The sequence below is a fragment of the Leucopleurus acutus genome (genome assembly GCF_964270905.1).
Source record: "Leucopleurus acutus genome assembly, chromosome: 12".
NCBI classification, from domain to species: Eukaryota; Metazoa; Chordata; class Mammalia; order Artiodactyla; family Delphinidae; genus Leucopleurus; species Leucopleurus acutus.
Genome location: NC_139154.1, coordinates 51,532,420 through 51,676,598, shown reverse-complemented (window position 1 = coordinate 51,676,598; position 144,179 = coordinate 51,532,420). Strand labels below are relative to the sequence as shown.

General features: G+C 44.7%; 1 protein-coding gene across 1 annotated transcript; it reads left to right on the top strand.

Annotated features, from left to right (window-relative positions):
- Positions 1 to 85,061: 85,061 nt before the first annotated feature.
- Positions 85,062 to 143,913, top strand: CAPN13 (calpain 13; the record flags this gene model as incomplete). Its single annotated transcript, XM_082851438.1, is given in 21 exon segments — positions 85,062 to 85,259; positions 97,853 to 97,931; positions 98,893 to 99,008; positions 104,599 to 104,729; positions 110,935 to 110,979; positions 110,981 to 111,108; positions 112,039 to 112,106; positions 116,861 to 116,946; positions 120,924 to 120,998; positions 122,023 to 122,185; positions 122,278 to 122,350; positions 124,506 to 124,648; positions 128,427 to 128,438; positions 130,538 to 130,646; positions 130,649 to 130,733; positions 136,595 to 136,652; positions 138,256 to 138,324; positions 140,286 to 140,361; positions 141,891 to 142,019; positions 142,977 to 143,032; positions 143,887 to 143,913. Coding segments are annotated over 21 exon segments (1,926 nt in total).
- Between the last annotated feature and the right edge of the window lie 266 nt (positions 143,914 to 144,179).

Sequence of the window (144,179 nt, the reverse complement as noted above, 5' to 3'; positions counted from 1 at the left end):
ATGTGTTGGTTTATCTCTGGGCTTTCTATCCTGTTCCATTGATCTATGTTTCTGTTTTTGTGCCAGTACCATACTGTCTTAACTACTATAGCTTTGTAGTATAGTCTGAAGTCTGGGAGTCTGATTCCTCCAGCTCCGTTTTTCTTTCTCAAGATTGCTTTGGCTATTCGGGATCTTTTGTGTTTCCATACAAATTGTGAAATTTTTTGTTCTAGTGCTGTGAAAAATGCCATTGGTAGTTTGATAGGGATTACATTGAATCTGTAGTTTGCTTTGGATAGTATAGTCATTTTCACAATGTTGATTCTTCCAATCCAAGAACATGGTATATCTCTCCATCTGTTTGTATCATCTTAATTGCTTTCATCAGTGTCTTATAGTTTTCTGCATACAGGTCTTTTGTCTCCTTAGGTAGGTTTATTCCTAGGTATTTTATTCATATCCTTTAGTTTTTAATTTCGAATTTTCATAAGTTAGATCTGGTTGGTCCTAAGCCTCTGCACATTCTTCAGAGCTTTCGGATGTCATTTGTCCTCAGCCCTGCACAGGTTATTGTTAGACCCTGAGGAACTTGGTCATTACCCCATTTGTATATTTCGGGGGATCCTCAAGATGATCTCCAGTTCCCTCTATGTTTTTTCTTTACCTGAGGAAACACAGGCCTATAGGCATACCCTGGATCATGGGGAGGCCTTATTTGATTTCCACTCAACAGGAGGAGCTTCCATCTTGGAACAAACCAAATACCTATGGTGTCTGAACTGACTGTCCCAGTGCCAGGATGCTATATGATAAATATAGTCAAAGAACGGGAGGGAGGGTACTAAACAAAACCACTGCTGCAAAGTCTTTACATTCAGTGTGCAATGGTACAATATTTACTCTCATTTCTGTGAGAAGTTAAAGATTCCATTGTAATCCCTCGAAAATTAATGCCAAAAGGTACAGGTGAAAAATCAATAGAGATATTAAAATGAAATAGTAAGAAATACTCAATTAACCCAAAAGTAGATATGAAAGAAGAAACAGAAAAACAAAAAACTAATTGAAACAACAGAAAATAAATATCAAAATGGTAGTCCGTATTCAACAATATCAATTTTTATGTTAAATTATATGGCTTAACACTTCAATTAAAAGTGGTTATGGGCTTCCCTGGTGGTTCAGTGGTTGAGAGTCCACCTGCCGATGCAGGGGACACGGCCCCGTTCCGGGAAGATCCCACATGCCGCGGAGCGGCTGGGCCCGTGAGCCATGACCACTGAGCCTGTGTGTCCGGAGCCTGTACTCCACAACGGGAGAGGCCACAACAGTGAGAGGCCCGCGTACGGCAAAAAAAAAAAAAAAAAAAAAAGTGGTTTTAAGAATGGATAAAAGTCAACACCCAATTGTATGCTGTCCACCAAAGGACACATTTTAAATACAAAGAGACAGGTTGTAAGTAAAAGTCCAGAAAAAGTACAGCATGCAACTACTAATCAAAGAACATTGAAGTCGTTCTATTAATATCATACAAAGTGAGTTCAGGGTAAAGCAATATTACATTTCATAATGATAAAAGGATTAATTCATCAAGAAAACATAACAATAATAAATTTGTATGCACAAATACAGAACCTTTTTGTAATTACAGATCTTCAAAGTATATGGAACAAAAATACAACATACCAAAATTAAATTAAAGGGAGAACTAGATAAATTCAATATCATCCTCTCCGTAATTGATAAAAATGGAGACAAAAGTCAGCAAGGACACAGAAGATCTGAACCACTCTATAAACCATTTTGAGCAAATTGACATTTATAGAATACTACACTCATCAAGTACAACAAACATATTCTTTTCAAGTGCACACAGAACAGTCATCAAGATAAAACATATGCTGGGCCACAAAATAAATCTCAATACATTTCAAAAGACTGAACTCTTTTAGAGTATGTTCTCTGATGACAGCAGAATTAAGTTAGAAATCTAATATAAGATATGTATTAAAAGCCTTAAATATTTAGAAATTAAACTATATGTTTCTAAATAACTCATGAGTCAATGAAGAAATCACAGGAAAATTAGAAAATATTTCATACTAAGTAGTAATAAGAATACAATATATCAAAACTGGTGATACAGCTAAAGCAGCACTTAGTGGAAAATTCATTGCTGTAATATCTATATTAGAAAAGAAGAAAGTTTAAAATTAATTATCTACATTTCTACCATTTAAAAAATGAGCAAATTAAACCCTAAGTAGATAGAAGAAAGAAAATAGTAAAATTTGAGCAGAAATTAATGAGCTATAATGCAAACAGTAAAGAAAACTAACAGAGCCAAAATTTGGTCCTTTGAAAAGATTAATACAATCAATAAAACCCCTAGCAATACTGATCAAGAAAAAAAAAAAGAGAAAACACAAATAACCTATATTAGGGGTCTGTTATCACTACAGATCCCACAAACATTAAAATGATAATAAGGATATATTATAAACAAGTTTATGCCTATAAATTTGATAACTTAGATGAAATGGACAAATTCCTTGAAAAACAAAATTTGAAAAAATGGACACAAACAAATTAGAAAATCTGAATAGCCCCCTATTAAAGACATTAGATTTATCTAAAACCTTCCCGCAAAAAAACCCCCTCTAAATCCAGATGGTTTTATTGTTGAATTTCATCAACAATCTTATACAAATGCTTTCAGAAAATAGAGGAGGAACGTGCCCCACTATATTTTATGAAGTCACCATATGCCTCATACAAAAATCTGACAAAGCCAGATTTTTTTCTGAAAAAGAAAACTACAGATGATAGCCCTCTTGAACTCGATACAAAAATCATAAACAAAATATAGCAAGTCACATCCAGAAAAAAAGATAATCCATCTTGACTAAGTGGAGTTTATCCCAGGAATGCAAGGTTTTTTCAACATTTGAAAATCAATATATTTCATCACATTAATAGAGTAGAGGAGAAAAATAATATGATCATCTCAACAGATGCTGAAAAAGAATTTGAGAAAATTCAATAATACCCAGCAAATACTCAGTAAATTAGGGAAAGAACTTCTTCAATTGGATAAAAAAATGGGTGCAAACGTTATGATTTTCATTACACTTAATTGTGAACATTGGATACTTATTAAGCAATAGAGTCTATTGCTTATGCAGGGAGATTTTCCAGTAGAAGCCTAGTGGGCCATGGGGCAGTTATTGGTTTATTATTTGAGGCTTCAAGAAAATGTTCTAAACACATGTTCTCAGGCTGAAGTGTTTGCCTCCTCTTCAAATGGAAGAGAGAGATGTGGTATGGAAAAATTCCACATGAATGTTGAGTTTGGACAGAAACATTGTTCATTGGTCCAGGTACTTTTCAGGAACCACTATAGACAATGAGACCCTTAATCATGTCCTTCAGTCCAGAACCTCCACTTCTAGGTTCTAGCCCACAGAAACAGTAATATATACAAAGATGATCATTGCAGCATTATCTGTAATGGGGAAAAACTAGAGAAAAACTAAATTCGATCAATAAAAGATTGGTTAAGTTTATGGAATACTACATAGCCAGTGAAAAGAATGAAATGGATCTGAACACAAAGGCATGAAAAAATATCCATAATGTAGTTGTTTAGAAAAGAGCAAGTTGATATATAATATTTGTAGTATTGATACAAACACACTTTTATTAAATAAAGCTATTCATTTATAAGTTATATATAAAACAAATGCCTGAAAGGTTGCATACGAAAATGTTGATCATACCTAGCTTTGGGTGGTGGTATTTGGGACATTTTAATTTTCTTTACACTCTTATTCTCAAATGTTTCTACAAGAAACATTTTTAAAAATGTGAGCCACCAATTGTGCAAAATAGGTACAATTACTGGGAGCTGGGCGGGGTGGGGGGGGGGAGTAGTTCCATTAGAAGCCCTGCTGTGTGACTTTGACAAGATGAGGCTCTTATCTCCAATGAGAATTATGGTAACAGTACATCCTGCACAGAGTCCTTGTGAGCATTTGTTAAGTCCTTCTGTGCTGGTATACATATTCTCATATGAGTCCCAGGAAGTCTTGTGTGTCGATCAGTGAAGCAGGCAGAGTTTGAAGCATCACACACACTACCCATCACACCACATCGCACACACCACTCCACACCCCTTGCACGCACATTTAGTACTAACATTGATGGGACACTGTCCGGGGACTGAGTCCTGTGCTGATCCTCCACAAAGCCCTGACAAACATGCATAATTCAACACTCACTTTATTTAATACATATTTACTGATCATCTACTACGTGCCAAGCTCTTCTCTAGATGCTAGAGTTACAGCATTGAATAAAAATGACAAAAATCCCTGCACCTTTTGTAGTCAAACATTCCTGTGAGAAGAGACGGGCAATAAACCTAATGAATACCTATAATCTAAGAAGTTAACAGTATGGTCGAAGGTGGTATGTACTAAAGTATCTAGTATGGTTGAAGGTGGTATATACTAAAGAAAAATAGAGTGAGATAAGGCGAATTGGGAAAGTCGGAGGGGGTTGGGCTTCCAGTTTTCAAAAGGATGATGAGGGTAGGTTTCCTTAAGAAGGAAAGCTTTGAGCAAGCGCTTGAGGAAGATGAGGGAAGTGAGCCAGACAAATATCTGGGCAAACAGCTTTCCCAGTAGCAGGAACAGCCAGTGCAAAGGTGCAGAACTGCAGGGAGGGGCCAAGGATGCTGCACTGAATGAGTATGAGGAGGCGAGGTCGGAGAGGGAACAGGGGACCCGGTCTTGGGAGGCCTTTTAGGTCGTCGTGAAGACTGTAAATTTTACTCTCTATGCAACAGAAGCCATAACCACAGGGGGAGTGAAATACAAGAGTGTAATGATCTGATCTGAGTTTTTAAAAACTGACTGAAGAGAGGTACGGGGGAAACCAGGAGGCCAGTTAGGAGGCTATTGCAATAACTCAGGCTTGGGCAGGATCGTATTTCCATTTTAAAATCAGGAAATTGAAACCGAATAGGACTGTCAGGCTCACAAGTCACACAGCTAATGAGTGGCTGAGCTGGGACTTGAATCCAGAGCCATCGGACTCCAAATCCAGTGTTCTTTTGTCCAGGAAGGAAAACTGGGTTTTGTGTTGTCCTGAGAGTTCCTTTATTGGCCTATGTCCTCCCACTTTGAGGGGGGAGGTTATCTCCCAGCCCGTTTCATGCCTCTCTCCCACTCCATCATCTCTCCTTCCAACCCTCCTGCCCCTGCCACCTGCCAGCTGTGAAAATGGAGCTGATGTAGGTACTTCACCAGGGCCGGGAATGTGTTAGTGTTTCTCTAACACCTAAAACAGCCTGGGGTGGCAAGTGACAACCATGATAGTACAGGCAGGAGAAACTGAGGCACTGTCAGATCGGGAAAGCACCCCAAAGTCGCACAGCAGTTTGGAGATGGAAACTCTCTTTCCCTCCCCATTACCCACTTGCATCTCCTGCCTCCTGGTCTGGGCACTGGGTGTCAAATGGAGGCTGTTCTTGGTCCCCAGCAGCTCAGTCCCAATAGGGTGCCTGTGCCCCTTGGCGAGGGTGAGCCCACAGCAAAGCTAGGGTGAGTGCTTGTTATTTTCTTGCACAGCATCCATCAGGAGACAAGCCCTGGCATTTATCTAGCAGCAAGCAATCGTTATCTGGTGGCGATGTTCTTCCCACTGAGAGTATCTTCTAAATAAGGGTCAGCGATCCAGGGCTCTGTCTGCTGCTGATTTCTTCCTGTGGGATGAAACCAAGGAAGGAAGGGCACTGGGGTGGGGGCAGGGAGAGAGAAGCTGATTAAGGAGGAGGTTGTTCCACAGCTGAGCCAGAGAAACTGGCCTGAGCTTTGATTCTGACAAGTTTGGGAGAAGACGGAAGACAGCACCAGGGAGAACCCTCATTTCCACTTCAGCAAACTTTCATACATAAATGTAACAGACCATCCAGGGAAATCCCTGGATAGCGAAGTTCTGGATGTGAGGAAGGTGAAAGAACAGGCTCTTGTAGCTCTTGATCTCTGTCGCTTGTCTTTCTGTCATCAGACCGGAATCTGGAATGGGTTTCGAGTGAGGAGCTCAGAATGAACTGTCAGCAACTGGTCCTGGCCCCTGCATCAGAGGACCGAGGTTCGAGTCCAGACCCCACCGATTCCAGGATCCTGGACCTCAGGCAAGTCCCTAAACTTCCCTGAGCTTTGATTTGCTCATCTGCCTAATGGGAATGGGAACGACCCCTTTCTCAGGGGCTGTTGTGAGGCTTATGGGAGATAATGATACCGTATCTAAGAAATGCCGTGTGGACTGTGGAGTGCTCGTCACGTGTGAGCTACCGTTGTTCCCCTTCAGGTCTAGGATTTGGTTGACATTGTCGAGGTTGTTTGCCCTGCACTGTCCCTCACAACTCGTCTTGCTGACTGAGAGGCTGGTCTTCTTTCTGTTATTTTATCTCTTTTGGTCTTAGGTTGAGAGCTATGGTCCAAGTAATGAGTCTTGCCGATCAGCAGAGAGTCCTGTATAGCTGAGGCTGTACTAGCCTATGGGCATTTGAGAAGGATATGTGATTTAGTCTGCGTGCCCTCGTGGGATTTATTAAGGTTCACTTTTGGACAAAATGAACCTAATAGAAGCCAAGGCACAATCATGAACCGCTCTGTAGGTGGGTCCTACTTATTGAGGGCCTGATGCGTGCTAAACGGTGCCAGGTACTTCCACATCGTTATATTATTTAACACTCTATAACTAATCTGAGAGGAAGGTGTCCTCATTTTACAGATGAAAAACTGATACTTGGAGAGGTTGAATGACCAACCCAAGACCAACCCAATGACAGATAGTGGTGAGGGCTGTATCTCTTTATTCTCAAATCCAAGGCTTCTCTCCCCTATTCCAACTAGACTATAATCTGGTGGTTAAACCTCTTATGGAGAAGTGAAAATCCCTGGCTTACATCCCTGGCAGCTGAGACTCTGGGAGGCTCCTATGCATTGATTCTGGTTGCTTCCAGTTCTGAGGCCTTGCTAACATTGGGTGCTAAGACAGGTAAGCTCCTCTTGAGGGACTTGAATATTTAAAACCCCAGGGAGAAATGCAAGTCAAAACTACATGAGGTGCCACTTCACGCCCATTAGGGTTATTATTTTTTTTTAATGGAAAATAAGGCTTCCCTGGTGGCGCAGTGGTTAAGAATCCGCCTGCCAATGCAGGAGACACAGGTTCGAGCCCTGGTCCAGGAAGATCCCACATGCCGCAGAGCAGCTAAGTCTGTGTGCCACAACTACTGAGCCTGCGCTCTAGAGTCTGTGAGCCACAACAAGAGAAGCCACTGCACTGAGAAGCCTGCGCAACGCAACGAAGAGTAGCCCCTGCTCACCGCAGCTAGAGAAAGCCCGCGCACAGCTACAAAGACCCAACGCAGGCAAAAAGAGAAAGAAAAAGAAAAATGGAAAATAAAAAGTGTAGGTGAGAATGTGGACAAATCAGAACTTTTGTGCGTTGCTGGTGGGAATGTAAAATGGCAAAGCCACTGTGGAAGACAGTATGACAGCTTCTCAAAAAGTTAAACATAGAGTTATCATACGATCCAGCAATCCCACTTCTGGGTGATACCCAAAAAAATTAAAAGCAGGAACTGAAACATATTTATGTACGTTGTTCGTAGTATCAATAGTATTATTCACAACAGCCGAAAGGTAGAAGCTACCCAAGTGTCCATTGATGGATGAATGGATAAACAAAAGCTGGTATATACTCACAGTGGAATACTATTCAGCCTTGAAAACAAAGGAAATAGGAACACATGCTACCACATGGATGAACTTAGAGGACATTATGCTAAGTGAAACAAGCCAGACACAAAAGGACAAATACTATAGATTCCACTTCTGTGAAGTACCTAGAGCAGTCAAATTCATAAAGACAGAAAGTAGAATGCAGGTTACCAAGGACTGAGGGGAGGGCGAAATGGGAGTTATTGTTTCATGGATACAGAGTTTCTGTTTGGGATGATGAAAAATTTCTGGAATTGATCGTGTTGATGGTTGTACAACATTGTGAATATACTTAATGCCTTTGAATTGGCCACTTAAAATGGTTCAGATGGTAAATCCTATGTTAGGTATATTTTACTACAATAAAAAAGCCCTCAGGGAGAAATGCTTCACTTGAAGAAAAGGAATGTTATGCTACCAGAGTGCCTTTCAGTAGCGAGTCCAGGATGATTATAATGTTTGTTTAGCAATCATTAACTGCTCATCAAAGAAGGAGCAGCCCAAAACACTCAAGAGATGACAGGACAAGAGAAACAGCTTTGCAATGTTAATATAACTCAAGGAGGAAATGAGGATTTGATTCAGTAAAACTCAGCTTTTATGCAACTTTCTTCTGAGCCCACCTATTGTCCAAAGCAAACAAACCTGCATCAGTATTCAAAGGAGCTACAAGAAAACCCCGTGGAATTTGACCACGGGTACCTTTAACTCATTCAACGATGAACATTTATGCCATATGTTTCTTGGGCTTTTAAAAGGCAATGTTCTGTGCCGATGGTCCCCGGTTGCATAGATAATTGTAAAACAAACTCCATATTCCACTGACACACTTTCTAATTACATCTTACCTTCATTAGGCTATTAAAGTGATAGATGGTAGCAATTACATTGAACCCCACTGAAAACTCTCTATCTGTGATGCGCAGTGACGAGAACATGAGTTATTTACCCAGAAGCCAGGAAGAACTTGGCCGCCTCCGCCAAGCTGAACAAAGAGAAACCCCCTGTGGCCACTAGCAGCACAGAGCCCCACGGCCCTGGCAGAAGGCAGAGTGGCAGGGTATACAGTTGGGGCTCACTTTTCTACTGGCCTCACAAATGCCTAGAGGTGGAAGATGAAAACTATTATCAGGTGTTATAGAGTTACTCAAAACAATGTGGACGTTCTTGGAAGAGAGTCTCCAAAATGCTGAATTACTCCCAACCATTCTGTATGCCGAGTGGTTGAAGGGACCAAAGAAGCTGAACCTGGAACAAAGAAGACAAGGTGGCCATTTATTGACGTTCCAAGATGAATTCTATGTGTTAATGTCTACATGGCCCAAGGAGGATGAATTTGGTGCAGACAACAGAACACCCCACTCTAACAGGTTTCAATAACTAGGGCATTTACTAGTTTGTATAACTGGAGGTCCAGAGGTAGATGGGCTTCAGGGTTGGTGGATTCAGGGGCTCAATGATATAATCTAGGCCTCAGGTTCTTTCCATTCCTCCACTCTGTTATTCACTTTATCAGCCTTACCATAAATTGGTGACTCCAGTGTGCTTTTGATGGCCACCAGTAGCAATAAGGGCGACAAGTGCTCTTGTTCTTTTCCAATAGGAAAGCAAGAGCTGACTTCCCATAACTCTCAGAAAAATGAGGAGAGCTCTTAGAAGCCTTCAGCAAACATCTCTGATCTCACTGGCTGGAACTGGGTCATGTGCTCATTTGTAAATTACTCATTGTGGTAGGGACCATGGGATTACTGTGGTTGGTTAAGACTAATCATGGCTCACCTGGAGCTGCTGCAGGTCAGCTTCCCCTGAGATGTCAGGGGAGAAATTCCCGGCAGATCTCAGGGGCAACCTGAGAAGTATTGGGCTCTGTTGGGAAGGAAGAAAGGAGATTGATATTTGGCAAGGCCATGGACACTGTTTGCTATAGGGGAGAACAAGGACCAATAGGTAGAGGCAGAGATGACTCATAGAAAGAAAAGCTTCTAGCACTGGGGGCAGATATGCTGCATCCATTCCACAGCTGCCCTCTTCCATACCCATGGCAGACATGGTTAATTGATCAATCACCCTACCACTGAGCCTGGACAGCCTCAGCATCCTCCTTAACTTGGCTGTCCAGGCAGTCATTAATAGTAACTTAGAGACAGCTCTCAAAGAGAACCCCTTTTATCAGCTAGGACTGCCCAAAGATGGAATAGGCAGGCTGAGAAGATAGTGAGCTCTCGGTCACTGGTGGTATTCAAGCACAGGCTGTGTGATCTGCATGCAGAGATGCTGTAATGGGTAACTGATCACAGGTGAAGGTTGGGATCCAGTTGTCCCTGAGATTCTGTGATTAGAGAGGGCTCAGCAAGAAACTGGGGTGCTAGCCCAAGCTGCAGATTAGCAATAGTGGAAGGGTTTGAGAGCCTGTCCTAGCGCTTTGCTTTTTCTCTGTGGTCCTGACGCTTCGTATTCCTTACACAGGATATTACCCCAGGCATCACCAGTCCTTCTCCAGAGCACCCATCCTAGTCACAAAATATCAGTACCTTTGCCTGGAGCTTTAATTTGCGCACAGTCTTTGCTTTTAGCTTCCAAATTCTGGTTCTCATTAAAATACACACACACGAGATAGGCATTGCGGTCATTTTACTGAGGCACGCACCCGAGAGGTTGGTTGCCTTACGTAAGATCACACAGCTAGGTTGATGGTAGGGCTGAGATGGGACCTTGGGTCTCCTCTCCTCTAGCCCAGAACGCTCCTCTGGAAGCACACGGCTGCAGAGCTGAGGTGTCCTCACCTGGGTATACACATGATGGAGACAGTACTGAGGTGGGCATGAGGGCCAGACACCGAAAGCGTGGTCCTCATGCTGGATACCGCAGGAGGCCTAAGTACCAGCGATTCTGAGGACTCTGAGTGTGGGTGGGTCTTCTCTCCTGTCTGGGCTTCACTCCTTCCATCCACCTCCTCACCTATAAACAGGAGATGCTGGTAGGCTAAGATGCTGTAGGACCAAGATGAAAGGGGAAGACACTTCCTCCAGCTGCTCCCTCTGGATCAGATACTCCAGGTTCATCTGAGCTGTGTGGGTTCACATGGGCTCCTTCTTTCCACTGATTCCTGGAGGCTGTAACCTGGCTGGGCAGGAATAGGAAGGTAGGGAGGTGGCCTGAGATGAAAGCCACACCTTGGCCAGACACACAGCTTCTGTATCTCTGCTCTGTCTCTTCCCTAAGCCCTTTTCAGCTTGCAAAAATATGAAAAGACCAGCAGAACGTGAAGGGAGAAGCTGAAAGGAGTTCTCTGAAGAGACCACTTGATCTCAGTGGTTTCTGACAGCACAGTTAGCACTCTGAGCCCTCCTCTGTGCCAGGCCCAGTGGAAGGCACTCCATGCACTCTACCTGGACAGTTCGTGCTATCAGAGCTCTGACACACCGGTGTTTCAATCAGCTCTGAGGGGTGCTGCTAGAAATTCAACAGGTGGGTAGCACAGTGCCTCATCTTAGTAGATGTTAAAAAAAATAATTCACTGACAGACTAAATGAGTGCATAAACCCATTTTATAGATGAGTAAACCAAGGCATGTTATCCCTAGTTGATAGACCAAGGCTATATATGACTTGTGGCAGAGGTGGGACTAGAACTAGGTCTTCTGCCTCCTAGTCTGGTCTGGGGCAGGACTAGACAATCTCTACTAGCCCTCTGTGCTCTCCAATAGCTGGACACTTAGATTCTGGATCAGCAAATTAGTCTGTAGGGCAGTGCTAGGCAGTAGAACATTCTGCAATGATGGAAATGCTCTATACCGCACTGTCTTATACAATAGCCACTAGCCACACGTGGCTGTGGAACACTTGGCATGTGGCTAGTGTGACTGAGGAGCAGAGGCTTTAAGTCCCGTGGCTAGTGGCTACCATGTTGGAACAGCACAGCTCTAGCGTGTTCTCTTCCCCAAGGCCCAGCACCACAGCCTCTGCCAAACTGTGATGCAGTGGAAGTTGGCCGTTGGTGATGACACTTGGAGAAGCGTTCCTACATCCTTGGCAGAACACGCCAGGTCCCCCAGATGCTCCAGTTATTCTTCAGTAGCTGTGCTTCTTTCTACAGAAGGGAGATGAAAACAAAATTGGAAGAGCTGAAGCTGAAAGACTATAGATTTTTAATCCTTTTTTATCATCCAAGAATTTCAGGGTGTATTCCTCATGTCATGCCATTCCTCTCCTGGGAACTGGGAGTACTGACCTGTAAGTCCTGGACGGCATCAAGTGATGTGAATTAAACCCACTTTAAAGAAAACCTCTCTAGTCAACATTAGTTTTTCCTCAGAGAAGTGTTTGGATCTTTACTACCTATTATTTTCCTTTGGGTTCTTGCCAGGAGAGGATTTTTTAAAAATAGATTAGAGCATGTATCCATTAACCACTGATTTAATTTCTAAGCCCTTATTCTTCTAAATTATTTTCTAATCACATAATAGAACTATGGCACATCTGAGCTAAAAAACAGCTTAGGCAACCTCCAGTCCGTAAAATTGAAACAGTTGCTACTTATCCAGGCTTGTGCAACCATTGGACTGTGTTCTCTCCATTATAATTGTATGGGGTATGTAAAATTCTCCCCATTTTACAGATGGGTAAGTAGCTAAGCTAGCATTTATATCAAGATCTGTCTGGCTCTGAGGCTGGGACTCTTGCTTTGTACCTTGAGCTTTCCAATCATTTCATGGACAAGGAAACGGAGACCCAGAGAGTCAGGGCCTGACCTCGTGTTTTTGTGCTCCATTTAGTTCTACCCTTCAATCTCAGATTTACAGTCCCACACTCCACATTTCACGCTCCTTTCCTCTTCAGCAGTATCCTTTTCCCCATAAAAAAGTCACAGTACCTTCATTTGCCATCCAAGCTCCCCCCACAATTTGGTCAACCGTCCGTGCACCATCCCCCAGCCCTACTCAGTCAAGTGAGGTGTCTGACCAAGTCCGATACTTGCATTCCTTCTGCACTCTCAGAATTGAGCTGCTTTTCTTGCCACAATAAAATATATATATATGTACACACACACACACACACACTACATACCTGTATACTGAGAAAGACGTTTTGGCGTCAAACACAAAGATGTTTATTACAGCAATATACATTACAGTAAAAGCAAAAGCAACATACATGGTCAACCATGAGCGAAATGTTAAGAATAAATTATTTCAACTCTGTAGCTTAGTAAAGAGCCACTGAAATGGAAGCAGGAGCCCATGACAGGGGAGCATTTGCCTCCCCACAATGGTCACAGCTAAAGGGAGAGCAAGTGTATCTCCCTGAGGCGTCCTGGGCGTATTGTATACGAGTGAAACCAGAAATGGCTGGCATGGACCCCAGGATAATAATAACGACAGAAACAGTGCTAATGCGAGTTAATCAAGCTTTGTACTCATGTCTCAGTTAAAGTTTCCAGCACTTGCCAGCTTCTCCTTGGAGCAGTGCCTGAGGTAGCTGGGAGAATAATAAAAACCACAATGGACTTGGAGTCAGAAACCATTAGTTCAAGGCCTGCCTGGGTCACTGAGACTTCAGGGTGCTCATCTGTAAAATGGGGAGGATTCCATCTACTGAGGAACTGTGTTGAGCACGACTGGTAGCTGGTAGCCCCTCCCAGGAGCGTGTCTCCCTGCTGTTCCATCGTTCAGGGCTTTCTCCAAGCACAGGGAGAGTGAGGACAGCTTCAGCACAGCACCCTGGCAGAAGAGGGGGCCAACCACTGCTGTCTGGACTTGCCTGCCCACCAGGTTCTTCCATCATCTGAATCAAGTTGATGTGCAGCAGTCTGTCCACACGGTGGGAGGCGTGGACCCACCGCGGCTCCCCCTGGGGCCCTGCTGTATTTGTGGGTTCTGCTGAACCAGAATATTAGAACTGGGCCTAACAGCAATGATGGTAATAGCCACACATACCCTCGGGACTTCTCATGCTTTAGCAACCATTTAGAGGACCATTTCCAGACTCTGGTCAATGCACAAAGCAATTACTACTACATATTTTCATAGAAGATTATTGTCGCCAAATGTTCCTACAGATTGTTTGGTTCACCTGTGTGTGCTAGTGGAAACCATGCGGGAATGATTTCAGCTCTGTGCTGTTATACTTAAGCACTCGACCTGGAATCTGTCCTCCAAGGCCACGCAGGTTGGGAGCTGGCTCCTTATCTGAATTGGTTTTTAAGCCCCTAACTCAGAACCATATGTGATAGCTAAGAACAGTGGCTTTCGAAATTTCTAAGCAGCAGAGGATTTTTTTCCTCAAATGAAATCTCGTCTGGAACTTATGTGTCTATTTTATAATTTCTAATTAATAATACGTTTTTCAAAGTCAACCTGTAACAGTACTGAGGTTGTTTGGATTAACAAATAAGATTAAATCAGAAACTGCAGATGACAGCTGCATTTTTTATATAAGCTTCAGCATCTGATTTATATTGGATTTTATTTGGGTTGTATTGTATTAATAATGCATAATAACTAATACTGCAGCACTGCTCTGAGTGCTTCAAACATTTTAACTCATTTAGGCCTCAGAACACTAACAGATTATATTATCATTCCCAGGGGAGGAAATGGAGGCCCAGAGACCTGGTGAAGTGGCCCAAAATCACACAGCTGGGGAGTGGCCAGAGCTGGGGTTCAAACCCAGGCAGCCCAGCTCCATAGTCCAGGATTGGAGTAACTATTTTCTTCTGCTGCTCCCAATGAAAAGCCTAATATATATAAATACGTAGTTGTAAAGAATAGCTTTTTAATTGCCTGCCCTGCAAACTCAAGCTATTCTTTAATTAAACTGGGAGGGCAGAGACGTCTTATCCATGTTCTAATAAAAAATAATAAATAACCTCGCCCCTGAAGCACCCCCATTAGGATTCGGGGAATAATTTGAAATTCCTGACCTAGAGCACCAGGGACATACTGAAGGAACAATCAGTCTGTCAAAACACACATGCAGAGGACCCTCGGGGTACAGCAGAGACAAAGGCATTGGCTGGCATTTCACCAAATAGAAATCTCTGTAGTCTCTGGCACTACCAATATTCCCCATTACAAATCTTCCAGCTGGTAAACAGAATGATGCCACTGACATTTAATTGAAATGTCAGCACATTTAGAAAGCGCCCTGATGAAGCTGCCAAGTTAAAGTTATCGCTGGTGAGTTAAGCTAAACGGAAAGAGAAAATCACCACTAACACCTACCATCCCGGCACATACACATACACGCACTGTAGTATCAGATGGAGAGAAAGCAGAGAGCTTCAGCTGTCCAAGAAAAACTTACAGATAGTTTTTAAACGGAGTTTTATTCTGGCTATGAAAAACTATGGTGCAATTGGAAAAACTTGTGGAAGTAATCAGGCCTGAGACAGGCCAATGGCCATATAAATCAGTTCGACAACAACACATTGATTAAATTGCGTTTGGAGAGTAATATTACCTTACGTTTATTTGCATAGCTTATGGTTTATAGAGGCCATGGTAGATGGCAAGAAATGGCCCCAATTCTTCACCACTCCCTGCATCCTCACCTTATGCCTTTGTAACTTTGCATGTAGGCCTTAACCATGTGATTTGCTTTGGCTAAAGGGTCAAAGCAAATCACATGGTTAAGCCCAATATGTGAAGACGTGACATTTATCTTTGCCCTCTGCCATCGCCTTTAGAAGAACATGCCTCTGGAACAGAGGCAAGGCATCCCAATGGTCCCAAGGCCATCCTAGATCGGCAATAGCTAGCCAATTCCCAGCAATATGAATGAGCCCAGCCCATTCATATCAGCAGGGCCATTCAGCTGTGACCTGCAGCTGACCACAGTCACATGGGCAAGCAAGCAAATCGGAGAAGCCAAGCACAGATCCGCTGAACCCCGCAGACTCCTGCCCTAATTCAGTGTTTACTGCTGTACGCTGCTGTGGTTTTGAGGGTTTGGTTCAGCATCACTAATGCGGCAACTGATACCTGATGAGGAGACTTGCCTTGTATGACCTCCTGTGTCCCCTCCTTGGGAAGGAATGTAGGGCAGGGGTTACATCCCCCATTTCATAAATGAGAACTCTGTGATTCATAGAGTTTAAGTGGACTGCTTTTATTCCACAGCTGCTTCTTCTGGTGCCGTGTTCTCTGTTCATGCTTAAGTCATGCAGCCTCTCTGCAGTACTTAGCCAACAACATTAACCCAGAGGCTGAATCCAGTTTTCTCTTTTAGATCAAAGAGGCAGTTTTTATAGGTTGAAAGCACAGAAGGAGAGCAAAGGTTTCAGGAGTTCTTGGGCCCCAGAGGCAGAAACTGCACAAGCATCTGACTTCACGGACCTGCTCCCACTCTCTCACCTGGGATACCTCCCTTCTTCCCTTGGTTCCGCTCTGCTTTGAAGAGATATGTGATTCAGCCCATGTCAGATGTGTGTTCTCTTGCCATCTCTCTGTGGCTGATTTCACTCACAGGCATTCTTCAGATGCTTCACAGAAATCCCTGCCAGGTAGGAAAACCACTGGGGAGTTATGAAGAAATGATCAAAAATAATTTTTTTTGACCTTGCAGTGCTCACTTTAAAATCTACTCTAGCCCCCGGTTTCCCCCAGCTAAGGGCCAAACTCAAGTCAGATCCCTTACAGTCTGGACCAACCTACTTGGAGCAACACCACCTCCACAGCCTCCCCCCAAATTTCTCTGTGTTTCAGAATCAGAAATGTCCTTCTCCTTCTGAATAAGTGGCCCAAGACCACACAGCTAGAGAGTGGCAGAGCTGGGGTTCAAAGCCAGGCAGGCTAGCTCCATAGTCCATGATCTGTGAAGAACATGCCCATGGAACAGAGGCAACATTTCAAAAGCATTTTGAAATTCATACTCTTCCATCTGTTCAGAATTCTCATCTCTTCTTTTCCTTCATCTGATGAACCTCTAATCTTTCCTATAAGATCACACTCACTTCTTAAAAAACACTTTAAAGACCCACTCACTTTATTGCTTTTTCATGCATTTATTTTGTCTGCCCAAGGCTGGGGAGCACCCAAAGACCTTGTTGTCAAAAGCTCATGACATGGGACTTCCCTGGCGAGTCCAGTGGTTAAGAGTTCGCCTTCCAATGCAGGGGGTGTGGGTTTGACCCCTGGTCGGGGAGCTAAGATCCCACATGCCTCACAGCCAAAAAACCAAAACACAAACACAGAAACAATATTGTAACAAATTCAATAAAGACTTTAAAAATTGTCCACATCAAAAAGAATCTTTAAAAACAAAACAAAACAAAAACTCTCGTTACATCCTGGTTCATGAACAGCCCTCGGAAATCATGGGAAATGGTAGACTCTGTTAAGGGAGGACAGGATTACTCCCTTTTATAAACAGCTAAGTCTAAATAGGTCCATTTACATAAGTGGATTAACACCTGCTCACTGGGCAGCTTCTCAAGCACTCACAGGTTAAATAAATCCCAAATTTCTCTAGCCAGTAAAGGCACTAATCACATTGATTTTAAGTGCCTCTCATAAGGCACTGATCTACTCTCCCGCTGGATATGAGCTTATCAAAGGCAGATGCCCTAATTTCATACTTTTACATGTACCTGTCCAGTTTTCCCAGCACCACTTACTGAAGAGGCTGTCTCCTCTCCATTGTATATTCTTGCCTTCTTTATCAAAGATAAGGTGACACAAAAATAAACTCAAAATGGATTAAAGACCTAAATGTAAGGCCAGACACTATCAAACTCTTAGAAGAAAACATAGGCAGAACACTCTATGATATAAATCACAGCAAGATCCTTTTTGACCCACCTCCTAGAGAAGTGGAAATAAAAACAAAAACAAATGGGACCTAATGCAACTTCAAAGCTTTTGCACAGCAAAGGAAACCATAAACAAGACCAAAACACAACCCTCAGAATGGGAGAAAATATTTGCAAATGAAGCAACTGACAAAGGATTCATCTCCAAAATTTACAAGCAGCTCATGCAGCTCAATAACAAAAAAACAAACAACCCAATCCAAAAATGGGCAGAAGACCTAAATAGACATTTCTCCAAAGAAGATATATAGATTGCCAACAAACACATGAAAGAATGCTCAACATCATTAATCACTAGAGAAATGCAAATCAAAATTACAATGAGATATCATCTCACACTGGTCAGAATGGCCATCATCAAAAAATCTAGAAACAATAAATGCTGGAGAGGGTGTGGAGAAAAGGGAACCCTCTTGCACTGGTGGTGGGAATGTGAATTGGTTCAGCCACTATGGAGAACAATATGGAGGTTCCTTAAAAAACTACAAATAGAACTACCATACGACCCAGCAATCCCACTACTGGGCATATACCCTGAGAAAACCATAATTCAAAAAGAGTCATGAACCACAATGTTCATTGCAGCTCTATTTACAATAGCTAGTACTATTGGAAGCAACCTAAGTGTCCATCAACAGATGAATAGATAAAGAAGGTGTGGCACATATATACAATGGAATATTACTCAGCCATAAAAAGAAACGAAATTGAGCTATTTGTAGTGAGGTGGATGGACCTAGAGTCTGTCATACAGAGTGAAGTAAGTCAGAAAGAGAAAAACAAATACCGTATGCTAACACATATATATGGAATCTAAGAAAAAAAAAGTCATGAAAAACCTAGGGGTAAGACAGGAATAAAGACACAAACCTACTAGAGAATGGACTTGAGGGTATGGGGAGGGGAAGGGTAAGCTGGGACAAAGTGAGAGAGAGGCATGGACATATATACACTACCAAACGTAAAATAGATAGCTAGTGGGAAGCAGCCGCATAGCACAGGGAGATCAGCTCGGTGCTTTGTGACCACCTAGAGGGGGGAATAGGAAGGGTGGGAGGGAGGGAGACACAAGAGGGAAGAGATATGGGAACATATGTATATGTATAACTGATTCACTTTGTTATAAAGCAGAAACTAACACACCATTGTAAAGCAATTATACTCCAATAAAGATGTTAAAAAAAAAAAAGGCAGATGCCCTGTTTTGTTCATCTTTCTGTTTCCATATCTCTCCTCAAACTTCCTCACCTCTAACACCAGGGACCTACTATAATGCCTAGCACATATTAGAAGCTCAATAATTGTTTGCAGAAAAGTGAAAACCCAAACAAGCTATTGGGCATTAGACTCCCAAGGGATCCTCTGAGAAGTAAAGGTACCTCCTCCGAGTCTTTGATGAATTCCCCTAAAAAGCTGGGAGTGCAATAGAAATAGTATGTGCTCTAGAGTCAGATATTAGGAGTATCACTTAATCTCATTGGTCCTTAGTTTCCTAATCTGCAAAATGGAGATAGTGGATGGTACCATCTTATTACTATCATTTAAAAGAAACCTCATTTTTCAGGAACCTATGACACATGGGGGAGGGAAGCAGGATAGAGAGTGGTAGGCGTGTGTATTTTGAAAATGTTTCCCTACAGGATTTAATAAACTCATCCAAGCCCAACATGAGAATCTCTAGTCTAGGTCTGAAGGCAAGAGAATTGGGTTGGAATGGAGGAGTACATGGTGTTCTGGAAGAACTCAGAAGCTCTAGATAGTAAAAAAAAAAAAAAAAAAAAGGGAAACTGACTCCCAGGAGAATGAAGACAGAAAACATGCAGAGGGAAGGGAAGAGGTAAAGAAAGGTCACAGCTCGATGTTATTATCCACATAGACCGAGGATAAATATGGGAAAAGGCCATTAGGATATCATCTTGGATGTCTTATTGTTGACCCTGTGTGTTTTGGGAGGATTCCATGGTCCAAATTCGTGGAGAGTATCAGAAGGATATGAGGGCATGCTCAGGACCATGAGGGGGCAGGGGTGGGTGTAGGGAGAAGCTGTGAAGATGCTTTCATTCTCACTGGCCTTGTGGAAAAAAGAAAATCCAAGATGGAGTGGGTGGTGGCTATGGAGCAGAAACCCAGTAGGCCTGTCACCCGGTCTGCAGGAGAAAAGGCACACAGGGGCTCCAGTATCCAAAAGACAGCCCCAGAGAGGATGTCGCAGCAGAACTTTGGAGACGTGCTCTATTCCTGGGGCTCTGATATTGATTTAGTCAAGGTCTTCATCGTGTCTTTCCTGGACCATTGCAGGAGCCTCCCTCCTAGTCTCTGTGCCACATCCATTTCTGCTTCCTTTCAAGTATCTTCCCCACTAGAACCACCAAAGTTATCTTTTCCCCACTGTGTTTATAGGTATATTAAAAGTATAATCATATATAGATTTATATATTTAATATATGCATATATTGTTCTTTGTAATTATTTTATTAAAAGGGGATTGATTATATTATACAGACCCTTCTGTATCTTTCTTTTCTCATGCAGTAAAACCCGTGGAATTTCCTCTAAGTCTTCTGGTAGTTCTCCAATTCATACTTTTTTATGGTTACGTAATAATCCGCAGTATAGATGTACCAGTCTGTTCAGTTTGGGGCCACTATAAACATCAGTAATCAATTCAGCAAATATATATATATTCTACCTGTGTCTGTGTCCTTAGAAACTATTCTTTTTATTTATATAGGCTATATTCACAGAAGCGGGACTGCTAGGTCAAAGGATATATGTACTTTGAATACTAATGATTGTTGCTTGCTAGCTTCCAAAATAGCTATAACTATATCACTGTCCCAACCAGCAATGGATGAGAACACTCTTTATTCTCCACATCCCTGCCAGCAATAGATAATTAATTTTCGCCAGTCTGATAGGTGCAAAAATATACTTCATTGTTATTTTAATTTAGACTTCTGTGACTATCAGCGAACTGAGTACATTTTGTGCCACTTGCATATGCCCTTCTATGAATTGTATTTTGATATAATTTGTTCTGTTTATTGTGATTTAGTCTTTTTGTCAATTTATAATTTCTCTTTGTGTAGTAGTGGAATTGACAGTTTATCTACCATCTGAATTACAAATATTTTTATGGCTGTATTGTATGTATATTGTCTTTGCTGTCTCTTTTTTGCCAGAATGCATAAAGTAAATTTTTTACTGAGATAACATTCGCATATCATAAAATGTACCCTTTTTTAAAGTGTACAATTAATTGGCTTTTAGTGTATTCATAGGTTGTGCAACCATTACTCCTATCTAATCCTGGGACATATTCATCACCCTGAAGAAACCCTGTACCGTTAGCAATCACTCCTCGTTTCCCTCTTTCCCCAGTCCCTGCAACCACAAATCTGATTTCTGTCTTTATGACTTTCCCTATTCTTGACGTTGTATATAAACGGAATCATACAATATGTGGTCTTTTGTGTCTGCTTCATTTGCTTAGCATAATGTTCTCAAGGTCCGTCCATGTTGTAGCATGCATCAGAACTTCATTCCTTATCATGGCTCAATATTCCCTTGTATGGATATACCATATTTTGTTTAACCATTCATCAGTTAATGGACATTTGGGTTGCTTCTCCCTGTGGCCTGTTGTGAACAGTGCTGCTATGAGCACTCGTATACAAGTTTTTGTGCAAATGTGTTTTCATTTCTCTTCAGTCTGTACTTAGGAGTGTAATTGCTGAGTCACATGGTGACTCTATGTTTAACCTCTGAGAAACTGCCAAACTAGTTGTTTTCCAAAGAAGCTTCATCGTTTTACATTTCCACCAGTAACATATGAAGCTTTCAATTTGCCCCCTCTTCTATTTTTTGGAAGATTTGTAGAAGGATTAGCGCTAATTCTTCTCTCAAGCTTTGGTAGAGTTCACCAGTGAAGAAACTAGGTTCTGGGCTTTTCTCTGTGGGGAATTTTTTTATTACTAACTCAGTCTGTTTACTTGTTATAGGTCATTCACATTTTTTGTTTCTCCTGAAATTAATGTGTAACTTTCTAGAAACATCCATTTTATCTAAGTCTTTTAGTTTGTTGGCCCACGATTGTTCATACTATTCCCTTATAATTCTGTTTATTATATGGTCAATAGCAATGCCTCCTAATTTTAGTAATTTGAGTCTTCTTTCTTTTTTTATCAGTCTGGTTATAAATTAATCAATTTTGTAGATGTTTTTCAAAGAACCAACTTTTCATTGTATTCATTTTCTCTATTATTTTCTATTCTATATTTTATTTCTTTCCATTCTAATCTTTATTATTTCCTTCCTTCTCCTTGCTTGAAGTTTAGTTTACTTTATTTGTCTAGTTTTTTAATTAGGGTAGACAGGATTTTGTTTTCAAATCTTTCTTCTTATTTCATATAGTACTTTACAATTATAAATTTTCTACCAAGCACCACTTTTGCTGTATCCCATAAGTTTCAGAAAATCATGTCTTCATTTTCATTCTTCTTAAACTTTTTTCTAATTTTCCTTATGATTTCTTCTTAGACTCATTGCTTATTTAGGAGTTTGTTGTTTAATATTCACACATTTGTGAATTTATCAAATTTCCTTCTGTATTGATTTACAGTTTCTTTCCATTGTGGATGAAGAACTTACTGTCTGATTTTAATCCTTTTAAATTTATTAAGGCTTGTATTATGGCCTAACATATGGTCTATCCTGGAGAATGTCCATATGCAGTTGAGAATGTCTGTTCGGCTCTTGTCGGGTAGAGTGTTCTATAGATGTCCATTGGGTCTAGTTGGCTTGCAGTGTTGTTGTTCTATATATAGAAGTATTCTATTTTTTTATTGATTTTCTGTCTAGTTGTTCTATCCATTATTAAAAGTGGGATATTGAGGACTCAATCTATTATTGTTAAAATGTCTATTTTTCCCTTCAGTTTGTCATATAATATTTTGCTTATTGCATTTGGGAACTCTGTTGTTAGGTGCATATGTGTTTATACTTTTTATATCTTCTTGATGTCCTTCTTTGTCTCTAGTAACAATTTTTGTCTTAAAGTCTATTTTCTGATATTAGTACAGGCATACCTTGGACTTCCCTGGTGCCATAGTGGTTAGGGTTCCGGGCTTTCTCTGTTGTGGCCTGCGTTCAATCCCTGGTCAGGGAAGATCCCACAAGCCGTGTGGTGTGGCCAAAAAAAATAAAATAAAATTTTAAAAAAGTACAGGCATACCTCAAAGATATTTCAGGCTTGGTTCCAGACCACCACAATAGAGCAAAGATCAAAATAACATGAGTCACACAAATTTTTTGGTTTCCCACTGCATATAAAAGTTATGTTTACACCATACTGTAGTCTATTAAGTGTGCAATAGATTTATGTCTAAAAAACAATTTATCTACATACTTTAATTTTAAAATACTTTTTAAACTAAAAAATGCTAACTATCATCTGAGCCTTCAGTAACTCATAATCTTTTTGCTGATGGAAAGTCTTGCTTCAGTGTTGATGGCTGCTGACTGATCAGGGTGGTGGTTGCTGAAGGTTGGGTGACTGTGACAATTTCTTAAAATAAGACAACAGTGATATTTGCCATATTGATTGACTTTTGCTTTCATGAATACCTTCTCCTTTCATGAATGACTTCTCTGTAGCATGCAATTCTGTTTAACCACATTTTTGCCCACAGTAGAACTTCTTTCAAAATTGGAGTCAATCCTCTGAAACCCTGTCACTGTTTTATCAACTAAATTTATGTAATATTCTAAATCCTTTGTTGTCATTTCAGCAATTGATTAAGTTTACCATCTTATGTGGGAACAGTTCATGGTACCCCAAAACAATTACAGTGGTAACATTGAAGATCACTGATCAGAGGTCACCATAACAAATATAACAATAACAATAAAGTTTAAAATACTGTAAGAACTACCAAAATGTAAAACAGACACAAAGTGAGAAACTGCCGGTGGAAAAATGATGCCAATAGACTTGCTCGATGCAGGGTTGCCACAAGCCTTCAATTTGTAAAACACACAGCATCTACAAAGTACAGTAAATTGAAGCACAATAAGACAGGTGTGTCTGTATAGCCACTCCAGCTCCCTTTTAGTTACTGTTTTTGTGATGTATCTTTTCCATCCTTACACTTTCAACCTATGTGTGTCTTTGAATCTAAAGTGTGTCTGTTGCAGACAGCATAGGGTGGGATTATTTTTCATGGATTCTGCCAATCTCTGCCTTTTGATTGGAGTTTAATGATTACATTTAATGCTTAATATGTTTGCATTTAATGTAATCACTAATGAGATATTATTTACATTTGCCATTATGTTATTTGTTTTTACATATCTTATGTCTTTTTTGTTACTCCAGTCCTCCATACTGTGTCATTGTGTTAAATATTTTCTAGTAGTTTACCTTAAGTCCTTTGTCACTTCTTTTGCTATATATTTTTTAGTTATTTTCAAAGTAGTTGCCCTGGTGGCTGCCAGGCTGCTGGTTTTCACTGAGATTGTGAGCTGTTGGTCTTCAGGGCAACTGCAGAGCTGGTGAGAGATGAAGATAGGACAAGCTAAAATGCTGTATGTCAACTGTTCTTATCAAAAATTCAGCCATTTTTCTTGTATAAATGCCCCTTGGATTTCTGCAAGGCTTTGTTAATTTTCAGAGTTCTGAAAAAGTTGATTCTGAACATTTTTGCTAGTGTTATTATTACCTTTATGGAGCAGAGAATTTTTGGAAGCTCTTACTCTGCCATTTTCACTGATGTCTTTGTTATATCTTTTTTTCACGTAAAAGTTAATTTTAATTTGTATTTTCTTGTAAAGGTTTACTTTAATTTGTATACAGTTAAATATATCTCTGCTTTATTTTATTCATTCTGGGTGTCCACTCTTCATTAGCAGAGTCTGCTCGACCTTAGACTGTAGTCTCCTAGGTTAGTATATATAGAAATGCATAAGTACCCTATATGTAATATAAATGTATAATATTATGCACGTATATGATACATACAAACAATATACGTCATATTTGTGTGTAAACACACATATATATTCAATTTATTTATAGAATGGTATACTGACGTAATGATATAATGGATTGTTTTAATAGATACTCTCGTAATGAACCACCCTTAGTATAAAATCTACTTAATCACAATATGTTTTTCTTTAGATCATTGCCAGATTCTATTTGCTAATATTTCAGTTTGAATTTTGTACCTATACTTATAAGTGATATCGGGATATAGTTTTTCTTCTTCGTTGTTTTGGCAAGTTTCTATCATCTGGAACACTTAAATGGAAATTACCTATTCTTATGTTATATAAAATCTTAGCTTATAGACCTAATGATATTTTCAGTGATAATTCACTAATCAGTTTGTCTATTTTTTCTCTAGTAATTGATCAAGTAAACATTTTCATTTCCTCTTAAATCAATTCTAATTGGGAATGTTTTACCTAGAATTAATACATTTACTCTAAGTTTTAAATTTTGCTAGTATACAATTCAAGCACGTAACAGTGGCATGTCTCCTTTTTCATTTCCAATCTTGTCTATGTTTATCCTCTCTTATTTCCCCCCTTAATGAGGCTTGCAAGAGACATTATCTGTTTTATTGCTTTTCTCAAAAAAAGTAGATTTAGTATTCATTTATCCTTTCTATTTTTAAATTTTCCATTTCACCAATTTCAAAGAAGGAATTAAAAAAGAAATTACTTACTAGCTTCATACCAATGAAAACTATAACACTTTATATAAAAATAATACAAGACATTATAAAAGCAGTATGCAATTATTTAAAGAAGGACACTGAAAAATAAAGGAACCAAGGGCTCACTTTAACTATAACAGTGAAATAAACCAAACAATGAGGAAAAAAAGAGTCAGTAAAGAAAATATTAAAATCAAAGAGCTCTTTCAACCCCGAGTCTTCCTTGCTTATATGTTTTATCTCCACCTACAAGGTGAAGACCAGCTTCTTAGCCTAAAGCGTGGCACCTGAAGCCATTTATGATCTAGTACCTGTTTGCCTTTTAGCCCCATCAGTTGCCACTCCCCAGCACAATTCATGCTTCAATAATACCTAATTGCTTGAATTCCCAAAATACATTACATTGTCTTCCTTGCCTTCATTTTACTGCATGTACTCTTCCCATTCTCTGGAATGAATTTCCCATCTTCTTCCACCTGGCAAGCTCCTTTTAATTGTTCAAAATCCAGCTTTATGAAAAAGAGTCATGTACTGCAATATTCACTGCAGCTCTATTTACAATAGCCAGGACATGGAAGCAACCTAAGTGTCCATCAACAGATGGATGGATAAAGAAGATGTGGCACATATATACAATGGAATATTACTCAGCCATAAAAAGAAACGAAATTGAGTTATTTGTAGTGAGGTGGATGGACCTAGAGTCTGTCATACAGAGTAAAGTAAGTCAGAAAGAGAAAAATACCATATGCTAACACATATATATGGAATCTAAAAAAAAAAAAGTGGTTCTGAAGAACCTAGGGGCAGGACAGGAATAAAGACGCAGATGTAGAGAATGGACTTGAGGACACGGGGAGGGGGAAGGGTAAGCTGGGACGAAGTGAGAGAGTGGCATGGACATATATACACTACCAAATATGAAATCGATAGCTAGTGGGAAGCAGCCGCATAGCACAGGGAGATCAGCTCCGTGCTTTGTGACCACCTAGAGGGGTGGGATAGGGAGGGGGGAAGACACAAGAAGGAGGAGATATGGGGATATATGTATACATATAGCTGATTCACTTTGTTATAAAGCAGAAACTAACACACCATTGTAAAGCAATTATACTCCAATAAAGATGTTAAAAAAAAAAAAAGCACAATAGATGATTTTTACCAAAAAAAAAAAAAAATCTCCAGCTTTATGGCATCTCTGTAGGAAGTATCCCCAACTTCTCCACCAGGTGGAACAATTTTTTCTTCTTCTGAGCTACACCTGCACCTCTTACGAAACTATGAGCACCTTGAAGGCAATAATTATATCTTACTGGTTTCTATAATGACTCCCAGTTCAGTACCTGGAATGTATTATCAGCTTGAAAAATGTTTATTGAATGAGTGGATGAATGCCATGACTGTAATATCCAGTCATTCCAAGTCCTTCTTTGCTGGAATACTCTATCAGAGTGTTTTATATGCTTGCTTTCTCTACATTCTGGACTTCTGATTCCTCATAATCTTTTACATAATGCATTCTGCTCCCATCATTTCAATAAAATGGCTTAACCCAAAGTCTCCATTAGCCTTCTCGCTGCTGAATTATTCAGTGACCCCCTTTTCCCCTGGCTTTGTTTGGCCTTCAGGGAACATTTCTCCTGTAAAGCCCCTTCATCTTTTTATTTCCCTCCCTTGATTCTAGGGCAGCATTCTCCCTAAGCATGTATTTTAAATTTCTTCACTTACCTCCTTCTGCATGAGTTTCATCAGTGTGGCTTAGTCGTCTTCTTCATTCTTTTCTGAGTGGCTTCATGCATTCCCCTGGGGAAAGATGGGAAATGTATTCTTTATTTATAAATTCACACTTTTATTTTATTTTATTTTTATTTATTTATTTTTTTTGCGGTACGTGGGCCTCTCACTGTTGTGGCCTCTCCCGTTGCGGAGCACAGGCTCCAGACGCACAGGCTCAGTGGCCCTGGCTCACGGGCCCAGCCGCTCCGCGGCATGTGGGATCTTCCCGGACCGGGGCACGAACCCGTGTCCCCTGCATCGGCAGGCGGACTCTCAACCACTGCGCCACCAGGGAAGCCCTAAATTCACACATTTAGATTGAAGATTCTCTAGTCACTAGCTCCAGCCTGGACTTATGAGATACAAGCTAACACTTCCATCAACTTACAAAGTGTTCCATAGGCACCTTAACTTCAACTGCATGTTTTTCCTGTAAGCTCTCCTTTCTTCTGTATTCCTTATCTTCGGGAATTGTGAAGTATTCCCAAGTCACTTAATCTGTAAACTGTGTATTTGCCTTTCTTGATCATTGCTCATGTCACCAAATCTTGTTTGTGCCTCTGAAATGCCTTTCAAATCTCTCCCCTTGTCTTCATTCCCATGGATATGGCCCTGCATCCATTCTCATCCTCTTTTCCCTAGATTATAGTAATAACACTCTAATTGCTTTCTCAGCATCCAGTCTCTTTCCCGCTAATGTAGTTTTTACTTGGTTTTAATTCTAAACATATATCTGGTAATGTGTCTCCACTACAACAATCTTTGTTGGTTCCCCACTACCTAAAGGACAAAGTACAAACTCCTTAGCAATGTGCTCTTTGAAGTTTGTATCTTTTCAAGCTCATGTACAGTTTTTTTCCCACCACACCCCACACTTCAGGCACACAGGCTTGTTTATTTCCTAAGACCATCTTATTCATTGATCTGTTTGACTTTTTAATACCTGTCCCTACCCGCTTATCTGTGAGCTCCATGAAATCAGAGACTGTCTTATTAACTCTTATATTCCAAGTACCCTGAAACCATCCCTGGCATTCCACAGGCGAATGGTTGTATTTCCATGCTTCTGCACCGTTGCTGCTCCCTTCACCTGGGGTGCTCTTCCCTTCTGTTCTCCATGGTGAATGTCTATTCATCCATCCTTCAAGGTCTAGTTCAAATATCAATTTCTCCATCAAGTCTGACCTAACACACCCTTCCCCAGCTCAAAACGAGTGACTTTTCTTCTCTGTGCTCCCATAACATTTTCTACAAAGTGCCGTTTTAGCATCTACCTCCTTGTACTACAATTATTTGAATATATGTCTCCAACTTCAGTAAATTTGGACTCTTTGGATGGAGAGGAATGTGTCTCACTCATGTACAGCTTCAAACACTGAACTTCACACTGAATAGCTAAGTGCTCGGTAAGTGAGCAGAAAGAAGGTGTCTGCCTTTTGATGATGTAGAGTCTTTTTTTTTTTTCACTTCTAAGCCTTTTTATTTTAAAAATGTATCTTCTTTTTTTTAACATTTTTCCAGTTTTATCGAGATATAATTGGCATGTCACTGTATAAGTTGAAGGTGTACAGTATCACGGTTTGACTTATATTGTGATATGATTATCACAATAAGTTTAGTTAGCATCCATCACCTCATGTAGATATAACTGAAAAAAGGAAAAATGTCTTTGGGAGAACTCTTAGGGTTTACTCTCTTAACAGCTTTCCTATGTATTACACAACCGTGTTAATTATAGTCATCATGCTGTACATCACATCCTTAGTACTTATTTACCTTATAACTGGAAGTTTGTACCTTTAACCACCTTCCTCCCATTCTCTCTCCCCCTAACCCCTGCCTCTGGTAACCAGAAATCTGATCTCTTTTTCTATGAGTTTGGCTTTTGAGGTTTTTTTTTGGGGGGGGGGTCCTCATATAAGTGAGATCATACAGGATTTATCTTTCTCTGTCTGATTTATTTCACTTAGCATAATGCCTTCAAGTTCCATCCATACTGTCATAAATGGCAGGGTTTCCTCACTTTTTTATGACTGAATAGTATTTCATTGTATATATACACCACATCTTTATCCATTCATCTGTCAGTGGACACTTAGGTTGTTTGCATGTCTTGGTGACTGTAAATAATGCTGCTGTGAATGTGGGTGTACAGGTAGTTTTTTGAGTTAGTGTTTTTTGTTTCCTTTGGACAAATAGAAGTGGAATTGTTGGATCATATGGTAGTTCTATTTTTAATTTTTTGAGATTCTCCATGCTGCTTTCCACAGTGACTGTACCAGTTTACAATCCCACCCACAGTGCACAAGGGTTTCCTTTTCTCCACATCCTCGCCAGCATTTATTTTCTCTTGTCTTTTTGATGTTGGCCATTCTATCAAGCGTGGGGTAATAGATGATGTAAAATCTTATCTCCCGTTTGGACAAAGGTCCTCTTCGGTGGAGCACTTCTTCTGCCTGCCTCTCTAGTTCACCTGTCATTCTCTTTTATTGAAGTATAGAACCACAGAATGTCAGAACTGGAAGGGGAAACTGAGGCCCCACAGTTGGAGTGACTTGTCCAAGGCTACATGGCAAGGATAAGAGCCAAGGCCAGGGCACTTTAGGACAGTATCTTCCCACTTGACGCTCTCTCTCTGCTCCCTCTTTGCATCGCCTGCAACCAGCTGTCACCCTAATGGGAGACATTGGAAGGAAAAGTGTCAGAGAGTGAAAGGAAATCCATGGGCCATGGGGTCCATCAAGTGTGTATGTGAGTGTGTGTGTGTGTGTGTGTGTGTGTGTGTGTGTGTGTGTGTGTGTTTTGTGTGTTTGCCTCCTTTCTACACTATATATATACAGCCCTCTGTGTGGCTGCACTGGGCTCCTGGAAATGAACAGAGAAGTCTCTGATCTTGTCAGGATCTGTGAGGAGAGAAGTCATCACTCCTGGCTCTTCCCAAGTCACTCACCTTCTAGAAGATGCCCAAAGCCCACCCAACCTGGGCTATGGCATACTTTACCACACCAGGGTCAGAGGTGAGCCCTGAATGGAGAACCAAACAGCCTTGAAATGTCACTGTTGCCCAGAACCCAGGTCCCTAAACATCATTCAAACTGATGAACATATGTCCCATCTCACTCTGTCACCTTGGCAAACAGCAACCCAAAGACAGCCTCTGACCTCTGTCCTGCTCTGGCCACCGTGGCCCAGACACAGAAAAAAGAATAGCTCAAAGGGATGTCAAGTTCTAGCATCCTCCAGTATCAAATTTAAAAAACCGCATTACCATCAATAGATGTGGTTTTATTGTAATTGCTTGGAATTTGAATAGCATGCTATAACCATCCGCATAAATTGGACTTCTTTAGATTTATTCAGCTATTTACTGAATGGTGGGTAATAAACATTCAGGATTAACAGCTCTGCAACTGCTCCAAGACAGTTACATAGAGAGTTGCTAAAATCCCATGAAATAATTATGAATGAGTTACCATGCTGACAAGCCATAATTGTCAAAAGTTTCAGTGCAGACTTGGGGGCCTTATTTAACAGTTTGTTCTTGTTTGCGGCTTTGAAGTTCCTCTTCCTTTCTCCCGATATCCCCTTTCTTTCCTCTCTTTTTCTACTTTCTTCCCGTTCTCTCTGTCTTCTTCTCCTCTCCCACCGTCCTTCTTCCTTTCTTTCACTTATAATATATGGGAGAAGTAGCATAGTGTGAAGAAAAGAGCAGAGATGTGGAATCTCTGACATCTGAGCTCAAGACAGGGATCTGCCACCTGCTACCTCTGGGACCCTGGGCAAGCCTCTCTTAGGCTTTATCTCCTCATCCATCCGTAGGGAGGCACACGCAGAGCATCCAGGCTATAACAGGCTTTTGATGACTTTTGGCTTCCTTCTCCTCCCCTGCCCCTCCTGCTTAGTTCATCCTGAGACTGACTGGTTCTCCTGCAGTCCCATTCTCTCTGTGTCTCTTTCCCATAGCTCCTCTTAAGTCACAGCTCAGCTGGGCTGTCAAGGCCCTGGTCCACCATTTGGCCCACTGCCTTTCAGCTTTGTCACCAACTTTATCTAGGACCTAGCATTATCTGGATTTTAATTCAAATCAGATGAAAATAAACTTTTTAAAGTCATGGTAAAATATACATCACATGCAATTTACCACTTTAACTTCTTTTAAGTGTACAATTCAGTGATGTTAAGTACATTCACATGGCTGTGGGACCATCACCACCATCCAACTCCAGAACTCTTTGAATCTTGCAAAACTGAAACTCTGTGCCCATTAAACAGTGACTCCCCATTGCCCTCTCCCCTCTTCCCCGTTAATCACCATTCTAATTTCTGTCTCTGTGAATTTGACTAATCCAGTTTCCTCATATCAGTGGAAACATACAATATTTGTCCTTCTGTGAGTGATTTATTTCACCTAGCATAATGTCTTCAAGGTTCATTCATGTTGTAACATGTGGCAGATTTCCTTCCTTTTAAGGCCGAATACTATTCAGTGTATGTTTACACTACATTCTGTTTATCCATTCATCCATCAATAGATACTTGGGTTGCTTCCACTTTTGACTATTGTCAAATAATGCTATGAATATGGGGGTGATAACATCTGTTGGAGTCCTTGCTTTCAATTCTTTTGGGCATGCACCTAGAATTAAATTACTGAATCATATGGTAATTTTATATTTAAGTTTCTGAGGAAGTACCATGCTGTTTTTCATAGTGGCAAAAATAGTTTTAATATATTTTCCTTCATTTTAAGGATAATATACATGCTTTATGAACAATTTGGAAAATATGGAAATGACTGTAAAAGAAAAGAAAATTTACGCATAATACCATCATTCAGAGATAAACTTTGTTAACATTTTGAAATGTTTCTGTCCATTCTTTGTTCTCTGTAACTTTACCCTTATGGGCTTCAGATGATTTTATTTGTGTTTTTCAAGCAGAATTATTTAGATAGTACTATCTATACAATTATGATTTTTTTCTTTTATTCCATATTATATTGTGAGCATTTCCAAGTGTTGATAAATGTGTGTGTGTGTGCGTGAATGGCTATACAGTATCCCACTGCATAAATGTTTCATTATTTATAGGACATAGCTAAATGAGATCAATAAAAGTATCTATTAAAATTATTCTTGTATAAAATTCTTTTCCTTTTTATTCCAGCTTTATTGAGATATAATTGATACATAAAATTGTGTAAATTTAAGATGTACATGTTGATATGATACACTTACATATTGTGAAATGGTTACCACTGTAGTGTTAACTAATACTTCCATCAACTCACATAATTATCATTTATTTTTGTGATGAGAATATTTAAGATCTACTCTCTTAGCATCTTTCAAGTATATAATATAATGTTGTTAATTATAATCACTGTATTGTATATTAGATCCCCCAAACTTATTCAGCTTGTAACTGAAAGTTTGTATACTTTGCCCAACATTTCCCTGTTTCCTCCAGCCCCCAGCCCCTGGTAATCACCATTATACCCTCTGCTACTGTGAACTTGTCTATTTTAGATTCCAAACATAAGTGATATCATACAGTATTTGTCTCTCTCTAATTTATTTCACTTTGCATAATGCCCTCAAGGTCCATCCATGTTGTCACAATGGCAGAATTTCCTTCTTTATCATTGCTGAATAATATTCCACTGTGGAGTGTGTGTGTGTGTGTGTGTGTGTGTGTGTGTGTGGCAACTTGCATTGCTTACACTCTTTGACTACTGAATATATATATCTCACATCTTCTTTATCCATTCATCCCTTAATGGACATTTAAGTTGTTTCCACATCTTGGCTATTGTGAATAAACCTGCAATGAGCATAGAAATGCAGATATCTCTTCAAGATCCCGATTTCATTTCTTTGGATACATACCCAGAGGTAGGATTCCTGGATCATACGGTAGTTCTGTTTTCAATTTTGGGGAGAACCTCCATACTGTCTTCCATAGTGGCTGTACCAATTTACATTCCCACCAACAGTGCACAAGTGTTTCTTTCTCTACACAAACTCACCAACACTTGCCTCTAGTCTTTTTTTTTTTTTGCAGCATGCGGGCCTCTCACTGTTGTGGCCTCTCCTGTTGCGGAGCACAGGCTCCGGACGCGCAGGCTCAGCGGCCATGGCTCACAGGCCCAGCCGCTCCGCGACATGTGGGATCTTCCCGGACCGGGGCACAAACCCGTGTCCCCTGCATCGGCAGGCGGACTCTCAACCACTGCACCACCAGGGAAGCCCTGCCTCTAGTCTTCTTGATGATAGCCATTCTAACAGATGTGAAGTGATATCTCCTTGTGGTTTTGAATCCATTTCCCCAACGACTAGTGATGTCAATAATCTTTTCATATATCTGTGGGCCATTTGGATGTCTTCTTTGGAAAAATATCTATTCAGTTCCTCTGCTCATTTTGTTTATTTTTATTTTTGGCTGCGTTGGGCCTTCGTTGCTGTGCACGGGCTTTCTCTAGTTGCAGCGAGTGGGGGCAACTCTTCGTTGTGGTGCATGGGCTTCTCATTGCAGTGGCTTCTCTTGTTGCGGAGCATGGGCTCTAGGCACATGGACTTCAGTAGTTGTGGCACGTGGACTCAGTAGTTGTGGCTCACGGGCTCTAGAGTGCAAGCTCAGTAGCTGTGGTGCACAGGCTTAGTTGCTCTGCAGCACGTGGGATCTTCCCAGCCCAGGGCTCAAACCGGTGCCCCTGCATTGGCAGGCAGATTCTTAACCACTGCACCACCAGGAAAACCTGTCCGCTCATTTTTTAACTGGATTGTTTGGGGGGGTTGCTATTGGTTTGTATGAATCCTTTATATAGTAACCGCTTATCAGATACATGGTTTGCAAATATTTTTCCTATTTCATAGGTTGCCCTTTCATTTCATTGACAGTTTATTTTGCTGTATAGAAGCTTTTTGTTGCTTGTGCTTTTGGTACTGTATACAGAAAATTATTGGCAACTCCAATGTCAAAGGAACTTTCCCCATGTTTTCTTTTAGGAGTTTTATGGTATTAGTTCTTACATTTAAGTCTTTAATCCATTTCGAGTTCATTTTTGTAAATGGTGTAAGACAGGGATCCAATTTCATTCTCCTGCATGTAGTTATCCAGTTTTCCCAGCACCGTTTATTGAAGAGACTATCTTTTCCCCATTAAGTATTCTTGGGTCCCTTATCTAGTATTAGTTGACCATATTTGTATGGGTTTATTTCTGGGCTCTCTATTTTGTTCCATTGGTCAATGTGTCTATTATGTCAGTACCATACTGTTTTGAATACTATATCTTTGTAGTATAATTTGAAATCAATAAGTGTGATACCTTCAGATTTGTTCTTCTTTTTTAAGATTCCTTTCGCTATGAGGGGTCTTTGTGGTTCCACACAAATTTGGGGGTTATTTTATATTGATATGAAAAATGCCATTGGAATTTTCATAGAGATTGCATTGAATATATAGGTTGGTTTGGTTTTTGGGTTTGATGAATCATCATTTTGATGATTTTGTATTTAAGTAGTTAATTTGAGTAATTATACTTTAGGTGACCATATGAACATTTAACTGTGAGTTATGTGATTTCCCCTTTGTATATTTTTTATTCCTTTATCAAAAATTAATTTACCATATAACATGGGTTTATTTCTGGGCCCTCTTTACTGTTCCACTGATCTATATGTCTGTATTTTTGCCATTACCACATTGTTTTGGTTACTATACATTTGTCCTGTAGTTTGAAATCAGGACTATGATTCCTCCAATTTTATTCTTTCTCAAGATTGTCTTTTGTGGTTCCATACAAATTTTAGGATCTTTTTTCTATTTCAATGAAAAATATAATTAGAATTTTGATAGCGATTGCACTGAATCTGTAAATAACTTTGGGTAATATGGGCATTTTAGCATGGAACACCTTTCCATTTACTTGTGTCTTTCTCAGTGTATTTTACCAATGTCTTTTAGTTTTCATATGGCCTTTCACCTTCTTAAATTTATTCCTAAGTATTTATTCCTTTTGGTACTTTTACAATCCCATGTAAATGGGATTGCTTTCTTAATTTCTTTTTCTAATACTTCATTGTTAGTGTATAGAAATGCAACTGATTTTTGTATATTGATTTTGTATCCTGCAGCTTTACTGAAATCATTTATTAGTGCTAACAGTTTTTTGGTGGGGCCTTTAAGATTTTCTACATATAATATCATGTCATCTGCAAAAAGAGTCAGTTTTACTCCTTCCTTTCCAATTTGGGTGCCATTTATTTACTTTTCTTGCCTAATTGCTTGGGCTAGGACTTCCAGTACTATGTTGATTAAAAGTAGCAAGAGTGGGCATCCCTGTCTTTTTCCTGATCTTTGAGGAAAAGATTTAAGCTTTTCACCATTAAGTTTGATGTAAGTTGTCAGCTTGTCATATATGGCATTTATTATACTGAAGGACATTTCCCCCGTTCCCAGGTTTTTGAGAGATATTTTTCTTTTTTAATTTTATTTAATGAAGTTTTTTTATACAGCAGGTTCTTATTAGTCATCAGTTTTATATACATCAGTGTATACATGTCAATCCCAATCTCCCAATTCATCCCCCCCCACCACCCCACGGCTTTCCCCCCTTGGTGTCTGTACGTTTGTTCTCTACATCTGTGTCTCAATTTCTGCCCTGCAAACCAGTTCATCTGTACCATTTTTCTAGGTTCCATATATATGCGTTAATAGACGATATTTGTTTTTCTCTTTCTGACTTACTTCACTCTATATAACAGTCTCTAGAACCATCCAAATCTCAACAAATGACCCAAATTCGTTCCTTTTTATGGTTGAGTAATATTCCATTGTATATATGACCATATCTTCTTTATCCATTCATCTGGCATTTAGGTTGCTTCCATGACCTGGCCATTGTAAACAGTGCTGCAGTGAACATTGGGGTGCATGTGTCTTTTTGAATTATGGTTTTCTCTGGGTATATGCCCAGTAGTGGGATTGCTGGGTCATATGGTAGTTCTATTTTTAGTTTTTTAAGGAACCTCCATACTGTTTTCCATAGTGGCTGTATCAATTTACATTCCCACCAACATTGCAAGAGGGTTCTCTTTTCTCCACAGCCTCTCCAACATTCGTTGTTTGTAGATTTTCTGAGGGATGCCCATTCTAAATGGTGTGAGGTGATACCTCACTGTCGTTTTGATTTGCATTTCTCTAATAATTAATGATGTTGAGCAGCTGTTCATGTGCTTCTTGGCCATCTGTATGTCTTCTTTGGAGAAATGTCTATTTAGGTCTTCTGCCCATTTTGGGGTTGGGTTGTTTGTTTTTTTAATATTGAGCTGCATGAGCTGTTTATATGTTTTGGAGATTAAGCCTTTGTCCGTTGAATCATTTGCAAATATTTTCTCCCATTCTGAGGGTTGTCTTTTCGTCTTGTTTATGGTTTCCTTTGCTGTGCAAAAACTTTGAAGTTTCATTAGGTCCCATTTATTTATTTTTGTTTTTATTTCCATTACTCTAGGAGGTGGATCAAAAAAGATCTTGCTGTGATTTATGTCAAAGAGTGTTCTTCCTATGTTTTCCTCTAAGAGTTTTATAGTGTCTGGTCTTACATTTAGGTCTCTAATCCATTTTGAGTTTATTTTTGTGTATGGTGTTAGGGAGTGTTCTAATTTCATTCTTTTACATATAGCTGTCCAGTTTTCCCAGCACCACTTATTGAAGAGACTGTCTTTTCTCCATTGTATATCCTTGCCTCCTTTGTCATAGATTAGTTGACCATAGGTGCATGGGTTTATCTCTGGGAGTTCTATCTTGTTCCATTGATCTATGTTTCTGTTTTTGTGCCAGTCTCGTATTGTCTTGATTACTGTAGCTTTGTAGTATAGTCTGAAGTCAGGGAGTCTGATTCTTCCAGCTCCCGTTTTTTCCATCAAGACTGCTGTGGCTATTCGGGGTCTTTTGTGTCTCCATACAAATTTTAAGATTTTTTGTTCTAGTTCCGTAAAAAATGCCATTGGTAATTTGATAGGGATTGCATTAAATCTGTAGATTGCTTTGGGTAGTATAGTCATTTTCACAATATTGATTCTTCCAATCCAAGAACATGGTATATCTCTCCATCTGTTGGTATCATCTTTAATTTCTTTCATCAGTGTCTTACAGTTTTCTGCATACAGGTCTTTTGCGTCCCTAGGTAGGTTTATTCCTAGGTATTTTATTCTTTTTGTTGCAATGGTAAATGGGAGTGTTTCCTTAACCTCTCTTTCAGATTTTTCATCATTAGTGTATAGGAATGCCAGAGATTTCTGTGCATTTATTTTGTATCCTTCAACTTTACCAAATTCATTGATCACCTCTAGTAGCTTTCTGGTGGCATCTTTAGGATTCTCTATGTATACTATCATGTCATCTGCAAACAGTGACAGTTTTACTTCTTCTTTTCCAATTTGTATTCCTTTTATTTATTTTTCTTCTCTGATTGCCATGGCTAGGACTTCCAAAACCATGTTGAATAATAGTGGTGAGAGTGGACATCCTTGTCTTGTTCCTGATCTTAGAGGAAATGCTTTCAGTTTTTCACCATTGAGAATATTTCCTGTGGGTGTGTCATATATGGCCTTTATTATGTTGCAGTAGGTTCCCTCTATGCCCACTTTCTGGAGAGTTTTTCATAAATGGGTATTGAATTTTGTTAAAAGCTTTTTTGTGCCTATTGAGATGATCATATGGGTTTTTCTTTGTTTTTTGTTTTGTTTTGTTTTGAGTTTCTTGCGGTACGCGGGGCTCTCACTGTTGTGGCCTCTTCTGTTGCGGAGCACAGGATCCGGACGCGCAGGCTCAGCAGCCATGGCTCACGGGCCCAGCCGCACCACGGCATGTGGGATCTTCCCGATCGGGGCACGAACCCGTGTCCCCTGCATCGGAAGGCAGACTCTCAACCACTACACCACCAGGGAAGCCTGATCATATGGTTTTTATTCTTCAATTTGTTAATATGGTGTATCACATCGATTGATTTGCATATACTGAAGAATCGTTGCATCCCTGGGATAAATCCCACTTGATCATAGTGTATGACCCTTTTAATGTGTTGTTGGATTCTGTTTGCCATATTTTGTTGAGGATTTTTGCATCTATATTCATCAGTGATATTGGTCTGTAATCTTCTTTTCTTGTAGTATCTTTGTCTGGTTTTGGTATCAGGGTGATGGTGGCATCATAGAATGAGTTTGGGAGTGTTCCTTCCTCCACAATTTTATAGAAGAGTTTGAAAAGGATGGGTGGTAGCTCTTCTCTAAATATTTGATACAATTCACCTCTGAAGCCATCTGGTCTTGGACTTTTGTTTGTTGGAAGATTTTTAATCACAGTTTCAATTTCATTACTTGTGATTGGTCTGCTCATATTTTCTATTTCTTCCTGGTTCAGTCTTGGAAGGTTATACCTTTCTAAGAATTTGTCCATTTCTTCCAGGTTGTCCATTTTATTGGAATAGAGTTGCTTGTAGTAATCTCTTAGGATGCTTTGTATTTCTGCAGTGTCTGTTGTAACTTCTCCTTTTCATTTGTAATTTTATTGATTTGAGTCCTCTCCCTCTTTTTCTTGATGAGTCTGGCTAATGGTTTATCAATTTTGTTTATCTTCTCAAAGAACCAGCTTTTAGTTTTATTGATCTATGCTACTGTTTTCTTTGTTTCTGTTTCATTTATTTCTGCTCTGATCTTTATTTCTTTCCTTCCACTAACTTTGGGTTTTGTTTGTTCTTCTTTCTCTAGTTCCTTTAGGTGTAAAGTTAGATTGTTTATTTGAGATTTTTCTTGTTTCTTGAGGTATCCTTGTATAGCTCTAAACTTCCCTCTTAGAACTGCTTTTGCTGCATCCCATAGGTTTTGGATCGTCGTGTTTTCATTGTCATGTGACTCTAGGTATTTTTTGATTTCCTCTTTAATTTCTTCAGTGATCTCTTGGTTATTTAGTAACATATTGTTTAGCCTCCATGTGTTTGTGATTTTTACGGGGTTTTTTTTCCCTGTAATTCATTTCTAATGTCATAGCATTGTGGTCAGAAAAGATGCTTAATATGATTTCAATTTTCTTAAATTTACTGAGACTTGATTTGTGACCCATGATGTGATCTATCCTGGAAAATGTTCCATGTGCACTTGAGAAGGAAGTTTAATCTGCTGTTTTGGGATGGAATGTCCTATAAATAGCAATTAAATCTAACTGGTCTGTTGTGTCATTTAAAGCTTCTGTTTCCTTATTTATTTTCATTTTGGATGATCTGTCCATTGGTGTAAGTGAGGTGTTAAAGTCTCCCACTATTACTGTGTTACTGTCGATTTCCTCTTTTATAGCTGTTAGCAGTTGCCTTATATATTGAGGTGCTCCTATGTTGGGTGCATATATATTTATAATTGTTATATCTTCTTCTTGGACTGATCCCTTGATCATTATGTAGTGTCCTTCCTTTTCTCTTGTAACATTCTTTATTTTAATGTCTATTTTATCTGATATGAGTATTGCTACTCCAGCTTTCTTTTGATTTCTATTTGCTTGGAATATCTTTTTCCATCCCCTCTCTTTCAGTCTGTGTTTTCTCCCTAGGTCTGAAGTGGGTCTCTTGTAGACAGCATATATATGGGTCTAGTTTTTGTATCCAAAACTGTATTCAGTTTTGTATCCAACTGTATTTCAGTTTTGTATCCAAAACTGTATTCAGCCAGCCTGTATCTTTTGGTTGGAGCATTTAATCAATTCACTTTTGAGGTAATTATTGATATGTATGTTCCTATGACCATTTTCTTAATTGCTTTGGGTTTGTTTTTGTAGGTCCTTTTCTTCTCTTGTGTTTCCCACTTAGAGAAGTTCCTTTAGCATTTGTTGTAGACCTGGTTTGGTGGTGCTGAACTCTCTTAGCTTTTGCTTGTCTGTAAAGCTTTTGATTTCTCCATCAAATCTGAATGAGATCCTTGCCGGCTAGAGTAATCTTGGTTGTAGGTTCTTCCCTTTCATCACTTTAAGTATATCATGCCACTCCCTTCTAGCTTGTAGAGTTTCTGCTGAGAAATCAGCTGTTAACCTTATGGGAGTTCCCTTGTATGTTATTTGTTGTTTTTCCCTCACTGCTTTCAATAATTTTTCTTTATCTTTAATTTTTACCCATGTGATTACTATGTGTCTCGGCATTTTTCTCCTTGGGTTTATCCTGTATGGGACTCTCTGTGCTTCCTGAACTTGGGTGGTTATTTCCTTTACCATGTTAGGGAAGTTTTCGACTATAATCTCTTCAAGTATTTTCTCTGGTCCTTTCCCTCTCTCTTCTCCTTCTGGGACCCTGATAGTGCGAATGTGGTTGCGTTTAATGTTGTCCCAGAAGTCTCTTAGGCTGTCTTCATTTCTTTTCATTCTTTTTTCTTTATTCTGTTCCGCAGCATTGAATCCCACCATTCTGTCTTCCAGGTCACTTATCAGTTCTTCTGACTCAGTTATCCTGCTATTGATTCCTTCTAGTGTAGTTTTCATTTCAGTTATTGTATTGTTCAGCTCTGTTTGTTTGGTCTTTAATTCTTCTAGGTCTTTGTTAAATGTTTCTTGCATCTTCTCGATCTTTGCTTCCATTCTTTTTCCAAGGTCCTGCATCATCTTCACTATCATTATTCTGAATTCTTTTTCTGGAAGGTTGCCTATCTCCACTTCATTTAGTTGTTTTTCTGGGGTTTTATCTTGTTCTTTCATCTGATACATAGCCCTCTGCCTTTTCATCTTGTCTGTCTTTCTGTGAATGCAGTTTTTGTTCCACAGGCTGCTGGATTGTAATTCTTCTTGCTTCTGCTGTCTGCCCTCTGGTCCTTGAGAGATTTTTTGTCATGAAAGTATGTTGAATTGTGTCAACTGCTTTTTCTGTTTCTGTTGAGATGATCACATGATTTTTCTCCTTCATTTTGTTAACATGATGTATCACATTGATTGATTTGTGAATGTTGAACCATCATTCTTTTCCTGGAAGAAATCCCACTTGATCATGTTGTATAATCCTTTTCATGTGTTTGGTTTGCTAACATTTTGTTGAGGATTTTTGCATTTTTGTTCATCAGGAACATTGGCCTGTAATTTTCTTTTCTTGTAGTTTACTTGTCTGGCTGTTGTACTGGGGTAATGCTGGCCTTGTAAAATGAGTTTGGAAATGTTCCTTTCTCTTCTGTTTTTTGAAAGATTGTGAGAACAGTTGGTACTCTTTAAATGTTTGGTAGAATTCACCAGTGAAGCCATCTGGTCCTAGACTTTTGTTTGTTGGGATGTTTTGATTACTGTTTCAATCTCCTTGCTAGTAATTGATCTGTTCAGATTTTCTATTTATTCATGATTAAATCTTAGAAGGTTGTATGTTTTTGGGAATTATCCATTTCTCCTAGGCTTTCCAATTTATTGGCATATTGTTATTCATAGTACTCTCTTATCATCCTTTGTATTTCTGTGGTATCAATTGTAATGTCTTCTCTTCCATTTAAAAGTTTATTCAGTTGAATCTTCTTTTTTTTCTTGTTATGTGTACATAAAGTTTTGTCAATTTTATTTATCTTTTCAAAACAACAGATCTTGGTTTCATTAATGTTTTCTATTGTCTTTTTACTATCTGTCTGATTTATTTCCACTCTGGTCTTTTTATTTCCTTCCTTCTCCTAACTTTAGGCTTACTTTGTTCTTCCTTTTCTAGTTCCTTGAGGTATAAACTTAGCTTACATATTTGAGATCTTTTCTTTCTTTCTTAATTTAGGTATTTATCACTGTATACTTTCCTCTTAGAACTGCTCTTGCTGCATATCACTACTTTTGGTATGTTGTGTTTGCATTTTAATTTGTCTTACAGTATTTTTTCATTTTTGTCAGTTTTATTGAGAAATAATTGATATACATCACTGTATAAGTTTAAGGCATACAGCATAATGGTTTGATTTACATATATCATGAAATGATTATCACACATCAAGATTTTTTATTTCTCTTTTGTTCTCATCTTTGATGCATTTGTTGTTCAGGAGCATGTTGTTTAATCTCCACATATTTGTGAATTTTTCAGTTTTGTTCTTGTAATTGATTTCTCATTTTATACCATCATGGTCAGAAAAGATGCTTTATATGACTTCAATCTTCTTAAATTTATTAAGCCTTGTTTTGTGGCCTAATATGTGATCTATCCTGGAGAATGTTCCTTGTGTGCCTGAGAAGAATGTGCATTCTGTTGCTGTTGGATGGGATGTCCTGTAAATATTTATTAGGTTCGTCTGATCTAACATGTTGTTTAAGTCCAATATTTCCTTATTAATTTTCTGTCTAGGTGATCTACTCATTGACGAAAGTGAGGTATTGAAGTTTCCTACTATTATTTTATTTCTGTCTATTTCTCTCTTTAAATCTTTTAATATTTCTTTTATATATGTATGTAAGTACTCCTCTGTTGGATGCATAAATATTTACTAATGTTATAACTTCTTGGTGAATTAACCCCTTTATTATTATATGATGGACTTCTTTATTTCTCGTTACTGTCTTTGGCTTAAAGTCTGTTTTGTCTAATATAAGTGTAGCTACTTCTGCTGTCTTTTGGTTTCCATTTGCATGGAATATCTTTTTCACTTTCATTCCATTGTGTCCTTTAAGCTAAAGTGAGTCTCTTGTAAGCAGAATATATTTGGGTCTTATTATTTTCTCCTTTTGGCCACTCTATGTCTTTTGATTGGAGAATTTAGTCTATTCACATTTAAAATAATTATTGATAGGTATTGACTTACTATTGCCATTTTGTTAATTGCTTTTTGGTGTTCTGTAATTCTTTTGTTCCTTTCTTCCTCCTTTCTTTCTCTTATTTTGTGAATTGATGATTTTCTGTTGTAGTATGCTTTAATTCCTCTCTACTTTTTGTGTATCTTACATGAGTTTTTGCTTTGTGGTTACAATGAGTCTTACATAAAACATCTTATATTTATAACAGTCTATTTTAAGCTGATAATAACTTAACTCCTAACACATATAAAAGCTCTACATTTTTAACCCTCCCCCATTCTATGTTTTTGATGTCACAACTTACATCTTATCTTGTGTATTCATTAACAAATTATTGTAGCAATAGTTATATTAACACTTTTGCATTTTAGTCTTCATACTAGAGTTATAAGTGATTAACCCACCACCATTACAACATTAGAGTATTCTGAATTTAACTATATATTTTCTTTTACCCCAGTGAGTTTTATACTTTCATCTGTTTTCATGTTACTAACTAGTGCCCTTTTATTTCAGCTTGAAAAACTCCCTTTAACATTTCTTGTAAGAGTGGTCTGGTGGTGATCGACAGCCTCAGCTTTTTTTGGTCTGGAAAATTCTTATCTTGCCTTCAATTCTGAAGGACAACTTTGCCGGGTAGAATATTCTTGGTTAGCAGGATTTGTTTGTTCTATCAGCACTTTGAATATATCAGACCATTACCTTCTGTCCTACAAAGTTTCTGCTAAAAAATCTGCTGTTAGTTTTATGGTGATAATGTAACTTCGTGCAGGTCTCTCTGGGTTCATCTTTTTTCATACTTTATGGTATTCCTGGGTCTTGATGTCTCTTTCTTTCCCCAGATTAAGGAAGTTTTCAGTCACTGTTTCTTTGAATAAGCTTTCTGCCCCTTTCTCTCTCTCTTCTCCTTCTGGGACCTCTATAATATGTAAATTGTATGCAGGCTGATAAGAAGTTAGATCCTCAGGCAGCAGCTGGGAAAGTACATACTTAAGCCCCTTCCAGGGATAAACTGGAAGATAGGTAGTTTTGTCTGCTCCCTCTGGACTGAGCCCATGTGTATAGCTGTGGTGCAGGTGTTCCTGCACCCATTAAGAACTGCTTCTTCGATTGCTACAGCCCTATGGGACTCATGAATGGAAGTCTCTTTGGCTGTTGGAGTCATGGGATCCAGGAACCCAGCCCTGTGTGGCAGCTGCAAAAAAGTAGAGCATGGAGGTGTGTATAAGCTCTTTTCAGGTAGATACTGGCAGTTTGGATCAGAGTATAGGAAGATAGCAGTGGCGGTGTCCACCAGTTTCCCTGGTCCTTAGGGAGGATGCAAGCCAGCCCCTAGATATATGATAAATTAGAAGGCTGACACTTTGGCAGCAGCTCTTAAAGTATGAGATGAAGTCTTTTCAGGAGAAGACTGGGAGATGAGCATTTTGTCTGTCCCCTCTGTGTTGAGTCAGTTAAAAACTCCTTCTTTGATTTGTATAGTCCTGTGGAATTCATAAATGGAAGCCCCATTGGCATGAGACCCAGGCAACTGGGGGACATGCACCTTGGGCAACAGCTACAAAAGCTTTGGTGCAAATGTGTGCCCAAACTTCTTTCTGGGAGAAACAGGTGACTTGGAGCAAGTTATAAGGAGACAATGGGGGAGGTGTCTGCCAGCTATCCAGGCCCTGGGGAAGATCATAGCAGCCCCTGGATGTGTTCTAAATTAGAAACCTGACCCTCAGGCAGCAGCTTTGAAAGTTTTCAGATGAACCGCTTTCAAGGAGAGACTGGGACATGGCCGGTTTTCTCTGCTCGCTCTGTACTGATCCTAGAGAGTGCCTGTATGCCCATTAACAGCTGCTCCTTTGTTATAGTCTTGTGAGTCTCCTGGATACAAGCCTCCTTGGCTTTCAGAGTCAGATGTTTTGGGGGTCTGTTGCTCAGGTGGCAGTCTTAAAAGTTGGAGCAGTAAAATGTGGGGTCCCAACCCTTCACACCTCACAGAAAAGCTGGGAGTTAGGAGTTCCCTCCCAGTTGTATGATGTTACGCCATGCATGGGGTTTATGACGAGCGTGTGTCTCAGCCTTTCCTATCCATTTCTATGTGAGTATTATGTCAATCACCTTATGTGTAGAAGTTGCTCAGCTAGTTTCTGAATTTCTTTCGGAGGTCATTGTTCTGTGTGTAGCTGTACATTCACTGTGTAGGTAGGAGGAGGGGAGTCCAAGAACTTCTATGTTACCATCTTGGTTGACCTCCCAGTGTTCATGATTTTAGACAAGGCCCTTTATTCCTGCTGCATTTAGACCCTGTTTGATTCAAACAAATCAACTTTCTACCTACCATCCATGGGCTTCCCTCTTTTCTAGAAAGTCCTCCCCTTTTCTTCCCTGTTGAACCATGTGACTCTTCTCCTGAAATCACTGCTCACATGTTTTGCCTCCTCCTGGAAGCTTTCCCTGACTGATCCCACTTGACATGATCCACCTAAATACTTTCTGATCCAGTTAGCATTTAAATACACACACAAACACTGAGAGCCAATGATAAACACAGAGAAATAAATTTCCAGATATATTTTACAAATAATACCGAGTCTACCTTCCTGAATTACAAACTCTCTTCAAATTAGTGTTCTCCAAACAAAGTGATCTTTGATTGCCCATGTAAGGGATTATACGTGTGGACAACCCCAAACACATGGAATCATCACAAAAGCAGATAGTCTGACGTTTAGAAGGAGATTGCCTGCATGTCAACCAGTGCTATATCTTACTGTCTGCATATCATTCTCCCAAGGAACCAACTAGATTAAAAACACATTTTAAAACAAGTTTCAGAAATGAACTATTGCCCATAGGGAAATCTGCCTACTACTATATCTCTATCATAACAGGCAGGATTCCAAGTCATATCCAAATTCAACCTAGCAAAATCTTACTTAATCTTTTCAAATAAAATAAAATACCAAGGTAAAATAAAATAAAATAAGCTTCCTTCAGAAGGGTTTAGATCACAGCTCTTTAAAAAATCCTTGATATGAAATCTTCTAGAAGGTACAGTCTCACATAAAAATTTGAAACTAAGAGAAATTCCCTTGGTCCCATATCACAGCCAATTGTATCTCAGGTTCAGCCAGGAACCTGAGATCAAACTGTTGGCAGGTCCCGCTGTGATCAATATGGTTATCTGAGGAGTGAACATTTATCTAAATAGTGAACCAGACTCAAAGTATATACACACCTCTATTAATACATAAGCATTTCTCAGGAACAGGGTGTGTCTGCTTTATTTTTATTTATTTATTTTTTTCTTAAGATTTTTTTTTAATGTGGACCACTTTTAAAGTATTAAATTTGTTAAAATATTGCTTCTGTTTTATGTTTGTTTTTTTGGCCCTGAGGCATGTGGGATCTTAATTCCCCGACCAGAGATTAAACACATACCCCTACATTGGAAGGCTAAGTCTCAACCACTGGACCACCAGTGAAGTCCCTAGGGTGTGTCTGCTTTCAAATCTTAAGCTGTTTTCTTAGTAAGAGTAGTCTTGTGATAGACTTTTCCCCTTAGACAGTGAATTTCTTAAGAATGGGTATATTATCTCTTTGTAATTCTTTGATAATTATTTGAAGAAACAGTACCACTGATTCTTTTAAGAAAAATATACTTTCAAAATGACTAATCTCTTTCATCTCCCATTTTCTAGGCCAGGGCTCTTTCAGAGTTTTGCATTGCCTTATACACAGTTGCATCCTCAGGCAGTTACACCTTCAAGTTCCAAGTTTCTTTTTAATTATTAGAGATAAATCTTTCACCATAATGATGGTACGGCATTTTTCCAGCCAAATCAGTGTACTTGACAAGGTGTCGACAGATTAGAATTTCACGCCACATTCCTAGAAACAGAGATATCTGAGAAAAAGGTAATTAATTTCTAATCCAGGGGCCCCTCACTGCTTTGTGAGCTCCAATGCAACGTACAAGGTGAAGAAAGAAAGGAGAGAAAGCACTCTTGGTCTGACCCCCTTGTTTCCAAGACTGGTCCTGGCCAGACAGCATCTCTGACAGCCATGCGTCCCTACACCTCCCTTCTTACTGAAAAAAAAAGCATTCAGGGGCTTCCCTGGTGGCGCAGTGGTTGAGAGTCCGCTTGCTGATTCAGGGGACACGGGTTCGTGCCCCAGTCCGGGAAGATCCCACATGCCGCGGAGCGGCTGGGCCCGTGAGCCATGGCCGCTGAGCCTGCGCGTCCGGAGCCTGTGCTCTGCAACGGGAGAGGCCACAACAGTGAGAGGCCTGCGTACCGAAAAAAAAAAAAAAAAAGAATTCAGGTGCTGAACTGAAGGGATTCAAGGAAAACTTTGATTAACAATGGGAAAGGAATGATATTTCTTGCATTTTATTCATCACCTGCCTCTTTTTTTTAAATAGATCTTTATTGGAGTATAATTGCTTCACCATACTGTGTTAGTTTCTGTTGTACACCAAAGTGAATATGTCCCCATACCCCCTCCCTCTTGAGCCTCCCTCCCATCCTCCCTATCCCACCCCTCTAGGTCATCGCAAAGCACCGAGCTGATCTCCCTGTGCTATGCGGCTGCTTCCCACTAGCTATCTGTTTTACATTGTGTGTAGTGTATATATGTCGTGTGTGTGTAGTGTATATATGTCGATGCTACTCTCGCTTCACCCCAGCTTCCCCTTCCCACTCCGTGTCCTCAAGTCCATTCTCTATGTCTACATCTTTATTCCTGCTGTTCAACTACGTTTATCAGTGCCACTTTTTTTTTTTAGATTCCATATATATGCATTAGCATACGGTATTTGTTTTTCTTCTTCTGACTTACTTCACTCTGTATGACAGACTCTAGGTCCATCCACCTCACCACAAATAACTCAATTTCATTTCTTTTTATGGCTGAGTAATATTGCATTGTATATATGTGCCACATCTTCTTTATCCATTCATCTGTCGATGGACACTTAGGTTGCTTCCATGTCCTGGCCATTGTAAATAGTGCTGCAGTGGACATTGTGGTACATGTCTCTTTTTGAATTATGGTTTTCTCAGGGTATACGCCCCGTAGTGGGATTGTTGGGTCATATGGTAGTTCTATTTTTAGTTTTTTAAGGAACCTCTATACTGTTTTCCATAGTGGTGTATCAATTTACATTCCCAGCAACAGTGCAGGAGGGTTCCCTTTTCACCACACCCTCTCCAGCATTTATTTTTTATAGATTTTTGGATAATGGCCATTCTGACTGGCGTGAGGTGATACCTCATTGTAGTTTTGATTTGCATTTGTCCAATAATTAGTGATGTTGAGCATCTTTTCATGTGCCTCTTGGCCATCTGTATGTCTTCCTTGGTGAAATGTCTATTTAGGTCTTCCGTCCATTTTTTAATTGGATTGTTTGTTTTTTTGATATTGAGCTGCATTTGCTGTTTGTATAGTTTGGAGATTAATCCTTTGTCAGTTGTTTCATTTGCAAAGATTTTCTCCCATTCTGAGGGTTGTCTTTTTGTCTTGTTTATGGTTTCCTTTGCTGTGCAAAAGCTTCTAAGTTTAATTAAGTCCCATTTGTTTATTTATTTTTTTTTATTTACATGACTCTCAGAGGTGGGTCAGAAAGGATCTTGCTGTGGTTTATGTCAAAGTGTGTTAAGCCCGTCTCCAGGCTTTCATGCTAACACACCTGGTCATTGGGTCAAGCCAATATAGCTTGATTCCTTAGTTAACGGCACTTGGGAGCTTATCGGGTCTGTGACTGATGCTTGCCTTTGAAATTGAAGAAGGAACAGAAGCCAGTCCAAATATTTTATTTCATGACCCAGACCTGAGCTCTCCTGTTCTGGTCTAGAGTCAGGCACCTTCTGTGGAGCCAGGGCAATCTCTTGATGGACGTGTTGTGTGTGGCTGTACCAAACCACAGACGGTATTTAGTTTCTTAGGTCCTTGAGCGATCAGCGGAGTTTCCAACTTTGCAGCAAATAATCTAGCTTGTCTGTGAGTTTCCAGTCTCACTGTTAACGGTCATGAGGTACAGGGTTGGCATAGATGACTGGATTCATAGATTTTCCTCTTCTATCCAATAGGGCTAATGTTGTAAGTCCTTCTTCTGCCAAACCTTCTGTATTAATTTGCCAGGATTTGCTGTAATAAAAGTATCACAAACTGAGTGGCTTAAACATCAGAAATTTATTTCCTCACTGTTCTGAAGACTAGAAGTCAGAGATCAAGGTGTGAACAGGGCCATGTTCCCTCTGAAGGTACTCAAGAAGATCTATTCCAGGCCTCTTTCTTTGAGATAAAATTGATATATAATATTATATTAGTTTTGCAGGGGTACAACATAATGATTCAATATTCATATATATTGCAAAATAATCACCACAGTAAGTCTAGTTAACATCCATCACCGCACATATTTACAATTTTTTTTCCTTATGATGAGACCTTTTCAGATCTACTCTCTCAGCAACTTTCAAATGTACAATGCAGTATTACTAACTATCGTCACCATGCTGTACCTTATATCCCCAGGGCTTTTTTTTTAAATTAAACAAAAGATTCTTTAAATTCTATAGTGCTTTATGAGTTTCAAAAGTTTCACAAACATGATTTCATATAATCCCATTATAACCCTTTCTTTTAATCCCCTACCCCTATGTTTCCCCTCCCCGTTCTCTCTCCCCACTGGTAACCATTAGTTTGTTCTCTATATCTGTGAGTCTGCTTCTTGTTATACAGTATTCACTAGTTTGTCATATTTTTTAGATTCCACATGTAAGTGATATCATATGGTACTTGTCTTTCTCTGTCTGACTTATTTCACTTAGCATAATGCCCTCCAATTCCATACATGTTGCTGCAAATGCAAAACTTCATTCTTTTTTATGGCTGAGTAGTATTCCATTGTGTGTGTGTGTGTGTGTGTGTGTGTGTGTACATATATATCATATTTTCTTTATCCATGTATCTGTTGATAGACACTGAGGTTGCTTCCATACCTTGGCAATTGTAAATAACACTGCTATGAACATTGGGGTGCATGTATCTTTTTGAATTAGTGTTTTTGTTTTTTTAGGACATATGCCCAGTAGTGGAATTGTTGGGCCATATGGTAGTTCTATTTTAGTTTTTTGAGAAATCTCCACACTGTTTTCCACAGTGGCTGCTCCAATTTATCATTACATTTCACCAACAGTGTAGGAAGTTTCCCTTTTCTCCACATTCTTGCCAACATTTATTATTTGTGTTCTTTTTGATGATAGACATTCTGACAGGTGTGAGGCAATATCTCATTGTGGGTTTGATTTGCATTTCCCTGATGATTAGCCATGTTGAGCATCTTTTCATGTGCCTGTTGGCCATCTGCATTTCCTCTTTGGAGAAGAATTCAGGCCTGAGCCATAAAATAAAATCAGGTTTGGACTTGCTTCTGTTCCTTCTTGAATTTTAAAGACAGGTATCATTCACAGACCCCAGGAAGCTCCCAAGTGCTTAACTAAGGAATCAAGCTCAACTGGCTTGCCCCACAGGTCCCGAGGCAAGGCTTATAAGAACTGGATGAGCAGTGGACTATCGGAGACTAACTAACCCACGTCCCCTGCATCGGCAGGCAGACTCTCAACCACTGCGCCACCAGGGACGCCCGGAGAATATGTTTTGAAGACAGATGGGACTTACCAGGATCCATCAAAGCTTGCTCCCACCAAATGCTCCCTCCAAATGCCCTTCAGTTCTACTTACAGCTTCCAATTCCCTCAGACATCTGGTATACCAGCCTTCTCACACTTCCACCTCGGCCCTAATACCTGAGCTGCAGTCTCCCTCTCTATCCCACAAAGAGAGCTGCTCATGCAGAACTACAAATGTTGTCCTTGGTGACAAAATTATCCTGTGAGGGCTGGGAAACCCACCCCACACAGCAGGCAGCCTGCAGCTAAGCATGAGGTACCCCCAAAACATTCAGCAGCCAAACTCCAAGCACGTATTACCACAAGTTTCTGCCTTGCTAACATCTCCTCATACAGACATCTGAGCCTGTGAAAGTAAGATGGACATCCAGCTTTGCACGCCCCTTGCAGGCCCGTTGTCACCCGTGGGGGAAACCAGTGGGAAACGTCGGCATGTGCGTTCCCCTGGTGGGAGTGCATTTTCAGTTTTCTTTCCCTACCCCCTGCTCATTGTGGAAAAGATTAAAACTATAGAAACATGTAAAGACGGCATGAAAGCAGTCAGCCACGATCTTGCCATACAGAGGCAGTTATGTGACATCTTGGCATTCTTGCTACCAGAATTTTCCTGAACCATTGTTTAACATAGTTGAAATCTTATTGAATATATTATTTTGAGCCTCACTTTTTTTTTCTATTTGATAGTCTCATAGCATTTTGCTAAGGCTGGTTGTTAATCAACTTCATAATGAATATTATCTGGGAGACTGGTGACCCATTGATGAAGCAGAAATCCAGTTTGAGTCAATTCTTCGGCTCCACTGGTGGTTGTCCTCCACACTGACTGTGGGATTTCTTCAGGTCCGGGAGGGCTGGGGGGTCTTCTTTACCATTCTAACTCTCTTCGCAGATTGTAAGCCTCCTCTTGCCAGGCCACCGGTTAAAGGAAAATTAGTCAACGTACTGCTTGGTACTCCAGTGAGAGAAGTGGGGATCTGAGAATCAAGGAGGTCTAGGACCAAACATGGGGCAACAGTCCCTCCAGGGACCTTACCAGTGTTCTCTCAGCATCTCAGCCACCAGGACCGGCAGCATGAACTGGAGACAAGTGGCTCCTAAGTCTTGTCCTAAATGTCCTGTGGGGTCAGAGATGGGGAGAGAGAGCCCAGGTGGGCAAGGCTCAGTTCACACATACTCCATTGCCCCAGATACTTGCCCACCTATTACACTTCTTTCTTGCTTGTTTGCTTTCTTGCTTTCTAAATTTTTATTGGCGTGTAGTTGATTTACAATGTTATATTAGTTTCAGGTGTACGGCAAAGTGAACCAGTTATACATATACATGTATCCTCTCTTTTTTAGATTCTTTTCCCATATCGGTCATTATAGAGTATTGAGTAGAGTTCCCTGTGCTATATCGTAGGTCCTTATTAGTTATCAGTTTTATAAATAGTAGTTTGTATATGTCAATCCCAGTCTCCCAATTTATCCTTCCCCCACCACCCATTACATTTAATCTCAGAGACTCCACAAGGTACTCATTCATCAGCCCCACTTTAAAGACAAATGAATGCAGACCTAGAGATTTTAGGTGTTGCCCGAGATAAGAAAGGGGCCATGCTGAGATTCCAATCCAAATTCAGAGTTGTTATGCCACACTCAAGTTGCCTCTCAAGGTCACTGAGAAGCCTCCCTTCCTTGAGGAAACTAACTAGTATGCTCTTATATTGGCAGCATTCTCTCAAAAAATAAAGACCCTGGGTATGGTTGGTATAGTGGATGATGTGGTGTGGCAGGTAGACCCTGGTTCAGGACTGAGACATTTGGTCCTGAATGTCATTCCCCTCCTTCTGGGCATGTTAACAATTGATGGTTCTCAACTGAGTCCCTCTCCAGACATTTCCCTGAATTGCCCTTGACTGAAGAGAATCACCTCATCCGAGGTCATGCCTCCTCCCCAAAGGCAGCCTGCATCCCATTACTGGTCCACCTGGGGGATTTAAAGGACTTGCCCTCTTGCCAGTAAAGTAGGATAATTCTGAAGGGCCATCCAGAGTCTAGACCTGCCAGTGGGGTCAGCTGAGACCTTTGCTGCAATGGCCTCTATCCATTTACTTCTGTCCATAACCTCCCTCTATCCGTACTTCTTCCTTCATTCCCTTACCTGGCAAGCAGTGATCCCAGCAGCAGTCCCTAGTAAACCTTGTGTACATAAATCTCTTAGAGTCTGTTTCTCTGGAACTTGCCCTGAGACCATTAAACCATTAGTCATTGATACACTGTGAACAAAGGGGCTATAGAAATGCACATCTTCCCTCTAGGACTCCTGAAGCCTGGCATACTCCCCCAGCACCGGGAAGAGAGGAGTGTGCTTAGGGGATGCACAGGTGCTCTGAGAAAGGGCAGGCCTGGATGGGGTGGCAGAACAGGGGCCTTTAGGCAGCCAGAGGGTGTGGTCTGAGCGCTGAACTGTTAGAAGTGCCCCAACCCACAAGGGAGACAGAGGAGAAGGGACCCAGGAGGTAAGAAAGAGACTAAACCCGTGGTTCTCAATCCTGGCTGCATACTAGACTCACCTGAGGATCTTTTCAAATATATCATTGCCAGGAGCTCCCTTACTCAAGACTGTGACCTGACTGATCAGGGGTAGGGCCCAGGCTTAAGCATTTTTTTAATCTTCCCAGGTGATTCTAATGCATGGGCAGGATGGAGGATCATCTGGCTAACAGAGGTGGGCAGGCAGGGAAGGCTAATGAGGTCCCCTAAAATCTACTCTGCAAGTTTACTTTGCCCCCTGCTCAACGAACCCCGACTCACCACTTCCTGGGCCCCAGGCTGAGCTCACAGAGGGGAGCCCCACCTCCTGACCCTGTGACGGCTGGAAGGCCCCTCTGACAGCACCAATGTCTCAGCAGGGCCCATGCGTGTATGGGATGAGGGGGTTGCTTTTTCTAAGCAGGGGACCAGCCCCAGCCAGGCTACTACAGGGGTTTACTCTCAATGCCCGATCCTAATCCAAACCCTGAGATGCTCGTCAGACCTGTGGCTTCTCTGGCCCTACCCCAAACCACTAAATGGGAATCTCTGGAGCGAGGCCTGGAAACCCACATCTTAAACACACCCCACCCCCTCCAGCGAATCTCGTGCACCTGAGTTTGAGACCTGCTACTGAGAGCTCACTTCCAGGGAACTTTCTCTTATGCACCAGTTTGCTGATACGAAAGCTTTGCTTTCTCTGCAGCAAAGGAGTGCTGGCCGGCTGCTGCTTTTCTAACGCACACTGGAGTAGGCAGTCAGGTTCCTGGAGGACAAGATCGGCCTGCCAGTGACGATCTGAGCAGAGCCTGAGAATCCTCTTCAGCAAATTCTTTCTAGTTTTTTTTTATCCTTTTAGCAACTATGGTAAACACGGCTTGTGAATGGTCCCAAATATTTTTTTTTGGCATTCTGCAACTGAATCGACAGTTTTGCATAATAAACGGTTAACATGATGAGCAAACGAGAAATGAATAAAGCTTGATTGTCCGGAGGCAGATTCGCCACTGAGCACCCTGTGCTTCTCTGCAGGCTCGGCCGCTGTCTAATGAGTGCCCTCTCGAGATTAAGTGTGGCCCTGAGGTGGATAAAAATAGCTATTCATAGGCTTGTACGCACCACACCCCCCAGTAGCAGCTTCTCATCAAAGAGGCACAACTGGGCTTCCCTGGTGGCGCAGTGGTTGAGAGTCCGCCTGCCGATGCAGGGGGCGCAGGTTCGTGCCCCGGTCCGGGAGGATCCCACGTGCCGCGGAGCGGCTGGGCCCGTGAGCCATGGCCGCTGAGCCTGCGCGTCCGGAGCCTGTGCTCCGCAACGGGAGAGGCCCCGACAGTGAGCGGCCCGCGTACCACAAAAAAAAAAAAAAAGAGGCACAACTATTTCTTTGACCTCCCATCTTGGCTTTCGGGAGTCAAAACTGGTATATCTGAGCTTGACTGAAGTCCGATCTTCATGAGGCACTTCTGTGTACTCCTTATACACGGTTCTGGGCAGTTTAACGTCCTCATTTAGTTACTTTGTGAGGGTGCCACATCCGTAATAATGAAATTACTTTGATTATCTTTCATAGAGAGTGTGTCAGTGGACAGTTTGCAGCCCCAGAAGGAGCACAGTGCAGATTTTCTGCTGGTCCAGACCCAGGGTTTCCCCTTTCTTTTTTCTCCAAGGCTCCCCCCCTGCTCTCTCTTCTTTTCTCATGGGGATTCATTTATCTGCTCTGTCGTAGTTCCTTTTGTCACCCCAAGACTGGCTTAGATGGAGACAGCCTCTTCATCCCTTTCTTTCTGTCTCCACAATGAGCACAGGCATCCTTTTTAATTAGCTTTCTTGTCCATTACATTGGGAGACAGATGGGGAAGCCTAGAAATCCATAGGCAGAAGCTGCACTGGCTTAACCAGGCTCTGCAGGATCGTTTTCTTAGAGGTTCCCTGGAGCTCTCTGCCATCAGGACTGAGAGCCTCTTTTCAGGCAAATGACTCAAAATTAAGCAAGCCCGCCGCAGCCCCACGTGAGTTTGGGTTGACGCTGCCACCAGGTTCGTAGGATTCCCAGTCCCTGAAAGAACCTGCTTGTCATCCTTTGTCCTGGGCACACTGCCTCTTCCTCCCTGAGGTCTGCTCACCTCCAAGGTCAGTCACTGACCTTTCTGGGCAAGTGCAGTGTTTCCCAATGCCCTTCGTCTCAAGCCACTCTGCACCAACTTTGAACCCTTCTTATCTGTACTTGTTCCTACTCCACCCCATCTGTCACCTTTCAGGAAGAAGGGAGAGTTTTCCACAGTCCCCTGGGGTAGCTCAGGAATGAAAGCAGGGAGTAAGCTGACTCTAATCCTCCCTAATCCACCCACGTGTGTTGGTTGACCTAGGCCTTCTTGCCTCCAGTTTCTGAGGACTTCTTTACTGGGGATGTAACCCAAGAAGGAAGCAGCAATAACAGTCCTCTATCCTGTCCCCTCACCCATAGTGTAGTCTCAGGACAGTTCTGGTCCATGTGTCCTCCTCAGGCTGCAATGACAGTGACCACCCTTAGACTGTGTTTTTGTGGAACTGGGCGTCCAACAACGGAGCTTACCCTGAGGGATGCTGGAACGTTGAGAGGGCCAGAGCAGCGCCCAGGGACCCTGCCCCGACACAGACACACGTCTCTCAGGGTGCTGGCTTCCTGCTCCTTCCACACAAGCAAGATGTGGGTTCCCCCAGTTTCCCTTCACCATGGCCACCACATCAGAAGGCAGGGAAAGGGGTCCATCTCCTTTCAGCCCCCTCATTACGAAGGTTTCCACTTTGGTAGCAGAGCTCCTTTCTACTTAGCCCGATGCCTCTGTCTTTCTCAGGTCAGCAACACGTGGCAACACCAGAAACAAACACATCATGCCGGTCTCTGTGGGTTTCTTCAGGCCATACTTATGTGGATTTACTTGGTTTGGGTTTGTTTGTTTTTAAATTTTTATTGGAATATAGTTGATTTACAATGTTAGTTTCTGCAGTACAGCAAAGTGAATCAATTATACATATATCCACTCTTTTTTAGATTCTTTTCCTATGTAGGCCATTACAGAGTACTGAGTAGAGTTCCCTGTGCTATACAGTAGGCCCTTATTAGTTATCAGTGTTATATATAGTAGTGTGTATATGTCAATCCCAATCGTCTAATTTATCCCTCCCCCACCCTTACCCCTGGTAACCGTAAGTTTGTTTTCTACATCAGTGACTCGACTTCTGTTTCGTAAATAAGTTCGTTTGTACCCTTTTTTTAGATTTTATATATAAGGGGATATCATATGATATTTGTCTTTCTCTGTCTGACTTCACTCAGTATGACAATCTCTAGGTCCATCCATGTTGCTGCAAATGGCATTATTTCATTCTTTTTTATGGCTGTAAAAAAGCCATATGTTGTATATATGTACCACATCTTCTTTATCCGTTCCTCTGTTGATGGACAATTAGGTTAGATTTACTTGTTACTGAAACAGAATTTTAAGAAGTGAATGAAGACAAGTTTCATTTCCCTTTCCAGACTTTCTCTCCAACAGTGTAAGGCTCTACTTCCCTAGCCGGGGCCTCACCTCTATCCTTCCCAAAAGAGTCCATGGTTTCCACCTTAGAAGTCCCAGCCTCCCTGACGTAGTTCTCCTAAACTCCACCAGCCAAGTACTGTCTGGCTTTACTAAATAATAGCCGCCCTTTGTTGCATAATTACTATGTGTCAGACTTAATAGTAAGCAATTCACCTGCCTTTGCTTTTTTTTTTAATTATTCTCATAATGGCTGATGAGTTAGATTCAGTTATCATCGCTATTTGGGAGTTAAGGAAACAGGCTTAGCGTTAAGTTGCTTGTCCAAAATTCCACGATAAGTAAGTGGTAGCGCCGGGACATTTTGGTTTGAAAACTTGAGTGTTTCTAATGCTTCTCTTGAAGATACTGTTAGATTTGTCACCTACTGCTCTGAGTCTAAGAACATGACTTCCCTAATTCATCCAGAATGCAGCCCCCAGCACAGCACCGAAGCGGCGTGAGCCTGCACTTCACACTGCTTGGCACTAAAAAAAATCATCTCACTTTGTTGATGACTTTTTCCACCCAGAAAGGAATGTAGAAACACGTGAAATCTGTTAGATGAGCCATTTGATTACATGGCAAATACTCTATACACCTGTTTGCCCTACCACACTTGTCTCCTTTGTCATATTTTGCAGGGACATTTGATTTAATCCCCTAAATCAACAATGAATTTGTTTTCTTTTTTTTTCCTTTTTTTGTTTTTTTCCTTTTGGTTTTCTTTCTCAGCTTTATTGGGATATAATGGACAAAACACTGAATCTGTTTTCTTAAAAATGAGGAAGAGGATGGAGCTTATCAAAATGCACTGCGGGGCGCTGGGGATAGTTTGCCTTGGGGCTATCCTGGAGGATAGTGATGGGAAGGGGGGTCCCAAGTGGGCTTTGGGGTACTGGTAATGTTGTCTCTTTATCTGGGTGCTGGTGATTTGGGTCTCACTTCATGCAAATTCCTCAAGCTGTCCACTTGGCATTTGTACTTTCTCACTGTGCTCACCCTTGCCTGGACTACATCACCAACCTCTTCTCTTGGCAGGCTCCCCACTCTCCATCACTCCCATGACTCATGGGTAGAGATGAGGTTTCCCTCTTTTAGGCTGTGAATGAAAAATGTTGCCTGCCATATCAGCAGACAACGGATGTTGCAACCATCAGCCCCTAAAGCAGCCCCCCCTGGTGAGCCCTGAGGGAACTCAGGATGGAGACAAACAGGGCTGCCCACTGCCAAGCCCTCAGGCACTGCAGCGCGCCCACCCCCCAGAGGACTCAGGATGGGAAAGCACAGGATACTGGCTGTAGATAGCTAAGGTGCATATCAAAGGAATGATTTCAGTGAGTCCAGGCTCTTGCATCTTCCCATACACAGAAAAGCGCTAAATTCCTTAACTTGAGATGTCTGCTTTTCTTTAATTAACAGTAACCTTTTGATGTTCCAACTACCTGGTGTTTGTTGCAAAACCTCCTGTGTATCCTGGCTCCTCCGTTACCTCTTCAGAGCCGTTCCTCAGAGCTATGTGAGAGGCTGCCTCCTGGGCTTGAAGTCCTAATAATTCTCAGCTTTTAGGTTGTGCATTTTTTTTCAGTCAACACCTATTGCGTAGGGTGAGCCATGCTATAGGGAGTCTGGAGTCAGGAAGCGCCTGCTTTACACGCCTCATCCCTTTCTCCTTGATCCGTTAAGCAGGGACGACACGGAGACCCTCCCCGGGTCTCTCCATGGCCAAGGGTTCATGGGGTCTGCCATTTATATTTGTGGAAAGATCGTCCTGCAGAAAGCCCAGGTGGTGTGATTTACTTTGAGCATCTGCTCTTGACGTGCAACACCTGGCGAAGGCACTTCCGGTGTGGGAATGAGGCGCCAAGGAAGGACACTTCCCTGTCTCAGCACTTCCTCTGGAGGAGAAGTTGCTGAAGTAAAAAACAAATCGGACGACCACAACTCAGGCAGCCAAGAAGTCGGAAGCTTGGGGCTCCAGGAAGTGAGGTGGGATCAGGTGGAGAGAGGCTTAGGGTGGAGCATCTTTGGGGAAGTTTTGCAATTAAATCCAATATCCTCTCTCCGGGAGGCAGGCACCAGGCGCCAGGCTGGAGTCATTGTTTACCTAAGGTGGGGAGGTAACTGCTGTGCCTGTATGAGGAAGAGCCTGAGGGGACGAAGCAAGCAGACGCCTGCGCTGTGGGGCTCTCAGCCTGCCTCTTCTCCAGAGGGACTGCTGCTGTCCTCCACCACCAGTCTCCTATGCTGCTCTCCATCCCGCCGCAGAGCTGCTGCTGCTCCCCACAGGAATCCTGCTGACTAGGCTCCATCAAACCACCTGCCTCTGAAACAGGTAGGATGTGAGTGGTGACCTCCCAGGGCTTCGGACCAAGACAGTGCTCCAGACTTCAGTGAGCACATAAATGTTTCAGGGACAGCCTTAATTCTGTAGATCTAAACCTCCACCCCCAGAGATATGGATTCAGTAGCTCTGAAAAGTGGGTGTTTCTGATGCAAAGGGCCCAAGTAAAAGTTTTCAAAAAAACTAGGGCAAAGGGTGAGTTGACTCCCTAAGAGAAGATAACCTAAACTTTGCACACTTCATAGAGTGAGAGGATCTCTTAATCACTGCGTCACCTTGGCTTTCTGCTCATTTAGTTACAACCTGGAGGGCTACATTGTCATAAGGGATACCCTGATGGCAGGAACCATGTCTTTGTTCACCATTGTATAGTTTCTGACACATAGTCGGTGTTTAATGTTTGCTGGAGGAACGAGGCCCAGGGCTTGCCTTTTGTTTTCTAATGATCTAGATTAATAATTATACCAAGTTGAAAAACCTGTGTTAATCCCCAAAGGCTGGTCAACACCACTGCAGAGATTCAGGTGGTTCCTATACCCCTAGAGCTGCTTCCTGGTCAATGTGCCTCCATGGCTACAAATGTTGTGGAATCTGAGATGTGATTCTGTACTTGGGGAGACAGAGCCACAGCTATTTTGTTTGAACCCAAGCTGACCAGATTAGAATGAGTGCAGACATTTTTCCTCTGCAGTTACAGTTAAGTTATGACCTGCCAACTACCCTGTTTGTCCTGGGACAGAAACGGAACTTTGATGACCCCCAGATGGCAGTACCTGAATATTCAGTCAGCAATTCTCTTGAATTGGCCCACTTGTACCCAACTGGACCTAATTTTTGTTCTTGTGGGTGATAGCTGCAGGAGGACTCTAGTTAGCACATTGGTTGTTGAGAATATAATAATCGACCAATTGTGTGATAAGCAAGAGTTATATGTAACATAAACTTATTATTCCCAATTTGTAGATGGAATAAGAAAGGTACCTGGTGAGCCACTTGCTACTAAGCAAGATGCAAATGACTAAGAGTTATATAATTCCTGGCATGCTGTTTGTTTCTAGAAACTTGTCCATTTCTTCTAGGTTGTCCACTTTGATGGCATATAGAACAGTATTTCATAGTTCATAGTATTTTCTTATGACTTTTTGTATTTCTCCAGTATCAGTTATTAATTCTCCTCTTTCATTTCTTATTTTGTTTATTTGGGTCCTGTCTTTTCTAATTAGTGAGCCTGGCTAAAGGTTTATCAGTTTTGTTTATCTTTAAAAAAAAAACAGCTCTCGGTTTCATTGACCTTTCTGTTGTCTTTTTTATCTGTTTATTTCCTCTCTGATCTTTATTATTTCCTTCCTTCTGCTGACTTTGGGCTTTGTTTAGGTGGTAAGTTATCAATAGGTTGTTTGCGATATTCTTGTTTCTTGAGGAAGGCCTGTATCGCTATGAACCTCGCTGTTAGAACTGCTTTTGCTGCATCCCATAGATTTTTGGAGTGTCGTGCTTCCATTTTCCTTTGGTCTTGACATATTTTCTGATTTCCTCTTTGATTTCTTGACTGGTAGAATTTAGTGAGTGATTTCACTGGAAAGAATGCCTTAGAAGAAAAGGTGCTGGTGAGAAATATACAAATTAATGATCCGCCTACTGACCCTGAGGGCTTACTCTATGTCTAGCACTGCGCTGGATGCTACCATGTGTGCTGTCTGATACTATCATCTGGGCATGTTACATAACCTCTCTGAGTCCCAGTTTCCTCATCACTAGAATGTAACAATAAATTAGATTCAATGAGATAATGTATGTCAAGTACTTAGCAGTGCCTGGCACATGGTAGGTGTTCAAAACATTTTAGTAGCTACTATTGACATTATTTGAGCCTGGGTTCTCTACAAAACAAAGCTTGAGGCAAAGCTTAAGTGCGAACGCCTCCCTGGGAGTTGCAGTAGCAGGGCAGTGAGAGTGAGGGAAATGAGAAATGGGGAGAGAAGGATGGGAAGCAATATAAGATGATGTGTCACCCATCTCTCTTCACATAGAGATATAGCCAGCTACTTGGCTAAAGCAGGACACCTGTGGACTAGCTTTGCAGAAATGCTGTGTCTTGGAAGAGTCCACACGAGAGAGGCTGGAGAGGAAATTTACATGTGGGCTCCCTCCTGTCTCCCATCTCTCATTGCTCAACGTTTGCCCCGTGGGGAATTCGTGCTTCTGAACCTCTGGCTTGTGCCATGTGGCCCCTCGGCAGTCACTGGGAAATCCAGATCCTTCTCCTTGTGGCTCGGCACCTCATCTGAGTCCAGAAGTGGTGAGAAGAGCCACTTCTTTTCCTGGGGTCAAAGAAAACCCCCCAAAGAGGGGTAAGAGACCCAGAGACAGGTGAGACCAAGAGGACCTGAGACAGCACATAAGATTAGTCCGATACGGATCAAATTATCATTATTATTTGCAGGACACTGTGCAAGGCACTAATGTTTCCTGATCTTAGGAAGTCACCTCCCCCTTTCTCCCATGAGACAACCATGAAAGAGTCCTCAGGTCTATCCCATCTCTCCTCAGTGTTTGGAAGAGGTCAGACTGCGTACATCCTTCACTTTCCCAATCCTTTATAAGGCAGAGCATCCTGTGATAGTAAGAAAGGCTACAGCTGTGCAAAAGAGCAGTGCAGAATCTAGAGCAGAATGTTGATTTTTTTTTTTTCCTGCTACCTTTGGGGACTCTATCTCTTGGACAAGCAGGATACATGGAACACTACTTCTAGGAACTGTTGCTGGGAGCTCCTTGATATAAAGTTTCTGTGATCAAACATGTGGGTGAAGGTTGCCTCCTACCTTCCCCTCTTTGGAGAGTCATGGCTCAGATATACATAAAAGGCTCTGAGAAGGAAAAATAAGGAAACTGGTTGAACCGAATGCATCAGCAATTCCCATACTCAACACCGGTCGGGAGCACTGCTTGGGACCCTAGTGACCCTGGGTTCGATCTCTCTCTGTCTCTATCCCTGAATTCTCAGAAAGCTCTTCTCTACCATGCGTGCTCACTAGTCTGCAAAGCTGGTTCTCCCAATAAAAAACCAGGAAATCTCGGCCAAACACAATTTCCTCATCTTAATTATTAAGGTAGTTGAATAAGGTGATCCCTAAGGAGCCTTCCAAACCATTGTAATCTGTGAGGATCATGTTGAAAGGCAGCTGAAGGTCATCTCATCCAGCTCCTGAGCTGCCTCAGAGATGACCTATTTAGCTAATAAACAAATGCAAATTTTGAAGCGATGATGTGGAAGTGAAGACTTGCCCCACTGCCGCCCCCTCTGGTAGAGTTTTTCTAAGATGAGAGAAGTACTGTGTACGAAGGGTAATGACCCTGGTGATGGACTGCCTCTGAGTCCCTGGGCTGGTAGAGAGCTGCAGCAGTGGGGTTAACGTTCTCACTGTGCCACATCGGCCACAAGGGACCTTTAAAACTGCAAGTGGCCAAGAACTTTGACTTCTCTCTGAAAGAGTGGTCCCTTGGGCAGTACTCTGCCCTCTGATCACTGGCTAGGGCCGCCCTGCCATGCCTGTGGATCCAGCCTGACCAAGAATTCCCACACAGCTCAGAGAATTGAGCCAGACCCCGTCACAGCCTGGGGACTAGAGACCCTGGGGGCTTGTCTCCATCCGGACAGACCACACATCTGCCCTCTGGAGGCACAGCGACGACTCACATCTGGATCCAATTGGTTCTCAAGTGCCTGAGGTAGGAGAGGTCACAGGACTCGTTCCCTGGGTCTCTTAGCCAAATGTCCTGTTTTCTCCCCAGTCTAATCCTTAACGAGAAGAGGCTGCCAACCAGCAGAGCTACGTCAGTCATAACGCTCCATGTCTGAAATGTTCGGCTTCTCTTCAGGAACCAAAGTGAAGAAACGTTCAGATGGCGTTGCTGGGGGGAGAGCTTCAGGCCAGAGGCGTTCAGGATGGGCCAGCTGCTAGGACGCGGGCACATGCCTCGGAGTCTGTCCGATCCAGACGCTCTCTCCCTCTGATGCTGTTTGAGGACCCTGGCTACCTCCTCAACCGGGTCACTTCCTCCAGATGGGCACAGGACTCACCTGCCCCCCTCACCTGTTCTGGCCTGCAGCCCAGGCAGCAGAAGGGAGGCTGAGGTTTCCTGTGGCAGCATCTGCATTCCGTCTTCCGCTGGCGGGATGGAGGCGTGGTCCCTCTCCCACCTGGCCTGTCGTTCCCACCACCTCCCCTCTGGCCCCCCCTGCAGGCAGCGGCTCCTAGACCATTTCTGCTCCTCTCTCTTCCTACTGTCTCTGCTTCTTAAGAATGAAGAAAAGAGCGTGGGAGTCCTGAGAGGCTTAAAACCCCCCCTCAACCTGCTTTTCAAAACTGCTTCACTCACCCGCTTATACACATGTTTATACGCATGCTCACACACAGGATCGTGTTCTAAGTTCATTCTCTTTTGTGATGCTCTTCAACATAATTAATTCAGAAAGCTTTATCTTAATTTTTAAAATATTTATTTATTTATTTGGCTGCCTTGGGTCTTCGTTGCCGTGCACAGGCTTTCTCTAGCTGCGGCGAGCGGGGGCTGCTCTTCGTTGCGGTGCGCGGGCTTCTCATTGCGGTGGCTTCACTTGCTGCGGAGCACGGGCTCTAGGCGCGCGGGCTCAGTAGTTGTGGCTCTAGAGCGCAGGCTCAGTAGTTATGGCGCACGGGCTTCGTTGCTCCGTGGCATGTGGGATCTTCTCGGACCAGGGATCGAACCCATGTCCCCTGCATTGGCAGGCGGATTCTTAACCACTGCACCACCAGGGAAGTCCCTCAGAAAACTCTTATTTTCAAAAAGACTTCTCCCCTCTTGCTGACCCGTGCCCTGTCCCCAACCCCACAAGCATGACTCCATCCACTTGGATGGAAGCCTGCTTTCAGAAAAGTCTCAGACCAAGTAGCTTGGCCTGGGCCTTTTGGGGACATACCATCATCTTATGTCCCTGAGCTGGTCAGAAAAGCGAGTCTCTCCCTTACAGTGCTAGGGTGCTGCTGCGAGTGTACCTCTCTCCCCACCCGCATCCTCACACCACAGTGAGGACTGGACATTGGCAGAGCCAGAAGCAGGCTCCAGTCCAAGGCTCTGCCCACTCACCTCTGTGGCCTCCACAGGCCTGAGATTGCCCAGAGGTGGCCGGGTACAGACCGGGATGCCCGAGGTAACCTGGCCAGAGGTCCAACCTCTTTTTCTCTCCCCTGGGTGATCCCCTGGATCTCCACATGTGGCTCTGTCGCAGCAGGAGGGAACTTCGGAGAGCTCCACCAGGGAGTCTCAGCCGTTGCACATCTGTTTTCCAGGTGTGCCTCAAGTGCTCACGTCTGAGGGGTGAGAAGGCATGGTGATGTTTGCATGTGATTTCAGCGCAGTCGTTTGCTGGCATTGCACACGGGTGCTTTCTATTAGTGGACTTGTCCTTCTCCATATCTTGGGCCTCTTGTTCCTCCCACTCTCTTCATCACCGTCTCCGTCTCCGCTGGCTGGCTGGCTCTGTCTTTGTCTCTCTGCCCCCATCTCTCTGGGGCTTTGTCCCTGTCTCTCTGTTCTATCCATTTTCTTTCTCTTTGTCTCATTTCATTGAAAGCCTAAGAAGATAGGCCAAGAGGAAGTCGTTTAAGAATACACTGATTGTCTAAAGGTGGTATCGCCTTCCAGAGAAATTAGTTAAAAGGCCCTAAACTCAGTGGGCGCAGTGCTTGCCTAGGCCTCTCTGGTTCCTGCCGCTGGGAAGTGAGCCGTCTGGAGCGATCTGGGGAGGATGGCTTGGAAATAGTAGCTCTTAAGACCAGATTATCATTTGATACATGACAGGCCCCAACTTCCTAAATCCCCCTAATTTGCTTAAGAGGGAGCTTGAATTAGCTAGATGGGAAGTATATCCTCTCTTTATAGATGGGGGAAAAATATGCCCAGAAATCCAAGATCATACCGAATATTACACGGTGCTTCTGGGGCACATGTAATTATAGAACCCAGAAAGAACGCTCTGCCTTGTCCTCAGAATACATTGACTGTCTACTCAGGAACTCTCTAGGCCTCTTCTGTAATTGAAAGACACATACCAAAGCACGTTGGGGTTGGTAAGGAGAATCATCTCATGCCAAGACGTTTTGATTTTTTGTGTTTGCACATGGCGAACCTAACTGAAAGGAATACATATTCCTGCTTCACTGCCTGCTCAACAATATCACGTAGGGTGCGTAAGAACTCACGTTCTCAGTTCCAGAAACACAGAGCATTACAGCTGAAAAGCACTTGGAAGAGTAAATCCAACTCGCTCAGTGTTCCAAACGGGGAACCTGAGGCCCGAGGAGAGGCGCGGCTCACAAATCTAGTGGAGCAGAGCAGACTCCTTTCTGCCAGGCAGGCGTTCTCTTTGTTACTCCATAGGGTGCCTGGGAGGGACCCATCAGCTGAGGTCTCTGAGCTCCCTTAGGCCATGAGTCCCCAAAGAGGCTGGGTGCACATGGCCAGGCCAGCAGAGAGAGCAGTGTAGGGTTGCATCGTCTGTGGCCCGTGCAAAGCGGTTTCTGCTTTTTGCCTCTCTCTTTCCAGGCTGTTCATCTCCTTGGCAGTCGGCCTGGCCCTGAACCCAGAGTCACTGGCAGGCCATGGATAGTTCTATTCTGAGCACTCACTTCTCTGGCGCCTGTTCCCCGTCGGGGGCGCTGCGGCACTCTGTATCTGAAGCCACGTGAGAGACTGCTCTCATTACTCCCTCTCCCGTGGCCCTTGGATCAGAGATCCTCTCAGACCCCTCTCAGCCCTAATGAAACAGAAGGTAAGGTGCCCCTTGGCAGAGATAGGACAAGCTTTGCGTCCAGGCCAGGGCATCAGCCTTGAAGCTGGGGGCTGGACAGCTGTCCACTCCAAGCACTGTCCAAACGCCTCTTGTTTGATCTTAAGCCTTAGTTTCCCCTTCTGCAAAGAGAGCCCTGGGTAGTCTTCCTCTGAGGACTGCCTTTTGGGGGGCCACAAACCTCACTCATGGCTTTCAGGCCACCAAGGCAGGGAACCTCACTGAGATGATTCTGAAGTGGGAGAGTGACCCAGGGAAAGCAGTGGTCTAGGTGTTAAGTTCCATTTTAAAACCTAAAATGTATGTTCATTCTCACCTTTACATCACCGCATACCAGCTCTCCTTGAGAAATAGTCATGTGAACTCCCAACTCACAGTAGATTTGCACATGCACAAAATTCCCTCTCTCCCTCCCTCTCCCCTCTCTTTGTCTCTCCTTACCTTCCCTCCCTCTCTCTCTCCCTCTCTCTCTCCGCCCCCAAAGCCCTGAGGTGTGCAAGGTATCACACAGCTGAGAGTGGCTTGCACGGGGCTTTTTTCCTCCAGAGAGAAGTTAAGTGCCTTATTCTCTCCACTCCGGTGGCTAAATTATTCTCAATGCGTTAAACAGTGTAATTAAACACATACGCCTGAAATGCGCCGGTCCCCTCCCCCCACCCTTCCTCGCTCCTTGTCGGCAGAGAGCACATTAGCCCCAGCCTTCAAGCTCTGTTAGTTTTAATTTGAGTTGTGGAATTAGTAATGGGTTTTGCTGGAACACTGTTGTGGGAAATAGATCACTCCTCGTACAGGGTGTGGGCACCATTTCAAATGAGTATTTGTTAAGGGGAAAACTGTCCCTTGTCATGTTCTGCTACATTACATCAGATTTATTTCCATTGTTCTGGAAAACACCAGCCAGGAGAGTGCGGTGTGCATCACTCCCTGGCAGGGAACAGTTGAACGCTGCTTCCTGTTTCTTAGCGGATTGAAAACAAAATGCAAAGAGAATCCCTCTTTTTGGCTGGGATGTTCTAAGCTCAGCCTGGAGACCGGGTCACCAGGGCAAGCCTTGCACCTGTCACTGTGAGGTCTGTCCTATCGTGTCACTGACAGAAAGCAACTGGGTGGTTTGGTGGCAAAAATATCATGTTGAAGAAAAGCAGTTGAGTGCAGAGAACCCCAGCAGGTCAAAGTGAAAGGATCTAACTCAGGGATACTTCTGCACCCCCCCTTTAATAATCATCCAACCTCAGCTTGACTATCTCCACTGAAGGGTGCTCAGGGCCCTCCTGGTTCTGTGGTCATTGCTGCTATTAGCAGCTCTTACTCTCGGCTCTGTCCAGTAAGGTGGCCGCTAGCCATGTATGGGTATTTAAATTTAAATGTAAATTAATTAAAATTAAATAAAACTTAAAATTCAGTTCCTTAGTTGCATTTACCATATTTTAAGTGGCTACTCTATTGGACTCAACTCTGGGGACCTGAGGAGACCTACTGTTGGAAGTCCAGGAGTAACTGGCCAGTGCCTGGGGTGCCCCACCTGTCACAGGCACAGGGCAGTGGGCACCTGGGGAGATCCTGACAGGGTGATGGTCACGAGACCTACCTACCTAGACTTCATTATGTTCCATGCCAAGCTCTTTACAAGAAGCTTCTCCTTTGATACCCACCTAGTGCTAAAAGGCTGGTTTTATTATCACCACCTCCAGTGCATTTTATACGTAAGAAAAGGAGGCTCAGGGCTTCCCTGGTGGTGCAGTGGTTGAGAGTCCACCTGCCGATGCAGGGGACACGGGTTCGTGCCCCGGTCCAGGAAGATCCTACGTGCCGTGGAGCGGCTGGGCCCGTAAGCCATGGCCACTGAGCCTGTGCGTCCGGAGCCTGTGCTCCACAATGGGAGAAGCCACAGCAGTGAGAGGCCCGCGTACCGCAAAAAAAAAAAAAAAAAAAGAAAAGAAAAGGAAAGAAAAGGAGGCTCAGAGATATTAAGGGCTTGGCATTGCTCAGTCAGTCAGTCACTAAGCCACATCTGGATTTGAACCAAAGTTCCAGCCTGATTCCACATGCTCTTGACCACCTTTCCAGGATGTCTTTTTTTTTTTTTAAGAGACAAGGCAAAGCCCAGTTTTCCGAAAGGCAGTATTACCTTGGGGGTTAGAGAAACAGCAAGGAGGAGCCCAACTGTGGGACCAGAGGTGCTTAAATCCATGCTGTCTCAGACGGGGATTATTGTAGCGGGCTGGGGATCAGGACTACGGGACTGGCTCTGACAGTCATCGTAAGTCTTTCAGTCTGTCTTTCTCCCTATAAACGTTTCTAGATTTCCAATTTCCCAGGAAGTAATCTCTAGGTTCCTTGCATGCTCAGCTGATGGCATGTTTGTGCCAATTAGAAAAAGTCATCACGTTTTCCCGGTGGCTATAACCGTGTGCCAGTAAACCATCCTTGCAAGCAGCCCTATGCTACTCTAATACCGTCTGTGGACACCACTGAGGTTGTTGATGTACCTCTTGAAATGTGGCCCCTAGAACTGAACAGGGTGGGTTAGACGTCCGTGTGGTGTCAAGAGCAGCTTTGTACAGGGGGCTGGAGCTATCCTGTCTAGAGCAGCCCCTTACTACTGTGCTAGCAGTTCAGATTGTGTCAAGTCTTTCACCACATTGCCTCATTTAAAACAGGAAGTCAAGTAAGCCACACAAAATATTTCTGAAATGAAACTTAGCCAAGGCAGAACCCACTCACTATTCACTTGCACAGTTAACTTTTAAATGTGAAGACAGATTTGCAGTTCCTTTGGTTAAATTCCATCTTGCTGGTTTTGAGGTCCTTTAGAATTTGGATTTTGCCATCTGTGTGGTTAATTGTTCTTGTTTTCTTTCTATCATTAAAAATGATGGGGCTTCCCTGGTGGCGCAGTGGTTGAGAGTCCGCCTGCCGATGCAGTGGACACGGGTTCACGCCCCGGTCCGGGAAGGTCCCACATGCTGCAGAGTGGCTGGGCCCGTGAGCCATGGCCGCTGAGCCTGCGCGTCCGGAGCCTGTGCTCCGCAACGGGAGAGGCCACAACAGTGAGAGGCCCGCGTACCGAAAAAAAAAAAAATGATGAAAGTGTTGAAAAGTAACTTCATTTTCATTTCAACATCTTCATCCAGGACCAAGATTAAAAATGTTAGTGCAAAGGACAGAGTTCTGTGACTATTACAGTATGATGATTCCAAGGTAATCCAGAATCATTCATCTATGATCTCTGGTTCAAACTGTGAATTATATTTACTATATTTTACTTTACTCTGCTACTCTACACTGTACTTATGTAAAATACTGTAGGATATAACCTACCCAGTCTAGTGGTCTTGTTTGGTTTTTACCATCTTATATGTAAGGAATAAAGGGTGATTTTATCAAACACTTTTTAAAAATCAAGATATTTTATCTATCTGTATTTATATAAATCAATACATATGACCATATATATGGCATTCTCCTGTTCATCTGGAGTTGGAACTCTATTTTTAGAAGCAGGAAAAAAAAGAGCAGGAAAGTTAAGTAACTGATTTTGGTAAGGCTATATTTGCTTCTAGAAATACACACAATCATTTCCTAAGTACTCAGTGTTTCTTTGCAAGTCCATTTCAGAAGTTTGCTATGCATATTATACTTCTTAAAAATATTATTATAGAGCTATAAAAAATTTTAACCAATGCTTTGGGGGAATGAATGTGTAAATTACAAATAAGCCTTCTGTTTATAAAAAGAGAATCACAAAGTTTCTTACATTAAGTTCCCATAAAATTTAACATTTGGCTCAATTTATAAAAATGAAACTTCTAAGAAAAGATTCATAGCACATTTATATTTGTATAAAGTGAAGAATATCTCTGTTCATCCAAACACATTGTAAAGGAAGTAAAAAGATAAGCCACAGACTGGGAGAAGATGCTTAGGACACATACGACCAACAAAATATGAATATCCAGAGTAAATAAAGAATTCCTACAAGTCCATAAGGAAAAGATAACATAGACAAATGGGCATAAGATATGAATATTCATTTCATACAAGGGGGAATGTGAATGAAGACTATACATATTGAAAGATGCTCAGTCTCACCAGTAATTTCAAGGAGACATAAATGAAGACTGCAAGGAGTTACCACGTTACACCCACCAGATGCATACAAATAAGAATCCTGCCAATACCAAATGTTAGCGAGGAGATAGAGCAGTGGGAACTCTTTTACATTGCTGGCGAGATTATAAATTGATACAATCTTGGAAAATACTGTGGCATATTTAGTGAAGTTGAATATATGCAAAAGCTAAACCACTGGTACTCGGTGGTCGTGCCATTTCCCATATGCACCAGTAGTAAATGAAAGTTCTAGCTGTTCCATTGCCTCACCAATACTTAGTGTAGTCAGTAGTTTTTTTTGTTTTTTTTTTTTTTTTGCGGTACGCGGGGCTCTCACTGTTGTGGCCTCTCCCGTTGCGGAGCACAGGCTCCGGACGCGCAGGCTCAGCGGCCACGGCTCACGGGCCCAGCCGCTCCACGGCATGTGGGATCCTCCCGGACCGGGGCACGAACCCGCGTCCCCTGCATCGGCAGGCGGACTCTCAACCACTGCGCCACCAGGGAAGCCTGTAGTCAGTATTTTTAATTGTAGTTTTTTTACTGCCTGTGTGGTGGTACCTCATTGTGGTGTTAATTTCCATTTCACTGACGACTTAAGAAGTGGAACAGGGCTTCCCTGGTGGCGCAGTGGTTGAGAGTCCGCCTGCCGATGCAGGGGACGCGGGTTCCTGCCCCGGTCTGGGAGGATCCCACATGCCGCGGAGCGGCTGGGCCCGTGAGCCATGGCCGCTGAGCCTGCGCGTCCGGAGCCTGTGCTCCACAATGGGAGAGGCCACAACAGTGAGAGGCCTGTGTACTGCAAAAAAAAAAAAAAAAAAGTGGAACATTTTTTCATGTTGGTTATTGCCTATTTTTATATATTTCTTGGTAAAATGCTCAAATCTTTTGACCATTTTGAATCAGTGGTCTTCCTCTTATTATTGATTTATAGGAGTTCTTTATATATTCTGGATACAAGTCCTTTGCCTAATTCATGTGCTACGTATGAATATTTTCTCCTGGTCCATGGTTTGCTTTTTTGTTAATGGTGTCTTTCACACTTTTCATGAAGTTTAATTTATCCATTTTTTTTTCTTTTAAGGCTCATTTTTGTGTTCTATCAAAGACACATTTACCTACCCCAAGATCTCAAATATTTTCTATGTTTTCTTCTAAAAGTGCTATAATTTTAAGTTTTATCTTTAGGTTTGCGATCATTTTGACTGGATTTTTGTGTATGGTATGGAGTAAGGGTTCGTGTTTATCTTTTTTCCACATGGATGTCCTGTTGCTCCAGCATCAGTTTTTGAAAGACCTTTCTGTCCCCATTGAATTGCCTTGGAACCTTGTCAAAATTAATTTACCATATATGTTTGGGTCTATTTCTGGATTCTCTACTCTGCTCCATTGATCTATTCATCCATCTTTTTGCCAATACTATAGCTTTATAACAGGTATTGAAGTCAGGTTGGCTAAGTCCTCCAGTTTTTTCTTTTTCTAAAATCCTTTGCTTATTCTAGGTCTTTTGAATTTAGATTTAAATTTTAGAAACAGCTTGTCGATTTCTAAAAGACGAGAATGCTAGAATTTTGGTTGGGATTGTATTGAATCCATAGATTAATTTGGAGAGAATTGCAGTACTGAACAATGAACTTGATCTATCTCTCCATTTATTTCGGTCTTTAATTTCTCACAGCAATGTTTTGTAGTTTTTGATATAGAGAGCTTGGATGTCTTTAGTTAGATTTTGCCCCAAGCATTTTTAATAGAATGCTACTATTTTCCTATTGTTTGCTGCTTGTACCTTGTGACCTTGCTGCATTCAATTATTAATTCTAGTAGTTCATTTCTACAATCCAAATATCAAATAGGGACCATTTTTTTCTTCTTTCACATCTTTTTACTCTTTATTTTCTTATTGAACTGGCAAGGACCTCTAGTACAATGTGAAATAGAAGTGGGGGCAGCAGGCATTCTTGCCTTAATTATGATCATAAGTGGAAAAAATATATACTCTTCCATCATTAAATATGATTTTAGCTGTAGATTTTTCATAGATGTCCTTCATCAGTTTGAGAATATTACCTACTCTTTCAGGTAACTCTCCTCCGAAAGTTTCTATAGTAAGTTTGTGTTGAATTTTGTCAAATAATCCTAATTCAATTATTGGTTTTCTTTTTAGCCTTTTAATATGGCTAATTACACTGATTTTTTTTTTGTAGGATTAAACCAAACTTACATTCCTGAAATAAAACCAGCTTAGTCTTGACGTATTATCCTTGTTTTTTGTCTTTTTTACATTTGGTTTCCTAAAATTTTGTTAAGGACCTTTGCCATCTCTGCTCACATGGGACTCTGATTCATAATTATCTTGGGGGGCAGTGTGGGGGTGGATTCCTTTATAAGGCTTCGTTGTTAGTGTTATGCTGACCTGATAAAATACCTCTAATTTCTGAAGAAGTGCGTGTAAGATTAGTGCTATTTTTCCATTGAAGGTATAATAGAATTCACTAGTAAAACCACCTGAGTCTGGGGGTTTCTTTTTGGAAAGCTTTGTTTTTTTTTTTTTTTTACATTTTTTTTGGCTGTGTTGGGTCTTCATTGTTGCGTGTGGGCTTTCTCTAGCTGTGGCAAGTGGGGGCTACTCTTCGTTTTGGTGCGTGGACTTCTCATTGCGGTGGCTTCTCTTGTTGCAGAGCACAGGCTCTAGGTGTGCGGGCTTCAGTAGTTGTGGCACATGGACTCAGTAGTTGTGGCTCACGGGGTCTAGAGCACAGGCTCAGTAGTTGTGGTGCATGGGCTTAGTTGCTCCACGGCATGTGAGATCTTCCCGGACCAGGGCTTGAACCCGTGTCCCCTGCAATGGCAGGCAGATTCTTAACCACTGTGCCACCAGGGAAGTCCCTGGAAAGCTTTTAATAACAAATTCAATTTTTTGATCAAATATAGGGTTATTCAGATTCTTCTCGGGTCAACTTTGGTAAGTTTGTATTTTTCAAGAAATTTATCCATGTCATATAACTTACAAAATTTGTTGGCATTAACTTGTTCATAGTAGTCTCTTATTAGATCTCTAATGTTTATAAAATATGTGGTGATAACTCTTTTATCAATGATGATATTGGTGATTTGTGTTCTCACTCTTTTCTCCTTGCCTAGTTTGACTCTGGGTTTGTCAATTTTGTTGATCTTTTCAAAGAAAGAGTTTTTGCTTTGTTAATTTTCTCTACTGTTTTTCTCCTTTATTAATTTCTGCTCTTTATTTACTTCTACTTGTTTCAGGTTTTCTTATTTCCCTTATGTTATCACCTTTGACGCATGATTATTTAGAAGTGTGTTTAATTCTGGATACTGGGGGTTTTCTTAAATATTGTTATTGATTTCTAATTTTATTTCTATTGCGGTTAGAGCATACCCTATGTGATTCGATCCTTGGAAATAATATTGTTTTATGGCCCAGCATATTGTCTGTTTTGGTGAATGTGTATCATACATCTGAAAAGAAAGTATATACTGCAGTTTATAGATGTAGTGTAGTATCAATATATGTGTCAATTAGATTGAGGTGATGGGTAGTGTTATTAAGATATTCTACGTTTTCACTAACTTTTTTGTCTAGTTTGTCTATTAATTGATGAAAAATGCATGCTGAAATCTCTTACTACAATTGTGGGATTGTTCCTTTCTTCCTTTAATTCTGTTAAGTTTTGGTTCATATATTTTCAGGTTCTATTATTAGGTGCCTACACATTTATGATTTTATTTCTTCCTGATGTATTTTTACCAGTATTAAATGCCCCACTTTATCCCTGGTAACACTCTTTGTTATGAAGTCTGACTAATCAATCTACTAACGTTCATCCCAACCTTCTTATGCTTACTGTTTGTATGGTATATTTCTTTCTTTTTTTTTTTTTTTCGGTACGCGGGCCTCTCACGGTTGTGGCCTCTCCCGTTGTGGAGCACAGGCTCCGGACGCACAGGCTCCGCGGCCATGGTTCACGGGCCCAGCCGCTCCGCGGCATGTGGGATCTTCCCGGACCGGGGCGTGAACCCGTGTCCCCTGCATCGGCAGGCGGACTCTCAACCACTGCGCCACCAGGGAAGCCCTGGTATATTTCTTTTTATCTATTTGTTTTCAAATTATTTGTGCCTTTGTATTTATTTTATTTTATTTTTTAAGTTTTCTTGGCTGCACCGTGCAGCATGTAGGATCTTAGTTGCCTGATCAGGGATAGAAACTGCACACCTTGCATTGGAAACACGAAGTCTTAACCACTGGACTGCCAGGGAGGCCCCTATGCCTTTGTATTTAAAGCGTGTCTTTCACAGGCAGCATATAGTTGAGTCTTGCTTTTTTATCAGTTTTGTCAATCTCTGCCTTTTATTGGAATTAAATTAACATTTAACTATTAATATGCTTGGATTTAGGTCCATTTTGTTTGTTTTATCCACTATTCCGCCTTAATTGATTTCTGTTGATTATTTGAATATGTGTTCGTATTCCATTTTAACTTACCTATTTTGTTAGTGGTTGTCTAGGAATTATAATGCACATACCTCACCTTTCACATTCTATTGTACCACTTCATTGTAAAATACAGAAAATTTGCAACCATATAGGTCCCTTTAATTCCCTCCTACTATTCCTTACATTATAGTTGTCATATGAATTATATCTGCATACATTTGAAACCTCTGCTGACAATGTTATAATTTTTGCTTTAAACACATGTGTGTATTTTAAAGAATTTAAGAGGAAAGATAGTCTTATATGTTTATTCAGGTATTTACTATATGCCATTTCCAAAAATTCAGTTTTCCATTTCATTGCCCTTCAAATTAAAGAACTTCCACATAGGAAGAACACTATGACATAAATCACAGCAAGATGCTTTTTGACCCACCTCCTAGAGAAATGGAAACAAAAACAAAAATAAACAAATGAGACCTAATGAAACTTAAAAGCTTATTTATGCACAGCAAAGGAAACCATAAACAAGACAAAAAGACAACCCTCAGAATGGGAGAAAATAATTGCAAACGAAGCAATGGACAAGGATTAATCTCCAAAATATACAAGCACCTCATGCAGCTCAATATCAGTAAAACAAACAACCCAATCCAAAAATGGGCAGGAGACCTAAATAGACATTTCTCCTAAGAAGACATACAGATTGCCAACAAATACATGAAAGGATGCTCAACATCACTAATCATTAGAGAAATGCAAATCAAAACTACAATGAGGTATCAACTCACACCGGTCAGAATGGCCATCATCAAAAAATCTACAAACAATAAATGCTGGAGAGGGTGTGGAGAAAAGGGAACCCTCTTACACTGGTGGTGGGAATGTAAATTGATACAGCCACTATGGAGAACAGTATGGAGGTTCCTTAAAAAACTAAAAATAGAACTACCATATGACCCAGCAATCCCACTATTGGCATATACCCTGAGAAAACCATAATTCAAAAAGAGTCATGTACCACAATGTTCATTGCAACACTATTTACAATAGCCAGGTCATGGAAGCAACCTAAGTGTCCATTGATGGATGAATGGATGAAGAAGATGTGACACAATCTTCTTTATATGTATCTTCTTTATATATATGTATACAATATATGCGATGGAATATTACTCAGCCATAAAAAGAAATGAAATTGAGTTATTTGTAATGAGGTGGATGGACCTAGAGTCTGTCATACAGAGTGAAGTAAGAAAGAGAAAAACAAATATCGTAGGTTAATGCATATATATGGAATCTAAAAAAAAAAATGGTATTGATGAACCTAGTTGAATGGCAGGAATAAACATGTAGACATAGAGAATGGACTTGAGGACATGGGGTGGGAGGGGGAAGCTGGGAGGAAGTGAGAGAGTAGCATTGACATATATACACTACCAAATGTATAGCTAGCTAGTGGGAAGATAGCTAGTAGGAAGCAACTGCATGACACAGGGAGATCAGCTCGGTGCTTTGTGACCACCTAGAGAGGTGGGATAGGGAGGGTGGGAGGGAGACACAAGAGGGAGGGGATATGGGGATATATGTATACATATAGCTGCTTCACTTTGTTAATACAGCAGAAACTAACACAACATTGTAACGGAATTAAACTCCAAAAAACATGAAAAAAAGAAAACAAAAAACAGTAAATTGAAAAAATAGCTACACCCATAGCAGCATTATTTACAATTGCTAAGACATGAAAGCAACCTAAATGTTCATGGATAGATGAATGGATAAAGAAAATGTGGTACATATCTACAATGAAATATCTTGCAGCCATAAAAAAGAAGGAAACCCTGCCATTTGTGACAATATGGATGAATCTTGAGGGCATTGTGCTAAGTGAAATAAGTCAGACAGAGAAATAATCTCACTTATATGTGGAAGCTAAAAATAAATAAAACCAAACTCATAGAAAAAAGATCAGATTTGTGGTTGCCTGAGGCAGGGGATGGGATTGGGGGAACTGGATAAAGGTGGTAAAATGGTATACACTTACAGTTATAAAATAAGTAAGTATTGGGGATGTAACGTAAAACATGATGACTGTAGTTAACATTGCTGTGTGGTATACTTGATAGTTGCTAAGAGAGCAAATAGTAAAAGTTCTTACAAGGAAAAAACATTTTTTATAACTATATGAGGTGATGAGTGTTAACCAAACCTCTTGTGGTAATCATTTTGCAGTATATGTGCGTCAAGTCATGATGCTGTACCACTTGAACTTATACAGTGCTGTTTGTTAATTATATCTCAGTAAAACTGAAAAAAAATAATTTTCCACTACATTAAAGAAAAAATTAAAGAACTTCCTTTATCATTTCTTCTGAGGCATGTCTCTACATGATTTCTCTTAGTTTTTGTTTATCTGAAATGTCTTTATTTTACCTTTATTCTTGAAATCTTCACTGGATATAGAATTCCAGGTTGACATCTCTTTCTTTCAGTGCATTAAAGTTATTCCACTGTTTTCTGTCCTCCATGGCTTCTGATGACAAATTTGTCATCATTGTCACCACTGTTCCCTCTATTTAATGTGTTATTTTTCTCTACTTTCTTTCAAGATTTTTTCTTTATCTTTAGTTTTCAACAGCTTGATTATGATGTGTTTAGTTATCGTTTTCTTACTTTGCTTGCTTCTTGAATTCATAAATTTATCATCAAATTTGGGGAGTTTGGGGCCATTATTTCTTCAAATACTTTTTCTACCCTAATATCTTGATTCTCTCCTTCTGGACCTTCAATTACACATAAGTCAGACCTTTTGATATCACATCACGTGTCACCCTGTGGTTCTATTCCTTAATTTCCTTTTTTTTTTTTTTTTTTTTTTGGTGGTACGAGGGCCTCTCACTGTTGTGGCCTCTCCCATTGTGGAGCACAGGCTCCGGGGCCATGGCTCACGGGCCTAGCCACTCTGCGGCATGTGGGATCTTCCCGGACCGGGGCACAAACCTGTGTCCCCTGCATCGGCAGGCGGACTCTCAACCACTGTACCACCAGGGAAGCCCATCTGTTCTTTATTTTCAATGTCTTATTCAATCTGTTCTTGACTTGGATACTTTTTATTGATCTTATTCTTTCCTCTCATTTCACTTATTCTTTCCTCTGTCACCTCCATTCTGCTCTTAAGCCCATCCAGTGAATTTTTTTATTTCAGATTTTATATTTTGCAACTCCAAAGTTTCCATTTGTTTCTTTTTTATAACTTCTGTTTCTCTATTGAGATTTCCTATCCTCTCATTGATTTCAAGTGTGTTTTCCTTTATCTCATGGAGCATAGTTTAGTAGCTGCTTTAAAATCTTTTTCTTTATAATTTCTACATCTAGGTCACTACAGCGTTGGCACCTGTCAGTTGTGTTTTCTCTTGAGAATGGGTCACATTTTTTTACTCTTTTATTTTGAGAAGTTTGGGATTATATCTTGGACAAAGTGAATGTTATGTTGGGTAGACTTTGTGTCTGTTATAATCCTCTGGGGAATGTTGATTTTTTTTTTTTTTAAAGCAGGAATCAACCTGATTAAGTTCAGACTATGCATTCTAGCTCACCTTTTGTGGGAAGTGATTCAAATCTCAATTCGTTTCTTTAAGCCTCTGCTGTGCTGGTTTAGATCCATACCACACAGCTGTAATACAGATGGGTTAGGCTAAGACTTGTGCAAGTTTACTTACATAATTAGAGGATCTCATTCTCTGGTGCCCTCTCTTCTCTGTTTCTTTCCCCTGGTGTTCTCCCCCGAGGTCTGTAGGAACTCCTTTCCCAGAAAGATGGCAGGGTTTCCTTCAGTCATCTGCACCAGGCCACTTCATGACTGGGGCCCACCCTCATGGCAAAAATGTGAGAGACAAATATCAAAGACCTGGAAATTCACCCTCGTGCTTGCTTCTTCTCCAAGTTTTGACTTCCCCATACAATTTTCCAGCCTTTGTTTTCAGATTCTCAGGTAGTTGTTTCCAGAGGTTATAGCTATAAGAAGCTCAAGAGGTGGGCTGTATAGGGGGCTTCTTACATTGCCATAAAGGAATTGGAACTCCTGTGTAATTTTTTTTTTTTTTTTTTGCGGTACGCGGGCCTCTCACTGTTGTGGCCTCTCCCGTTGCGGAGCACAGGCTCCGGACACGCAGGCTCAGCGGCCACGGCTCACAGGCCTAGCCACTTCACGGCATGTGGGATCTTCCCAGACCGGGGCATGAACCCGTGTCCCCTGCATCGACAGGTGGACTCTCAACCACTGCGCCACCAGGGAAGCCCCCTGTGTAATTTTTAAAAGCTGAAAAACAAGCAAAATTAAAACAAGGCAATGTAGAGATGCATAAATATGTGATAAAGCTATTTTTCAATAAAAGCAAGAGAGTGATAAACACAACATTCTGATGTTGGCCTCCTCTAGGGGAGGTGAGGGAGTGGCATCAGGGAGGAAATCATAGGTACCTTCATAAGTATTGGTAAGTTCATAACCTTGGTGGTAGGGTCATGGGTGTTCATGAGATTATGATATTTTATAACCTATATAGCTTACATATTCTCTTATATGTATCTAAAGTGACCTAATTTAAAAATTAAAGAATGTGTTGGTTTGTATGGTTTAAAGAGTTTGGTTACCTATTGTTAAACCATCCTTAGGAAGATTTCTATTAACTGAGAGACCCACTGGGCGAAAAAAATCCTGTTCTTAAATATGTCTGAAGCTCACTTGTCTTGAGAGGATGATGACTACTCTTCAAAAAAAAAAAAAAAAAAGCATTAGGAAAATTCACAGGAAATTGTCTTGGTATATATTAAAGTTATTTCTAAGAGCATTTATACACACACCCATACATGTTTATCTTCTCCATTTCCAAAGATAACCCAGTCTATGAACTTCCATGTAGAACACCAACACAATTGGGGGGGGGGGCGCGTCTTGTCTGTGGGATAAGTGCCCTTAATCCTGTGTCCAGGCAGAAGTAGTTGGATCACCCAGCTGTGTATTCTTACAACTATCCATCTCTGAGTGGGAGCAATACAAGAAAGGTTAGAACAAGATTATTGGAGTCAGAGAAATAAATAATATCTTTGTATAACGCTTCATGATTTAAATCCCTTCCCACATATTTTTCATTTTATTCAACAAAGTATCATTATACCCATTTAACAGGAGAGGAAACTGAGGTTCTAAGTGCTTAGAAAACTTCCTCAGGCTCATATGGCTAATAAGGGGCAGAATAAGGACTTGAGCTGGGATCTTCTGCAGTCATTTAACTTTGGGGCTTTTTTTCTTCTGAAGTCTTCTAACTTTTGTACATCTTCTCCACACATTAATAAGAACTTGCCAATAAAAAGGCTTGCTGTTATATATGTCTGAAACACTGAAAGCAGACTTAAATTAGTTTCTTTATTGAAGGACTTCTTGGAGTCTTTTGTGAATCTTCATAAAGTCTATTCAATATGAAATATTTTCCAAAACAGTTTGACCTCATAATTTGTTATTCATGGAGGCTTCTCCATGGAACATGCTTGAGAATAGTTGACATGTGACATTCATTCCACCAACACTCATAAGATTTTTATAGAATACCTACTGTATGCCAGGCCTGGCACGAGGTGTTGGCAGACCAAAGATACTAAGATCTAAGTATTGGTAGGCCCCCAGGTCCTCTTTGATCCGCACACTCCCTGAAATATGCAGCTGGGGTCACGAGAGTTGTTTGTACAGCCTGGGGTTAGTCACTGCTGTGGACTGATTGTGTTTCCCCAAAATTAGGGTTTGAAGCCCTAACCCTCCATGTGACTGTATCTGGAAAAAGGGCGTTTATGCAGGTAACTAAGGTTAAACGAGGTCATAAGGCTAGGGCCCTACTCCAATAGGCCTGTGGCCTTATACGAAGAGAAAATGAGAGAGAGAGAGGTCTCCCTCTCTCTCTGCCACTCTCTGCCATGTGAGGACACAGCAAGAAGGCTGCTGCCTGTAAGCCAGGAAGGGAGTCTTCACCAGAGCTGGACCATGCTGACTTCCAGATCTTAGACTTCTAGCCTCCAGAAATGTGATGAAGAAAATGGTGTTGTTTAAGCCCCCCAGTCAGTGACATTTTGTTGCATCCAGAGCAGACTAACACAGTTGCCCATATCAATGGACAGAGGGAAGGACTGAATCAAACTCATTTTATAGGCACTGATGGGAGCAGAAGAACAGGCTTGAACCACCAACTATATACCTCTTACCTGCTTCTCATCCTCGTTCTGAGGCTTGATTCACTAGCTCACACAGTTCTCACCTTAAGAACTTGAACAGTTAGTGTCCAAAATATACAAACTGTGCATACAACTCAATATCAAAAAAAAAAAAAACCAAGAAATGGGTAGAAGACTTAAGTAGACATTTCTCCAAAGCAGACATACAGATGGCCAACAGGCACATGAAAGGTATTCAACACCGCTAATTATCAGAGAAAGGCAAATCAAAACCACAATGAGGTACCACCTCACACTGGTCATAATGGCTATCACCAAAAAGTCTACAAATAATCAATGCTAGAGAGGGTGTGGAGAAAAGGGAACCTTTGTACACTGTTGGTGGGAATGTAAATTGGTGCAGCCACTATGGAGAACAATATGGAGGTTCTTTAAAAAACTAAAAATAAAGCTACCATGTGATCTGGCAATCTTACTCCTGTGCAAATATCTGGAAAAGATGAAAATTCTAATTCAAAAAGATATATGTACCCCACTGTTACAGCACTGCTGTTTATATTAGCCGAGAAATGGAAGCAACCCAAGTGCCCATCAACAGATGGTTCAAGAAGATATATACATATACAATGGAATATTGCTCAGCCATAAAAAAGGATGAAATATTGCCATTTGCAGCGATATGGAGGGACCTAGAGAATATCATCCTAAGTGAAGTAAGTCAGAAAGAGAAAGACAAATGTTAAGTGATAAGATATCACTTATACATAGAATCTACAAATTAATATAAATGAATCTATATATAAAACAGAAACAGACTCACAGACATGGAAAACAAGCTGGTTACCAAAGCGGAAAGGGAGGGGGGAGGGATAAATTTAGGAGTATGAGATTAACAGATACAAACTATAATATGTAAAATAGATAAGCAACAAGGATTTACTGTAGAGCACAGGGAACTGTATTCAATGTCTTATAATAACCTATAATGGGAAAGAATCTAATATATATATAAATATATATAACTGAATCACTTTGCTGTGCACCTGAATCTAACACAATATTGTAAATCAACTATATTTCAATTTAAAAAAATATCTTGATATCAACTCTTTTTGCCGTTTTTCTAGCTCCTGTGGCATTTTTCTCACTAGACCCAAGAGATACCCCAGCAGCAAGACTGGTTTTTATCCTTAATATCAGGTAGACCTTCTATCTTTCCTTCTTTATCAAGAGAGCAGAGTCTTCTCCTGCCTTTGTTTTTTTTTTTTTTTTTGCAAAGTGAGGCAAGTAGGACATAGAAGAAAAGAAATAAACCAAAGAGCCCTCCCCAAAGTGACAGGTGGGAAAATTGTTTGGCCTTTTCTGCTGCACACACAAGCAAGGTGTCAAATTCTGTAAACCCTTCCTGCCTGAGAAAGTGAGTCTACAGGCTGTTCCCTGGGAAAGCCATTAGCAATTTGGAGAGCAAGAAGGTGAGCTCAGTAGGTGTGAGGTCTGTGCAGGTGGAGGCTGCCTTTCCAGCCTGTCTTCTCTTTTCCACATCAAGATTCTCCTTCTTCGCAAAGCAGCAGACACCTCCTCCAGCAGCGGACACCCAGACCTGCCGCCTGTCCCCCAGAGCCTTCTCCTTCCTTTCTGGGCTCTCAGAGCAGTAGCTGAGCTGAGGGCATGGGTCTGATGTCCCACCCCTGGCCCTCACCCCTGCAGGCCCCTCTGAGCCTGGCCTGTCATTCATAAGAGCAGGTCCTCCTCTTAGAGGGTGTGGGGCTTCTGCACCATCCTTTCATGGCCAAAATGATAAGAATGTTAATTATACTAATAACCACTGTCGACTGACTGCTTTCTGCTTCCCAGTCACAGTGCTAAGTATTCGACAAGCATGGTTTTGTCTGGGTCTTCCAACAACTCTATAACATGCATTTTAATGGCATCTCCATTTCACAAAGGAGGGAAGTGAGTCTTAGAAGGGGGATTCCTAAAGTCAGCTGGTGCACTGCCCAGTGGTGTGCAGTGAGGGCCCTGCAGATGAGCCTGGGAACTGATCCCCAATTATAAGGCCCTTTTGCAAGATTCTGATAGAGAAGTCAAGCCAAACAGTTCAGACTCATTTTTACCTGCAGTTAAGAGCTGCTTAATAACAGTCTCATGATTGTAGGTGGGTGGCTTGACAGTGCTGTATTGACTCCACTATCCCTAAGGATGTGTACAGATGGTGGATCCATGGTTTTCACGACTCTCCCTTATCAGGGGTCATTGCCATTGTCTTCAATTGGCAGCCAACTTCTGTTAACATTTTCTTGTTCTTGAGCGATACCTTACTGTTATTTCAGCTTTATCACTATTTATGTAGTTTGTTGTAGGTTCTCCTCTTAACCCTACAGGGAGTGGTGAGGTACACTGACGTATTTTCACCTGTTATTTTCCAAGAGCCAGATTGAAGAAATGTATATATCATACTGGGCTAAACCAAAGGAAATTGCTCATATTCAATCACTTTTACATTAGGTTAAAGCATATGATACTGACCAGATTCAACCATTTTTGACCTATAAAAATGGCAGTTTCATACGGTCCAACCTAATAGTTCAAATATAAATTATTCTTATCTCTTTTGCTAGGTAATTGTATGCATCATTCCCTCCAAATATGTGTGTACAGTGATACTTATTGGTGCTATTTTGCCGATGAATTTGTGTTATCTAAATAATTTGCAACATACTACTATTATATGTTAACCATAAGAAAACTACGTTATTTTTGAAGTTTGCATATTTTTTCTGTGATCCAAGATCCTGATTGTAAGCTCATATTCTTTCTTTATGAGTTGTTCTTTCATGTTCCTCTCCAGTTCTTTATCATTACCTGATTCCTTTTTCGCTGTGAAGTGGTTATGGATAGGACATATGGACCTTCCGGTCTTTTGTGTCACCTTTATAGACCCTGGTCAAAGAAGATTGAAAAGCATGACTTTATGGGCTAAAGAGGTTTTTCAAGTCCCACAGTTAGTAAGTGTGGATTAGGATTCAGATCCAAGCCAGCTTGCCTTGCAGATGGAGGATGTGATGCATATTTTGGTAAATGGCATCAGTTACACCCCTGTGGCTTCCCGGACAAGAAAATCCAGGCTACCTTGACTGCTCTTTAGAGAAATTAGGACGCCAACATTTACTGAGTGGCTGCTGTTTGCCACTCACTCTGTTCAGTCTGTTAGGTCCAATGTCATTTAATACAGCAATAAACCCTCTGAGATTGGTATCATTAATCCATACAGGTGGAGAGGTAGGTTCACAGGCTTGAATACTAACGCACTATTGCAGAACCGGTAGGTAGGTGGTGAGAGCAGAGAGCAAACTTCAAAGCTCATTTGATTGTTCACTGCGCTGCCTCTTCTTCCTCCCCCACATCCTCAACCTCCCGCCCCTATATTCATCATCGGATCCTATGGGTTCTACCTAAAAAATGACTCTGGAATCTGTCTCTCCACCATCTTCACTACCGCTGCTCTAACACTGTCTCTCCCGTGGACAAATATGCAGCAGCCTCCGAGCCCCTGCCCCGTCTCAGACCCTCCCCATCCTGCTGTATGGCCTCCAACTTGCTCCACGATCCCATACACAGATCTGACCATAAGCCACCTCTCCAGTGGCCCTGCGGTGCTTGCAGGGCATAAAACGAAAGCAGTCCAGTTTTCCAACCTACCTTCCTGGCCTTGTCTGCCAAAACTCTCTACTCCCAACCCTCACTCCACTGCCTCTCCAACCCCTCCCACCCCCTCTAACACCCATGATTTCTCCAATCCAGTTCCTGGTCCTCCATGTAGTTGCTACTCAGGGCACCTGAAGGGACTTTTTTTTTTTTTCTTAACCTACCTGCCAGTTCTCCACCTGGCAAATTCTTCTTCCCTCAAGGCCAATTCCAACGTCAGTGCTTGTGGGAGAACCACCCCAGACTCTCCTTGGCAGTTCCTAGCTTCTCCTCTTTATATCCATCCACAGGACTCTGTACACATTTTTAATTAGACAGTTTCTGTTGAATGAGAGCTTGTTGTTGAAATGTCTAATCTGTTTTTCCCACTTGATAATGAGCCCCCAGGGGATAAAGATCGTGTCATATTTATCTTTGGATTGCCGGCATTCAGAAAAGTGCTTGGTATAAAGTCAGCACTCAATAAATGTTCATTCATGTACGAATAGTCTCTCACGCACGTAAGAGCATCCTGAGAAGCTGTTCAGTACAGCAGACTGAAAACTGAACTAGAAGGAAGGATGCTTGGATTGTAGTCCGGGCTCACCTACCAACTGGCTGTGTCACCAGGGATAGCACTGATCTGGGACTCTGTCTCCTCACTTGTAAAAGTGGGGGACATCTGAGTGCCTTTCAAGGGTTCACATCTAATGATGCAAAGGACTTGACGGCTTACCCCTAAAAATATCTTTTTTCTCACTGAAAGGGAAAGACCTTATACCTCTTCCAAGAAGAGTCATGGCGCACAACCAGGAGCTTCTAGCCAAGACCCCCATCGTCAAGTTCAGGCAACAGGACTTTTACTCCTTGCGGGATTATTGCCTAAACAGAGGGCTGCTGTGTGAGCATGAGACATTCGCTGCTGAGACTTACTCCATAGGTCTACAGCTGCTCAAGGGAAGAAACCTCTCCAGCCTAAGCTGGATGCGGCTAAACGTAAGTGAACCTCCTCTCTAGGGACGCGCCCAGCTCCTGGACCCTCTGACATGCTGCCTCCCATGGTGCCTCCCCCTGAAATGAGGGGCCTGAGACCTGGTTTTCAGGGCTGGCCCAACTCAAACTGGAAGGAGACTGAAGTTCATCTGGTCCCTCAGCTACAGAGTTGTATCCACAGTGGGATGGAATGACCCTGTACCAGGAAGCAGGACCCCAGTTCTAAGACAGCATGTCACTAGATTACATGCCTCAGGATTCCCACATAAAAAATGGGAACGCATGGGTAGGAGGACTGTAGTAGCAGCTGTGGGGTCTCTTCAATCTCCGTAAATGCGCCCCTCTGTCAGTCTTCATCACTCTTTAATCTGTCAGGTATCACTGTCTTTATCTTTTTTCTTTCCTTATTAGAATTTACTCAAAGGGAAGATAACATGTCAGTCACTTATATAATAGGATGAATTTCAGCAGTTGCCTTGCCTCTGTCATGTGTATTTGTATTTTCAATCTTGTAAAGGCTGATCACCTATGAAAGAGTTGTGAACATCAGCTGTAGAATTAGGGAGGTATTTCACGGCAATGTTCAAACCCCCCGACTCCCCCACCCCAGTAGACGACCGCTAACTCCACCTTGAAGCCAGGTGAGCCCTGTTGGTTTTTTCTAGAACTATCTCAGTTTCAGGGCATGAAGCTCCAAGGGAAATTTCTCAGCCCACTGGACATTCTCATAATATCATTTTCATTGACGCAGAGGACCTGGCTAAGGGCCACTTTGAGGGCCCTGATGCTCAAACCTCCTGTTCATGCTTCCAAAAGCAGCCAGCAGAACCTAGAATAAGAGGAGAGAATCTAATGTCTAGTAAGCTGATGATTATGATTTCAGCAAGCATTACTGAATGCGAATGAAATGCCAAGCACTCTGTGCAACACACTCAATAAAGCCAGGTTAGGTTATACAGAATAGGTATTTTCTGATGACAGAGAACAAGACGGAAACTCTAGAGGTAACAACTCCTGTCCTAACTCAGGACCAATTTGTAGCTTTGGGGAAGGGGAGGGTGAGTGGGGATCAGGTGGGGCTTAGGATGCTACTTCGTTAAGATGGGGGGGGCTTCAAGCTTCTAGAATCCATCTTACCATCCAGAGGCAATAAGTCCCCAACAATGACTCCCTACTTGTGGACTTCACTCCTAAGGAGAGCTGAGCAGAGAACTCTATTTAGAGCTTGGAAGGATTATATTTTTCTCCCTTTGTTATTTTCAGATGAGGTTCTTTTAGAATGTTTTTTTTTCACAAGGTACTGAGCAATAGATGTGAGACCATATTTATAGTGTTAAAGAATTTATAACATTTTTATTTAGAAAGGGTTGAGAGTTTTTTATTATCTAATTCCAGCAACATCTCAAACTGTGATGTCTTTTGAGGTCCAGGAGAAACTGAGGCAAACAGAAATGAAATGACTCACACAGAATCATTCCAGGAACCCAAAACAGAGGCAGCCAGGGGCCAGATACTTTCTACTCCCGTTCTTCTTTTACCCATCCAAAGGCTCTACCAGGGGGTCATTTTTCATTCCAACATTTCTTGTATAATGTATATGTGGATATGTCATATCTCTTTGTATCCCTTATCACAACTGTCAGCACTTACGCTTGTATAGTATTTTCCAGAGCTTTCCATGTGTCTTCTCTTACTTTGTCTCATGTCCTTTCCCAGTTTTATGAGAGAATAGGTTCAGACAGGTGATGTGACTTGCACAATGTGACACAGTTAGTGAGGGAAAGAGCCAGGATTTAAACTAAAATTTCTGACTCCACATATGGTACTATTCCTCACATAGGATTGTGTGCCCCACAGGATTCTGTTAGGATTTGGGTGAATGAATAAGTGAGTGAATGAATGGTTCTGTCCACAGGCACCTGAAATGGGTTTCAAGCTCTACATGTATAATAGAGAATTCTTGAGTTGACCTGTTTTCCGAGTAAGATGGTGGAGGAGAAAACTGATGTACTCACCCCTTAAACATGGTGACGTCCTCAACTGCCACAGCTCACAGCTGCGACTGAAAAGAGCCTTGAAGGAGAAGCTCCAGCCAGCATGGAGCAATCCTACCTGTAATGGCCAACACTTAGATAGTGCTGACCACATGGCAGGCCTGGCCTTAGGTGCTTTGACTCACTGAATCCTCATAATAACTCTATGAGGAGGTACTATTATTAGCCCCATTTTACAGTTGAGAAACAGAAACAGAGAATTAAGTGACCTGCCTAAAGTGTTAGAGCTGGGATTTGAGCCCTGGAGTCTGGCTCTGAGACATATTCCTAACACCACAACTGTATCGCCTCCTGTAAGGCTTCATCATAAGCTCGTGATGTATTTTAGGCTCCTGTTTGCTGCTAATAATACCTTGTGCACCAATAGAATCTCCTACTTTGTCTGGGTAACGGAATCAATCCCTGTCTATCTTCTGCCCTTCTTTCCATTTTTATAGGTGAAAAGAATGAGGATAAAAATGGTACCAGTACCTAACAAGATTATTTTAAGGAATAAATGAAGACAATACTTAGAACATTGTCTAGCACATTGTTAGCACTTACTAAACACTAGCTATTGTTACTATGACCAATTTGGGAGGGACGGCATAGAGTAGCAGCCACAGGGGCCATCCTCTGGGATTTCTTGGGCTTTCACTGTCCAGTCATCTCAGCTTCAGTCTTCAGCCAATTTCAGCACACACTTTTAAGGAGAAATGTGGGTCAGAGGAAACCATTTGGGGAGGCCAGGGTAGCCTGGCAGGGAGCGTGCGTAGTGCTTTTCTTCTCACGTTTTCTTGCCTATCACTATTAGAAGGTTGCCTCCCAATCTAAAGCTTGCTCAGTACCTAACCAGAGGCCTGACTGGCATCCCCTAAACTTCAGTTATATAATGGCTGAGGTGGCAGCAAGGCTCCTTAGGCCATATCTGCATTCTGGGCTTTTCTAGATAATGGGAAAGCTTCATACTCTAGGCAACTGTTAAACCATCATGGGTATCATTCTACCTCGCGTACTCATCTAGGCTAGGCAGGTTCAACAACAGTGCAAGAGTCAGGGGCATGAAAGTAGGCTCAGCTTCCTACGCCTCATGAAGAAGCAAAGTTGCTTCGCATCCCATAGTTCATGTTCTCTCTCTCTCCTTTCGCCTACCTCTTCCTTCTTCTTGTCTTCCCTCTCTCTAACAATTAACCCTAATCCATTTTGCTGCTGTAGAAGCTCCTTCTGTTGCTTCCTTCAGCTTTTCTGGGTTTGAGGAATTGGTAACCCACTCCCCACACCCTCCCCTCCCCCCACCAGCAGGCAGTCAGGTTCTGTAAATGCCTGTGACTGTGCCTGGAGCAAATGGCACTGAAAGGATCCAACTCCTCATCCTCCTCAGTGTTTCCTGCAACACCAGCCTCAGCAAGAGACAACGCTGAGAATTACACTTATACCTGGAGACCCTACGTGATATTTCCCCAAACTGAATTTGGCACTTAGAGTCACTTTCTTCTAAAAATTTTATTTCATGAATAATAACAAATTCCATTTATCGAGCATGTACCTATGCTAGGTATTAATCTAAGTACTTTACATACAACATTTCATTTAATTACCATAACAGGCCTATGAGATAGATAATATTATTATCCTCATTCCATAGATCAGCACTGTCCAGTAGAACTTTCTGCAATGATGGAAATGTCCTTTCTGCCAATACAGTAGCCACTAGTCACACGTTGGTATTGAGCAATTGAAATGGGCTAGTGTGACTGAGGTATTGCAGATTTGATTTAATTTAATTTAATTTTATTTTATTTTATTTTATTTAAATGTAAGTCGCCAATATGGCTTGTGGCTACCATATTGGAAGACACAGAATTGTAGACGTAGATCTTCACAGCAGAGTTGCCACTGTGTCAGACGGAGGAATTGAAATTTCATCTTTGTCCCCATTCTTTAGTGAAAAACATGTTCATTTCTCAACTGAAGAATGGGCTGGGGGCCCAAAACATGTTCAGGACTCAGCACCCAGCCCCACTGTGGATTTTGGCCTGTGGCCATCCCAGAATGAAGTGTTGCCTCCCCAGACACCGACGTTCATCTTCCAAGTAGCCAGAGCAGAGTTTCCGAAAGGATCATTTACTATAAATGATTCACCTTGGTTTCAGCATGAGTTACTCCGGAAAGGAAGGGGTTAACAAAGTGGCGCTCTGAATGTAGGCTGTGAAGGCAACAGGTAGCAGAAGGCGACAGAAGGAGAGCATGCCAACAGCCAATTGCCACGGAGCCAAAGAACTCTGATTCCGATAAAGCAAAGTTCTCTAGCAAAAATAGAAAAGGGAGTGACGCTGCCACCTGGCGCAGCCTGAATTGTGGCCACCGGCTGAAAGGGCCTATGTCTGAAGACCAGCACGCTAAACCGGGTGTTTCCTCATCCAAGAGCAGCACACCATCTCGGGGAGGGCATGAGGAGCCTTTGACAAGAACACAGGAATCGCTGTCCAAAACATAGGAAGTGATGCTGTGTTAGAAGGGACACCTCCAGGGACAACTGCAGGGGAGTGCCTTGTTTGGTACCACTTCAGGTATGGGTTATGGGTGTGGATGCAGAGGGGAAGAGGGAGGAGGAGAGGGGAGAGGTCGAGATCTCCTATAGGACACAACCAACAGGACCTATATAGATATATCCTATTGATTTATTTATTATGAGGAATTGGCACACATAATTATGGAGGCTGAGGCGTCCCAAGGTCTGCTATCTGCAAGCTGGAGACCCAGGGAAGCTGATGGTGTAGTTTAGTCCAAGTGGGAAGGCCTGAGGACCAGGGGGGCTGATGATGTAATTCCCAGTCCCAGGACAGGAGAAGACCAATGTCCCAGCTCAGCAGTCAGGCTGAGAAGGGGTGAATTCTCCCTTCCTCTACGTTTTGTTCTATTCAAGCCCTCAATACATTGGATGATGTCCATCCATATTGGGGAGGCAATCTTGTTTACTGAGTCCACTGATTCAAATGCTAACACTCCTTAAAAATAGTGTGTAGCCAAAAATCTGGGTACCCCATGAGCCAGTCAAATTGGCACAGAAAATGAACTATCACAGCTTCCTTCTGTACAAATGATGTTGCAGAGACCTCAAAGGGCCAGTCCATCTCACAGAGTCAGAAAACACTGAAGACCCTGCCTGCCAGTGTGGTCCATGGGGAAGGCATTATGGGAGCGGAGTGCCTGGTGCACAGCCTGATTCCTGTGGGACCTAGGATAAATCACTCAACCTCTCTGAACCTACTCCTTGCCCTGGCTGGGCCTCAGAATCACCTGAGGAGCTGTGTGGATCCTGAACTCTACCTCCATCTGACCTACTAAATCCAGGTCATGGGGGGCGGCCTCCAGCAGTCTCCATGCCTGCGAAGCTCCTGCGTGATTCTAAATCACACTCGGGGTACAGACTGCCCATCACCAGTCTTACCACATTCTCTAACTGCCCTGGTGTGCCCAGCCCACCTAGTGACAGGGGACCTGCCCAGAGCCAGGGGATTTTTATCTACCAACCATCTTGATCTATTTTCTCTGTGGGCCTGGTCTCAGAAAGTCAGCCCGGCAGACTGAAATGCTTCTGGGTATAATTTCTGTCTCCTCCTACCTTTGCTCTTTTTGGATCACCCAGGACCCCTCTAAAGCCCAGAGTGAGGAAGGAACAGGCAGCTCAGGACAGGAGATAAAAAATGCTAGTTTGGTACCTAACTTTTATGCACACAATTCTAGTGTTTGCCCATAAATTTGATGTTGACAATTGATTTTCGATTTGAAATAATTATCCTTTAATTTTCATAAAGTATCTTTCTATTCCTAATTAACTAAAATTTTGGTTTTTTTCATTTTCGATTTTGTTATTTTGGTAAATCAGAGAAAGTTGTGCATTTATCAAATGCCTTCAAGGCATTTATTGGAAAGATAGCAATTGTTTCTCCTTTGGCCCATGTAAATGGTATTTTATACCATTAGATATCCTGATAGGAAACCATCCTGGCATCCTGCATTTCTATGGCAAACCCTACTTAATGGTAGTGGGTTAGTTGTATAATTTATTGTTGATTCATTTGCCGGGTATTTATTTCAGTATATTTCCGTAAATGAAATCAGTCTGTGATGTGGTGTGTGTGTGTGTGTGTGTGTGTGTGTGTGTGTGTGTGTGTGTGTGTTTCTCTCTCTCAGGTTGGGCATACAGGCTGTGCTGACTTCTTAAAATAACCAGTTGCAGGATTCTTTCTTTTTTTAAACACAAACTGTAAGCGACACAGGAATTATTTTCTAAAAGTTTGAGAGAATTCAGCAAGAAAATTTTGAGCTTAGAAGCCTTGACAGAGATAACAGGGAGATATTCTTTGATCATTTAAAAATACAGTTTCAAGTTAATTGATTTTCAGGTTATTTACCAACTTGGATCATTTTGGCCATGTTAATTCTTGTCAGAAAATCATCAGTATGCTTAAACTGATTAGTATAGAATTTTACATCATGTTTTTATACTGCTAAAACCTCCTTTCTATTTCTAATTTTATTTGGGTTTCTCTAGCATATTAGCCAAAGGTTGGGTCTAAGTAAACCTTCTCCCCAAATACAATGTATTCAATATTTGCGTTACTGATCTTGCTGTGTTTCTATTTTGTAACTCACCAGTTGTTCTGTTTATCATTTCTTTCCGCCTATGTTTGTGAGGCTCTTTTGGTCTTTCTAATATCTAAAGTTGACTGTGTAATCCACGTTTTTATTCTCTCTCGTTTTTTTTTTTTTTAACATCTTTATTGGGGTATAATTGCTTTACAATGGTGTGTTAGTTTCTGCTTTAAAACAAAGTGAATCAGTTAGACATATACATATGTCCCCATATCTCTTCCCTCTTGCGTCTCCCTCCCTCCCACCCCTCCAGGCGGTCACAAAGCACCGAGCTGATATCCCTGTGCTATGCAGCTGCTTCCCACTAGCTATCTACCTTACGTTTGGTAGTGTATATATGTCCATGTCTCTCTCTCGCTTTGTCACAGCTCACCCTTCCCCCTCCTCATATCCTCAAGTCCGTTCTCCAGTAGGTCTGTGTCTTTATTTCTGTCTTACCCCTAGGTTCTTCATGACATTTTTTTTCTTAAATTCCATATATATGTTAGCATATGGTATTTGTCTTTCTGACTTACTTCACTCTGTATGACAGACTCTAGGTCTATCCACCTCATTACAAATAGCTCAATTTCGTTTCTTTTTATGGCTGAGTAATATTCCATACTATATACGTGCCACATCTTCTTTATCCATTCATCCGATGATGGGCACTTAGGTTGTTTCCATCTCTGGGCTATTGTAAATAGAGCTGCAACGAACATTTTGGTACATGACTCTTTTTGAATTATGGTTTTCTCAGGGTATATGCCCACTAGTGGGGTTGCTGGGTCATATGGTAGTTCTATTTGTAGTTTTTTAAGGAACCTCCTTACTGTTCTCCATAGTGGCTGAACCAATTCACATTCCCACCAGCAGTGCAAGAGTGTTCCCTTTTCTCCACACCCTCTCCAGCATTTATTGTTTGTAGATTTTTTGATGATGGCCATTCTGACCAGTGTGAGATGATATCTCATTGTAGTTTTGATTTTCATTTCTCTAATAATTAATGATGTTGAGCATTCTTTCATGTGTTTGTTGGCAGTCTGTATATCTTCTTTGGAGAAATGTCTGTTTAGGTCTTCTGCCCATTTCTGGATTGAGTTGTTTGTTTTTTTGTTATTGAGCTGCATGAGCTGCTTGTAAATTTTGGAGATTAATCCTTTGTCAGTTGTTTCATTTGCAAATATTTTCTCCCATTCTGAGGGTTGTCTTTTGGTCTTGTTTATGGTTTCCTTTGCTGTGCAAAAGCTTTGAAGTTTCATTAGGTCCCATTTGTTTATTTTTGTTTTTATTTCCATTTCTCTAGGAGGTGGGTCAAAAGGATCTTGCTGTGATTTATGTCATAGAGTGTTCTGCCTATGTTTTCCTCTAAGAGTTTGATAGTTTCTGACCTTACATTTAGGTCTTTAATCCATTTTGAGCTTATTTTTGTGTATGGTGTTAGGGAGTGATCTAATCTCTTACTTTTACATGTACCAGTCCGGTTTTCCCAGCACCACTTATTGAAGAGGCTGTCCTTTCTCCACTGTACATTCCTGCCTCCTTTATCAAAGATAAGGTGACCATATGTGCGTGGGTTTATCTCTGGGCTTTCTATCCTGTTCCATTGATCTATCTTTCTGTTTTTGTGCCAGTACCATACTGTCTTGATTACTGTAGCTTTGTAGTATAGTCTGAAGTCAGGGAGCCAGATTCCTCCAGCTCCGTTTTTCGTTCTCAAGATTGCTTTGGCTATTCGGGGTCTTCTGTGTTTCCATACAAATTGCGAAATATTTTCTTCTAGTTCTGTGAAAAATGCCAGTGGTAGTTTGATAGGAATTGCATTGAATCTATAGATTGCTTTGGGTAGTAGAGTCATTTTCACAATGTTGATTCTTCCAATCCAAGAACATGGTATATCTCTCCATCTATTTGTATCATCTTTAATTTCTTTCATCAGTGTCTTATAATTTTCTGCATACAGGTCTTTTGTCTCCTTAGGTAGGTTTATTCCTAGATATCTTATTCTTTTTGTTGCAATGGTAAATGGGAGTGTTTTCTTGATTTCACTTTCAGATTTTTCATCATTAGTGTATAGGAATGCCAGAGATTTCTGTGCATTAATTTTGTATCCTGCTACTTTACCAAATTCATGTATTAGCTCTAGTAGTTTTCTGGTAGCATCTTTAGGATTCTCTATGTATAGTATCATGTCATCTGCAAACAGTGACAGCTTTACTTCTTCTTTTACGATTTGGATTCCTTTTATTTCCTTTTCTTCTCTGATTGCTGTAGCTAAAACTTCCAAAACTATGTTGAATAAGAGTGGTGAGAGTGGGTAACCTTGTCTTGTTTCTGATCTTAGTGGAAATGCTTTCAGTTTTTCACCATTGAGGACGATGTTGGCTGTGGGTTTGTCATATATGGCCTTTATTATGTTGAAGAAAGTTCCCTCTATGCCTACTTTCTGGAGGATTTTTATCATAAATGGGTGTTGAATTTTGTCGAAAGCTTTCTCTGCATCTATTGACATGATCATATGGTTTTTCTCCTTCAGTTTGTTAATATGGTGTATCACATTGATTGATTTGCATATATTGAAGAATCCTTGCATTCCTGGAATAAACCCCACTTGATCATGGTGTATGAGCCTTTTAATGTGCTGTTGGATTCTGTTTCCTAGTATTTTGTTGAGGATTTTTGCATCTATGTTCATCAGTGATATTGGCCTGTAGTTTTCTTTCTTGTGACATCCTTGTCGGGTTTTGGTATCAAGGTGATGGTGGCCTCGTAGAAGGAATTTGGGAGTGTTCCTCCCTCTGCTATATTTTGGAAGAGTTTGAGAAGGGTAGGTGTTAGCTCTTCTCTAAATGTTTGACAGAATTTGCCTGTGAAGCCGTCTGGTCCTGGGCTTTTGTTTGTTGGAAGATTTTTAATCACAGTTTCAATTTCAGTGCTTGTGATTGGTCTGTTCATATTTTCTATTTCTTCCTGATTCAGTCTTGGCAGGTTGTGCATTTCTAAGAATTTGTCCATTTCCTCCAGGTTGTCCATTTTATTGGCATAGAGTTGCTTGTAGTAATCTCTCATGATCTTTTGTATTTCTGTAGTGTCAGTTGTTACTTCTCCTTTTTCATTTCTAATTCTATTGATTTGAGTCTTCTCCCTTTTTTTCTTGATGTGTATGGCTAATGGTTTATCTATTTTGTTTATCTACTCAAAGAACCACCTTTTAGTTTTATTGATCTTTGCTATCGTTTCCTTCATTTCTTTTTCATTTATTTCTGATCTGATTTTAATGATTTCTTTCCTTCAGCTAACTTTGGGGTTTTTTTGTTCTTCTTTCTCTAATTGCTTTAGGTGCAAGGTTAGGTTGTTTATTCGAGTTGTTTCCTGCTTCTTAAGGTGGGCTTGTATTGCTATAAACTTCCCTCTTAGAACTGCTTTTGCTGCATCCCATAGGTTTTGGGTCGTTGTGTCTCCATTGTTATTTGTTTCTAGGTATTTTTTTATTTCCTCTTTGATTTCTTCATTGATCACTTTGTTATTAAGTAGTGTATTGTTTAGCCTCCATGTGTTTGTATTTTTTACAGATCTTTTTCTGTAATTGATATCTAGTCTCATGGCATTGTGGTTGTAAAAGATACTTGATACAATTTCAATTTTCTTAAATTTACCAAGGCTTGATTTGTGACCCAAGATATGATCTATCCTAGAGAATGTTCCATGAGCACTTGAGAAAAATGTGTATTCTGTTGTTTTTGGATGGAGTGTCCTATAAATATCAATTAAGTCCATCTCGTTTAATGTATCATTTAAAGCTTGTGTTTCCTTATTCATTTTCATTTTGGATGATCTGTCCATTGGTGAAAGTGGGGTGTTAAAGTCCCCTACTATGAATGTGTTACTGTTGATTTCCCCTTTTATGGCTGTTAGTATTTGCCTTATGTATTGAGGTGCTCCTATGTTGGGTGCATAAATATTTACAATTGTTCTATCTTCTTCTTGGATCGATCCCTTGATCATTATGTAGTGTCCTTCTTTGTCTCTTCTAATAGTCCTTATTTTAAAGTCTATTTTATCTGATATGAGAATTGCTACTCCAGCTTTCTTTTGGTTTCCATTTGCATGGAATATCTTTTTCCATCCCCTTACTTTCAGTCTGTATGTGTCTCTAGGTCTGAAGTGGGTCTCTTGTAGACAGCATATATATGGGTCTTGTTTTTGTATCCATTCAGCTCTCTCTTGTTTTATAAGGAATGCATTTGAGATGCTGGGTTTATCCATGAGTGTGGTCTTTTTAAGTTTGCAAATATTACAGAAAGAGGGAATCAATATTTATTGAACAGGTCCCTTGTCTGATGCTACACTGAGTATTTCACATCCTTCCTCCTTTGTAAAATGCAGACTCCTGCTTTGCAAGTCTGTCGGGAGACCACTGTGAATGAAGCATCTAGTCCTCGGCGAGGGTTTGGTAACAGCAGCCAGGGCACCAGTGGCTTTCTCATTTGACTCCCACTTTACACATGAAGAAACTGAGGTTCAGCAAAGTAAAGAAAGTTGCTCAAGGTCACCCAGGGAACAATGCAGGCAGGATTCCACACCAGGCTCCGTTCAATCACTCTCAGCACACCTACCCCTCCTCTGTCCATCATGGGGGTAAACCAGGGGTAAACGACGAAGAAACTGCAGCTGTGCTGGGTCTAGAAAGCTGAGCCACACTGTCATTTTTACCCCATCCAAAAACCTGATGGCCTCCACCCTCTTCTTTAATCCCTGAGTGGAGGATCTCCAGCTAGCCTCCACTGAGACCTTGAGTTCCCTTTTCCAGTAGAAGGTGAGGGGACAGCTAAAGCCACTGAAGTGCCCCAAGTTGCTTTGACACTGGGAGAGTTACTCCCTCCAGGGCCCTGTGGAGAGCTGCCCTTCCTGCTGGTGTTGGGAGAGACCCCAGGTTCTGAGCAGCCAAGGGTAGGGCATAGGGTCAGCTGGATGCCTCCATCGCAAGGGCCTGAGCCTGAGCGCCCTGCCCTGGCCATCAGAGAGGGCTGGTTATGTGCAGAGAAGGTGGTGGGAGGAAGCCTGGTGAGGTGGGCTGGCTGACTTGTTTGCAGACACGCACACCTTAGTTTTCCCCTTGGCGGCTCCACCAGGAAACTGGCCGGCAGTATACGAAGGGCTGACAGGTCTCACAAGATACAGGACTCCACACGTTCATGGCTGTTGAGTAGATGAATCTACTTTGCCCCCCTGCTCTCTGGGGACTTATTTGTCAATGTGAAAAGAAATGATACAGGAACAGTTACCAAATTATACAAATCCACACATGGAAATCCAGGAAGAGATGCACAGAGAGGAAGCTCAGGATAATCCTGTGGGCTCCTGGTAGCAGGAGAACCTGGAGGCTGCTTGGGGTCTTCCAGAATCCGTCTGTGTGTTAGCCAGGGAGTGGGCAAAGGCCTGAATAATGCACATCCTCTGTCCTGTACAGCACATGGCTGGACTTGAACCTGGAGCTCAGAATGTCTACACTGACTTCTGAGAGATGACATTTCACAAGGAAAGCGTGGTTATGCTTATAAAAGTTTCCTCTAATAAATGCATGCTCTTCTTTTTTGGTTGTTTATAAACTCCTAATGAAACAGTGCTGTTGGTACCAGGATGGCTGATCATTTGATGTAAGGATCCTGAGTCCTTATCTCTTGGCACAGATTGCTTATGCATTTATTGCCTGTTTGGTCAGTTACATATACACCCTTTTGACATTTGCCTTGCTGTTAGCAATAAAACCTGAAGAATGAGGGCAGCTTTCCTACCTCATATTTTAAACACCTGTTTAAAGAAGTAACCTCTACCCCTCAAAGACAAAGAGAGTGATGTCTTGGGTAGCACACTGGGAGATAGAGGAATGAAAGATGCTCATGGCTTTTCTCCCTCTTTTCTAAGGATTTATTGAAGGGTAAATCAGAGCCTCACTTCATCCTGGAAGATGTGAGCAGTTTCGACATCCAACAGGGGGAGGCAGGTAAGAACTCAACCTCTTCCTTCCCAGCCCTGGATTGATGCAGGCTGCCCAAAGTCAGCCTCAGAGTAGGGGGGGTCAAGAGCAGTGCCCACCCAGACCCCCAGAATGCTGCCCCATCTTCTGAGGAGGCAAGCCTGGCACCCTCGGTGTTGCTGTGGACGGACTGTTCACACCCAGACCCTCAGCCTGGAAGTCGGCTCAGTAGCGGGTGTGCAGAGCCCTTTGGAGAGAGCAATTATCAAAGAAAAGGAGCAAATAGACACGGAGTTTAATCTGAGCACCGAGCAGAGGAAGCATCAGGGAAGCAAACGTTAATTGAACTTCTGCAAGGCTGTGCTAGATACTCTGTATGTGCTATTTCGGTAAAACCATCACTCCCATCACCACCACCCCCCCATCACACCATCACCACCTCCACCCCCATCACTCCCATCACCACCACCACTCCCATCACTCCCATCACCACCACCCCCCCATCACTCCCATCACCACCACCACCCCATCACCACCTCTACCCCCATCACTCCCATCACCACCACCACCACCCCATCACTACTCCACCCCATCACCACCCCCACCCCATCACTCCCATCACCACCACCACCCCATCACTACTCACACCCATCACCACCTCCACCCCCATCATTCCCATCACCACCACCACCACCCCATCACCACCTCTACCCCCATCACTCCCATCACCGCCACCACCCCATCACTACTCCACCCCATCACCACCTCTACCCCCATCACCCCTTTCACCACTACCACTATCTCCATAACCACTACCATCACCTTCTCTATTTTGCTTGGAACTGAACCCAGTGAATCTTTCTTCTGGTTCTCTCTCAGACAGAAAAAAATGCATTATTCAGAAGGAGGTATGCTGACTCTGTGCAGTACATGGGATGGGGCTTCCAGTTGTGTCCAGGCAGCTCTCATGGCTTTTGTCCCCTCCCAGGAGATTGCTGGTTCCTGGCAGCACTGGGCTCCTTGACACAGAATCCACAGCATCTGCAGAAGATCCTAATGGACCAAAGCTTTTCATACCAATATACAGGGATTTTCCATTTTCCGGTAAGTGTGCTGCTGGGATGCTCCTTAAATGGGATTCTCTGTGAGCACAGGAAGGCGACCGTCGTGAAAGTTCTGTTGGTCTGGCAGCCCAAGATGTGGAAAAGACACTTATGTGTTAGTTACTCTGTGTTGGCTCGTGATCTGACGACACATAGGGAGGATGAGAGTTAAAATGTTTTCATGTAAATATAAAGAATGGCAGAAACAATCAGCAAAAGAGAAGAGTCATTCATCAAGAACCCTGTACGTCATTGAGATTTTGTCTGTCTATTCCTGTGCCATATCTGGTTATTTTGATTACAGTAGTTTTAGAATGAGCTGTAATATCTGGTGGCATAGGTTCTCCTTCATTATTCATTATGCTTGCCCAAAAAATATTTTATCTTGGTGATTCTTGCACATTTATTCTTCTATGAGAATTTTTAAATCATATGTCTATTTTAAAAAGAAAAGCCGGGCTTCCCTGGTGGCGCAGTGGTTGGGAGTCCGCCTGCCGATGCAGGGGACACGGGTTCGTGCCCCGGTCCGGGAGGATCCCACATGCCGCGGAGCGGCTGGGCCCGTGAGCCATGGCCGCTGAGCCTGCGCGTCCGGAGCCTGTGCTCCGCAACGGGAGAGGCCACAATGGTGAGAGGCCCGCGTATCAAAAAAAAAAGAAAAGAAAAGAAAAGAAAAGCCACTGTGATGCAGAATAGAGCAGCATTAAATTTATGTATTAATTTGGAAAAATCAAACTTTTATTACTGTAGTTATTCCTTTCCAAAAAGACAGTATATCTTTCCATTTATTTGGAACTAGTTTTATGCCCTTCAGTAAAATGTTATAGTTATGTTTTGATATTCATGCTATACCCATCTTGGTAAATGTATTCTCAGATAATTTACAAGTTTGTAGCTAATATGAATGATTTTTCTAACTAGACGTTGCTAAAAAGAGGAAAGCTGTTCCTTGTTTTATATTAAGTTGTATCTAGCCACCTTACCAAATTCTTTTATTAGTTCTAATTTTTTTCTTTAGTAGTGTCTGGATTTTTTTTAGTTATCTAATATTATCCACAAAGATAATTTTGTCTCTTCTTTTAATATTTATAGAGCTTATTTTGCTCTTTTGCCTTGTTGCATTAATTAGAAGGTTGCAATTTTGAATAAGAGTGACAAGAGCAAAATCCTGCTGTCTCTTGGTTTTAGTGACTTACTTTCCTGGTTTGTCATTCTTTTAATCCACTGTTAGATTAAATTTGCTAAAAATTTTATTAGAATTTTTACATCTGTATCACATGTGGAATTGGCTTCCCATTGTTTGTTGTTTTTACTGTGGAGTTATGCTTGCTTTTTAATATGAACCTATTGAGATTTACTTTGATCTGAAATAATTTGTATAATGGCTGTTAATCATTGATTATCTGTTCTTTAAAAGTAAAATAGGCAATAGTTAAATCGTCTGGACCTATCTCCTTTTTATTTATTTATTTATTTTTGCGGTACGTGGGCCTCCCACCGCTGTGGCCTCTCCCGTTGCAGAGCACAGGCTCCGGACACACAGGCCTAGCGGCCGTGGCTCACGGGCCCAGCCGCTCCGTGGCACGTGGGATCCTCCCAGACCGGGACACGAACCCGTGTCCCCCGCATCGGAAGGCGGACATCCAACCACTGCGCCACCAGGGAAGCCCTTCTATCTCCTTTTTAAATATGATTTCTTAAACTCTTCTGATGTGTTCAATAGCTGTTGATCTGCTTGGGCCTCTTATTTCTTCTAGAGTTAATTCTTGAAATTTATATTTTGCCAAGAGAACCAACTGTTTCTTCTGTAGTTCCAAATTTATTGCGCCAAAGTTGCTTATATAATTCTCTGAAAATTTATTTTATTTCTTCTAATTTGTGATTAAGTCAACTTTATTAATCCCTAAACTATATTTTTATTTTTCCTTTTTTTCTTAATCCAGCTCTTCTTAATCCAACCAATCTACTGTATTAGTTTTTGAATGACTCAACTTTCAATTTTCATTGTTCTTTCTATTCTTTTTCTTTTAGGGTTTTGATTTCCATATAATTAATTTCAGTTTATTTTTATTAATTCCCATTTACTTTCTCCTGGTCAATTTTATTGGTTTTTTGTTTTCTGAAACTATACACTTAATATTCTTTCTTTTTTTCTTCATGATAAAAGATTTAAGACTAAAATTTTCCTTCTCAGGTCTTTTCTGTATCCATCGATTTTAATATCAAATGTCTTTTATTAATTTTAAGTTAGTATGTTTTTGGCTTTTTTATGATGTTTTTAGTTTTGATTAAGTTTTATAGGGGATCATCTCTTGGTTGTAGAATTTTAGACTTATTAGATGATGATCAGAGAATATAATTCATAAACTCTCACATTTGGGGAAATTATTAAAGTTTTATTCATGGCCAGGTCCACAACAGTTTTTATAGATGCTTCATGGACATATGAGAAGAGTATATATTATCCATAATAATATATCCATGATATATGGAATCAAGCTCTCTGATTTGCACATTGTATAATCTGCAATTATCTCTTCTATCTTGGCTTATTTTTTGTCTATTTGATTTGTCATATTCTAAAAGAAGTGAGTTAAAGTTCTTCCCCAAAGTTATAGTTTGGAGGGTTCCTCATGTTCTGGCTTTATACTTTTCCTGCTCTATTCTTTGGTGCCCAAATATTTATGTTCTTGCTCTCCAGTTGTTGCAATAAAGCTTACACAAATATCCCTCTTTGCTATATTTATGCGTCTGAACTTGAATTCCTCTTTATCTGATATTCACATTGCTACTCCAGCTTCTTGTTACTTACATTTCCCTATTATATCGTTGCTCATCCTTTCACTATCAATTTCATTTTCACTACGTTACCAGTATATTTCTTGTCCAAAGAATATTCAAAACTCATTACTCACCATTGTTTCTTTCAGCCTTCATTTCCTCTTAAGATTTTTGTTCTGATTTCATCCACATTTGGTAGGAGTAGTTCCTTGAATAGTTTCCTCAGATTACGTGAGTATTTTTCATTTGCTCTTAGTTAAGAACAATATTTCGGTTGGGTTTAGGATTTTTGGATTACATTCCTTTTCCTCAAGAATCTGTAAACATTTCTCGATTGTCTTGTACCTTCCCCAATGTTGCAGAAGAAAAATCCAATGTTAATCTATTCTCTTGACCTTGTATGCAACATATTCTCTCAAATTGCAAGTTTATATGAGGCGATCTCTCTCCTTGGTTCAGAAATTTCTCTAGAAATGTCCAGATGCGTGAATTCCAGGCAAGATTAATCTCGCCTGGAATTCAGTGAGCACTTTCGTTCTGAAGACCTGCCTCCTTTTTCTGCTCAGCTGTTTCCCTCCATTTTTTTCTGGGTGTCCTCCTTTATCCTGTTCTCTCTTCCTGAAGTCCAATTATTTGCATGCTAGGTCTTCTAACAAGCTCCCAGATGATGCTGATGTTGCTGGTCCAAGGGTCACACTGAGGAGTTAGCCAGAGGGTGCAGTGTTTAGCTGTGTCTGGGCTCACCTCAGGGGTGCAAGTGTTGGTGGGGTGACAGGTAGTTAGGACAAACTGAGGCCCAGGCTGGACATGCTTTGCCCTTCTGGGTGGTGAAGATAGTCCCACAGTTCCCCAGAAATAGCTACGAGTGCTGACCTCTGTACATCTCATCATTCTGAGCTTGGGCACTCTTCTCTGGAAAGGGCCCAGTGCCTGGGCAACTTGGATGCTTTGCCCAAAACACTTCTGGTTTCCCTCAGACACTTGGGTACTGGCTCAATGGCACCAGCCAGCTTCTTGACGGGCGCAGACATTATCCAGGCGCCAGCCCTCCTCACCCAGAGCAGTGAACCAGGAAACACAGATCGGTGGCCTCATTCTTGACCACCAGTCAGGCCATTTTCATCCTTTTTGGGAACGATGATCTTACCTGAGGTTCCCTTTGTATAGGGAGAACAAGTCTGGTCAGCATTACTGGTGTGGGAAGATGTGAGTGAGGGTAGAACCAACAAGAGGATCTCGTTCAAGCCAGGACTCACTCATTCTTTATGGCCTACTGTGTGCCAGGCACTAACCTAAATGCTGAACGAAAAGCCTGTCGAGACACAGTTCTTACTTTCAAACCTGTGATGTCACCTTCACACACTCATCTGATCCCCTCACAGTAGGAGGTAGCTCTTACTCTTACCACCATTTGACAGATGAGGAAACTGAATCACCGAGAATTAAGTGTCTTATCCAATATCTATTGCTCGGGACAAAAAAACAAAACCAGGACTGGAGCACGGTTCCACTGACTGGATACCACCTACTACACTTTGCTATCCAATTAAACCCCACATCCAGATGGGTCTGTCCTTCTAGTATCCTCCTTCAAGGAGCTAGCGTTAGCTTCCCTGATGCTTCAGACAGGTTTCACGATCTCACTGTAATAGCATCCCTGTTGGCTCCCAGCCTCACCCTCCTGTGCATCTTACTGCAGTCGGGATGCATATCCACAGCTGGGGCAGCACCAGCTCCAGTGCACTGGTCCATTAAAGCCTGCGAGGACATCTTCTTTGTCTTGTCTCCACTGACATCTCTGTCTTGGTTTCCCTCCCTGCTTCGAAAGTGCATCCTCATCTGTATGCAAAAGCCCAACATCTGGGACATCCGGCTGTGGGCAAGTCTCCCTGTCACCACCGAGCAGATGATGGATTGCATCCACCCAGCTTTACTCCAAGCCCGACTATCGGAGGCTTGCCTGAATCTTGTCAGGACTCAGGCCTGAAGCCAGAAGCCCTGTTGCTGATCCAGAGACCAGCAAACCAACTCCAAAAAGCTGGCTTTGTTATGAATTATCCTCATTTGGCAATGCCCCCGGGTGAACCATTAAGAGTTGAATGCTGAAGATTAAACCACTCTGTTTTGGAGAGGAGCATCTGGTTCATTTGCACGCTTAGCAGCAACAGTGCCAGCCCGCTTCATGGCGGCTGCTCTGCTGGCAGAGACAGCTGGACGTGAGGAGAGGAGGGCCAGGGTGAGGCTGTAACTGCTCAGTCCCGAGCAACCTCACCGTTCGGCCCTTAGACTTCCGCCCACATTGTCGCCGCCGCATCTGGGATGCCTTCCCTGCGCCTCGCCACCTGCTGGAATCCTGCCTCCTCTCTCAAGCCTTCAGCTCCCTAAAGGCTCTCCTTCCCCATCACAACACTCTATATCTCCCATTCTCCTTTGCTACTCAGCATCTGCTCCCCCTACTGCCATTTTGTAGACGAGATGTACCCGGAGAGTCTTCAGTGCGCCTGAATCTCACAAAGGACTTGCCAAAGTGAGGCAGGAGTCAGCCACAAAGTCCAGCTGGAGCCCAAGACTCCCTCCTCCCTGCTGTATTTTCCTTGATTCACTTGATCTGTGACTCACCTGTCAGTGGAGATGACAGTCCGGTCCCCCGTGCGCCAACCTGGGCTGGGATTTTGGTCTGGATAGACTTCCTTGTTGCACTGTGGTGGTTAAGTGGCAAAGGTGGTTATCTTTTGGCCTGGGTCGGGGGGCCAGCACCTCCCTCCTGCCCCAACTCTACTAAGGCGTATATTCCTCTCTCTCTCCTCCCGTTCTGGCAGTGTGGCCAGCGGGTGGAAGTGGTGATTGACGAGCGCCTACCTGTCCTGAACAATGAGCACTTCGTTAACCCTCGCAGCAAACAAGAGTTCTGGCCGAGCCTGCTGGAGAAAGCCTACGCCAAGTAAGGATGGGCCCGTCCCTCTGCCCAGGGCCTGGATGCTGGCCCTGCCTGCCCGGCCCCTTGCCCCGCTGGCGCTCCCCACCAGCCGGCGCTGAGACTGTTGGCAGCTCTGCTCAGTGCAAGCGCTGCCCCTGGGAGCCTCGGAGCCTTCGGCCCCTCGCTGGGCATCCTCCATCAATAATCACTGTGCGCAAGGCTCAGCTGGAGCCAGAGGAGGGACCCAGAGACACATGGCGAGGGGTGGGCCGGGCAGAGCTGGACAGAAATAGGCACTGACAACGGTATTGTCAGGGCTGGTGTACGGGCCCCAATAAAATGTAGTATCATGTTCAAAGTCTGCTGAGAGGGGCAGAGGAGAGAGACAGCAGTTCCGACTCACAGAGACTCAGCTGGGACTGCACAGAGGAGGTGGCGTTGAGCGAGGCCTTGAAGGATGGGTAGGATTTCAGAAAAGAGAGAGGAGATATGGGGGGGGGGGTGATTTGAGCAGTGACCCGGGCGGGACACTTGGGGACCTGGTGTGGCTGCCGTGAGATTGCATTTATGACTGGGGGCAGGGCGGGAGCTGTTTATTATTATATGGTCCAAACACCATGAGTCAGGGGCTACCTTCTGGTGTTAACAAGCTCGAGGACTTATAAACGCCCCAAGTCACCTGTTTCACTTAGGCAATTTGGGTTGCTTTTATTCAACAGCTGTGTATGGTGCATTTAATCGTAATCCAGGCACTGTGCTGGGCACTGGGAGAGACGCTCACGCTGGCTCAGGCGGGGTGTGCAAGAGTACGTGTGTGTGTGAGAGGTCGCTGTCATCAAGACCCACACAAGTGAGGGACACATCAGAGCTGGAAGCCAATGCTAGGAGACAAAAGGTCAGGGGCCACACATTTCAGGAGAAAAATGAATAGTGGAGAGTGTCCTGGAATCAGGTTCCCCAAAGATCTTCCTAACCAATGCCTCATAATGACAAGTGGGGAAGCCAAGGCTCTGAAGAGTGATGTGATGGCAGGTGTAAGCAATTAACCTGAGTCTACTGAGGTTTTTGGTCGTCTGATCAAGTGACATCATTTGGCAAGACTGAAGACCCCGCCCCATCCAATCCCGGGCCCTGAGGAGTGGTTGCGACCCCGCAGACTACCCCAGTCCTTGTCCTTCTGGAGGCACATCTCAGGGGCTCTTTTCGTGCATTCTTTCTTTTGAGCCCAGCTTGTGCAAAACTAGAGCTGTTGCTCATTTCCAGCGTCAGGAAGAGCTGGTCGTTAGCATTTGAGAATGAAGCCCAGAAAACAGGCGAGGTGGATGAAGCAATCCATATGTTTGGGGAGGTTAATTCACTTCTAAGCTACTTATGCAAACACTGCCATTATCTTTCCGGGGTGGATTCAGTGCTCACCACTCCAGGGCCTCTTTTTTTTTTTCCTTATTGAAAGGGGGGAGCATGGCAGTTCACTTGGAGAATTAGAAAGCTCGCAGATGAAATGATGACTTTGACCCGATTTTTGTTAACAGCTGACCTAAAGCAATCATTCAGCTTGAAAAGAAATGGGAAACTGGACCCAGAATCCACATTCCACTGCCTGAAGAAATCTAGTGCAGGAGAAAATGTTTCAAACTCCAAAGCAATTTAAAAGCTTTCCCCTCCATCCAAAGAAGGGGGTTATAGAATGCAGGAGGAAATCAAATAGAATTACAGCACATCAGAGCTAGACGGAGCCTCTGTCAGCATCAAACCCTACCTTCTTTGAAAGATGAGGAAACTGAGGCTTGGGGTGGGGAGGGGCAGTGAAATGACTTGCCCAAGGTCACACCGTGTTTGAGGCCAAGCTGGGATCAGGTCTGTCCTCCCCTGTCACGTGCTTTTCCATCATTTCTTGATACTGTCAGTCCTAGAGGAAAATGATTTGTCTTTTTGCGTCTTTGGAACTCAGTGTCTGGCACAGAGGGACCACAGCGCAAGCATAGAGAGCCCACCTGTCCAGGTGGAGATGGTCCTCTTTCCCTCCAAGGGTGTAGGCAATACCGAGTGAACATGTGGATCCCAAACTTTCAACCATTCTTGCAGCTGGGGAGTCAGAAATGAATTGGTCAAGTGAGTCAGATGTGGAGGGAAAAAAAATCTTTGTTTGCAGGGTTCTTTTCCCCAGAGGTCATAAAATAGGAGAGTGGGAGACAAGGTCTGGTAAGCTGCCTAGCATCCTTTCTGGAATCTCTGTGGCTCAGAATTATAGCCTTTCAGCATCCTTTTTGGATCCCGATTTGACATCTGAATCCTTCCCCCCCTCACGTCCCTGCCAGGCATGGAGACGTTTCCCCAACATGAGGCGGAAGCCGAGGGGTGAGAAGAAGGCTCTCTCAGAATTCCTGGGTTCAGGTGACACGCGTAGTGACAGGTGTGGCGAACACAGTGCTCTCCCTCTTTCCCTCCCCTTTCTATTTCCTGGCAGCAAAGGGAGCTAAGAAGAGTTGACTTGTCCCTGAAGCGTGAGCAGGCTCTGTGAGCGCGTGTTTGTAAGGCAGAGAGGGAGAGCTCGTTGTCGAAACGCCCAGCTGCTGCTGGGACAGGCTTCGTGGGCATCGTGGAGACACAGCGAGAGAAGGCTGTGGAAGACACCGAGAGGGGGCCACTGGCCATGGGTCCCTCCCCTTGCATTGGGTGTCTCTGTGGTGACTGCAGAGAGTGGGAGGTGCATGACATCAGACGAGGCCCGTAGACCCTGAGGCAGTGGCCCTGGAGTGACGGGGCAGAGCCAGCAGCCGCTTTCCTGGTGTGGCTCCAGTGAAGCTCTATTGGAAGCCAGAAGGGGGTGTGGCAACACGGGAGGTCATGCTGGCGGGCTCTGGAATGGGTTCCAGAACCCTAGTCTTGGTGATCTTCCAGCACCCTGAGCAAAGCCCTCTTAATCTAGGACCCAGAGGCAGAAAACGTGGAAAATCAAGGGAGTCCGACGCTGAGGCCCCCCTAGGCACGACGGAAGCTTTGCAGCTGACTAAAACACTGCAGAGACAAGAGTCTAATACCAGACAGCGCTGGCCAGAGAGAGGGAGAGACAGAAAGATAAGACTTAGAACCAGTTTAATAACGAGTTGAGATCCATCTGCCACCTGGTTCCTGTAGAATGGCCCTTGGGTTCTGTGGCCTTTGCTTTCATTAACACAAGACTCTCTACGCCGTCCGTGGTGTCTGCGCCTGGGACGGTGTCCTGCTGAGAGCGGCTGCTTGATCTGTAGTTGCTGAAGTGAGTTTACGTGAATTCTGGGGGACCCCAGGAGGAGAGGACTGCAGAGGTGGAAGTATGGTGAGAGAGGGGTGTCTGAGGGGCCCCAGAGCTGATCCAGGTGAAGGGCCGAGGACCGAGAGGGGTCTTGCCCGAGGCCTCGGGCCCAGTAGAGGCAGCAGCAGGGTGGACCCACGCCTGACCCCCACGTGGTTTTGCGTCACCAGAAAGCAAGCAACAGCTGGAGATTTTCTGCGGCCACCAACCTGTATGGGGCTTGGCCTCTGCTTCCCCGTCAGGGACAGGAAAGCTTAGGTCCCGGCCGGAGGCCTGAGTGACCAGGCAGTGTGGGAACATGCCCACTGGACAGCTTTGACACCAAGAGGCAGGGTCTCATGCCTGGCCTGACTCAGCTCCATGCTGTTGTGGGTTTGCCCTGCCTATATTTTAGGAGCGCATGGGAACCTTTCCAGTTCACCCCATCGACAGGAACTTGAGTTCTCAACACAAATCTGACCTCATGTGGCCCCTGCTTCAGTGGTTCTCCTTGTGAGTCATCAATCCGCCCTCTCTCCCGGGAATACCAGTCAGTCCATCATCACCCCCACTCCACCACGCTCTTCCGGCTCTGGAGCCTACCTGATTTGATTCTTCCTCTCCAGAATGTCCATCCCACTGTCCGGACCTGGATAAAACTCAGTTCAGAGTTGTGACCCCTCTCAGAAGCCTTCCCGGGACGCCCAGTTACTTCCTCTCTGTTCCAAGGTGATCCACGCGCTCTCACAGCAAATAGACACCCAAGGAAGGCAAAGCAACCCGACGTGTCCTTCTAAGGGGAGAGCATGTGGGTGGTGAGTGCTGCTGTGGAGGGGTGGACGAGTTTGGCGGTAGAAGCAGGTGAGCATGGACTCGCTGTCCTGATCGTGCTCGCAGCAAGCACACCTCCACAATCCAGACCCTCTCCACGTGCTGTGCGCGCTTCACCTGGCAGCACGACCGCAAGAGCCCGTTCCCCGGAGGAGAAAAGGGGGCCTTGAAAAGCTCAGCCTCCCGCCCGAGAGGAGAGCTCACGAGAGGGGAGGCCAGCAGTTGGGCTGAGCAGATTGGCTCTTGAATCTGGAGACTGTCTAGTAGGTGACTGGGGGAGAATTGGGAGGAGGACAAGATAGGGCAATAAGACAGGGCATTTCTCAGGGTGTGGGTCCAGAAGCAGAAACCCCATGGGAGGGTGGGAAGAGGCATTTTTAAAATATTTATTATTTTAAAAATTTATTTGGCTGAGCCGGATCTTAGCTGTGGCACTCAGGATCTTTAGTTGCCACATGCGGAATCTTCACTGCGGCACACGGGATCTCTTAGTTGCGGCATATGGGATCTTTAGTTGTGGCATGCAGGCTCTTACTTGGAGCATGCGGGATCTAGTTCCCTGACCAGGTATCGAAGCCAGGCCCCCTGCATTGGGAGCATGGAGTCTTAACCACTGGACCACCAAGGAAGTCCCGGAAGAGGCATTTTGGAGAACAGGTCTGAGAGTTCTAGGTGGTTTGCTTTGGGGATGTGTTATGTAAGCCTCACCCTCACCTGTGTTACCTTCAGTGACATCACCTCACTGGTGATTCTGGGGGGAGTAGGTTAGTTCTGAGGCTGGGAATGGGGATTCTGGGTCAGGCTTCACACAGAGTAAGAATAGAGGCTGCCTGTGGCCACAGCGAGCATCACAATTGTTAACTGTGGGCTCTTGGAGGGCAGGAACAGGGTCTCATCCATCTTTGAACGCTCAGTGCCTAGCAAGGTACCCTGCACACAACCAGTACTTACCATTGTTGTTAAACAGGAAACAGTGGATCCTTTTTTTTTTTAACATCTTTATTGGAGTATAATTGCTTTACAATGGTGTGTTAGTTTCTGCTTCATAACAAAGTGAATCAGTTATACATATGTTCCCAGATCTCTTCCCTCTTACATCTCCCTCCCTCCCACCCTCCTATCCCACCCCTCTAGGTGGTCACGAACCACCGAGCTGATCTCCCTGTGCTATGCGGCTGCTTCCCACTAGCTATCTATTTTATGTTTGGTAATGTATATATATGTCCATGCCACTCTCTCACTTTGTCCCAGCTTCCCCGTCCCCCTCCCCGTATCCTCAAGTCCATTCTCTAGTAGGTCTGTGTCTTTATTCCCATCTTGCCTCTAGGTTCTTCATGACCATTGTTTTTTTTTTAGATTCCATATATACGTGTTAGCCTACGGTATTTGTTTTTCTCTTTCTGACTTACTTCACTCTGTATGACAGACTCTAGGTCCGTGCACCTCACTACAGATAACTCAGTTTCGTTTCTTTTTATGGCTGAGTAATGTTCCATTGTATATATGTGCCACATCTTCTTTATCCATTCATCCGATGATGGACACTTAGGTTGTTTCCATCTCCGGGCTATTGTAAATAGAGCTGCAGTGAACATTGTGGTACATGACCCTTTTTGAATTATGGTTCTCTCTGGGTATATGCCCAGTAGTGGGACTGCTGAGTCGTATGGTAGTTCTATTTGTAGTTTTTTAAGGAACCTCCATACTGAAACAGTGGATCCTTATCATAATAATAGCCAGTCTTTATTAAAGGCTTCCCTTGTGCCAGGCACTATGCTAAGCCCAGCCCCAGGAGCTTAAGTAACTTGTCTAGGTGAAGCAGCTAAGTATCTGGTGAGACTGGGATTCAACCCTGGCCTGCGGCTCCAGCACCTGCATTCCTAAGCTCTGTACAATGCTGCCACCTGGGGGGCTCCCCAGGCCCAGGAGACCAGGAGAAGGAAGTGATAATGGTGGCACATTGCTAGATTCTTTATCCAGGAGAACAGAAGGTGGGCAGGTTGCTGTAGCCCGGGGGTGGTTGGGAAGTCCATTTCCTGGGAAATATGCAGAGGTCCGGGTACAACCTCCCTTTCTGGGGCACCAAAGGCACCACAGGGGTTGATCTGCCTTTATCCCTGCCAGGTTTCATGGGTCCTATGTCAACCTGCACCATGGCTACCTCCCTGATGGTGGACCTCACGGGAGGGGTGGTCACCAGCATCAGCCTGCGTTCCTCCTCGTCTGACCTGATGACAGTGGAGAAGATGGTAGCCGAGGCAGGCTCCCTGGTGACCTGCAGCACCCTGGCCGGGGTGAGTAGACCAGGAATCTCGCTGCACTGGTTCGAGCCTTTCCTCGCCCAGGAGTGTTCAGCCACTGGCCCATTCAGGGGAATGGCCAAGTGACCATCACGGAGCACTGATGCTGTGCTTTACTGACACCACTTCATTTCATCCTCACGATAGCCCTCCATCTGAAATAGGGATCGCAGAATTCACTTACAGAAGAAATGGGCTCAGAGAGACTAAGTAAACTGCTTACCGCCACACAGCCAGTGAGTGGCTGAGCAGGGGTTCAGACGCTGTCGTCTGATACTGAAGCCTTTGCCTAGTGCTTCCCTGTGACCGGAAGCAGTGGGGTCCAGAGTGAACGGGGGACCCTTTGATTCTCACTGGCTTTAAAGGCAGCAGCCCAAAGGCAGAGTACCCCATTCTGAAAAGCCTGAATGACCCTCCAAATTATTTGAGTCTGTTCTGAGACAGCCAACACCGTATCCCTGAGGACAATTCCTTCACTCTTTAACCATGTGGGCTTTGAGTCACACACCCCTAGTCTGAAATGCCACCTGAAACCAGAATGCACTTTAAACCCCAATTCCTCGTAGCTTGGAGGTAGTAGATCTTCCCAACTCCCACAAAATGCCCAGAAGTTATGTCTTGTGTTATGTCTCATTGATAGCAAGTAATTGGAGAAGCCAGCAGCCCACGTCCTCAGGACTTGGTGGGCTTCTGTCTGTCATGGGATGGTCTCCTGAGGTGTGAAATGCTGGGGCCGCGAGCACCCTACAGCCTTCAAACTCTGCCTCTCTAGGAAAGAGATCCAGGAACACGTGCCGTTCCAGCGTGAGTCAGGGATGCTTTTCCTCTGGCCACAGCCCAGCTGCTGACTGAATGGTGCTTTTCTATCTTTCTGAAGAATGTGTGAATGTTTAACGCTTGGTCTGCTTTTCTCCTTTGAGGCCGACAGCTGAGTCCACGAGGATAGCAGACGGGCTGGTGAGTCGGCATGCCTACACAGGGACTGGCGCTGAGCAGGTGAGGCTCTCCCTGAACACGGTGCCCCAGGGTTCTTGCTCCCCTACACAGGAGTCAGAATCACTTGCCTCGGTGAGCCCAAGAAGCTGAAACAGGTAGTGACCACCCTTGCCTCCACCATGTCCAGGCCCATCATGGACAACCTCATTCCCTCGCTTCATCCAGTAGTTCTGGTGCCCAGTATCCTCATGCCCCAGGGACCCACCAAAAATCTTACTATCCTGGAATGGCCTCAGACAGGCAGAGCGTCTAACTAGGCTGGGGGATTAGCCCAAAAAGAAAGCAGAATTAACTACCCAATTGACTTTGGAGAAAATTTTGCCCCAGAAGGGTTTTATTTGTTACATAACAACTGAACTGCTCTGACAAAGACACTCGAAAATGCAGGGGGCTCAAACAAGATCAAGTTCACTTCTCAGCTAGGCAGGTGATTCCAGAGCTGGTAGCTGACTCTGCCATCTGCAACATGGGGCTTCTATCTGTGAGCCCAGGGCAGCTGCCTCAGGTCCCCTCATTTCCCAGCCGGGGGAGGAGAAAGAGGCCAGGGACACTTACACATCCCTAAAGAAGGCACGTATCAGTAAAGGCACACACCATTTTCTCTCAGATCCAATGAGTCTGGACCTAGTCGTGTGCCACCCTGAGGCCCAACGTTGTCTGGGAAACGTAGCATCTCGCTGGGCTGCCCTGTGCCCAGCTGGAACTTTATTCCCATGAATGAGGGGAGGATGGCTACTGGGGACCAGTCTTTCCCCGTGATGCAGCAACCAGCTTTGGGTGGACGAAAATGCATATCATCCGTGTGTGCACTAGCGTTTGGTCTGGAAAACACTACTGAAGTCCAGCCTCCTCGATTCGTAAATGAGAAGCCGACACCCGAGAGGGGAAGGCCAGGGTGAGACAGCTGCTTGAAATGGCTGGGCCCAGACACCACGACTCCTGAGTTCGCATCTATGCTTATCACACAGCCGTGCAGGGACAGCACTTCCTGGCCTTGTGATGATTTCCCACAAATGTTCCCCCATCTCTGTAGTTCTCACAACTCCTGAGGTCTGATAATGTCTTCTAGGTCATAAGAGACAGTGTCGCAAACCCCAGGGTCCATTTTTCACAGGTATTTATGGGCCGAGGAACGCAGAGAATCAGCTTCTATTTATGGCCTATTTCTCATATCTGTCTTCCCTCTCTGCGTGTCAATCTGTCTCTCCTGTCCATTGACCTAGGGCCAGTTACTCCATTGTTTTGTGTTTGGGTGAATGTTCCAATCTGCAAAACAGAGGCAAGGTGGGAGGGAGACACAAGAGGGAAGAGATATGGGGATATATGTATATGTATAGCTGATTCACTTTGTTATAAAGCAGAAACTAACACACCATTGTAAAGCAATTATACTCCAAGAAAGATGTTAAAAAACAAAACAAAACAAAGCAAACAAACAAACAAGCAAAAAAACCAGAGGCAATATTTTCTCTCTCGCCTTCCTCCCTAAGGAAATCAGTACCAAGATGCTTCCTCTGCACAGCAGCTGGAGGGGAGCAGGCCCCTAATACATGCCTGCTGGATCAGTGGGTGAGTGCGCTCGCAGGAGGGAATGCATGCATTTGTCTTTGGCCTGTGAGGATGACATCACGGATTCTCCATCACAGAATATGTGAGGAGCTCAAATGACATTTCCCACAAGCAAGGAAGAGGCCCTGAGAAACGGAAGCCATAAGAGATCCCAGTCCCAGTGGCCCCAGATGCCCTTCCTCTGGGATCTCCCTTGCCCTTCTCTGAATTCTCAGTGGAGACAGACAATACCATCATCACATCTGGCCACGGATGGACATCCTGCTCCCCGTAGCTCCCCATCCCGGATGTGGACAAGTCTAGGTTAGGGAGAGAAAGTCAGCTTTCTTGTGTGCCGGCCTTGATCCAGGCAGTGCTGCCTGGATTACTGTGTTGACAAGACTTGGGCTCTGCTTCCGGACTTGGAAAAAGAGAGCTGTGATCCATGAGTGATATCGGTGCTGGGCATGGAAGGAAGGAGCCATGGTACCTGCGTGATGTGCTGGCCGTTCCTGGCAAGGCCCTTTTCATACATTGAGACAGCCTTTCTTTCTCCTCTGAATGCAGGGGAGAAGGGACTTGTGTATCCAGAGGTCCAGATGGCCATGGAATGTGAGTCCCGCAGAGGCTGGCCACGGGGATGGCAGTGACTGCCGGCTCACAGAGCAGCCAAGTGAACACCTAGGGCCAAGGTCATGGAGGTGAACTGGGGAGTGGAAGTGCGGGCTTGGCTGGGGTTTGGGCTCGAGATGATTCTGCTCACAGCCCGGATGCTTCCTCCCCCACAGCACACGCTTTGAGTTGTTCTTATAACACACAGCAGTCTGAACAGGACACTCCTGTGACAGTAGGTGATGAAGACCGTGTGTCCTGCGTCCACTCCCGCCATTCTTGCCACTCTTGCCTGTGCTCAAAGGAGCACCAGCCTGGTGCGATGCTCTGTGAAAGCAGTATTCGGATGTCCACATGTTGAAGGCTCTGAGAAGGCCTGTATTAACAATGTAAGTACAGCTTGGTTTTAGTCTGCCATTAGCCATGAAACCATTTTTTTTCTAGGAGTAACAATGAACTGCCTCTGGAACTTGCATTCAAGAGAATACTTTCAAGGAATTATTATCCTCGGACAGATAACCTGGATCCCCTCTTCCCAGTGGCACCCTTTCTGAGCGATCTGACCAGGGTCAGGGTACAGTCAGCAGCCAGGAGAGTGAAGCAAGAAAGCCGCCCATTCTCAGATGCAGCTGTGACCTTAGCCTCGAAGGTTACGCCTGAGGCACTTGGCCAAGGCCCTTGTGAGCACCAACAGAGCGCTGTCGAAAAGAAGTGACACGGTCAGACAAGCGCCCAAGAACTTGATTAAAGGTTCTTCCTGCAGAAAGAGGAGGTTATAACTCTGACCACAAGTGCTAAGATTAAACCAGCCCATAAATGCAGTGAGCTTTTTAATCTGCTCATCCACCCTCTGGGTGAGACACAGACAGGAAGATAAATGAAATTGGCATTTTTTACTATGCACCTAGCTGGGTCAGTGACTCCCCGGGGCCAGGGGGTACGTGTTTCTCTGCATGCCTCATTTAGCCCTGCTCTCAGCCCCTTCCAGGCACCGGCCACTCTTCTCCCCTGTGCCTGCCTGAGCCCCTGACTGTCCCTTAGGCACTGAGGGTGGCTCATTAAGCTATTTGGGCCACCAGGCGCCCGTTTCTCACGTCCCTGTTCCATGGGCTCCGTCACATGCTGGCAGTTAAGAATACACTGTGTGCAAAGCCTGGGGTGCCTGGTGGGGGGCAGAGAGGGGCACCCCCATCCCATGCGGCATTAAAAGAGTACCTTCCACTGCAGTGTCAGCTAGACAGAAGTAGACAAGAAAAGAACCATACCCAAGCTGGGTTCTTGGGCCCTTGTCTGACCACATTGCTCCTTCTGCCCTACTGGTAATCACGTGCTGGCCCAGGGTTTACGTGCAAGGTCAGGGTCTCGTCCACATGTGAGAATGAGCTGGGCCTTGGAGCAGCTGTATCCTTTATCCACTCCCAATTCCAAAATTAAGAGCCTGGGCTTTGGAGACTGACAGTGGCTGGGATCAGAGTTCCTCCTCTGCCACTTACTCTGTGGCCTTGGGAAAGTTGCTTAACCTCTCTGATGCTCAGTCTCCTCTGCAAGACGAAGATTATATGAATATCTGCCTCAGAGGATGGTAGGCCGTAGTGCACGTCACACACTCAGCCAGGCCTGTCTCCAAGCCCTGCCTCCACACACGGGTTTCTTTTCCACGTGGGAATATTCCACTCGGGACTTTCTCCTGTGACCTGGAATCAGTGAACAAGTCCGCCCCTTCCTCACCTCTCCAGGCCTCTGTCTCCTCAGACAACATTAGCACAGATCAGTACTGCCGCCACAACTCAATCATGCTCTAATTCCTCTCACCAGGCGGAGGCCTCCTGCATCCAGGAACATAAGTTCAGAGGGTTGTGATAGTTTTGTTGTAACTTTTCAACAAACAGTCCTGCCCTCTGGCCTCAGTGGTCTGAAGGAGCAAGTGTGCCGGCCGCTGTATCTGGGACAGATGATGATGCGATCCCCTGGGGAAGGAAGGAACGTTCAGGCCACGGGGATGCCCTGCTCGCTGACAGAGGCAGGCTGCCGGGGGGGTCGGGTGCAGCCCCGGGGCCGCAGGCTAGGAGGGCTCTACTCCCAGGCCTCAAAGGTCCTGGTTGTGCTCAAATCAGCCTCCTACTGGCCTTGCTCAGGACAGTGCTGTGGAGACCCCAGCACAGCTCCCAAGGGGCCGCCAGCAAGGAAACAGCTATTTGAGTGGAATAGAGATGCCGGCTGTGACAGGGCATGGAGGAGGCTGGAGACCCATAAGGATCTCCCCTCTGCAGCCCGTGGCACCATCCGTGCTATTTATCTGCTGCTGTTGTCTCAGCTGGCGCAGGTTTTAGGATGCAGTCATACAGACTGAGGAAGCTGCGCCTGCCCTTCAAGGTGCTGCACAGAAAGAAGGACCGTTTTCTCCTCAGTCTCATTCCAACTCCACACAGGCAGAGACATTGATTTTTTTTCCTTTCCATTTTTTTTTTCCTGCTGCAGCCAAATGAGGTCAGAAGTTAAATTCGTCCTTGGAGGTGAAAAGCAGCTGCATTCATATCCCTTCTGCTGACTCTTGCTGGAGACCACTGACAGTTTTCCTTTTCTGTTCTTTGCAGATTCAGTACAGGAGCGGCTGGGAATATCTTATCCGCCTGTGGAACCCCTGGGGCGAGAGCGAATGGAGAGGGCGCTGGAGTGACAGGTACGGCTTTTGGAAACCTCTCTCTCTCCTTCATGGAGACCCGGTGTTTGGAGAGCATTCTGACCCATGAGGGCAGCAGGTAGATCTCACTGTAGGTCTGTCCAGCTCACACCTGTGTGTGACTTTCAGTCGAACTCACACTCCCGTGCTGCCATTCACCAAGCATCATTTAAACACCTGCTGTGTACTCCGGACTAAGTACACTGTGCTGGGTGGGTGCTGTGGGATGCATACAGATGACAAGAGACAGTGTCTGTCCTCCAGAAGGAAGCAGTCTTGAGCGATGAACCCATATACCTAGAATAAGTATGAAATTAAAAGAGGGGTAGGGTAGGGCAGGAGTCAAGTTCTACTTGGCAGACACAGATGGAGAGAAGGAGTCTCCTTCCATAAAAGGATCCCATGGGATTCTGGTTCAGATGATGCCATGTCATCAGGATGGAAAAGACTTCATTCTAGGGGCAGTTGGGGAGCTGAGGCAAAGATCTGGCTGATTGCTTGACTCAGTCGACCTGCGTCGTCCATCCTGCCCTATTGGTCCAGACTCCCGCGAGCAGCCAGTGCCTTGCTGGTGGTAGGAGTGAACAAAGCTACGTGGGTCTCAGATGCCTCTGCTGGCCGTGTCCCAGGCAGTTGCTCGCTGACCCAGCTGACCTATGGGGCCCCCGCTGTGCGGTCTGTAGTTCCCGGAGAGCTGGGCTGGTGTTTCCCAGCTGCCAGGAGGACGGATCCCTGGTCCCCACCCCTTTGCTGACTAAGAACGAGATGACAGGCCTGAGAGGGATGGCAGGCCAGCCACAGGGGACTGGCTCCTCTCAGCGGCCAGCACAGCCCAGCCTACCCGCAGGTCTCTGAGGGCCTGTGTTAGACCCACGGAAAGAGTCGAGACATGTTGGCCAGCCGTGGCAGCTTAGCACGAGGGAGAACATGACCTGAAAGGAAATACATGGCGTTCAAGCAGGTGAAAATCAATACCCGGAGAAGTGTGTTCTGGAGGCAAATGCAGAGTTCTCCCGTCCCTGCCTGAGCCTGATGCCCCAGGCTGGGCGGTGCCCACCAGCCGAGGCGCCTGCACAGGTGGGGCTGGAGGGTAGGAGTATGAGGGAGAGGGAGAGGGAGAGACATGAAGTCTTAGCATAAACCTGGGTGTGACCTCCCTCAGATGCCCCCTGGAGAACAGGGCAGCTGAATCCCCTCCTCCCGCACAGAAGGGGAATGAAATTGCAAAACCACGAACCGCTGGACGATATTTTTACTCCCCGCCGCACTCTCTCCTTTTATGTTGCCTCTGTCCTTTCTTCCTCCCTGGGGATATCCATGGCCCTTTCCAGCCCTTCCCAGTCATCACCCCAAGCTGCCCAATATGGCGTGGGGTGGGATCCGATTAGCCTGAATCCCTGATCCGGGGTTGGCTGTTGCAGTAGGAGTGGAGGAAGGGCAGGTGTCAGAGGCACAGTCCCCTTGAGTAGGAGAGGCAAGAACTTCACGTGAGCTGACGTTCTGCCCCCACGTCCCCCGGGCGAAAGATCAAATGACCAGTGAAGGCAATAAGGGACCCCGGGGTCAGGGAAGAGAAGCTCCCCATGGGCGGGCCTGTTCAGGGAAAGCTTCTTGAATGGGGTTGAACTGGAGTTCAACCCAAAAAGAAGTATGACTCACTTTGGAAGCCGTCCCTAGGTAGGCGGGAAGTGTCGGCTGCTGCGCTGAGCCAGGAACATCTGTAGTGTGTTCAGGGCCAAGAAGCCGGCCTGAGGGAGAGGAACCTAGGGGAGACGTGTCGGGGGCTGGAACCAGAGAGCCTGGTGCCAGCTGAGAGGTTTGGATTTGTACCTACAGGCATGGGGGTTCACAAAGGCCTTTGAGCAGGGAGGAGAGGTGTGCAGAGCAGGGACGGGGGGTGGACCCTGCCACACCTACTCTGGAAGATCACGTACCCCGGCTGAGGGCTGAGGTTCACCATTCCCCACCAGCAACCGGGCTGGAAGGAAGCGATATGGCCGCATCATCACTGTCTCCATGCACTGGTCAATTTCTTCCCTACGTTTTTAAAAATTATTTATTTATTTATTTTTGGCTGCATTGGGTCTTCGTTGCTGCACGCGGGCTTTCTCTAGTTGCGGCGAGCGGGGGCTCCTGTTCATTGCGGTGCGCGGGCTTCTCACTGCGGTGGCTTCTCTTGTTGCGGAGCACGGGCTCTAGGCACGGGGGCTTCAGCAGTTGTGGCTCACGGGCTCTAGAGCGCAGGCTCAGTAGTTGTGGTACATGGGCTTCGTTGCTCCACGGCATGTGGGATCTTCCCGGACCAGGGCTCGAACTGTATCCCCTGCACTGGCAGGAGGATTCTTAACCACTGCGCCACCAGGGAAGCCCCTTCCCTACGTTTTAAGGAGTGGAGACGGATGGGGAGGGCGGGTGGTCTAATCTCAGCCATAATGGAAATTTCAATCACACACACTTAAAGACAAACTTGCATGAATCAATAGTGTATTGATTTACACTACATTTATTTTCCCTTACACACTGCAGAAAATGTAATTATCACTTAATTATAAAATTACCATTTTACAATAACACATCTGACTGGCTCGGCCTGCAGCCAGAAGCCTGAGTGGTCCCTGCGTTGCTCTCCCGGCAGAGGTGACCCAGGCCCTCCATGCAAGTCAGTCCCAGAGAAGGGTCTCATTACACTTTTGTGCCTTGCGGGCCGTCGCCTATGGGTGTGCCTCCACTTTCAGGAGTGGGCTGGGAAGTGACAGATGCTCCCTTCTGCCTGTGAGGCCTCCCTCCTTCACTGCAGACTCTAGGACTAGCTTCTGGAGCACATTATCCCAATGAAGTAGACAGATTTAATAAAAAAATTATGGCATCCTACTATGTGCCAAGGCATTGTGTTAAAGCCCTATGACGGATAATATAATGGTGAGCAAGGTCACTGATCTCATGACACTTGGAGTCTAATGGGGGACAGCAAGAAATAAACAAGCGCTAGTAACACCGGGTGCTAAGTGCTGAGATGGGAGTGGTACAGTGTGCCGTGCGGGCTCCAAGGAAGGGCACCCCAGGGGGGACAGGGAATGTTTCCCAGCAGAAGTGCCTTTTAGGAGGAAAGATGAGTAAAAGTTATTGGGTTATAGGACTAGAAGGAGGAAGTGTATTCCAGGCAGAGGGAGCATCATGGTGAAGGCCAAGGCGGGTCTGGGTTGGGTGCTGCCACTGCCACCAGACAGACAGGTATTTCTAAGGAAATGAAGACGTTCATTATTGCTGGAGTGTACAGTTCAAGGGCGGGGGGACAGGGAGCTGCTCGGGTAAACCTGGAGAGGTAGGCAGAGGCCAAGTTCTCTTTCAGAGTTTGAAGTTCATCCTGAGAGTAAAAGGGCATCACTGATGTGTTTTAAGCAGGGAAATGCCCTAACCAGACTTCTGTTTTAGAAAGATTGTTTTGATTGGAGGTGTAGAGTATGAACAGGAAAGCGGGCCGGACTGGGTTCCGGGAGACCGGTGAGCAGTCCAAGAGGGAGATGAGGGTCCTTGAACTTGAAAACAGCAATAAGGATGGAAATAATTCGATGGCTTTGAGAGGGGTTTAGGAGGTAGAATCAATAAATCATTAATATTTGGTGATGGCTTGGACGTGGAGGGTATGAGAGAGAATAACCCTTCATGTTCTCACTTGGGCAATAGAAGGAGGCAGAGGATGAGTACATTTTGGGATACGTTGATTTCAAGGTCACGGTGGGGCTCTGGTGGAGACAAGGAACGGACCATAGCATGTATCCATCTGAAGGTCAGGAAAGAGGATGGGGCTGGGGGACAGCTTGGAAGCCATCAGCATAGAATCACCAGGTAGAGCGACACGGTCCACTCACACCCAGAAACTATTGGAGGCCTGTGCAAAGGGCCCCTGTCGGGCCATGTGTGGTTGAGATGAAACACCCTAGGAAGTCTCATCCTATGGTCTGTCTCTCCACGCCCAGGTCTCTGGAGTGGCAGGAAACCCACGACCGACGGAAAAGCCAGTTGTATGAAAATAAGGATGATGGCGAGTTTTGGTACTTACACTTTTTTCAAAATTAGATTTTAAATCTTTAACTATTGCCCAAACCCTCAATCCCCACCCTTTTCCCTAAACTTTTGTGAGAATAAAGATTCGCTTTTCAGAGATCTAGGTAGAAGGAGGCTATTTTCTCCACCAAGACACAAAAGCTTTGGAAAGGAAATTGTGTGTTCTCTCTTTGCATGAAAGGCATTTCCTCTCTGAAATGTTAGAACTCGCAGGAAATGTTAATGGTAGAAGGGAATATTGGCACCAAAGCTTTGAAACCACCAGTTTCCTGGAAACCAGGATGCATGGTTATCATGCCTGTAACTTCTTTTGCCATCTTTTTTGGAGCCCTGGAGTGCCACAGTCTTTCCTGGCATGAATCGCAAGAGAGGAACATGGGGGTTAATCTCCCAGCCCTGACTCTAGTCAGGTGTCATCACCCAGCAGCTATGTAGGACTAGATGTTCTACAACACATCCCCAGCCCTATGCTCACATCTTAAAGAATAAGATGGACATTTCTCTGAAGGGTTGTCTGGTTTATTCAATGACATACTTAAATAAAATTTAGCATGTGTGAGAAAGAGACTGGGTCTAAGTAATTAAGAATCAGAGGGACACATATAAATTAGGAGGAAGAATATTTCCAGTATCGCAACTTTAATCACAGGTATGATTTTAGGCGTTGAATCCATTGTATTCTGGTAAGACCCCAACCGTGCATTTGGCAAAGGGCCCTAGGGAAAGGTGATTTTCTTAGCGGTGTGTAGGACCCAGGACAGAAAGAGAGACTGGCAGTCGTCTTGCTGGCCGTGAGGGGGACCTGAAGAACTCATAATTTGACTCTGTCCTTGTCCTTCCAACCACTGGAGACATCAGAAGTGTATCTGACCACGAAGGAACCAGAATGGGGCTCTGGCCTTTGGGTAGGACGGTGGTAAATCAGCGGATACTATAGTTGACAGGCAGCGGTACAGGGAAGTTATGGGACAAACCCGTAGTCATTACGTGATGTGTCTCTCTTTATAACAGGATGTCACGTCAAGATTTCCGAGATAACTTCTTCTGCCCATTTATATGTAAGCAAGTTCCAATCAGCCTGGACCATGGAAACGCACTCCATGCAAGATGGTCCCAACTGATGTTTAAGAACCACTTAATTCCATGTGCATGGAATTACCTTCCAATGCGGAAGGTAGTTATGACCTTGGTAATTATTCTGCCAGAGGGGAAGCTGCTAGCCTTTGCCCTATCCCAGCTTCAGCTCTCAGTGGCCCTCGATTCTAGACCATCAGCCTGAAGAAGAGGACTTTGTCAGCCCAAAGGGACAGCTGTACTTCTCCAGGGGAAATGATTGCTGGTGGGGGCGGGCCGGAGAATCTCCAGTGTGAATCCCCTGCTCTCTTGCTTTCCCACTGTCCTTCTACTAAGCTCCATCCACCTCCCAAGAGTAGAACGGGCCCACTGCTCTTCAGTAATTATCCAGGGGCTTCCCTGGTGGCGCAGTGGTTGAGAGTCCGCCTGCCGATGCAGGGGACGCGGGTTCGTGCCCCGGTCCGGGAAGATCCCACATGCCGTGGAGCGGCTGGGCCTGTGAGCCATGGCCGCTGAGCCTGCGCGTCCGGGGCCTGTGCTCCGCAACGGGAGAGGCCACAACAGTGAGAGGCCCGCGTACCGCAAAAAAAAATAAATAAATAAATAAATTATCCAGGATATTGGGGGAGCTATGAAAAGAACACTGGGCAAAAGTCAGGGCCCGGGTTAAACCATTGTTTTTGCCACATTTGGGCTTTGTGACTCTGGTCTCTCTGTCCTCAGTCTCCCCAACTGTACACAGTGGAATTTAGTCATCTCCATCTTCCCCTTGAAGCCGCAAAGCACCATCCGGGCATCAGGGAGCATATTCCTGCCCATGTTGGTTGATGTATCCTGCAGCACCATACTGAGATCCCAGAGGTGGGCACCTCAGAACCTGTCTTTGGGCTCCCGGGAGGTGAATCTCATTGATGTGATTTTAAGAGAGTGAGTGACATACTCTCACTGCACCTCCGGCTCCCCGTCTGTGACATGGTTGAGTGAAATATCACCCTCTGAAGATGAACCTGAGTGTGCTCACACATCCTGCATAGGAAAAGCTATACAAACAACATAGTTGTGCATGTGTGTTTGTGTGTGTGGGTGTGTTTGCACCTCGACACGTGCATTCCCTCACCTTGGCACCAGCCTGTCGAGAATGGTATGCTTGAATGACCCCACGCCTGCAGGCTCTTCACTCTGCTGAACCTAGTCACCAGGAGACCATGGACAGATTCTGAGAAACCACCGAGTCGCTCGGGCAGCAAGTTTACTGATTCATCTTCCTGAGCTGCACCTGTCTGACTGTGGGCCAGCACCCCCAGATACTAGTGCAGATCGATGAACTGACCAAAATTATACATTGTGCCATCTGTAGTAATTCCTTACAAGGGAGAGAGGGCAGGGAGGCAGCCGGCGAGCACCTGCTCTGTGCTGCTAAGTGCACTTGAGTGTGTCATCGTTTGATCCTCACAGAAAGCCGATGACTGAGATGGCCTCTATGTCTCCCTATTCCCCTTTCAGAGCTTCCCAATCGTACCCCAACCTTCTGATGTCTATTAATTCATTTCTAGCTTGCCTCATCTTCATTTATTTTTCATACATTATCTCTCATGCATTTGGTTGTGTTGTGTTTTTTTTTTTTTGGCTGTGTCAGGTGTTTCATTGCAGCACGCAGGCCCTTTGTTGCAGTGTGCAGGCTCCTCTCTAGCTGTGGTGCACAGTCTCAGTAGTTGTGGCATGCGGGCTCTCTAGTTGTGGTGTGTGGGCTCGGTAGTTGTGGCACGCGGGCTCAGTAGTTGGGGCGCGTGGGCTTAGCAGTTATGGCTCGCGGGCTTAGTTGCCCGGCGACATGTGGGATCTTAGTTCCCCGACCAGGGATTGAACTCGCCTCCCCTGCGTTGGAAGGCGGATTTTTAACCACTGGACCACCAGGGAAGTCCCGATCTCTCATGCATTTCAATCTAATGGTTTTCACGTTAGTTGTCTCCCTCTGGCTTTGGTGAGGACTCTTGGGTAGCAGAGTTCTGTGAATTGCCATCTCTCTGCCTCTCTTCCTCTGTCTCCATTGATGCTTGGGGGATTGACACCATTTCATGGCTCCATGGCTGTCACCAATGCATACCTGAGGCCTCTGGAATTCCACTTATTATTATAAAAATAGCCCTCAACTTTACAGTGTAAGAAACATTTTCACCAAGTAGGAACTATACTTTCCCTCCTTATTTTTAAGAGGAGGAGACTGAGGCTCACAAAATAAAGAAGCTTGTGTCACAACTAGTAACTGTGGGGAATGGGGCCCAGGCCTTGGTCTATTAGCCCAAAGCCAGAGATTCCCTCTCAACCATCACAGCACTGAACTGGCTCTCTGAAGTGGTCACGGTCCCATCCTGGAATGCCAGAGACGAGCTGAAGTCCACTCACTGCCCTTTTTCATGCAGGACCCCAGAGGGACATGCAGTACATCTTCTCTGTGCCAGAAAGCATGGAAAACAGCAATGTCATCGTGTCCTTCAATTTTGTCATGCCACAGAATTTAAAGGCAACAGACAGGACATTTCCACTGAAGTCCGAGGTGTTCAAGGTAAGGCAGCATGCTTCCGGGCTTTGCCCTTGGAGGACATTTCTGTACACCTTGGAGAAAGCGACCAGCTCGGCTGGGAGATTTCACCCAGCTGCAGACTCAGAACTAAAACCCAAAGCGTGATAGAGTTCAGTTGGTGCAACTCTGTAAATCTGCAGGAAAACCTGAGACGAAGGAGGTTACAGTGGGCACAGCTCCTGCCCTTGCCACTTGTCAGCACTTCCTGCTGCAGGCTCTAATGCTTGTTCCTTAAAAAGTAGTCTGGTCCGAGACCAGCTGTTGCAACAGTGCAGATTCCTGGGGTCACCCCCAAACATCCTGAGTCCCGATCTCCATGGACACGGAGCCTGAAAATCTGTATTGTAATGAGCTCCCCAGGGACTGCTTATACGCAGAAATGTCTGAGAATCATTGGCTAAACTCTGGGAGGAGTTTAAGGGAAAAAACAATCCTGGGTATACAGCCGGGAGGTACGTTTTTCTCTTATGCTTACACCAAAATCGGTCAAAGCTCCATGGTTGGCTTACGAGCATCTGCTTGGCCACTCATCCAAGGCCAGGTCTTCCTCTCCACCTAGCCTCCCCTCCCCTCTGATGGCTCTTCAGCCAGCCCTTCAGCTGGGGCCATCCCACCACACAACACCTGCACACACACTAACTGTGAGTAGGTGATCAGGGAATTCCTTTTTTTTTTCTTTTTTAATACCATGCAAAAGAAAGGAGTTACAAAAGAAAATCTGATACCTGTGCTCCCTCCTCCTTTCCCAAATAGTTTAATGCATCCCACAGATAAAGTGCAGGGTTCTCAAATCATACACCCCACAGCCTCTCTGCACGAACATGGATAACTAAGATCGTGCAACCATCAAATGCTGGGATCCCCTGTCCCCATATTACAGGTGAAGAAACTGAGGCCCAGTGACGTGAAGTGACACAGAGTTAATGGCAGAGCTGGGGACCGGGTGCCAGATGTCCCTCGAGCCTTCAGTCAAACACACCCATCACTTGTGTGGCTGGAGCTCTGACAGCATCTCTACGAAGGATCCCAGGAATGTTCACTGAGACTAAGGCAACATTCACAAGTAGGGCCTTAGCCCCGTCATGGACAGGCAGGGCTCCTGGGTCCTGAAACAGTCCTGTGCGCTGGCTGTGGTTCACTCTAATACGAAGGCCTCACTGATAGAGAACTTCAGAGTTCCAAACATGTTCACATTCACTGTCTCAAAAACCCCGTACTCCTGCTTTTATAGATGTGGAAACCAAAAGTCAGCGTGAATGACCTGCCCAAGGTGCAGCTGGGTGGTGACAGGGGAGTGCCCGATACCAGAACTTGTGGTCCCAGGACCAGGGCTCTCAGCAGGACATAGGCACTTGCCTTTCTGGTGGTGCTCACAGCTCAAACAAAAATATGTTTCTGGCTCTAGAAGGAGGAGAACGCTTTGGGTCCTGCTCTCTCTGAGCACATTTCCACATCCTAGTTACATGAAATCAATGGAAAAGAAATTGATGGGGTTTAGCACCATACTTCCGAGGTTCTGCAAACCAGCTGAGACTATCAAAGAACATCTCCTAAGGATGCAGTAGTGGACAGTTGTCATTTTCATCACCACTAGGCACATGAACACCCTTTCCATGTGGGGGGGAACCTTGGTGAAAGGCAAGGCCTGGTCTCCCACTGCAGCAGTCAAAGAGGCCAAATATTCCCTCTCCCCAGCCGTTGGATGCAAAGGGATAGACTTGTGGCCCAGGCTTGTCCAATTAGATGTTCTTGGTTACTCTAGGCCTTGAGTCTTGAGGAAGTAACTAAAGGAGCTAGGACCAGCTGAGGGATTCTTTGCAGCAAATCTTTGGTGCAGCAATGCAGGCAGATCCTGTGATGGTGTCCAGCTGTGTAGCCACCTCTTCTCATTCCTGCCCACCTTCCGAGTTGCATTCTCTAGATTTCCCATTGACTCTGATTTATCTTTCCCATAAATGACCTCCTGTTCACCCCACCCTGGATTAGTTTCCATTGTTTTCTGCCAAGGATCCCAACTGATTCAGGTACCTTCTAAGAGGATCCTCATCCTCAGAGTCCCCTAATCTCACCTCTGAGAAGAACAAAATGAGAGGAGTTGGGAAGGGCTAGGAAGGGACTGAGACATCTGGTCTACCAGCAGGGATTGAACAATTCAAGTCCTGAACCAGACAGGACTCCTGAGAATATCTCAGCCAGCTCTTCCCTTTCCTAATGAGAGACAGAAGTCCAGAGAGGGTATGAGGTCTGCCCCCCATGCACAAAAACTGGGGGTGCTGTTCATATTTTCATCTGATTCTAGTGCCCCAGAGCCGAGCAACACGGCAGCCTTGTGTTTACTGATTTGCCCCAAGTCTTTACAGTTCAGGAGCCCTGGCAGTATTGTAATCACATCTGTTTTTCTAAATGCTGCCAAGCCCATTTGTCTACTTTTCGGCCAGAGACACCTTATTTCTCAGCTGCCCATTTTGCTGAAGGGGCGTGCAGACCTGGGACCTCCTTAGGCCCCCTGGAGATCCCTCTGGATCTTGCAGGATCCTGATCGAGTTAAACACCAAAGAACAGTCCAGACCTTGACAACTCAAGAGGCACTTGGGTTCCTTTGACGGTTCTGCTGAGAAACAGGCTATGTTGGTGCCAGCAGCTAGGCTGTCTGAGACTCCAGGGCTCTACTGGTGTTCGTGGGTACAGCGCTGCCCACATGACAGCTGCATACATTTCTGCAACCTTGGCATGGGCCTGTGGCTCTCCAACTGCTATGGGAGCACTGCTCTGCCTTGCATCAAATCAAACACAGGTGGTGTACAAATAGGCAGGGAGAAGACAGGACAGAGAAAAAGAGCAAGGATGGATAAGCTCCATCCTCCCCCAGGCTGGAACTTTCCACCTCCCTTCCAGCTCATTCCTGATCTCCAGATAAGTCTGCCCAGGTAAATCAAATGGCCTGTACGCCTAAGCGGAGCCCAGGATCAGCAGTAGGATAGAACTGAAACCCATGCCAACTGTGGAAGACAGTGCATGGAGGTGGTGGGTATTAATTACAAAGGAAGCAACACAGCTTGCTCTGTTCTCACCTCTGCTACTGAGACTGCAAAGCCTCGGTTTCGGAGCCTAGCATATGCTTAGGATTACTGTGACAACCCAACACATTACATGCAAATACTTTGCAAACCATGAAGTGGCTTAAAAATGGGACTGCATCTTCAGTGCCTCCTTATGCAACATGAACAGGCTGAAACATAGATATTTCCACATTCAGACACACACATACATCCCTACAAACACCGAGGTACAGCGATTGGGAGGAGGGGAATGCTAGAACAAATTCCCATCATGCTTTACAGTGGTCTGATGGAATAACAGTTTCTTTCTCCTTGGAGCTCCAACTCTGGGGAATTTACATTTGATCCAGGTTCTGTCTTACCTCCAGTTCCCATCACTGTCTCTTTTCCTTCCAATTTTATCATCACTGCTGTGAAGAGTAACCAAGCTGAGATGAGAAAGGGAGAGTCTCCTTTTCTCAGACACCTTCCTCCCACTTCAATTTCCTTTCCCCTTCATGCTCTCTACAGCAGTTGGGTTTCCTTTGTCACAGCTCTGCACAGAGAATGAGTGATGGTCCCTGTTCACTCTCAGGTGTTCCAGGGAACAGGCTGAAAGTGCAACAAAAAGGAACGCAGGGCCCCGAGCCAGCCTTCTCAGATCTGCTCGCCTTTGGGTTTTAGTTTGGGTTCCTGAACCTGCCTTTCTTCTCTTCCCTCAGATTGACCATCAGGTATGGCCACCGCCCCTGCTGCCATCTGTCCATATTGTTACGCCTCTTCCAACACCCTTGACCTCAACGTGTCTCTTGCTGTTCTCTGGCTGCCAATTCAGTCTTGCTCTGTCCTGTAATAGATACAAGCTTAGAACTTCCAAACAGGTCAACAACGCAGGGAATATTTCAGCTGTCCTTGTCTAAAGCTGGATCCCTTAAGCTGTTCTCTGGTTTGACGTTGCAGAGGGAATGCAGCCATGAAACCATCCTCAAGCATTTGGCCCGATAGATAAGATTGACGCTGCCTGTTCCTTTTAAGATGAGAGACAGGGCTCATGGGTCCCTGGTGGGGCCGGGGGTAGATCTTTAGCCTCCTGTTTTCTTTGTCAGCTCCCAAACCCACCACAACCAGGATGCATGCAATGCAAATGCAAGTTCAAGGCACATCCTCCAACTCTTCTTACAGCCACATCACCGCCACCACCCTCCCTCCCCACCCTCCCGACCACCCACTACCACCTGCTCCTCCCCACCCAGTAAATATTCTGGCTTGTCATGGGTGAAAGGTGACCAAAATATGGGTAAGGATGGAGACGGAAAGATGGAGTTTGGGAAACCTAACCTCACAGGCACTCAAACCCCTTTAGACGTGAACTCTGTGATGCGGCTGTTGCCCAAGGGGATGTACATGTGCCAGGACGAGGATGGAAGGGAAGAGGGAGGGAGCAGGATGTAGCCACAGCCAACGGGTGGTGACTGCAGCCTGCTGGCAGGTCCAGGGAAGCTCCTCTGGCCCTTCCAGACGTCCCCCAACAGGGAGACAGAGGCTGGGACAGGTGGTCCTTGAGCAGGGATACACAGAACCCCAGGCAGAAAGCAGACAGCAAGGAGGTCTGCCTGTCACAGCAGCGGCCCAGCCACAGAGCTGGGTTTAGGATCCAACTCTGGTTCTCAGCACAACAGTCATGGAATGAGAACTTCTGGAAGGGCTTCAAGGGAAGCAGTCAGGTGCAAGGAACGAGTCAGGGTTCTAGTTCCCAGACGTGGAGAACGAGGTGAGGACTTGATCGAATAAAAGGTATGAGCCACATCCCTAGAAATAGAGGGTCAGGTCTTGTGATTGTAGGAGGCTCAGAGCCCACACCCATCTGTACACAGTGCCTCCCCATGTGCACACGTGCGCGCGCACACACACACACAGAACAGTGCTGACTCTGGAGAAGAACTGATCTCATCGTTTCTTTTGCTAGAAAGGCCCAAGCAAGTCAGGCTCCAGAGACACTGGGGCTGATAATGTCAGCAGTTTGGAGACTCTGCCCAGCGCCCCGATGCACACAGCAACAGTAGCCCCAGCTGCAGCCCAGCCTGGTTCCCACCCCTTGAAAAGACCCTCTCCCCGTCTCCTCGTTTCCCCCCGAGGCAGAGCTCACAAGCAGTCATTTCATGCTGCGTGACCGTTCTAAATGGAATCCCCATCTCAGTTGTGTTGGGGAAAATGTATTTAGTAAGTGGTTTTTATCGTGTAATATGTATGTGACGTCCAGTAATAGGAACTACATGATATTTATTGTTTTATCTCCCAGAAAATATTGAAATAAAAGGAGAATGATGAGGGCCTATTATTCTCCAGTGAGAAGGCATTTCAGGGCTTTACTGGAAGGAAGGAATGGAGGGAGCGAAAGGACTCCAGCCCCGCAGTGCTGCAGGGGTCCAAGGAGTGCCTTGCAAAAGGGTCCAGAGAGAAAGGACTCCAAATTCCAATACTGAATTACATGTTGAATTACTGAATTAATTCAGTATTGGAACAGTCTCACTAGTTTTCATGATTTGTCTTTGTATATAAGCAGGGAGATAAACCCAGAAGCCCAGGATGCTGTAAGATTTAATGAGGGAAAACCATGTATCATATTCCCCTCATTCGTTGTAGTGTTAGCATCTATATTAAATAACAGTCTGAACTCTATTGCATTTCGAGACTTCGGGTAAGCAGCGTCTCCCTTTTCAGGGCCTGTAGTGCTGTTTGATGGATGGAGAGGGGTCTGGGAGGTAGGGGTCTCTCCTGGTAGCTGTGGCCCATGCACGGAGGGGGTTTCTCACCATCATCACGTCTCTTCCAGTTCCAGCATTTCCGAGAGAGATTGCCGTCCACCTTTTTTTCCAAATTCATAACTGCTGAGAAGGGCATCGTTTCTGAAACCACATGCAGCCTTACAGAGTGTTTCAGCCTGAGCCCTATGTGGTGGTCGCCTCCGCAGGCAGAGAAGCAGTTGAGTTCTTGCTCCGAATCTTCCTAAAGATGCCAGACAGTGACAGGTACAGAACTTCTGGGATTCTAAACGTTTTATTCTCCTTAATTTTATAAAAACACATTGCACCATTCTGTGCAGCAACGCACTCTGTTAGCCGGGGACACAGCACGGCCCCCGCTCTCAAGAAGCTCAGCACAAAATGGAGGCGAGAGAGTCTGTGAACCAATACGTAGACCACAAACAGGATGGGGCCATTGCCTGACGGAAGTGCAGGGTCGCGTGGGAGGACAGAGTGGAGGGATTCCCTTCTGGCAGGAGGGACAGAGGAAGGCTTCTTGGGGAACATGGAATGTGAGCTAGTCCTTGATGGAAAACCTAACAGTGTTTCCCAGGGGAAGGCAGTGCAGGTGGAGGAAAAAGACATGAGCAGAAGCAGGGAAGTGGGTGAGCATGGGGCTCGTTGAAGAATGAGCGATGTTGTCCATACACACAGGAAGGTGGTACGTGGCATGCGTGGCAATTGTCTGAAATGTGGACAGAATGTGGGGCACATCAGGGAGACAGTGAGAGATGGGTCTGAGTGATAGTCTGATGGTGGAGGGTCTTCACTGCAGTGAAGACCCTGCTGGGCACCTCATGCCTCTTGGCCCCGAGGCAGACATCACTACAATCATGGCAGTCTTTACCGTTGAGCATGGACGAGGCCTTCTCAGTCCAGAATGCCAGATGGTCACTGTGCCACCATTCAGAGTTGGAACCTAAGACAAATCTTATTTGCCATCCTGGCAGTGGGGGTTACGATACACATATATCTGGTTGTGAAAGGAACAGTTTACAAAATGATTTGAAGACTGGGGAGGGCCACCCGAAAGACTGGACATGAGGTCAAGATGCTCGTCTGTCTGCTGACTGCCATGGCTGCCCACTTCACAGCTTGCTGTGCTGAGGGCTCTCCACGTGTGTCCTTGGCATAGATGCCCAATGCCTGCAGGGGTGCCTGCCACGTGTAAGCGTGAGCCTCCTTTGAATAGTGAGCTGGTCATCCTTGTCACACTGTCCCCCTGATTTTCTAGGAACCTGGACGATAATCCCAACCTCAGACCACTGCAGGTAAGCGTGCGGCAAGGCTTGGTTGGCAAACTTCACTGGGTCACGTCCCCTCCCCAAGAGCTTCTATCTCCTTCCTTCTTGCCTCACCACTGACCAATGAAAGCACAGATACCACAATGGGCTGGTGATGGCTCAAAGGGGCAGGGATGAGGTGAGAAGACCAGGCCTTGAAGGCCAGGCTGGACCCAACCATCTTCCTTCCACAAATTTCCATTTTCCCATTCCCCAAAAAGGTTTGATCCAATTGCTGGATGAAGCCTCTGTCTCAGATCCAGGTGGAAGGTTTTGGGGCCCTCACCTCCTTCCCCAGAAATCTGATGTTGGCTGTTCTTCCTTAGATCCAGGCAAGTCGTCCAGAAATGGCTCCCAACGAAGCATTTTCTACAGATACGCTCAGCAGGTACAGTACTTAGCGTGGCGGCGAGGGGCCCTTCATAGGACAGGTGACGGAGGAGCCGGAGGGAAGGAAACCTCTCCCAGGTCCTTATCAGGATAGAGAGAGGAAGATGACTTGACGGGTGGTCGTGTCAGCCTCTCTCTCTGGATGTCCAGAACTGATCTGGAGAGACGGGGCGCCCCACCTGGGTGACATCTGGGGTGAAGTGTAGTTTGGAAAGGAAGGGCCTGAATAGGGGAGTGAGCTTTTAAAATCTTTAAACAAGCAATTGGCAATACCCCTTGAAATCTTTCCTTCTCCCGTTCTGCCACCTCCCACCAACGTTGGCATCCTTCTCAGGAGCTGGCCAGCTTCAGAAAGCACCAACAGCCTTCTTCCTGCCAAGCCACCTACGTGCACAGGGGATTTTCTTAATGGTTTAATAAGCCGTTATAAAGAACTCCTTGACTTGTCAGGAAAAAGCCAGCTGTCAAGGGCTCTGCACGATGGGCCTTTTACCATTAGTCGTCATGTCGGTGTGGGAAGCGGAAAGTCATATAGATGATCGAGTGTACCATGCCGACCTCGGGCAGACAGGGGCCGAGGACAGGAAGATGCCAGACATTCAGAAGGCTAACAGGGCATTGGTAACCAGGAGGCAGCCAAAGGGAAGTTATTTAGGTAGCCTGGACCCAGAGATATAAATAAGGAGAGATGAAGAATGTGGCTGGCATGAGGGTACGTGTAATAGGGAACAGCTCAGTATGAACCTCCTTGAAATCAACACTAGCCCAGGATTCAGGCCCACATCTGGGCTGACTCAGAAAGCACTTCACTTGATGCAAAACAGCATCTACTATGGTGAATGTCCCCAGTCCGTGAGCTTCTGAAGGCAGGGATGACAGCGTATGCATTCCTTGTCCCCAATAACTATCACTGTCCTTGGCACAGAGAAGGTGTTCAATCAATCTGCACTGAATTAAGACAGATTCACTTCCCCAGAGCAGATGCTCTAGCTAAGGTTCACTTCCCGTAGGTGATCAGCAGGACCCGGTTAGGATGCGTGAGACCAAGCTTCCTTCAGGGGCAGGTGGCAAAGTCCTCAACGTGGTCCATGAACCTGCACCTCTGAAACAAAAAATATAATTTGTCATATGATAAATGGTACAGATTCCCTAATCAGGACTTTTCCAAACAACAACCAAACGTCTTCTCATAGAGGGTAACTGGCAGCCCACATGAGGCCTTTGTAGGAATTAGAATAGAAGAGAGATGGAGCTTTGCGCCAAGGTGCGTGGCTCGAGAGTAGAACCCAGACTGGACTCCAACTTCTTTTCTCCCCTTGGTGGAGACCCTTGAGCAGGGCCAACCTGGCATCACTCTGCACAACCCGCAAACTATCCTCAGAGGTTGTGTCCTCAAAAGAAAGTTGAGAGCAAAATATTCGTCCGTGTACTCACTCTGTCCTTCTCCCAATCTCTTGTACCCCTTTATCAGCCATAGTAGTGGTGGTGGTACCACAACCCAAGGTCCGCCTGTGGGAAAAGGAAGGACACACTCAGCCTTTGGGACAGGCCACATCCATCATCTATCATTTATTCAATCAGCAAACATGTACAGATACCCTAGGATGTTCCAAGGAAAGCAAAGCATCAGTCCTTAGGCATCTTGCATTGAGGTGTAGAGGCCGGCGTGCGATTCTTTGGGCGTTTTGTTCAGGCAACTTTATCTCCATTCCTAGCCCCATCTCTTCCAACATTCTGGTGTTTGCTGGGTGCAGGGACCAGGTCAGGGGCTGTCCAGCGCGGGGGATGTGATCCATGCCCCACAGCTGCTCACGTTCTCACGTGACTCCTCACCACGGTAACTGCTCTTCATAGTGAGATGCCGCGATTCTTTCGAGGAAGAAACTCAGTTGATGGCGGGCACACAACACCGACTTCCCTGACGTGACCGACCAGGGAGACGTTGGAGGGATGACCTAAGGGCCGATTTCAGATGCTGGCAGGATGTGTTGCACTGGTGACATCACTGGGGCTCATTTTTCCGGCTAAAGGACTCCAGTAAGGACAAACCGTAGGGCTGCTTTTGCCGTGTGTTCTGGGTGGTGAGGCCACCCTGGGGACTGCTTATCTGCTGTCTGTGTGGTACTGGTTCTCAGAAGACCCCAAGGAGGAACCTCCTTCCTCCTGACCTAGTGCCCCTCTACAAAGCCACCTGCTGGGAGCCGTCACTCCAACTCCTTCTCCCGCGGGACAGCTTCCCCAGGGTGGTGATGTCCCATCATGCCCTCGGCTTTTTACCAGGCTGAGTGAAGGAAACAGCTGCATGGAGAAGAGCTCTGCTTCTCTGTCAAATCGTCACAGAATCTGCTGCCCATAAAACTGTTGGGGTCAGTGTCCCGAACAGAAAAGTGAAGGCAGTTAACACCTTCAGAAGTTCAGGCCAGGAAAGTTTACACACACACACACACACACACACACACACACACACACACACACACACACACACACACACACACTCCCTCTCTCTCTCTCTCTCTCTCTCTCAGTAGTCATGTTTTCTCTCACTTCCTTTCTGGAAGCAGATGGGGGAACACACCTGTAGAGCTGAATTGATTCATTCAACAGTACTTCTCCTGAGGGGCTCCCAAGTGCCAGGTATGATGAGGGGGAAGCAAACACAGCTTTCAGCCCAGTAATGAATAAAGAGAGAAATGCAAGGTGACCCACACCAGGTATCAAATGTCAGGAGTAATCAGCACTACAGATGTTCAGGGAGGGAGTTATCACCAGGGCCTGGAGCAATCAGGAAATGCTTCATGGGAATCCCCTGGAGGTCCAGTGGTTAGGACTCCACGCTTTCACTGCCGGGGGCGCGGGTTCAATCCCTGATCAGGGAACTAAGATCCCGCAAGTCATGCTGCGCAGCCAAAAAAAAAGAAGGAAGGAGGGAGGGAGGGAAGGAGGGAGGGGGGGAGGGAAGGAAGAGAGGAAAGGGAGGGACGGAGGGAGGGAGGGAGGGAGAGAAGGAAGGGAGGAAAGGGAGGGAGGGAGGGAAGGAAGGAGGAAAGGGAGGGAGGGAGGAGGGAGGGAGGGAGAGAAGGAAGGGAGGAAAGGGAGGGAGGGAGGGAAGGAAGGAGGGAGGGAGGGAAGGAAGGAGGGAGGGAGGGAAGGAAGGAGGGAGGGAGGGAAGGAAGGAGGGAGGGAGGGAAGGGGGAGGGAGGGAGGGGGGTGGAGGGGGGAGGGAGGGAGGAAAGGGAGGGAGGGAGGAGGGAGGGAAAGAAGGAAGGAGGGGGGAGGGAGGGGGAGGGAGGGGGGAGGGAGGGAAAGAAGGAAGGAGGGGGGAGGGAGGGGGAGGGAGGGGGAGGGAGGGGGAGGGAGGGAGGAAAGGGAGGGAGGGAGAGAAGGGAGGGAGGGGAGGGAGGGAAGGAAGGAGGGAGGGAGGGAGGGAAGGAGGGAAGGAGGGGGAGGGAGGGGGGAGGAAAGGGAGGGAGGGAGGAAAGGGAGGGAGGGAGGGAGGAAAGGGAGGGAGGGAGGGAGGGAGAGAAGGGAGGGAGGGAAGGGAGGGAGGAAGGAAGGAGGGAGGGAAGGAAGGAGGGAGGGAGGGAAGGAAGGAGGGAGGGAGGGAAGGAGGGAGGAGGGAGGGAAGGAGGGAAGGAGGGAGGGAAGGGGGGAGGGAGGGGGGAGGGAGGGAGGGAGGAAAGGGAGGGAGGGAGGGAGAGGAGGGAGGGAGGGGAGGGAAGGGAGGGAGGAAGGAGGGAGGGAGGGAAGGAAGGAGGGAGGGAGGGAAGGAAGGAGGGAGGGAAGGAAGGAGGGAGGGAAGGAAGGAGGGAGGGAAGGAAGGAAGGAGGGAGGGAGGGAAGGAAGGAAGGAGGGAGGGAGGGAGGGAAGGAAGGGAGGAAGGAGGGAGGGAGGAAGGAGGGAGGGAGGGAGGAAGGAAGGAGGAAGGGAGGGAAGGAAGGAGGGAGGGAGGGAAGGAAGGAGGGAGGGAGGGAAGGAAGGAGGGAGGGAGGGAGGGAAGGAAGGAGGGAGGGAGGGAGGGAGGGAGGAAATGGAGGGAGGGAGGGAGGGCTTCATGACAAAGGTGAGATGGGAACTAAGTGCTCAGAAATCCCAGTGCTTTAACAGTCAGGCTGGTGCGCCCCTCCGCTCCTGGGCACCGATGTGATTCCTGCATCCCTTCCTCGTTTGGATCAGGGGCTGGACGTTGATCCAGGACTTTGCGCCAAGGTGCATGGCTCGAGAGTAGAACCCAGACTGGACTCCAACTTCGTTTCTCCCCTTGGTGGAGACCCTCCGAACCCAGGTTCAGAGCCTTCTCAACCAGGAATTCCTAAAAGGTAAGGAAGAACCTCCTGGCCCCAACCCCATCCCCATGGCCACGCCAGTCCTGTGTCCCCTCCCTGACGTTTCAGTCCTTCCTGGTCTCCCCCTCAGGACCTCAGCGGACACATCCTCTTTGGATGAGTGCCGGAGCGTTGCGGCTCTGACGGATGTATCCTTTGCAGTCATCCCCCTCCCGCAGCTCTAAGAGCCTGTCTGCTCCTTGGGCTTCCCCAGGGGTCTATTTAGGACACTGGGGAACACTTTTCTCACCCTCATTATTTTCCTTCTTGGTTCTGAGGGCTCGCCAAAGAGCCTGGGCTCCTGGGAATTCTGCACCAACTTGCCCTCCAGAACCGCCACAGCAACAATCACAAAACTTACCACCTATCAGGCGTCTACTGCGTGCCACGAACTGTACTGATATATATCTTTTCCCTCGTAATTCTTGCAATAACCCCTGTGATATAAGAAGTATTGTCCCATGATCCAATGGAAGAAACAAGGGTTCAGCCCAGATCCCACAGCTAGGCAGAATTTGTGTCTGGATTTGAAGTTGGAGTTTTCAGCCTCCAGAGTCTATGTTCTAACATTATCCTCCACTGCCTCCTTGTGGCACCAGTGGGAACTATCTCCCTTACACCCCTCTCCTTACCACTGCAGGAGTCCTCACTATTTAAGTTCCTTGCTCAGCAAGCCCCCAGTTCAATAAAGATAACAGCCACCAGCCTTGCAGAAAACTCTTCGGTCTGCGCGGCACTTACACCCCATTGTTACTATCGTGCTGCACTTGCAGATGAGACTGGGCTGGGACAGTGCAGTGACCTGCCCACGTTCCGTGGCCGCAAGTGGCGGGGCTGGGACCCCACCCCGGGTCTCCTGCCTCCCGTCCTGACTTCCGCTCTCCCCTGAGCCGTTTCTCCCCTGCCCGCCCCACCTTCCCTCTGGCTCCTCGTGGGCGTATCCCCCAGCCGCTGCCTTGCAGCTCCTCCCTCGGGTGTGCACGGTCTCCCTGGGGCGACACGGATCCCCCCCCCTTTCACTCTTAACAAGGCTTGACTGGGGATGTGAAGCCAGCCATTGCCAAACAAGAGGCCTTCCTGATGAAATCATCAGTCAGGCCCTGTCTCTGCCGGCTGCGGCTTGGAATCACCCAGAGACACCGCTCATCCCTGAGGGTGAGTCCAATGGCCCTCGGCAACCCCACGTCCTGGGGCAGGCAACCCTAGGGGAGGTCATGTCTGCGGGACCCCTGCAGAGCAGACAGGGCTTTTCTACCCTTCCTCTTGCTCACCCACCAGCTCCCCTCCAGTTCCTCAGAGATCCGTTCTTTTCATTAGTTTTCATGAAACCCATCGTATGGAGTGACCAGGGCTGACTTGAATACACAGAACGCGGTCCACCCACTGGCGCACACTTGGCGGGTGCACTCACCTCTCACGCTGCCTCCGGAGTTGCAAGGCGCTCTCCTCCCCCCAGCTGCTCCCCACTCCCCCGCCGGGGCCCCCCCACTGGTGAAGGCTGTGTTTGGGGCTTGCCCTCTTCCCCTGGGCGCACGTGATGTTGGCCCTCCTTTCTCAGGGCCGCCTTCTCCTTCCAATTGATTGTTTTCCCTGTGAAATAAATCTAAGCCAGGTCCCTTTCAGATACAGCAAGAGCCAGCTGGTGTAGGGCCACATCCAGGTGACGCTGGACTGACTGTGTTACTAGTTGGTGGGTGGGGCTGCTCTCTGCTCACTGCACGAAGGACTGCTTGACTCTTAACTCCCCACCAGCTGAAGGTGAACGGGCGGCTTGACCAAGAGGAGTTTTCAAGGCTGTGGAGCCGTCTTGTCCACTGCCAGGTACCTACGTGTTCCCTTTTGACTAGCACTCTTATTCTGTCTGGTTTAGCATATGTTTACAGGGTAGCCCAATCCTACACCAGGGTTGAGGGCTATGAAAGGAGAGGAGACTCACCCCCACCCTCAAGGAGGGCCCCTGTTTTGCTTGGGGGTCTGTACATGCACCACTAGAAGGTACGAGGCAATGCGCGGTCGGGTGGCAGGCTGAGGAGCGCTCTAGGAGGCTGGAGGAGAAACGGGTCACAGTGACTGTAGCTAAAACTGCCAGCTAGCACTGCTCTCCTCATTGCTCCCCGGGCCCAGGCAGCATCCCCTAGGCCACCAGTTCACCTCACCCCCTTCGCCTCCGTCTGCCAGGACGTACATCAGAATCACAGCTGTGGTCTGTGGCCTCAGTGTGGCCTCACCGTTGTTCTCAGGACAAAGTTGAAACTCATCAGCTGTACATAGGATCCTCTGAGTTGGGACCCACTTTGGGGTCCAGGAGAAGCCCTTTCCCTCATCCCACTGACTCCATCGGACCCCAGCTCTGAGACTCCTTGTCCTCCCGTCCCTGCACTCAGAGCCTGCCTGATGCCCACCCAGCCTGCGGGTCCAGCCCCAAAACCCCTGGGGGCCTTGCCCGCCCCCCTAAGACCCAGCGAGTCCCCCTTCAGCTCCTAACACTTGAACCCACAACAATAAAATGAAAACACTTTCAGTTTACATATTATTTATTTATATCACCTAATCCCTGATTGGGGTCATTTGGCTTCTCACCAGGCACTGCAATGGCCGACAGTCCTCCCATTAGATTGCAGGGTCCTCCCGGGCAGGGATCCCTCATATTCGTCCTTTTCCCCAGGGCCTTCCACGGTGTCCAGCACACAGAAGGCACTCGAGTGCTGAACAAATGACCGAACGAACGCGTGACTGAATGAATGAGTCCGTACCTGATTGAGAACACGCTAAGCCTCTGAACTCACAAAAGCCAACTAAGGCCAGAGAAGAGTTGTCAAGCCGCTCCTTCCCAGTAATCGGCTCCCACGAGCTGCCTCACCTGCACACCTGCTTGGGGGTATTTTGCTTTAAAACAGCTCCTGGGCAGCAGCTGAGCATAGGCCAACGTTAGGAGTCCCGGGTTCAGTCCTGCGGTGCCTGCCTGCTCCGTTCAAGGCAAGTCACTCACCCACCTGTGTCCTCACCTGGGAAGCAGGAGGAGCCTGAGGGTTCGAGTGAGAATTAGGGGGAGGGAGAAAAGTCTCGGGCAAACGGAGAGCCGCCCTGTACAAAATCGGGGCGTTCGGGTGACTCCACACCACGGCCCGTGCCTGGTCCCAGGCGCAGTTCTCACGTACCTTCAGTGCTGCCTACATAGCACTCACTATCGTGCGAGGCGCGCTCCTAAACGCTTTATAAAGATGTGCTCGTTTACTCCTTGCAACGAACCTGTGAGGTAGGTACTGTAATTGGCCCTGTGCTACAGAGGGGGAAACTGAGGCCTAGAAAGGTTAGGTCACTTGACCCAGGTTACACAGCTGGTAATAGTCAAGCTGGGATTTATACTCAGCGATTTGGTTGTAATGTCTGTGCTATTAACCCCACCCTAGGCAACCTCTAGAGAGCTCTCTACGTCCCTGGAAAGCAGGAAGCCTCCCGGGCGGCAGGAGCCCAGTCTAGGGGGTGAGGAAGAGGAAGGAGAGCAGGTCGGGGGAGCGGGGCGAAGGTGCGGGCCTGGGAGAGGGACCCGCTGCCCCGCAGTTGACAGCCAGGCAGTCAGCTTTATCAAGCAGAGCCCATTCCCCAGCCTCAGCTATGCAGCCTGCCGACCTCTGAGCTGGGCCCACTCGTGTCTTAGTGAAGCAGCCTCCAGGGCTGGGAACGAGATTTATCGGGACCTCCCTCTACCCAGGTACCCAGGACATCCTCTCCCAGGTGGGCACTGGGCTCACACGGGCTTCTTGCTTTTTCTCCCATATCAGAGTGTTTCCCAAAACTCCCGGAAGAACTCTGGAGTTTTCCCAAGCTCGGATTTGTGGAAGGCCATAAAGGACACAGGTAAAGCCGGCGACCCTTTGAGCCGTGATGACTGGGGTGTGTGTGTGTGTGTGTGTGTGTGTGTGTGTGTGTGTGTTGCCCTCGCCCCCAGCATGCTGTAGAAAAGGCTGGTAGGTGCCGGGCATGGCGGGGAGAGAGCAGAGCACAGTGTTTGTGCCCTCCCCTGCTTTACACTGGGTCTGTGAGCCTCCTGCCTCCAGACGCAGACTCCACCCTCCCCCACCCGAGTTCTCTCGCCTGCCAGTTAATTCTCCTGATTGCCTTCTCTCCCCAGCGCAGCTCTAATTGTGTAGAAATGACCCTGCATGGTTGGTCCCCTACCAGAAATCTAGCTTGCCCTGAAGATGGTTCCATCTCGGCATCCGGGCCGTCAGGGTTAAATACCCAGAGGTGGGCTGATGCGCTCTCTTTACAGAGGGTCTGGGGCTAAGTGAAATCAAGTGGCCTCTGTCTGCTTCAAGGAGGCAAGAGCTTTCAGTCCTGGGAGAAGGGTAATAACAGCGCAGGGCGCAGATGCTTCATATTTCAGCAACAACGTCACCTCATTTGACTGTCTCAACAGCTCTGGAACTTGGGAAGGACAGGAATCGTTATCCTCACTGTACCCATGGGGGAAATGGCTCACAAAAAGGTGAAGTCAGGAAACTGCCACCTTCCTGAACACAATGTAAAATCAGGCTCCAGCAGGTCCCCTGCTGGAAGGGCGGCCCCCACGGGTCTCCCTCCCAGGGGCTCGCTGCCCGCACCCGGCTTCAGCCTCTATCCTCGCCTTACGTTTCGCAGCCGAGGGCTGTGGCTCTCACACTTGAGCCCGAGTCAGGACCCCTGGGGGCTTGTGACAGTGCAGATTGGTGAGCCTCACCACCTGCCCAGTTTCCGCTTCGGGAGGACTGGGGCGGGGCTCAAGAACTTGTACTTCTGGCAAGTTCCCTAGTGAAGCCAAAGCCTCTGGTCTGGGGAATCCCACTCTGAGAACCACTGAATGGCCGGTGAAAGACGAAACCTTTAGAGGAGAACCTCACTCCTGACTCCAGAATAAGAAAAGGGAGAAAGAGAATAGTTGGAATTTGGCCGAAAAGCTGGCAGGGGCCAGTCCCGGTAACTGAAAGGGCAACAGAGCTGATGTGAGTTGAGGGGGCAGTTTGAGACCATGCTAGCTGCAGAGGCTTGCCCTATCTAAAGGCATTCAGATCCACATTTTATGAGCTCTGCAGGGGAAACCGAATATGTCTGTGGCTGTGTGGGGCCCACAGGCCACCGGGCTTGTCCCCTAGATGGATGGTTTGGTTTACAGTGTTCTGATGGCTCACCGGGGTGCACAGGCCCCCCTGATTTTCAGTCTGCCGTTGTTGGTTCTGTGGTCAGTGTCCCCCTGGAGCTCACTAGACGTGCACGATCACAGGACTCAAAGAGGGCGAGGCAGCTCTCTCCCGTCCACCTGAGGCCACCACCTGAGCTCTCCGCTCTGAGGACAGGACCACCCCAACTCCCGACCTCCCCCCCGCTCACTGGCTCCCCCTGTGTCCCAGACTTCCTTGCAGGGATCTCCGTCACCAATGAGCGGCTGGATCTCATGAGACTCCGCTATAGCGACAGCACAGGCAGGGTCAGCTTCCCCAGCCTGGTCTGCGTCCTGATGCGGCTTGAAACCATGACAAGTGTCATCCCGGGGCCATCCTGGAGACCTTCACAAAGGACACAGGAGGGGACCAGGAATGCGCTCCAGCCCCAGGCCTGGGCTCGTCCCAAGGGACAGAGCCAACGTTAGCCTGTGTGATGGTGTAGTTGCCTGGAGTCCCCAACCTCCCTTCTGCACCCTTTTCTCCCCAGGATATTCCCCCACCCCAGATCACTCATTTCCTCATCACCCTACTAGCACGTCTCTCAGGAACCAGGTTAAATCGCTGCGGCCCCTCTCCAGATTGTGTTTATGGTTTAAACCTACTCTTTAGTCATGCAACGAAGGGTTTGATCCCTGCTGAAGGATTGCACACAAGGCGAGTAGGTGGGAGCAGTAGGTCCCCCCCACCAAGGCCTCAGAAATCCAGCTATGTAGGCCAGAGGTTTTGACACTTTTTAGCAGCACACCCCTTTGTTTGAAATGACATTTCACGTGAAACCCCAAGCCACAATATAGCTCTAAATGGAGCCGTTGTGGTTGAGGTCGAAGTGGGAACTGTCCTACGCTCACATCCTTGCACCGCCCCTGCCATGTGGCACTAACCCCGCAGCTCTGAGGCAGGCAATTAACAAGGTGGAGAGAGCGGACGCTGGGAGGGTAAAGGAGAAGCCAGAGGCGCAGTCTTGCTCCAGAGAATTCGCAGCTGGACAAGGGAGGTGCCCCGAGATACCTGCTAAAACAAGCCCTGCATCCCCACAGCCGAGTGTGGAGTGTACAAAGTGTAAGGAAGCTGCAGGGCGCAGGGCGTGTGGGGCACGGCAGTCAGGGGGCTGTTCTGAGGGCTGAGCCTGAGCCACGGGTGTGGAGTTTGGCTGGAAAGAGAAATGGAGGGGAGGCCGAGCACACTCCAGGGCTTCACACACAATCACCACGTTGGCTTTCATCGCACGTGGGCCCAGGCCTGTCCTGATTCTTCTCCTCCTCTTTACCCCAGAAGCGTTCCAGAACCTCTCCAAGGACGGAAAAGGACTCTCCCTGACAGAAATGGAGGTGAGGTACCTTCCCATCACAGAGACAGGGCACAACCCCAGGCCACCTCCCCTCACCTGCTTCCAGGGGGCATTTCTCTCCCTGAGGTTATTGAACAGTCTGTCAGAGGCCAAGCTGCCGGCCCCCTGCCTCCAATTACTGCCTTTATATATCGCTGGCTGCCAAGGCTGCTTTAGGATCCTGGCAGACAGATTTTATTTTTTCCAATAGCTTAATAAAGCAGAGGATTGTGTGGGAGTCATAAATCCAGGGGGGAACTAAGGAACACCTGTGGAGCTCACTGGTTTTTTTAATTTATTTATTTAATTTATTTATTTTTGGCTGCGTTGGGTCTTCGTTGCGGTGCGTCGGCTTCTCATTGCGGTGGCTTCTCTTGCTGCAGAGCACGGACTGTAGGCGTGCGGGCTCAGTAGTTGTGGCTTGCGGGTTCTAGAGCGCAGGCTCAGTAGTTGTGGCGCACGGGCTTAGTTGCTCCGCGGCATGTGGGATCTTCCTGGATCAGGGCTTGAACCCGTGTCCCCTGCATTGGCAGGTGGATTCCTAACCACTGTGCCACCAGGGAAGCCCCATGAGCTCACTGTACATTAAACTTACCCCCAGTGAGTTTTTGAAAGAGCCTCCTGACCCAGCCAGCTGGTTGACCTCAGCTGTCCCTCTCAGTGCCCGGCTATTCAGGGAGCAGCGGAAGTTATGCTGTAATAGAGGGCCGAGACCTCCTGCTTGGGTTGGAATTAGCTGGAAAAGGTTGATGAGACTAGACTGAGATCTTCAAGGGAAGAGGGTACCATTTGCCCTGCCCTGTGTTAAGCTAACTAGTTTAAAGTTGTGTTGTAACGAGGATGCTTATTTCTCACTGGATGAACCTGGTGATGTACAACTGAAGCCAGGAGGAGAGCAGACCCCAGAGCCCAGATAAGACGACATAACTTTAGAATCATTTCCTCCCAGGGGCACAATGCATCTTCCCCTCCAGGAACGAGACTCTCTCCCTGGGGGCAGCCTCCCCAGAGATTACAGAGCCCTTCTCTATGTGAGCCAAGGCTCAGCTGCTTGGCCCGTGAGTTTCAAGACCAATGCTACAGATTTCATCCAAGTCATGTAGCACAGGGGGCATCGGTGAAAGAGTGTGGCCTGGAGTTTATGAGGG